General features: G+C 36.9%; 20 protein-coding genes across 20 annotated transcripts; 9 read left to right on the forward strand and 11 right to left on the reverse strand.

Moving 5' to 3' along the window:
* Positions 1–21,853: 21,853 nt before the first annotated feature.
* On the reverse strand, positions 21,854–23,230 carry J4E87_004593 (uncharacterized protein; the record flags this gene model as incomplete). Its single annotated transcript, XM_049376212.1, has 1 exon — positions 21,854–23,230. The coding sequence occupies one exon, from the start codon at positions 23,228–23,230 to the stop codon at positions 21,854–21,856; it is 1,377 nt and encodes a 458-aa protein (XP_049233723.1).
* A 1,581-nt stretch (positions 23,231–24,811) lies between these two features.
* J4E87_004594 (uncharacterized protein) lies at positions 24,812–29,602 on the forward strand (the record flags this gene model as incomplete). The annotated part of the gene is made up of 4 exons (XM_049376213.1): positions 24,812–25,153; positions 25,200–25,395; positions 25,441–27,665; positions 27,710–29,602. 4 exons carry the CDS (start codon positions 24,812–24,814, stop codon positions 29,600–29,602), a joined length of 4,656 nt encoding a protein of 1,551 aa, XP_049233724.1.
* Positions 29,603–48,928: 19,326 nt separating this feature from the next.
* On the reverse strand, positions 48,929–49,303 carry J4E87_004595 (uncharacterized protein; the record flags this gene model as incomplete). Its single annotated transcript, XM_049376214.1, has 2 exons — positions 48,929–49,200; positions 49,300–49,303. 2 exons carry the CDS (start codon positions 49,301–49,303, stop codon positions 48,929–48,931), a joined length of 276 nt encoding a protein of 91 aa, XP_049233725.1.
* Positions 49,304–50,426: 1,123 nt separating this feature from the next.
* Positions 50,427–50,979, reverse strand: J4E87_004596 (uncharacterized protein; the record flags this gene model as incomplete). The annotated part of the gene is made up of 3 exons (XM_049376215.1): positions 50,427–50,467; positions 50,523–50,597; positions 50,646–50,979. The coding sequence occupies 3 exons, from the start codon at positions 50,977–50,979 to the stop codon at positions 50,427–50,429; spliced, it is 450 nt and encodes a 149-aa protein (XP_049233726.1).
* A 772-nt stretch (positions 50,980–51,751) lies between these two features.
* J4E87_004597 (uncharacterized protein) lies at positions 51,752–53,433 on the reverse strand (the record flags this gene model as incomplete). The annotated part of the gene is made up of 2 exons (XM_049376216.1): positions 51,752–52,289; positions 52,340–53,433. 2 exons carry the CDS (start codon positions 53,431–53,433, stop codon positions 51,752–51,754), a joined length of 1,632 nt encoding a protein of 543 aa, XP_049233727.1.
* A 1,035-nt stretch (positions 53,434–54,468) lies between these two features.
* J4E87_004598 (uncharacterized protein) lies at positions 54,469–55,980 on the forward strand (the record flags this gene model as incomplete). Its single annotated transcript, XM_049376217.1, has 1 exon — positions 54,469–55,980. The coding sequence occupies one exon, from the start codon at positions 54,469–54,471 to the stop codon at positions 55,978–55,980; it is 1,512 nt and encodes a 503-aa protein (XP_049233728.1).
* Positions 55,981–56,166: 186 nt separating this feature from the next.
* Positions 56,167–56,806, reverse strand: J4E87_004599 (uncharacterized protein; the record flags this gene model as incomplete). The annotated part of the gene is made up of 3 exons (XM_049376218.1): positions 56,167–56,407; positions 56,463–56,627; positions 56,694–56,806. The coding sequence occupies 3 exons, from the start codon at positions 56,804–56,806 to the stop codon at positions 56,167–56,169; spliced, it is 519 nt and encodes a 172-aa protein (XP_049233729.1).
* Positions 56,807–58,397: 1,591 nt separating this feature from the next.
* On the forward strand, positions 58,398–58,973 carry J4E87_004600 (uncharacterized protein; the record flags this gene model as incomplete). Its single annotated transcript, XM_049376219.1, has 2 exons — positions 58,398–58,474; positions 58,538–58,973. 2 exons carry the CDS (start codon positions 58,398–58,400, stop codon positions 58,971–58,973), a joined length of 513 nt encoding a protein of 170 aa, XP_049233730.1.
* Positions 58,974–59,131: 158 nt separating this feature from the next.
* On the reverse strand, positions 59,132–60,076 carry J4E87_004601 (uncharacterized protein; the record flags this gene model as incomplete). The annotated part of the gene is made up of 1 exon (XM_049376220.1): positions 59,132–60,076. One exon carries the CDS (start codon positions 60,074–60,076, stop codon positions 59,132–59,134), a length of 945 nt encoding a protein of 314 aa, XP_049233731.1.
* Positions 60,077–61,053: 977 nt separating this feature from the next.
* On the forward strand, positions 61,054–62,702 carry J4E87_004602 (uncharacterized protein; the record flags this gene model as incomplete). The annotated part of the gene is made up of 2 exons (XM_049376221.1): positions 61,054–61,111; positions 61,171–62,702. The coding sequence occupies 2 exons, from the start codon at positions 61,054–61,056 to the stop codon at positions 62,700–62,702; spliced, it is 1,590 nt and encodes a 529-aa protein (XP_049233732.1).
* Positions 62,703–63,914: 1,212 nt separating this feature from the next.
* J4E87_004603 (uncharacterized protein) lies at positions 63,915–65,741 on the forward strand (the record flags this gene model as incomplete). Its single annotated transcript, XM_049376222.1, has 4 exons — positions 63,915–64,229; positions 64,281–64,414; positions 64,702–64,934; positions 64,987–65,741. The coding sequence occupies 4 exons, from the start codon at positions 63,915–63,917 to the stop codon at positions 65,739–65,741; spliced, it is 1,437 nt and encodes a 478-aa protein (XP_049233733.1).
* Positions 65,742–66,238: 497 nt separating this feature from the next.
* On the forward strand, positions 66,239–67,126 carry J4E87_004604 (uncharacterized protein; the record flags this gene model as incomplete). Its single annotated transcript, XM_049376223.1, has 3 exons — positions 66,239–66,467; positions 66,578–66,951; positions 67,040–67,126. 3 exons carry the CDS (start codon positions 66,239–66,241, stop codon positions 67,124–67,126), a joined length of 690 nt encoding a protein of 229 aa, XP_049233734.1.
* Positions 67,127–67,710: 584 nt separating this feature from the next.
* On the reverse strand, positions 67,711–69,581 carry J4E87_004605 (uncharacterized protein; the record flags this gene model as incomplete). Its single annotated transcript, XM_049376224.1, has 5 exons — positions 67,711–67,872; positions 67,969–68,650; positions 68,700–68,811; positions 68,864–69,171; positions 69,232–69,581. The coding sequence occupies 5 exons, from the start codon at positions 69,579–69,581 to the stop codon at positions 67,711–67,713; spliced, it is 1,614 nt and encodes a 537-aa protein (XP_049233735.1).
* An 812-nt stretch (positions 69,582–70,393) lies between these two features.
* J4E87_004606 (uncharacterized protein) lies at positions 70,394–72,323 on the reverse strand (the record flags this gene model as incomplete). Its single annotated transcript, XM_049376225.1, has 4 exons — positions 70,394–70,427; positions 70,485–71,150; positions 71,742–72,051; positions 72,251–72,323. The coding sequence occupies 4 exons, from the start codon at positions 72,321–72,323 to the stop codon at positions 70,394–70,396; spliced, it is 1,083 nt and encodes a 360-aa protein (XP_049233736.1).
* An 818-nt stretch (positions 72,324–73,141) lies between these two features.
* Positions 73,142–73,901, forward strand: J4E87_004607 (uncharacterized protein; the record flags this gene model as incomplete). Its single annotated transcript, XM_049376226.1, has 2 exons — positions 73,142–73,484; positions 73,543–73,901. The coding sequence occupies 2 exons, from the start codon at positions 73,142–73,144 to the stop codon at positions 73,899–73,901; spliced, it is 702 nt and encodes a 233-aa protein (XP_049233737.1).
* Positions 73,902–74,265: 364 nt separating this feature from the next.
* On the forward strand, positions 74,266–75,223 carry J4E87_004608 (uncharacterized protein; the record flags this gene model as incomplete). The annotated part of the gene is made up of 2 exons (XM_049376227.1): positions 74,266–74,554; positions 74,601–75,223. The coding sequence occupies 2 exons, from the start codon at positions 74,266–74,268 to the stop codon at positions 75,221–75,223; spliced, it is 912 nt and encodes a 303-aa protein (XP_049233738.1).
* Positions 75,224–75,707: 484 nt separating this feature from the next.
* Positions 75,708–77,099, forward strand: J4E87_004609 (uncharacterized protein; the record flags this gene model as incomplete). Its single annotated transcript, XM_049376228.1, has 3 exons — positions 75,708–76,032; positions 76,113–76,211; positions 76,267–77,099. 3 exons carry the CDS (start codon positions 75,708–75,710, stop codon positions 77,097–77,099), a joined length of 1,257 nt encoding a protein of 418 aa, XP_049233739.1.
* A 167-nt stretch (positions 77,100–77,266) lies between these two features.
* Positions 77,267–79,568, reverse strand: J4E87_004610 (uncharacterized protein; the record flags this gene model as incomplete). The annotated part of the gene is made up of 3 exons (XM_049376229.1): positions 77,267–78,785; positions 78,834–79,476; positions 79,532–79,568. The coding sequence occupies 3 exons, from the start codon at positions 79,566–79,568 to the stop codon at positions 77,267–77,269; spliced, it is 2,199 nt and encodes a 732-aa protein (XP_049233740.1).
* Positions 79,569–80,758: 1,190 nt separating this feature from the next.
* On the reverse strand, positions 80,759–82,260 carry J4E87_004611 (uncharacterized protein; the record flags this gene model as incomplete). Its single annotated transcript, XM_049376230.1, has 5 exons — positions 80,759–81,463; positions 81,509–81,617; positions 81,705–81,941; positions 81,992–82,074; positions 82,195–82,260. The coding sequence occupies 5 exons, from the start codon at positions 82,258–82,260 to the stop codon at positions 80,759–80,761; spliced, it is 1,200 nt and encodes a 399-aa protein (XP_049233741.1).
* Positions 82,261–82,632: 372 nt separating this feature from the next.
* J4E87_004612 (uncharacterized protein) lies at positions 82,633–84,425 on the reverse strand (the record flags this gene model as incomplete). Its single annotated transcript, XM_049376231.1, has 3 exons — positions 82,633–83,942; positions 83,989–84,290; positions 84,373–84,425. 3 exons carry the CDS (start codon positions 84,423–84,425, stop codon positions 82,633–82,635), a joined length of 1,665 nt encoding a protein of 554 aa, XP_049233742.1.
* Between the last annotated feature and the right edge of the window lie 23,249 nt (positions 84,426–107,674).

Raw genomic sequence — 107,674 nt, forward strand, 5'->3', positions numbered from 1 at the left:
AAGATAGTGTATAAGATAGTATATAAGATAGTTATGTTTATAGATTATATAAGGTTCTACTGTAGAATAAGGTTTCTAAATATATATAGGTTATAGTTTCTATAGGTTCTACGCATTCTATATACTCTATTAGTGTATTCTACTTATACCTACTAGTACTTAGGTAATTATAGGTATACCTAGAATTATATTTATTAATCTTTATTTATTATCTATTATTACCTAGTACTTTATATAATAGATATAGTTTACTTTATACTATAAGTAAAGAGTAATATACAAAATATTGTATAATTTTAAAATTATTAAAATTATATTAGAATATACTCTCTATATTATATAAATAGTATAGACTAGAGTTAGTTTATATACGTAACTACACTAGCTTAATATAGACTAGCGTACCTACTAGCTACTTATTCTTCTATTATAATATCTTTCTTTTTCTTCTCTTCTCTTTCTCTTTCTTTACTTCTCTATCTTTTTAGTAGAATATTACTTTTTTTTTCTACTTTTCTTAACTTTGTCTTTAATTTTCTTTAAACTACAAGAACTATATTAGCTATATATTCTAATAATATACATATTCTTTTCTTATATCTATTAGTTACTCTAAGTCTTTGTATATTACTTTAGTAATATTTAATTACTTATCTATATAAACTATACTATTAAGAATATATTAAATAAGACATTAAATATAAGACTATAGAAGAAAGTAGTTTCTTATATAATATAAAGTAATAATAACTTATATAGAAGTAAAACTACGCTATATTAGATAATAAGAAAGTTTAGTAACACTACTATAATAATACTACTTACAATAGAGAAAAGAATAGTAATTCTAAGATATTAATATATAGAGAGGTTAAGCGCACGTATTTATATATAGATAAAAGTAAGTTAATTATAGTAGACTAGTATAAAATACGTCTTAAATAGTAAGATATAGACTTATAAATAGCTAGAGAACTTAATATTTAAGATAATAATAAGCGCTAGCAACTTCTTAATTATAGTTATAGTAAATAAAAAGATTCTACACTATAAGATAATAACGCATAGTAATACTACTATAATTTAATCTATTAATTTCTAGTAGAATACTATTACCTAATAATAGTATCTATATATAATAATTAGAGGCACGTATTAGAGGTAGAAAAGTTAAAAGCGCTATATATATAGAGTATAAGTTCTAAAGAATAATATTAGAGAATAGAGAAAGTAAAGATATTATATAAGTAGAGTATAAGGTAATATAGCTATTAGGTTTCTAGAGAAATCTAACTATATACTAGCCTACGCGCTATTATACGCAAGTTCTAATTTACTATATAAGCTAATAGGTAAGTATAGATATACTCTAAGCTAGTATTAACTAAATTATTATATACTATTTAAGTAGAGAATAAAATTCTTACTTTTGTATAGTTAATAGACTATCTACTCTCTAATACTATGTTGTCTTTATTCTAGTGTAGACTAACTATTATAGAATCTTTTTTATCTAAGATATACGTAGTTAGAGTTAAAAGTCTTATCTCTTTTAATATACGCTATACTACTAGTTTTCTTATCTTTATTATCTTTCTTCTTTTTACTATACTCTTCTTTATTATTATTAGAACTTTCTTTAGTATTATTATTATTATCTCTATACTCTATATTCTTACGTAACTTATAGTAAATAGATAAGATAACTTAATCTTATAGATTTTCTCTAGAATACTTTCTATTTATAATAATAGTACTAGAGATAGCTCTACTACTCTATATCTTATTAAATAGTAACACCTCTATTAACTTTTTATTACTAGTTTCTAGAAGCTTCTCTATAAGAGTAGTAGCTTTATTAGACTTAGTATACTTTAACTAGTAACTTTATTCTATAACTATTTCTCTAACTATTATATATTAGTAGGTATTATAAGAGAGTAGAGTTTTAATATACTTACTTTCTAGCCTACAACGTTATTAAGTCTTACTCTACTACCTAGCGTCTTTACTCTATAGCTATTCTTACTACTAATAATTTTAGTTTTTATAATCTATCTAAGTTAGTATTTTAGTACTTTATATTAGTATATAGGCTACCTACCTAGTCTTCTATAAATTGCGCCTTTATACTTTAAAAAAAGTATTTTATACTCTTATACGTAGTGCCTTTATAGTTAAAAAAGACCTTATATATAGCTAATATCTACTTATTATCTAGGCTATTACTACTAGATTTAAAGAAAAAGTAGTTTTTACTTTAGACCTAGGCTACCTTCTATAGTGTTATAATAGTGCTTAATAGGTTTACTATAGTAGTTATAGAGATAAACGTAGTTAAGTTATTAGTAGATAGTATTATTAATACTAATAAAGCTTTATAATAGAAAGAGTAAAGAGAGAAAAGAAGAAAGAGTTCTATAAGAATAATATATATACACTAGCCTTAGCGTCTAGCTTATACACTAGCTACTTATTACGTAAATAGTAATATACGTAGATACGTTCTTAGTAAATAGTACTTCTACTACTTAACTTTATGTTACGTGTATAGGCTTTACTTTATAAGTGTAAATATAAATTATATTTAAGATAAAATTAAATCTAAGTCTTACTATCTTAAATAATCTTACTAGATACTATTTAACTAATTCTTCTTTTAAGCACTATCTATATAACTAGAGATAATTAATAAACCTCTCTTAGATAATCTATTTATTATTTTTTTTAGCTTTATTACTCTTTTTATAAATACTCTCTCTATTATTAAACTTAGTAACGCTATAGTTATCTTTAGCTTTAGTATCTTACTCTACTTCTTTCTATACCTAATTATCTTTAGCGTAGTCTATATTATCTATAATATCTATATTATCTTTAGAAAGTATAAACTTATTAGAGAAAGCCTTAGGCTTTATATAACCTTAGTGTAGAGAGTTATAAGGCTACTACTTATTAACCTTAGAGACGTTACTAGTATAACTATTAATATTATTTATAAGGTTTAAGAAAATAGTACTAGACTATTTACTACTATAGGTTATAGGCTTAATATTATTACTAGTGTTAGTCTTAGCGCGCTTAATCTAAGCACTTTAACTACTAGTCTTAGCACCTCTACTACGCTTCTTACTACTAGTACTAGATAGCTAAACTTTATTAGAGCTAGAAGAGACTAGTTTCTTAATAGAGGGGTAAGTAGAAACTAGATAGAAAGTCTTAATAGGTATCTATAGAGTAGTAGAGGTCTAGTTCTAGCTATTAGACTTCTTCTTAGTGTTAACCTTTAACTTTACTATTATCTAGTTATTTATACCTAAGCTAGGCGTAGTTTTAATAGTAGTAGATTTAGTAGAAGTAGCTTTAGAAGTAGAAGTCTTAGTAGAGGTAGTCTTACTAGTAGCAGCCTTAAGCTTATATAAGTTAAAAAGAAAAGAGTTAGTATCTCTAGTATCTAAGTTACCTAGTTAGCTTATTTTTCTATCTATATATAGTATTACACTTACTCTTATTATTAGCGTAGTTAGCGCTTACTATTAGAGCTTTTACTATAGTAATCTTAACTTCTAAAGAGTATATAGTAAGAATATAAACTATAGTCTTAAATATAGAATTATCTCTAGACGCGTTATAAGAGAATACTACTTTAACTAATATATATATTAGTTCTAATTATACTATACACTAAGTTAGATAAATATAAGTACTACGCGCCTAGTATATTACACTATAATATAAGACTAGAATTATCTAGTTTCTTATAACGTACTACGCGCCTAATATATAGCTACTTATATACTAGACTAGTATTATATAGTTTCTTATATAGGCTCTAAGTAACTTCTATTATATATATTTACTATCTAGGCGTATAATAAACTATATATAAGATAGCGCAGAATTCTAGTTTTAAGAAAAGTACTTATAGATTTAAAGTATTATAACTAGAAAGCTATTTAATAGCTAGTTTAGTGCACTAATAGTAAACTTACTTAATATAGCTATAGTTAGATCTATATTAGAGAGTAGTGCTAATAGTAGTTATAAAGTTTATAGAGTAGTTACTATTATAGTTAAATAATAATAGTAGTAGAGTAGAATTTAATAAGAGTATAGAGTAAAGAGAAAAAGAGAAAGAAAGAGAAGAATAATAAGAAGGCTATTAATATACTAAAACGCTAGTGCTTTTATACTTATATAACTATTTATTTACTATTATAAGAGTAATATATACGTAGTTTTACTTTACTAGTATATTTTAGAATATAAAAAGTAAGTACTAGCTAGACAACTATATATATAACGTACTACGTAACTATATAGAGAATATTTATACTTATATAAATTTACTTAGATAGACTATAAAGAGATAGTCTAGAATTTACTAACACTTTATAAGTAAATATATATAACTAGAAGTTTAACTTTAGATTTTACTATCTTATTATATAACTATAGAATTAACTATATAAACTATAATCTTATCTAAAATTTTACTACTATCTCTTTATTTCTTAAAATTTTACTACTATCTCTTAAAATTCCGCTACTATACTAATAGCTAAAGTTATAGTTATTAGCACTATCTAAAACTATATTAATATTATAACTCTTTTCTATCTCTATATCTCTATCTTCTATCTACTTATTCTTTTTTCTTAGCTTAATAACTCTTTATAAAAGCTTTATTTTAGCTTCTTTATATACCTAAAAGCTAAAGTTTATCTTTTTAGTAGCCTCTGCGTAGATATTCTTAATCTTCTTAGTCTTCTTCTTATTAGATCTAAACTCTACTACTTAGAAGTACTTATACTACGCCTTCTTACGTTAAAGCTACTTATTCTCTATAGCTTAGAGAAGTAGGTTAGCTTAGTAGTTAACTTCTACGTCTTAGACCTCTAACTTATTAAAGTATTAGTAGACTAGTAGGCCTAGTAGACTAATTTCTAGATTATTAAAATTAGTACCTATAAGAGCCTAATTACTCTTAATTTCTAGGTTTTTCTTTAGCGTATTACGCGCTAAAAGCTTTAACTCTACCTTCTAGTATAGATTCTTTCTAACTAATATACTACTATCTTCTTCTATAGTAGAGCTATAGAGAATAACTATAGTTACGTTATAGAGCGTAAGTAGAAAGTTAGTTAGAAATAGCTTCTTATACTAGTTAAGTATATAAGCGTAGTCTAGGTTTAACTTATATATAATCTCTCTACCTTTAGTTAAGTAGAAGCTCTTTAGCGCTTTTACTAATATTCTATTACTTTTATTATCTTTTTTATTATCTAATATTTTAAAAACTTAGATAAGCTTCTTTATATTAATATTTATAGTAACTACTAGAAGTTATTACTTAATTACCTTTATTAGAGTTATTGCGTTAAATAAGTATAGGTTAAATACCTTAGTAATAACGTAATAGTTCTCTTGCCTAATATAGATAATATAGCTATAGTATTAATAGTAGATAGTATCTAACGTAGCTAGTTCTAGAAAGATACACTTATTATACACTACCTAATAGTTTATTTCTATACTCTTGTTTTAAGATATATATAATACCTTAATCTTCTTATTATAGTTCTTTAGTAATAGTCTACTACTATAGTGCTTAGCTAGTAGCTTCTAAAATATCTTAATAATCTTACTCTAAGTAGATAAAAAGTAGCGTAATAATAAGGCCTATAATTAAATATCTATAAGGTTTAAGATTAAGTTTATAATCTCTTATTTAGTTAGATAACTATACTAGATAATAACTTTCTTACTATAATAGGTTACCTAGTCTATAAGCAATATAAGTATAATATAAATTCTCTCTAATTAGGCTATAAAGTAGTAGAGAATAATGCTAGTAGAATAATTAGGTATAGTGTAGACACTGCTTTTATACTCTATTAGAAATAGGCTCTAATAGCTATTACTATACACACTAGTAATATAGATATTTACTAGTAGCTTCTATAGATAGTTAAGATACTTATTATTATTATATAGAGTATAGTATTTTTTATTAATTTCTATATTATTCTTTATATTATAGATTATATCTATAAAGAATAGTAAATAGTAAAAAGATGCTAAGTTTAATATATATTAATACTTACTATTTATAAGTAGGTTATTATTATTAGGTAGCGTATTCTTATTCTAGTAATAGAGCTTCTTTATATAGGCTAGAGCCTTAGCGTTCTAAACCTCTTAGGTAATAGTTATATTAAGAATATTAATATAGATAGGTATACTAGGTAGTATAAGAGCCTATATAGAGTAAATATTACTACTAGAATAAGTCTTATAGAATAACTAGTAAGTACAGCAAATTAATAGGCTCTTTAGCGCTATTCTAATAATATAGTCTTACTAAATAGTATTTTTATAGTAATTAAAGTAGATACTATATATAGTAGTAGTACTTATAAAGAGCTTATTATAAGAGCTAGTGTTAATATAGTAAGAGTTATTAATTAATCTATCTAGTATACTCTATTAAGCCTTCTTATTTAGCTCTAGGTTCTATATAACTTTAAGTATAGGTAAGAGCTTCTTCTCTCTTTATAGTACTAGAGTTATAGTTAATAGAATATAGAAGTTAGCTACTAGCTAGTAGATAGCAACCTAGATATTAATATTTTACTTTCTAATATTATAAGCTTTATATATAATAATAATATCTACGTAACTCTTAAGTAAACGCTTCTAATTAGTAGATAGGTAAGATAATATACTTATAGTACTCTTAGTTATAACGTAGTTTAGACCTAGATAATTATAAGCGTAGTTAGTAGTAGCGCTAGGTTTATAGCGTATAGTAAGTATCTCTTTACTTATAATAATAATTATATTAGCTTTAATAATATTATTATTATTAAAGATTTTATAATAGAATGTAAGTAGACTTATAAGAACTTTAACACTACTAGATAGCACGCTATTCTTCTTGTAATTGCTATAGTATATATAGATTATAAAGTTTATAAAGAACTTTATAGCATTATTAGTAGCCTACTCTAGTAAATAAATATCTATAACCTAGAACTTAATCTTAGGTAGGCAAGTTATTATATAGAAGAATAAACTAGTCTAGTTCTTACGTTTATAGTAGTTATTTTAGTTAAACTAATATTTATTAATAAGCTATATTATTAGTTAGTAGAGTAACTTAATTATAATAGTTTAGATAATTATAGATAGAATAGAATAAGTAGAGTACTACGCGTATAACTATAATATATAGTCTAAAGCTATAACTAGAGAAAGAGAGAAAGAATATAAGTAGTTCTTAGGTTCTAATATATAAGTATCTAGCTTATTCTAGTTATTAAGCTAGATTTAGCTAGATACTTATAAAGAACACTAAGTAAATAGAATAAAGAATAATAAGAGAAAAGAAGAGAATTTACTTACTAATAAGATAGTACCTAATACACTAATAGTTTTTCTAATACTAGTTACGTCTACGTAGATTTTGCTAGTTTTACCTATACTAGTTATAATGTGTTTTTAAGTAGCTATAGTAGCCTTATAGATAAAGAGAACCTATAGCTATAATAATAATCTTTTACTCTAACTAGGTAGAGTAGAGTAGAACTAGTAGGTAATATATAGCTTACTAAGCGCGTTATAGAAAGTCTTTATTAGAATTATACTCTTTATAAACGTACTTAATAATATAGTCTACTACTTATACTACTTTTTATTATTTATATTAATTAGTACTAACGTCTTATTTACGTACGTAGTAAAACTATCTTCTACTTTATATATAATAGAGTTATAAATGTTTACTAAATTCTACTTCTTTAGTATATTACTCTATTATATTAGACTTTATAGATAAGTATAGTGTTATAAATATCTAGTTAGATAGTAGAGAAGTTTATAGTACTAAGCTGCAATATAGTTAGCTAGAAATATACTACTAATAATAGTGTTCTTATTATTTGCTAGGTTAATCTCTTTATTATTTATTATTACTAAATATTTCTTTAAAAAGATATTAGTCTTAGTAATAACCTTTAGGTGCTTATAGTAGGTTTCTATAGCTATTAGATTAGTAGTATATAGCTCTTAGAGATACTATATAACTAATTCTAACGTATTATTCTTTAGATTAATATAGCCTTAGTTATTCTAATTAACCTTTACTTTAATATCTACGTCTAAAAGATATTTACTTCTAATAATATATGCTATACTATTTACTTCTTAGATAAAGTGTTGCTAATAAGAGTTTAGTAGAGTATTATTACCTATACTTCTACGTAAGTTAGCTATACTAGTTCTTATTAAAGCTTTTATATTATTATTATTAGGCTCTTCTTTATTATTATTAGGCTCTTTTTTATTATTATTAGACTCTTCTTTAGTGTTATTATTAGACTTTTCTTTAGTATTAGTGTTTTATATCTTAATATTACTACTTCTATCTCTTACCTTATCTTTACTTTTAATATCTACCTTCTACTACTATACTACCTTCTTTAGTTTTTGTAAATTTACCTTTAATCTATTCTTAGTAGCTTACTATACTTCTATATAATACTTATTAAAGAAAAGATAAACTATATATACTTAGTTATTATATAGGTAATATAAAATAGCGCTAAAAGTAAATAATATAGAATCTCTATTATTAAAAAGAATTCTATATATAATATAAATAAAGTGCACTATCTATTATAAAAGGCTCTAGCTATTTATGTAGCTTATATTAGTATTAGTAATAGAGTTCTATAAGTAGCTATTCTTTAAAAGCGCGTCTTCTAGCACTATAACTACTAATAGAAACTAGAGAAATATAAACTTATTATCTTCTAGAAGTCTAGTCTTAATACACTACTATATACCTACTTAGATAGTAGTAAATATAGGCTTAGCTTTATTAATATAGACTTTAAAAGCCTTCTTATTAGTATAACTAAAAAAAGATATTAGACTCTAATAGAAATTATATAGGCGTCTTTCTTTAAACTTTTATAGTATAGTAATCTAAGTCTAGATAAACGTAAATAAGAGATACGTTAAACGCGTTACTAATAGGTTTAGTAGATCTACCTTATAGTTAAGAAACGTATTATTAATAAAGAGCTATATTAAGAAGTTTATAATTACTATCTACTTAGTTAAGATTATAGTTTAGAGTACTATATTAGTATACGTCTATAGAGAGGTAGGTATTAATAGACATATATATACTATATTAGATATATAGTAGAGGCTTATAGAAATATCTAGTATAACTTTATTATATAAAGTAGTTTCTAGTAGCTATATAATAAATTATAGTTAGCGTAGTATATTAGAGAGCTAGATAATTCTAGTTAATAACGTACTAGTGCTCTCTCTGCTATAAGAATAAAGCTTAGTAAGAGTTTTCTAGATAATTCTAGTGTAGAAACTAGACTTAACTAGGTTCTAGTATAGCTATATATTAAAGAAATTAGTTATAGGCTTAATAAATAACCTAGGTAATTAGCTCTAAACGCGTAGTAAATCTAAATTATAAAATCTATATTATAAACTCTACTAGCACTATCTCTAGCCTTCTTATAGTAGCCTATACTTAGTTTTAGTTCTTTTACTTATACTATAGTATAGTAGATATTTCTAGTTATAAGCTATTCTATAGTTAGATTTTAAGTATTAGTAGTTTTTTAGTCTAATTTAGTTATCTAGTGTTAGTTTAGATAGTTTCTATATTAATATTATTATATTATATAGAGTAAATAAGAGAGAGAAGGTATAAGAGAGTAGAATTACAAAAGACGTTACTCTTACTACCTCTAGGTCTTAGCGCGCTAGTACAGCGCTAGGCTTTAATCTTACCTAATTAGGCTAGAATAGATTATATAATTGCGCTTATTATTACGTATTTCTCTTTTTACTTAGTCTTAGCTTACTCTATTATATTTTTATAATACTAGATTTATCTACTCTTTTATAAGTATATATATAAACTAGATTATCTTATATTAGACTTTTAGTTTATATCTATTCTACTTATAGAGTTCTAGTAATTTATAGGTAGTAGACTTCTATAGTATTAGAGGTTGCGTAGATTACCTTAAGTAATATCTTAGAGATTATTATACTAGTAGTAAAGATTTTAAAGTATATATATAGAATTATCTAGTCTCTTATAGAGGCTCTATAAACACTTTATTTTATAAGTTCTTATTATCTATAGATAAGAGCGTGTTAGGCCTATAACTATAAAGAAAGAATATCTATATAATCTAGTTAACTTTAAGTACTAGTTAATTAGCTTTAAAGTTATCTTTATATAGCTTTATATATATAAAATAGTTATGTATATCTACGTCTTTATCTCTATTAAACGTTAGTTATATCTTTTTAATTCTTTCTTTCTATTATATATAGGTATTAGAATATTTTAACTATAGTATAATAAAGGTATCTAGAATTATATTCTTATTAATATATAGAATACTCTTATCTAGCATCTATAGTGTCTAACTAGTTCTATTAGAGCTCTATTAGAGGTAGTAGTTATATAGTATAAAGTAGAACTAATATATACCTTTACTAAACCTCTTTCTTATCTTTATTCTACGCTAGTTATTAATAAGCCTTCTAATAAATCTATAATTATATAAGATATAGTTATAATTAAAGAAATATCTTTCTATAAAGTATACTATATAATAATTTATCTAAAAATTTTATATAGTAGAAAGCTCTTTAAAGAAAAGTTTACTACGTTTAGTAATTTTATTACTATACGTGCTAGCGTAGAAGTTAAGTTACTAGTTCTATTTTACTAATATATAAAATATATTTAGCTTCTATCTAGTAGAAAAGAGAGATAGTATTAGTAGTAGTAGATAGTTAATATATCTTTTCTTATAAGGTATTTTAATAAAGCCTATAGAAGTAGTAAAAGATTCTATAAACTATAGATAGTAATAGAGAAAGGTATAGCTAAGTATAGAGCGTAATAATAGTATTCTATACGCTAGAGAAAAAGCTATATTAAATTAAAGAGTATATTACGCGTTAGATATAGAAAGAGACTATAGAGTTTAGTTTTATATAGAGGTATAAACTATAGTTCTATCTAGCGTAGTAGCGTTAAAGCTATCTTATAGTGTACGCTTACTATATTATATATATACGTTATAATACTCTTTTTTATTTCTATATATAAGGTAGATTTTATTACTATTAAAGTACTACGTAAGAACTTATTACTTATATATAGAATAAGCTATATTAAGCTATATAAACTAGTTAACTATAGTATAGTAGTATTATAAAGCTTTCTTATAATAAAAGTTAGATAACTATACTAAAATAAGTATCTATACAAAACAGCGCTGTCTATCTCTACCTCTACACTCTAGTTCTTATACTAGATTAATAAGATAGTTAGAAAAAGTTACTTATAGAACACTATTAATATTAGAAATATAAATACTAACTAAGAACGTAGTTATTATAATAAGTACGCCTATACTATAAGAAGAGAAGCTTATCTAGAAGACCTTATAGTCTTCTATATCTATTTACCTATAATATACTACGTAGTTTAACGCTATACCTAGATTATTTACTATTTTAATAAAAAGTACGTAGATAAAAAGCTTCTTAGCCTAAGTTACTTTAGTTTAAATATAGCTAGTAAGAAATTTAGTCTCTTTACCTTTTATTATTATAAGATAATACACTTACTAAGCTAGATTTATCTAATTAGTTAGTATATAGAAGAGAATAGTATTTATTAGTAGAGAAAGTAACTAGAAAAACTTAACTTCTTATTTAACTAGTATTATTACTAATAGAAGAGTAAGGTAAACACTAAATCTTACTACTCTTTATAATTTACCTAGGTAAAGTTAGTATATATAATTATTTAAGAGTATAAAATAAACCTTATCTAGTATAATACGCTCTAAGTTACTATAACTATTTAGGCGTTACACTATTTCTATAAAAAAGAGTTTAGTAAGTACCTCTAGTGTTACTAGAATAATAGACGTAGATTAGTTATAGTGTTTATCTTTCTAAATACTAGTATAAATATAGTAGGCCTTATAGTGTATAGTAATATCTTATTATAATATAGTAAGTAGAATAATAATAATACTCTACTAGTAGTTATAGTAATAGTAAGAAAAAAGAAATGCTAAGCTTTTACCTACCTCTATACTAGTAATATATATAATAATAGTATTACTACGTATAATAGCTTTAATAACGTTTTCTTATTTTAGGTAAAATATAGCCTTTTTACTAAAGTTTTTACGTAATAGACTTTTATAGTTATACTAAATACGCTATTATAGATTATTAGTTAGAGTAGAAAGTAGCTAAGTAGAGTAGCTATCTTTACTCTCTTACTTAAACTCTAAGATAAAGTACTATTTAATAGAAACCTTAAATTAAGATTTTATATATTTAAATTTCTTTTAAAATATAGTAATAATAGTCTAACTATAGATAGTAGTTTCTATCTTAGTAAAGTAGCTTACCTATATTTTATATTTCTCTATATCTATAGTACTTACTATTTTATTAATCTTTTCTAGCGTAAGCTTCTAGAGTATATACTTATCTACGTTAAACTTCTATCTAAATATAATAATAAGATACTATATTATATTAATACTAATATAGTACTTTATCTACTTCTTAGTAACCTTAATAATAACACTAGATAGACGCTAAAAGTTAGTTAGTTACTAACTATCTTTATTAGTCTAAAGAAGACTACTAGTAGCTTAGAAAAGATATAGTTCTTTAAAACTAGTTAGTGCTATATACTAGAGAAGAATATAAAAAAGTTAAATAAGCTAAAGATACTATACTAATAAGCTACTAATAGAGTAGAAAAGAAACTAATATATAATCTTAATAGTCTTATCTACATTATACTTTTTATAGTACTATAGTATAATAGTAATAAGTCTATTATATAAAAAGATATTATAAAGTTCTCTATTATCTAGATTTTTATAGTATATACTAAGTAGTTCTATACCTTACGCTAGCTAGCTACTAGTAGTATATATAAGAGTAAGAAGAAGGTCTAGAAACTTCTAAACACTATCTAAGTAAGCCTTAATCTAGATAGCGTTCTAAGAATTATTAAAAAGAATGTTCTTACGCTAAGTGTAAATAGAGTCTAATAGTTATTTATAGATAAAGGTAGATTATAATACTAAGATAGATAATTTAGAATTAAATAGTCTAAATTCTATATTATAGTTACTTAGGTTTTTAATAATATTATTCTATAGAATAGATAGTATAGACCTCTAGTCTAGTATAAGTGTAAGCTTATATATAAGAGTAGTAGCCTCTTTATATATATTATAAACTATAAACGTATACTTAGAGAGTATTATATAAATACTATAAAGAGTTATAGTATTACTATTCTAGTTTATAAAGGCGTTAAGGTTCTCTCTATATTAGAAGTAGCTTAGGTACTAAGTAGTGTTAATAAGCTAATATATAGAGGTTTAGTGCTTCTATATTAGATAGTTATAGATCTAGTTCTTAAAAAGATCTATAGCGTTCTAGTTACTATAATTATCTTTATAGCTTTAAGCTGTAATAGCCTTACTCTCTTAGGTTAATAGGTATATTTTACCTTTATTAATAGCACTATCTACGTTTACTTCTTTCTATACTAGATAAAGTATAGTAAATAATTCTCTAAACTTTTAAATACTAGCTAGATAAACTATCTTCTTTAGCGCGCTAATATCTATAGCAAAGTTATATACTTTACGTAGTCTCTAACACTTCTAGAAAATATATTAGAAGCTAGTAGTAATAATAAGTAGATACTTAAACTTATTCTAAAGAGATATATATTTAATAAGAGTTAGCTAGAATTTATAGTATTATTATTCTATAGCTTTTAGATTAGTATAGTTATATCTTACGTTAAGTAAGAGAAAGACTTTATAGTAGCTATCTAGTTACTTAACTACGCACTTCTACGCCTATTATTATATAGTAGATAGTATAAGCTAGCTAGAACTAGGCTTCTTAGACACTAGCACCTAGAATAAAAAGATAAAGATCTTTTATAGAGAAAGAGCGTATTAAAGTAACTTATTCTAGTACGCCTTAAGTAGGTGTATAGATATATATTACTTATTCTTTTATATTATATAGATATAAACGTAGCGTAACACTTTAGTTATTAAATTCTACTAAGTATATACTATACTCTTAACTATGTTATATAAATAGAAAAGAAATAGCTTAGTTACCTACGTTAGCGTATTAGTTAAAGTATACGCCTCTTTCTAAGTCTATAGTAGTATCTCTAGAAAGCGTATATAGAATAGCTATAGGCTAGTTTATATAGTTAGCGCTAAGAGTATAGCTATAAGCTAAGCTTAACGTTTTTTCTTTACCTATACCTCTACTTTCTATAGTTATTCTTCTATATTATAAAGTGCGCTATTATTATAACTTAGCAAAGCTATAAGTAGTAGCTTAATATACTATAGTTAGACGCCTAGAAAGGTATATTTATTATTATATTTATTTACGTTAGAGGTAGAGCTATACGCCTATATTAGTAGAGGCTTATCTCTAGTATAAGTAGAGTATATTACTTTAAAGAAGTGTTATATAGTAGTATTAGTATCTATAGATACGCCTCTAAAATAGTATTAAGTAAATATAGTTTACGTATACTCTTATAGTAGAGAAGTGCTCTAGGTTTTACTAGCTATATAAATACTATAAACCTTTTATAAGTACTCTTTTATATTCTTATTAGCACTCTTTTAGATAGTAATATACTTATATATACTATATATATAGCTTTTATATATAGAGAAATGCTTAATTTATAGAAGTAGCTATCTATTAGACTAGATAAAAAAGAACTTATTATAATTAGCTTTTAATAAGTATAATACTTTAAGAGTAAGAGCTTTTACTTATATACTAGCACGTTGCTTTACCTTAATATTATAACTATAATACTTATTAAGATAGGCCTTAACACTACGTAGTAGTATAACTTTTAGATAAAAAAAGTAGATAAAAATACTATAGTTAGTATTTAAGATAAATATATTAAGTAGAGTAGGTATAATATAATACTAGTGTAAATAGGTAGAGAGGTTAGATAATAATATTATAGTAAAACGTATTAGAGGCTATTATTAAAAAGAGAATAAAGTTTTTTAACTTATATAGAGAGAGAAACTAGCTATAAAGTAGTATAATAAAGCTATTCTATTATACTCTAAGAATACGTAGAGTAGGCGCCTCTTTATCTAAGTTATAGAAAATTATACTACTACTAGTAGCTCTATTACTTTAGTCTATATATAGTTAGAAACACTAGCTAAATTAATTTTGCATATTAAGTAGCGCTTAGGTTATTAGAGGCTAGATATTCTAAAATCTAAGCTTTAGCGTTCTTAGTATTCTTAGCGTTGCCTATACTATAGATACTAGGTAGTATCTTATACTTAATAGTATGCACTATCTCTATTATATATATATACGCTAACTAATATAGCTATATAGCTATAGAAGCTTAATCTTATTCTAGTTTCTATTAGTAAAGATAATAATATTAGTTTACTAGTTTAGAATACTTTTATATTATTAGAACCTTATATAGTAGTATTCTACGTTCTACTAGATATAGTAGAGCCTATCTAGGCCTTTCTTACACGCTCTCTAGATAATGCAATCTACTAGATCTATTAATAAGTTAGTAAGAAATAACTTTTAAAGTATATTTAGTAGGTTTATAATAATTCTTAAGTAGATATAGAATGCGCTTCTACTAATCTAACTAATAAGAACTATAAGCGTCTCTCTAAGCGCGTACGTAAGAAAATAACTATAAAATAAGTAAATAAGTATCTAAAGAATTAACTAGATTATACGTTAGTAGAAATAGTAGTAAATTTCTAGAATATAGTTACTATAAAAATAAATAAGATTGCGTATTCTAATTATAAGCTTAAGTACTAGAATATAGCTAAGATATTTAAGCGTATAGGTATTAGTAAGGTAGCTAAAATAATTAACTATGCAAAGATAGTTACTATAGTTAACTATTTATAAGAATAGAAAGTAGTTCTAGGTACGTAGAGGTAGTTATATTAAGAAGATTTCTATTTATTTATAACTATAGAATTAACTAGATATAATATTATAGAAGATATAACTACTAGAGTAGAAGACATAACTACTAGACTAAGTAATAACATAAATATAGTTTCTAATATATAAAATAACTAGCTAGTATTATTCTAGGCTAACGTAGGTAGAATATTAACTAATATACTAACTATAAGTAAAGTTAAAGAAATCTAGAGATTAGTTATAACTATACAAAAGAGAGAAACTATAGATATACTTAGTAATATATAGTATTACTAAGATATATTAATACTCTACGCTAAATATAAACGTCTAGAATATCTTTTACGTAGTAGAATTAATCTAAAAAGTATATAAGAGTAGAGTATAGTAATAGTAGCGCAAGAGTAGCTATTTACTAAGATTAGTAGTATTATACTTTGTATATAGAATAGATAGTTAGAATATAGAAAGTAATAGTTTATACTCTAAGAGAGATTTAGAGTAGAAATCTTTACTTTACTACTAAGAGGTAGAGTACTAAATTTATTTATTAAATAGAAACTAATTACGCGTCTATAGAACTAGATAAATATAGTTATAATTTATAATAGTAATACTATAGAGATAGTAAAGATTATAGAACTAATCTTTATAAGTTATATAAGAGTAGAGTCTCTACTAATATAACTTCTACTAGAGTCTATTAAGAAGTCTAATCTTATTAATTAGACCTTTATAGATCTACTTATCTCTAGTTAAGATATATAATAAAACTTTAAGGTAGTCTAGAACTTAATAGATAATATAAGTTAGTTTAATTTACTAGTGTAAATAGTAGTAATATAAGAGAATAGATAATTCTAGATATACTTTACTATTAAAATTCTATTAATTTATATATATAAATAGGTAGGTTCTTATAGACATAAAAGATTAGATTAACCTAGTAATATCTAGAGATTTGTATATACACAACGTTAGAACTTTATTTAGTAATACCTAGAAATTTATAGATATAGAATATTAAATTTTATTCTAGAAATATAGAAGTAATCTAATAGTATAGTTTCTATCTATAAGGTAGTAGAAAATAAGTCTAGAAGTTATAATGCTTATATTAATAAGCGCACTTCTAGAGTTAGCTTACGCTATTAATATACTTCTAGAGTTAGCTTATAGTGTTAAGCGTGCTTCTAGAGTTAGCTTATAGTATTAAGCGTACTTTTAGAGTTAGCTTACACTACTAGCGTAGTTCTATATATAGCTTATAGTGTTAAGTATTTTTCTAAAGTTAGCTTACGCTATTAAGTATTCTTCTAGAGTTAGCTTATGCTATAGAGCGCACTTTCTAGGTATAATTATAGTAGAGAACGTGCTTCTAGAGCTAGCTTATAGTATTAAATAAGCTTCTAAAGTTAGCTTATAGTATTAAATAAGCTTCTAGAGTTAGCTTATAGTATTAAATAAGCTTCTAGAGTTAGCTTATAGTATTAAATAAGCTTCTAGAGTTAGCTTAAGCTATAAGGCTAGTGCTAGAATATAAAGGTATATAAACTAAATTTTATAGAATTTAATAGTAAAAGTTATAAACCTAATAAAGTTAGGCTTAAAGAAATTATCTAGTCTTAGCTTCTTATAAGATTATAGAGGTAGTAGAAAGATAGATTAGAGTAGTAGTAGAGCTTGCGTCTATAGTAGAGACGCGTTAATTTTAAAGTAAGCGTATTTAGTTAATATAATTCTAGTAGAAGAGAGAGCGTAAGTAAGTAGATATAGAGGTAGTATACTATAGTAAGATAAAATAAGGTACCTAAGACGCAATTTAGTAAGAAGGTAGATAGAAAGGTAAAAATAATAAGTAGTAAGATATAATAAGAGAAGGTAGAGCTAGCGCGCTCTAGAGCTAGAGAAATAATATTCTAGGCTAGCTAGCTACTAACACTAAGTATAATAGAGTATATATAGCTATAGAGGCACTAAATTTAATACTAAAGGCGCCTATTTTAAGTACTTAATTTAGTAACTAATTCTAACTATAAGCGTCTAATTTTAGCTTTAATTTAAGCCTAAAATTTAGCTATAGGTATTAAAATTTAGCTATAGGCGTTAGATTTAGCTATAAAAGCGCTCTTTTTTAGCTATAGAGGCACTAATCTCTAGCTATAGAGGCGCCTATTTTAAGTGCTTAATTTAGTAACTAATTCTAACTATAGGCGCCTAATTTTAGCTTTAATTTAAGCCTAAAATTTAGCTATAGATATTAAAATTTAGCTATAGGCGTTAGATTTAGCTATAAAGGCGCTCTTTTTTAGCTATAGAGGTACTAATCTCTAGCTATAGAGGCGCCTATTTTAAGTACTTAATTTAGTAACTAATTCTAACTATAGACGTCTAATTTTAGCCTTAATTTAAGTCTAAAATTTAGCTATAGGCGTTAAAATTTAGCTATAAGTACTAAATTCTAGCTATACGTAGACTATACTAGCAGCAAGCGCAGCAATTACGTAAAGAACTTTAAAATTTAGCTCTAAACTTCTCTACTCTATAACTTTATAACGTAAGTAGCTATTAATAAGCTAAGTGCAGCGTTAAATTTGTGCAGTAATTCTGCACAAAATAGCCTACTTAGATTTTATCTAGGCTCTTAGGCGGTAAAGTTTAAAAGTCTTAGAGCTACTACTTTAGAGCTACTCTCTATTTCTTATTAGTACTTATTGCTCTTACTAAAAATTGCTTAGGTCTAGTAGCTCTAAGACGTTCTCTTAGATAGTACTCTAGTTTTTAGAAAAGCTAGTAGTTATTATACTACTACTAAGCTTAAAGAAATTACTTAGTTTTAGCTTTTTATAAAATTATAAAAGTAGTAGAAAAGTAAATTAAAGTAGTAGTAGAGCTTATATTTATAGTAGAGATATATTAATTTTAAAGTAAGTATATTTAGTTAATATAATTCTAGTAGAAAAAAAAGCGTAAGTAAGTAGATATAAAGATAGTATACTATAGTAAAATAAAATAAAATATCTAAGACGTAATTTAGTAAGAAGATAGATAGAAAGATAAAGATAATAAGTAGTAAGATATAATAAGAGAAGATAAGACTAGTATACTCTAGAGCTAAGAAAATAATATTCTAGGCTAGCTAGCTACTAATACTAAGTATAATAAAGTATATATAGCTATAAAGGTACTAAATTTAACTCTAGAAGCGCTTATTTTAAGTACTTAATTTAGTAACTAATTCTAACTATAAGTATCTAATTTTAGCTTTACTTTAAGTCTAAAATCTAGCTATAGATACTAAAATTTAGCTATAGATATTAAACTTTAGCTATAGATACTAAATTTAGATATAAGAATAAGCTATAGAAGTACTTATTTTAAATACTTAATTTAGTAACTAATTCTAACTATAGATATCTAATTTTAGCTTTACTTTAAGTCTAAAATATTAGCTATAAATATTAAAATTTAGCTATAAGTAATAAAATTAGCTATAAAAGTACTTTTTTTTAAATATAGAAGCGCTAAATTCTAGCTATAAAAGTGTCTATTTTAAGTACTTAATTTAGTAACTACTTCTAACTATAAGTACTTAATTTTAGCTTTACTTAAGTTTAAAATTTAGCTATAAGTATTAAAATCTATCTATAAGTACTAAATTCTAGCTATATATAAGCTATACTAGTAGTAAGTATAGTAATTATATAATAAACTTTAAAATTTAGCCTAAAACTTCTCTACTCTATAACTTTATAATATAAGTAGCTATAAATAAGCTAAGTAAAGTATTAAATTTATATAATTATTTTATATAAAATAGCTTACTTAGATTTTATTTAGACTTTTAGATAGTAAAGTTTAAAAGTCTTAGAGCTACTATCTTAAATTTATTTTTTTATCTCTTATTAGCTTTATTACTCTTACTAAAAATTACTTAGATCTAGTAGATCTAAGATATTTTCTAGAGTAGATAGTTATATAATCTATAAGAACTTTATATTTTCTATAGCTTAATATAATATATAATAGTAGATAATTATTAGTATTATTATCTAAAAAATATATTATAATAGAAAAAAGTTAATCTATAGTATAAAAATAATAAAATTTAAATAGTAATATCTATAAAAATACTAAATAAGAATAATTTTAGATTCTACTATTCTAGGTTAGTAAGCTCTAATACTTAGCTTAGTTTAGTGTAAGAATATATATTCTTATTACTTTATATTAGTTAGATTACTAATATTATACTTTAATATTACTATATATATACTAGAATTTATATAATAATAGTTTATTATTTTCTATTTTAATAAAGTTAGATTATCTTAGAATAATCTTTATAAGCTAGTAGCTCTAAGTATATTTTCTAAAGTAGTATTAAGTATACTTCTAGAGTTAGCTTAAGCTATAAAGCTAGTACTAGAATATTTAAGTATATAGACTAAATTTTATAAAATTTAATTATAAAAGTTCTAGATCTAATAAAGTTAGTAGATCTAAGATATTCTCTAGAGTAAGTAGTAAAGTTTATTATTAGACTTCTAGAGTACGCTATAGTACTACCTAGTGTAACTACACTACTAGCTATATAGTAGAACTAAATACTAAGATATTTCTTCTACTAAGCTCTAAATATAAGTACTTATACTAAGTCTATACTATAAGTATAAGTATAATACTACTCTAGATATTTCTATATTTTATAATATTATATATATATTCTTAATTATAAAACTATACTATAAGATATAAGTATAATACTTACTTTAGTCTAGTAAAGTTATAACTATATTCTTAATAGTACTACTTAAGAAATAAGATAGTATATAAGATAAGCTATTATACTTAAGCTAAGTGCTATATAAAGAGTAGGTAATAATATAATAAAGTAGCTTTACCTAATCTTACTTAGAATATATTATTCTATCTCTAGCTTAAAGTTATACTTAAAGTTAAGATATCTTTAAGTTTCTAAACTCTCTTACTTCTAATATAGTACTATTCTAGCTTAAGAAATTTATTATACGTAGTAACTTACCTCTAATACCTAACGTACGCTATAGAACTAATACTTCTATACTAAAGCTTAAGTACACAAGTCTTACAGAATACTATTATATCTTAACTATAGATAGTAAGAAAACACTCTTATATAAGATAAAACAGTAGTCTATTCTTAGGGTATAGAGAAGTAAAATATAAGTTACATTACTAATAAATTCTAACTAAGAAGTCGCGCTCATCAATTACCACATGTTCTTCTTAACTATTAACTTTCCTCTCCGCAAGAGGCATCGTATTAAGATTAGCACGTCGAAGCAGAAGGTTGCTGTAGGCGGTGGACTAGGTGAGCTGTATTGGAAAGGCACGGGTATGGAGGTTGGGGGCGCGGCGTCGTGGGAGTTGAGGGACGAGACGAGTCTTGTTATGGTTGCGCAGGTAGATCACGCACAGGCGAACGGATGGGTTATGCTTTGGAAAGAAGGATTGGATGCGCAGACGGTGGAGGAGCTTGTTGTTGTGGGCGTTGCGCAGATTGAGGGGTATAAGAGGATGATCAGGCAGAGCAAGACGTCGGCGGTTGGTGTTTTGGTGAACAAGTAGGCGGGTGGCTTGCCGTTGTTCGAGCGGAAGCATATGTCGTACTGTGTTGCTGCGTTGACGAGACGAAAGAGGGCGGCGACGGAGAAGCTGGACCTGAGGAAACGTGCGACTCTATTTACTATATACATGTGCATCATCTCCACTGTTACCGCAGCGGCAGGGACTTGTCCTCCGCGACCTCGCCTGCGTCCTTTACGGGCACCGCCTCCGGGCTCGCAGCGGGCGTCAACCACGCTGCAGGCGCATCACTTTGCGCTGCCTTCTTCGCGTCCTTCACCCTCTTGTTGACGAACCCCGGGTCAGGGCTCGCCCATTCGTAGCCAAAGCCATCACCAAGCACCTCCTGTACACCCTCGGCGAGGATCTGCACTGCCTTCCTGCGGTTCCTGCTCCACTCCCACGCGCGGTACCAGCGGCCAGCTTGAACCGCAGTCTCCTTGCCGCCCTCCAATCCATCGAGAATGGATCGCCAAACGAGCATTGTCTTCTCCAACTCGGGTGCACGCGAGACACCGATGACGCTAACACCCAGCTTGGAACCACCGACGTCGTCAATGGACTCGTGTGTCCAGGGCACGCCTGATGCGGGGTCTCCACGGGATCCACACAACGCGCCAGCAGATATCCATGTCTCGAGCGCGAAGCGGATGGCCATGACCTCAATGCGCTCGCCGTAGTCGTCGCAGAAGTGGCTCGCTTTGCGCACTGCCGCGCGAAGAGAGGATGGGGCGGGGTGCCAGTCACCGAGGCCACCAACGGGAATGCCGTCGTGTCGAAGGAGGCCCATACCAAGGATGGACGCGTTCGGGACGACGTCGACGCCTGCATTCTTCAGGCGCAAGATGCCACGCGGGCCGGCGAGCGCTTGGTTCTGGAGCGTGAAGTTGGCGTAGGACTGCACCGCATCGAGTGGCTCGCCGGTCTCGCGGAGGATGAGCTCAGCCATGTCGCCCAGCACATCCAGTGGGTATCCACAGATGCCAATATACCGAATTGTGCCCTCTTCGTCCCTAAGGCGGCGGAGTTCCCTGACTGCTTCCAAAACCTCCACCGGGCTCACGAATTCGACGTCGTGGCAGTATACCATGTCCAAGTATTCGCTGTGTAGTCTCTCCAGACTCCTGTTGACGCTTTGGCGCACCCACTCCTTACTGTAGTCGAACTCTTCGCTGCCTGTCCGCCCGACCTTGGTCAGGATCATGTATGAGTTGCGCGGGAATGTCTCCCGGACGAATGGTGTCGCGAGCGCATCGCCGAGCAGTTGTTCGGAGGGGCCGTAGTAGGGCGACGTGTCGAAGGCGCGAATACCGTGTGTGAGCGCCGAGGTCACGAGACCAGTTGTGTCGAGCGCGAAGGGATCGGTGTTGTATTGGGAGTTGAACGTGGCTGTACCGAAGACGAGGGGAGGGAGAATGGACGACAGCGGGGTGCGCCGACCATTGGCGAAAGAGTATGGAATAGGCTTCTGGCGCGTGGGCAGACTGCTGACGGTTGAGGGGTGTTCGATGGGCGTTGTCGCCATGGTCGCGACTGTGCGGGCTGCTGCGCAGGCTATTGGCGGGTCGAGTACCGTCGCGTCGCTGCTGCGATGTCTATAGCGGGGTGTGTGCTTCGCGGGAGGATGCAAGCGATGCGCGCAAAGCAGGATAAGGAGTCGCGGTAGGGCTCTCGTATGTAGTCTTTCGAGTCGTAAAGCTGAGTATGCAGAACGTGGGAGAAGAGAAACAGTCGGCAGCCCGCGGTTTAGGCTCGCGCATGCCACGCTCCGAAAGCGTGAAATCTATGCCTCACCATCCACCGTTTCGGTTGTGGTAAGGCGCCGCACCGCGATGGCAGGAACAGATGGACTAACGGTCGACCCGCATGACGCCATCTGCGTCTGGAACGCGTTTCCTGGCGCTGGGGCGACGGTAATTGGTTGAGATGGAAAAGTCGAAAGGATGATTCATGGATGTTGTGTGATCAAAGAAGGGTCCACCGCTCAAAAAAGACCCTGCCTCGGCCGCCAATCGTGATTAGTGCCGAAGTATCGGGCGCGCATCTCAACATGCGAACGCCAGCACACTACTCCCGCCGGGCTTGGAGAGCTGACATGTCCGCTAGGTGGCTGCCTGGGCCGTTGCAGCGCCGTCATAAGTTTTGATGCGTGCTGACTGCGATAATGATACGGAGACGCTAGCGCAAGACATTCCGCAGCTAATCGGGCCGCCATACCTCCACAGAATGGTGCAAGCATGCGGCAGGGATGAACATCGCGGACTTCCTTTCCTGTCTTCGTTGTCTGCTTCTTGAATTCGGCCTTGTTTCGCGATGATCGGGTCGCGATTACTTTGATTCGCGTTTGGGCTCGGTGTATGACGCCGTCGCTTTGCCGGTGGCTGCTCTGGCTGTCTGAGCTGCCAGGTCTCGAGTGTCGTCTACCGACACAACAGACTCGGCCTCATCGTGTGTCTGATCATGGTCTAGGTGTTGCGCATCTCTACACTGTCCCGACGCGCCTTTGCTGCAGTACGAGCAGAACGCTGCATACCTCCTCATGCACGAGCTGAACGTGTCCCGCTATCCCCTTCGAACCTGATTACGTAGGCAGGGCAGTGGCCGTCGCAAGGCAATGGCCATCCTCGCACCCTCATCATCCCCACCATCGCGTTCTCTCTTCAACCCAACAGCGCGACAATGCGACAGCGAATGGCCGCCCAGCGAGCGTCATCGTTGCCTGGAGAGGCGCGCAGATCCTCGACGTCGCTGAACGGTACGTGGACGAGGAGCTGAATGATTGAGTTGCACGCAGCTTCCCAATGTAGCCTGCTGCTGCTCCCAACAGTCACACTCCTCCTATGAGACACCGAGCTCGCGTCGGGAGTATATTACTCGGGCTTTCCGTCTCTCCATACATCATACCTCGTTTCGGCCCCCCGCCACCAGCGCATGCATCGTGAGGCTGAACCATGCTTACCCGAGGCCGCCTTGGTGCTGCCGGCTTTGAAGACGAGGATGCCTTTTACTATAACTCAGGTGCTTGCCTGCATCGACTCGCAGCATGCACACCCAGCTTCGTTCCTAGCCTCGTGGCGTTCACAATACCCATTCCCGTTGCCGCACCATGGCGACCAGAATTGTGCAACCAAGCACATCCACTGATCTCGGTCGACTATGGAGAGGCGCTATACGAGACTACAAAGAACGTACCGGTGAGGATCTTTCGACGATGGCAGTGGGAAACGTCACCGACGTGATGCGACAAACAACTGTGGTCATGAACGAGTTCAAAGGGTTTCGCGATGACGGAACCAAGAAGGCAAACTTTCGATCGGCGATGGGGGATCATCTTGGTAACCTCCAGACTTGCATTGACGGCTTTGCTACAGTCGGGGCCTGTGTCAGTGCTTTTCCTCCAGCGATGCCTGTGGGACTCGTGTTCACTGCCGCCAGCCGTATAATTTCCGTGAGTAGTCAGAATCGTTCTATGATACCGTATTGAAGTGAGATAGGCATTTGCAGGCGTCCGAGCAGACTACGATCGTGTCGAGGAGTTCTTCGCATACTCAGCCCGTTTCTTCCAACGACTGTCTATCCTCGAGGATAAAGCACAGTCCGGTCCGCTTGCTATTGCTGTTGAGAGGGTCTTCTCCATGCAGCTCTCGGTATGCGGCAGAGCACGACAGCTGATAAAGGAGAAACGATTCAGTAAGACAACGGCTTTGATGTTGAGGAGGTGCTAATATTTGGCAGAGCATTGGCTCAAAACCTTGTGGAACGAGGTAGATGAAGACCTGATAGCGGCATATGCTGGAATGCAGGCCTCGATACAGGAACTCAACGAAACGATTACTTACGAAACCTACGGCGCTCTCGTATCCGTTCAAACTGGAGTGGTTGCTAACAGTTCTAAATTGGACGAGCTTGATGAGAAGCTACAATCCTACCGTTCGAGCCTGGACAAAGGTATCCAGGAAGTCTACGCAAGCACGATCAGTCTACATCTTATCATCGTCGAGGGGATCGTTACTCTACGAAATGAGGGGTTAGCACAGCGTGCTCTGCTTCTGCAGATCATCAAAAACCAGGATAAGACGGCCAGAGCGCCGGAGATTGAGATTGAGGAAAAAAAGAAGCTTGCTCAAAAGCCGAAGGGTGACATCGGAGATCGGAAGTTCCAGGCATTACGAGAACTCAAGAAGTTCTTCGCCGACAATCACGATGTCTTCCCTTCGTGGCAGGATGCTCACCAAGGGAACTTGCTCCAAGACGAAGATTTGCGTGATTCCAAGGTGAGCAAAACGGCCGGATGGCTCCGTGAGCATGCGAGCTTCAAGAGTTGGTTACGTGGAGAAGTTCCTCTCCTTTGGCTACGAGGCGCTGAGGGGATTGGAAAGTCATTCCTAGCGTACTCGGCCGTCCAAGAGCTGCGTCTACATCAGAACGATCACGACTGCTTGGCCTACTTCTATTTCAAGGAGGAGCATCCATACCAACAGTCAATGCAAAACGCGTTCGCGTCGGCTGCCTTACAAATCGCCGGATCAAACAACAGATACGCCGGACAAGTAGCGGCCAAGATCAAGCTAGACTCCAGTGAGTCTGCAGCAATGTCCACGTGGGAACGCTTCTTCCTCTCGGTGTTTCCAAGTGACAACAAACCTGGAGGCCGCCTTTTCCTTGTTTTCGATGGCCTGGACGAGGCGCATGTACAAGAGGGCGGGACCTTTACACGGTTTCTGTCGGATCTCAAGCGCCTGAACGCCAGTGTGTCAGTCTTTGCGACGAGCAGACCAGAAGAGAAGCCCACACTCCAGCTGCTCCAGCCTTCCATCATTGAGATCACAAAGCATGATATCAAACATGACTTGAAGATGCTGGTTAAGGACCGTCTGCGCACACTCCCGCGCCTGCGCAAGTTCACGCAATCTACCAAAACAGCAATCCGTCGCGAAGTAGTCAAGCACGCAGACAGTATGCTCTATGTCGAGCATATGCTCAGAAGATTCTCTTACATAGGTCGAGAAAGAGCAGTCTTGCAAGCATTGGGGGGGATGCCGCCAAATCTGCATGGTCTTTACGAACTTCTCCTGGACGAATGCCGACAGAATCGTTCCGAAGCGCAGTACCAAGCGATGAAGAAATTGTTCGCGTGGCTGGCGTTCTCGAAACGATCGCTTAGCCTCGGTGAGGCATCGAGCTTGGTTCAACTCGCACTGTCCGACGACAGCTTCGACATTGAAGAGGAGATCATCGGACGTTCCTCTCGCATCCTCGAACTTACCCAATCACGGCAGCTTGAGGAAGACGCCAAAGATGAAGACAAAGACGATGACGAGAACGATGAAACAAAGGAGGAGGGCATCCCGGAGCTCGGATACGGAGACTCTCCTCTCTGCTTTCAGGATCGGTCACTACGGCAATACTTCAAGAGCGTAAGCGTCGAAGATGACGGCGTAACAGAGTTTCGGACACCTGCTACCGCTGCGCACCTAACAATCCTCCAGATGTGCGTGGATGTGATGATGAAAGCGGCTCAAGAACCTATCGAAGCGCAAAGCTCCGGGCTTACGGTATACGCAATCTGCTATTGGTACGAGCATCTCAAGGAGCTGGACGTGGAGAACGCGAGCCCCGAAGCTGTTCGCGATGTTGTGACACTCCTGCACTGCATCACGGTCAATTCATACAACATCGCCAGGTTGTTCGAAAAGCTCGCGCGACATACAGACCTATATCCCGAGCGCGCTGACGAAGTTCCTATCGCTTGGTTCGATACTCTTCTGAGTTGGACAGCCAGGGCATCAACACTACCGGAGCAATCTTTGGACGACAAAGTCAAGGAATGGACGACCCTAGTCGGTAAAGACAACGTTCTACTTCCGCTTGCTCGCGGTCATGTCCACAATTGGTTAGACGCCAGCGACGACTGGTGGATACCCGAGAGGTTTAGATTTGTCAAGGCATCGTTGTTTCTCGTAAGTCACCCTTCTTACTCAACGGCCTCTCTAATGGTCTGTAGTTGTCCCCTTCCGAAGTTGACGAATTCAATGATCTTGGGCCACTTGATTACATGAAGGCCATTATCAAGAGATATATGGTTCCACTTGAAGACTACAAGACACAACGAGCGATTGGATGCACTGTGGCTGACTACGCCAACGCAATGTGGTATGACGACGATGGCAGAGCAGCGTTGACTAAGGAAGCCAGCGTGTACCTGAAGAGAGCAGTGGACTGTATGCGGGGAGACGTTCTGGACAACGTCGCTACCGTCCGTCTACTTGCGTCGGTCTGTGATCGATGCGACCAGTCATCCGACGCGGTAAAGTACTACGAACAGGCCTATAACATGTTACCTGATCACGAGGCCGAGGGATCTTCCGAACGAGAGCTGGATGAAATCAAATCAATACGTGTAGAGATCCTAACCGACAAAGCTTCCGCCCTTTCCACGCTGGAGCAGACGGACGAAGCTTTGCAAGCATTCAACGAAGCAAGAAGATTGCAAGGCGAGCAAGCACTAGCCGGAACGGTTCTGGACGACATCACACTACTGTTCAAGAAGGAAGACGAGACTGATGGACGCAGGCTTATGGAAGTACTCAAAGGCTGGACCGAAAAAGAGCGCAACAATTGGTTCACCTACCTCTTCGTGGACTGGGTGCCTACCAATGGGGTAGCTCGATTGCAAAGAGCAGCAAAGTTGACTGGCGAGACCGATCTACTCATCGGCTGGCTAACAGCCTTGGCCGACACGCTTCCGGCGCAAAGCCTCCATTTGTTCAATATCCGGGGCGCAATCGCACACATCTATTATCCCATGCTGGGCGACATCGAGAAAGGCAAGACGCTACGTCAAGAGCTCTTGACCACGAAGACTAAGCCCGATCCTGCATACGAAGACACTATGAACGAGACCAGGACGCGTCATCGGATGCAGTTGGCAGACATTCTGTTTTATGAGTTCCAAACGACCGCAGACCCAGCGAAGAAGGAAGAGATCATGGAATCCCTGCGACTGTTGCCTAGCGCGCACGATGACGAAGGTGACGACAAGAACATTAAAGAATCCCATGTCGATATGCTTCGCGCAAACATGCTTCGCATCATGGGTCCTGCGAAGGAGTATCAGAGATACATGGACGAGTTGTTTAAGAAGTGCATTGCCGGTCTCGAAGATACTGTCTCTTGGAACGACTTGTCAAGCCTGCGACTGTTGTCGAAGGTGCTGGCGTCTCTAGATAGCCTAGAGCATGATGCACGAATCGCGATAAGTGCCCAGTTCTCAGTCCTGGACCGCGCAATACATGGGCAAGATACGGAGTCGGAGCATTCGGAGACTACTTCCGACAAAGACGTCGGCGAAACAGATGCGGGACCAGATGCGGAACCAGAACCAGTTGCAGAACCAGATGCCGGACAAGACACTGCAAGGGAGGATGACCCACTAGCTACAAGCGAAGTCGTTCGGAAAGATTCTCCGACAGATGAGATACATGACAACGAAGTCAAGGACGTAATGGAGGAGCCAATTGAGGGAGAGCGGAGTCATCCAGAGCCAGAGGGATCAGAGACGGGCGAATCGAACGCTGGCGAGCTGGACGAAGACCTTATCGGCGGCGGTATTTACTGCGACGGACAGTGTGGGGTGGACATCTATTCCTGGACCCGGTCGATCTACTACTGTCTGGTCTGCCCTAGCTGTGATCTGTGCGAAGATTGTCACGCCAAGCGTCTCAAGCAAACAAAAGGCGAGCTCGAAGAGCCGTGGCTCAACTTTTGCGGTGCGAACCACCGGTACATCAAAGGGGCGATGACAGGATGGAAGGGCGTCAAGAATGGCGTTATCCGCTATGCGGACACGGAGATCACCGTGACGGAATGGCTTCGGGGGCTCAAGGAAGAACGGTAGCCGAATGCTTGGAAGATCTTTTGGACGAGGCGGGGAGGTTTGAAGGATATCGGGGTTGAAGATTAAGGTAGATGTATGACCGAGATCGATGTCGCACTCTGTGATAGAATCGCACTTCTAACGTAGAAGGCATGTAATCTTTTTTTGTTACTAGCATACATATCTTATGCATTTAATACCTTTGTTTAATACTTAGTTTTACCTAATGCGGCCTCTTTGCATACGTCTTTCTAAAGTTTAGAGTGTCTATATTTATTCTATTCTAGCTACTAACGTACTTTATGTTCTCTAGGTTATAATAACTATCTAGCTACTTCGCACAACTAATATATAAGGCCTTAGTAAAGTAGTAATATTATCTATACTAGGTATACTATATACATTTGTTATACTTAGAATACCTAATTCTATAAGTATTAAGGCTTATATAGACTATAGAGTTATTTAAGAGCTAAAATTCTATGTTAAAGGCTATATTCTAATTCTTACACTATAGATAATTATCTTATAAGATAAAGAGTAGAGCGTAGTATAATAGGTTATAATAATATATAGAAAGGTTACTCTTTACTTTCTATTTATTCTTCTATAACTAGAGCTCTTTATAGAAAGCTAGGTCTATTTTATATAAGCTAATAATAGACTTACACTAGTAGTCTTTACTAAAGAGAATATTTTTAAGTCTATAGAGGCTAAATATAGGCTATAAACTACTAATATTAATTCTAGCTTTATTATATAGCGCCTACTCTAGTATACTATTACTATAATAATTAGCTCTAATATCTTCTTTATATTCTATAGTAAGATAAAAACTCTTAAGACTAAAAGCGTTATAATAGTAATTAATAAGTTAATACGTAGTAGCTTAGAAAAGTATAAAGCTAGCGCCTCTATACGTAAACTATACTTATTTCTTTATGTTAGGCTGTATATTAGAATAGTATATTTATTTAGGTAAAGGTAATCTAAAATAGTAAGATAGTAAGCTATTATAGTTCTCTAAAAGATAGAAGATATTATTCTAGAAGATGTACGTATTATTCTCTAGAAAGATGTACTACTTAGCTACCTTATTATAATTAATTACTTTTTACACTTCTAGTAGAAATTTATACTTATTAAGCCTCTACTCTTTATAATTCTACTATAGCTTTATACTCTATTAACTTATATTATTCTTTATCTTATAAATAATATAATTCTCTTTCTTTAGGTACGTATTTAGTAGTAAGTCTATAAGAATATTAATAGTTTAATAGTTATAACTATAGGTATAATTACTATCTAAGATAATTAAGATATTAGAGATATATTTTATTACTATTAAGAGCTAAGTATCTATTTATAATTTATTATCTACTAATCTAGTCTTTAGAATAACCTAAACCTTAGAGAGTAGATATACTAGAAAGAGAGCGTATTTATCTATAGAGCTATTCTACTATTTAGTATATCTTATCTATTTAAACTATATTATAGTATTCTAGGTCTAGAAGTTTAGCCTATTATTACTTTATAAGTTAGCTCTATATAGTAGTAGTGTAAATAGCTTAGAGTAGAAGGCTTATTTCTCTAGAATATTACTTAGTAGAGATTTAATATAAGCCTAGTTAAAGAGAATAAGAAAATTAACTCTAATAGCTATACTAATATATATAAATAGTAGCTAAAAAGTACGCCTAGTAGTAAAAGACCTAACACTAGGTAATAAGCAGCGTAAGTCTATAAGTATACTAGATATTATATATAGGCGTTGTATTATAACACTTTATATTATATTAAGTTTATTAAAAGTAAAGATACACTAGAAGTCTAGTACTAGATATATAAATATTAAAAGATTATACTACGTATAAGTATATATACTTATTATACTACTACTCTAGAAGATTTAATAGTAATACTATAATATCTTAGATACTCTTCTTAGAGTAGTTATCTTATCTAATACTTTTTCTAGTAGAATTGCGCTATAAGATAAAGTACTATAAGATAGAGTAGTATTAGTTAGTAAGGTTTACCTATTATAATAATAATAATACTTATTTTATAAATTAGACACTTTATAAAAAACCTTACTTATAAGTTCTTATAGCTTCTAAAAACTTTTTAGCTAATTATAGAGCTAGTATATAAACTAAACTTTTTAGCTAATAAGAGCTAATTATATAATACTTATAGTAAAGCTTTTATAAAGTGTCTAAGAAAAAATAGTAGAACTTTTAGTAAATAGGTATTTTAAATTATACCTTTAGTAAAGTTTACCTATTAGTACTATAATACTACTATCTTACTTTATTATAGTATTAGATATAATAGAAAGTATAAGTTCTTCTTAATACTATTATATTTATTAGGTCTAATTTACGCGTAGTATTAATAGAAAAGTATAGTATTATAAAAGATAATATTTTAGCTCTTTAGCGTAATTATATCTTACTAATCTATCTACTATATTTTACTTACTTTATATCTACACTAAAACTTCTATAAAGCTTTATAAAGTTCTATAAAGCTTTATAACTCTCTATAAACTTTTATACTAGTTATAGTTATATTTACTATATATATTATATTATAGTATTATAGTATTACGTATAGTAGTACTATAGTGCTCTAATAGAGACGTTATAGTATTATAGAACACTATAGACTTTTATAAACTACTAGACTAATAGCTAGCTACTAAGGCTTATAGTAGGTAGATTAGCTACTAGCTATATAGTAGTAACTTTCTTAAACTTCTATAAACTTCTATAAAGTTTTTTAAACTACTAGAAACTTCTATAAACTTCTATAAAGTTTTTTAAACTACTAGTAACTTTTTATAGCTAGTTATTTTTATAAAGTAGCTATAGTAAAGTATAAGATAAGGTAAAAAGTAGATAAATATAGTAGATAGCACTAGAGTTACGCTATTACTACGCCTAAGCGTATAGTAATTAGATAAGCTACGCTTCTAATTAATTAACGTATTACTATAATTTTAGATATAGAATTAGAGAAACTTTCTTTACTAGTAGAGAATATAAGATAGAAATAATATATAGTATTATAAGAGTAAGTTATTTAGTGTTATCTAAGACGTATACTATCTTATAGTTATAGTAGTAAAATACTTAAACTATATAATAAGTAGATATATATCTTTTAGCGTCTTATCTATATAAAAGATAATATATTATTAATTACTATAACTAGCTTTAGTAAGAGCCTTATCTTCTACGCATATTTAGTGTTAACTAGAAAGATTATACTATAGTTAATACTACTCTCTAAGCTAGAGAATAAGTAGCTTAGTAATATATATTATTTTAATAGCGTAAAACCTTACTTAGTTAATATAAGAACTTATACTTAGTTTTATAAGCTTATTAATAAGATTATTTATAGTAAGTATACTTATATATTAATAGAGTCTAAGTAGATATCTAGTTATATCTTCTAGACTACGTTAAGAGACATAACCTTCTAGTTATAGATTAGAATTATTATAATTAATAAGTACTATCTTATTATCTAGTAGAAAGTATTCTATTCTACTTTTATATAGCTAGGTAAACTCTATAGTATTCTTATATAGAATATTAATTAGTTTAGTTATTTAGCTATATTAGATCTTAACTCTACTAAGTAGGTATTAGACACTACTAGTTTCTACTATCTAGAGCGTAATACTTATAAGACTAAGTTAATTTAAATAACTATTAATAGGCCTAACGCGTCTATAACTATTATAGAGATACTACCTAGTAAGTCTATATTATAGAATTTTTTTTTTTTCTTACTACTACTATCTATAACTAGAAAAACTACTATACCTATAATATAGTCTAAGATAATTATCTTTATTAATAGAAAGATCTAACTCTAGAATACTATAGAATAAGCTATAATAATACTTATATATATAATAAAGAACTTTCTAGATAATTAATACTATAGTACTAATCTATTAGCTAGAGATTAGTGTATATTTAATATAGTTAAAACGTATACTATCTATATTATATACTATATCTATAGACTAGTAACTTTATATAGCACTAGAGGCCTACTATTCTAAGTATACTTAGTAACTAAAGTAGTAGATTAAAGAAGCTTCTAATATCTCTATTAGCTCTATAGAGCTTTATAGAGATATACTTACTAACCTAATATATACTTAGATTAGAGTATTTATAGTATAGTAGGTAATAGTACTTTTATATAGAGAGAATTAATAATTTTTTATACTACTAGGTATATATATAGACTAGGTTATATATATCTAGATTAGTAATATATTAATAGATATAAATACTAAAGCTAATAAAGACCTAGCTTTTCTAGATAGTATTAACTAGATACTATCTTTATATATATAGTAGTATTATAATATAAATAGTAAGATAGCACTATTACTATATTAACTATATAATATACTAAATACTTCTTAAGTAAAGTATAGTGCACTTCTAGATAATAGAAGATAGTTAAGAATAATAAGAACTTAGAGTATACTATTAGAATCTTAGTTATCTATATATCTACTTCTACTAAACTAGCGTATAGATAATAATATAGCTACTAGTATTATAAGAATAAATACGTAGGTCTAAGTTAAAGTATTTATTAATAGTCTAAATAGTAGTATTATAGCTCTAGTTCTATAAAACGCTAGTCTTTAGGTTATAGTAAACTATTTAGTACATATCTATTATAAATCTAATTTAATACTTTTACTAATAGTATCTTAAATTTATAAAGACGTAAGTTAGACTATGTCTACTACTAGTCTAGTATCTCTCTTATCTCTTACTAGTATAGCTAGTACTCTAAGTTCTTATATAGTAGTAAGATATTATATATCTAGATTAAGAGGTTAAGATAGCTATAATATAGTACGTACGCTATAACTAGTGTTATGTAAGAGATAGACTACTAGTCTAAATAGAGTAGTAGAGATAGTAATAGTAACTTCTAGTTACGCTATTAAGATATTAGTAATATTATAAAGTAAACGTAAGTAAAAACTAATAGATAAGAGTAAAAGCGTATAGAAGATATTAGAGTAGTAAAGTAAGCTAGTATTATAGTTAGATAGATAGACTCTATATATTAATTAGCTACTATTATTTTTATTTACTTAGAAGTTTCTAGAAGTTTATATAAGATTATAGAAGATCTAAATATATAGTTAGTTATTATTATTATATAATATGTACTTTCTCTTTTACTTTTCTATTATAGTGTAGATAGCTATATTATCTTATCTTTTAGTAGAAAGTCTAAAGTTTATTATTCTATTAGCTTATAAGTTCTTATAAGTTTATATAAGACTATAGAACTATTAAATATACTTTTACTTACTAATAGAATATCTATTACTCTTTTACTCTTACTTTACTAATATAGTCTAAATAGCTAGGTAATACGTTCTTTCTAGTTTAGAGTCTAGAGGCTACTATTCTATTAGCCTAGTAGTTTATAGTAGTTAGTAGAAGATAGTAGGTATTTATATATAGATAGTATCTAGTAATTTACTATAAAATTAGCTTTAGTAGTAAATAGACATAGGCGCTAGAATATAGTAAATCTTTTTAGCCTTTTTAAACTTTTAATAAATACTTATAATACTTATTATAATATAAGTATCTATACGCTTTATACGCTACTATATAGTAGTAACTAATAAAGCTTAATACTTTACTACTATAGCTAGTTTACTATAGAGTACTCTTTATAGATACTAGTAGGTTTTCTAATAGTATTAATATAATATCTATACTAACTAGTATATAGTATAGTACCTAACGTGTAAGGTTAGTTAGTGTAGGTTCTCTACTAACGTTATAACTACAACCTTTATTTATAGCTTTTCTAGTATTATTCTACTATTATATCTTTACTTCTACTTATAGTTATTACTTTTATAGTATTAGCTAAGAATAAAAATAAGAATACTAAGATAGATAATACTCTATCTATTATTAATAATAATAATAATAAGAGTAGTTTATCTATTCTTAGTAATAATAATAATAATAATAGTGTAGATAGAAAGAAAGAGAATAAAGTAGCGTAGAAGTCTATTAGTAAGAAAGATAAGAAGATTAAGTAAAAGAATAAGGTAGACTAGAAGTCTATAGTAGAGAAAGAGAAGAATATAGTAGTAGTAGAGGTAGAGAAGAAAAAGAAAAAAGAAAAGAAGTTAGTTAGCGCTCTTACGTTAAACACTAAGATACTACTCTTTAGTTTTTTTATCTAATCTTTTAGTAGTATATTAGTAATAATATATATATAGACTAAGCTAGCGTTAATAGAGAGTTAATATTATACTTACTTTTTTTCTTTTTATAAAAGAAAAGCTACTAGCTAGAAGCTTTAGCGCCTAGACTTATAGTATAAAGATAGTTATAATAGTTACGCGTTATAGATCTAGTCTAAGAAGATAATAATAAGCTATATTAGTACTATTATAGAGATAGATATAGAGAAGTAGCGCCTTAGTAAGAACTACTATAAGTAATACTATAGAAATAACTATAAGTGTTAGATCTACTCTAAGAGAGTAGAGATATATATTAAGTACGCTCTATCTATATATACTTATTACTAGTTTATACCTAGCCTAGGTAGCTACTTTCTTTCTTTCTAAAAGAAGAGTAGTAGTATATTATCTAAGAGAGGTAATCTACCTTATAGTTACTAGTCTAGATCTCTTCTACTAAAGAGTCTACTTAGATTTAGTTCTAGTAGAGCTAGTGCTAGTAGCTTTACTATCTAAGATACTATAAAGTAGTGCTTACTTTAGGTAGTTCTAATTAACTCTAGTTATTTATATATCTAGCTTAGATTAGTAGAGAAGCTTAGTGTAAGTATACGTAGTTATTAAGACTAGTAAAAAGAGCCTCTCTTTAGTTATAATAATAGTAGTAATAGCTTTAGTATTTAAAGTAGCCTAATAAGTTAGTTTTTAGGCCTTATATATATAGTTTACTATTAGCTCTAGCTAGTTTAATATACTTATATAGATAAAGAGAGCTAGTATTTAATAGAGGCTATTTATATAGATTACTTAGTATTAATAATAGTATAGTATGTAAGAGTTAGATAGTTTAATAGATCTAGTAATCTCTTACTTATCTATTTATATATTATTCTTATAGTATTATATTATATAACAAAATCTAAATATAACTAACTATTACCTTTACTATAAAGAGCTACGTTATAACACTATACTTAAGCGCCTTTTCTTAAATAGTAGTAATATATAATTAGTTAATAACCTAATATAAGTATATAAGAGTTTGTAGAAGTTTATATTACTATACTTAGTAGTATAGTTTATATATAGTAGAGAGAAAGAAGTAGTCTATATATTTCTAAGTATTTATAAAATATTACTAGTTAGTTTATAAGTTTCTAGAAGTTTATAGAATATTACTAGTTAGTTTATAAGTCTCTAGAAGTTTATAGAAAACTTATAAGCTAAAAAAAAACTAATAGTAATAGATATAATTTAAATCTAAAAGTAAAAAAAATAGTAACTTTATATATAAGAAATTACTTATCTAGTAGTTAAGCTAGATATCTTAGTTAAGAGCTAGAGGTTACTAGACTAGCAAAGAACTAATATACTAAATAGTAGTACTATATTAGGCTATTATTAATAGAGAATACCTAGATTTAAAGCTCTATATAGTACGTAAGTATAAGAAGCTAGTAGAAATATAAAGTTATAATAAGTAGAGATACTATATTAATAGCTATAACGCTAGCTTTACTAGTATAGTAATATAGTATATAGGTATAAGAGGTAGATAATTAATAAAGAGTAAGAAGTAAAGAGTAATAAGTAATAAGTAATAAATATACTATTTTTTAAAACTATAATCTTACTTATAGCTATTAAAACTTTAATCTATAGTAATTCTATACTATATAACACTCTCTATATTAATAATAATAGTAGTAACTACCTTAAAATATCTACTTCTAACTCTCTTCTATTTAGCCTTCTATTTAGCACTTTACGTACTATACTTTTAGTACTACTACTATAGTTTATTACGTAGTAGTAATAGTAGCACTAGTAGTAGAATAAGCTCTGCTAGAGTAAATTAAGGTTTAGTATAGTTAGAAAGCGTAGGTAAGTATAGTACTACTATAGAGCTAGTAACTATATACTAATAGTAATATAGTCTATCTTAAGACTATACTTAGTGTACTTAGCGTCTAGTAGCTATACTACTATTAATAATTATACTTACGCCTACGCCTACGCTTATTATTTCTACTTCTATCTTTTCTATACCTTTAGTGTATAATAATAATAATAATAATAATAAAAAAATAAATATTACGCTAAGCTAGATAAAGATCTTAGTTACTTTTATATATAACGTTACGTAGTAGTAGTAAGAGTATAGTAGATAGATAATAATAGATATAGAATAGCTTACTTTCTTTTCTTCTCTATAAAGTATAAGTAAGTAGTATCTTTATAGTACTACTACTATAATATATAGACGTTTACTAGCCTTAGAGCGTTAGCTTTTATATTCTATTCTAGCTATTTAGAGTACTACTAAGAGAAATAATCTAGGTATTAGATTAGAGTAGACATTATAGGTTAGAGTTTAAATACTAGCTATAGTAAGAGAGTAGAGTTTAGTTAGTTAGAATTAAAGTTATTACTATATACTTTTTTTTATATATATTACTATATACTTATATAGGTAGTAACACTAGTTCTAGTAGTTTATATCTTCTTACTAGTAGACTTATACTATAAGTAGTATATCTACACTAAAATCTATCTCTTATAGTATTAATACTTTATATAATATAGTTATATTACTTATAATATAAGTATAAGAAGTAGATTTATAAGTAGAGAAAGCTAGCGAGAGTATATTATAGGTAAAAGGTTATCTAGACTAGTTATAGCTTATTTAGATTATATAGAGAAAGAGTATATTAAGAGTTAAGATAAGGTATAGCTATAAGGTTATTTATATCTATATATAAAACTACTTTATAGAGTTTTAGTCTAGCTAATAGCTTACTAAGTTAAAGAGTAAAAGTAAAAAAGAAAAAAAAAAACTTATAGCTAGTTAAGAAAGAGTATAAGATAATTAACCTCTATAGTAATAATAAAGAAAAAGAGAAGCTTATAGCTAGCTAAGAAAGAGTATAAGATTATTAATCTAATTAGTAATAATAAAAAGTAGAAGCCTATTACTAATTACTAGCGTATAGTTAGAGATAAATAGATACTAGTAAAATTACCTAGAAAGTAGAAGCTATAAGTAGATTAGAGGCTAAATAAGAAAACTAATAGATACTAGTAAAATTACTTAGAAAGTAAAAGCTATAAGTAGATTAGAAGCTAAATAATATTTCTATAGCTAGAAAGTCTATATTAGTATTAAAGAAAGTATAGATAGAGTTAGGTTTATAAGTAGCACCTATATTATCTTAATAGACTCTAGAGTAGTAAGTAAAGTTAAGGCTAGAAGAGTCTTAATAGCCTTAGAAAGAGTAGAGAATACTAACTTAGTACTTTATAAATATCTAGCGTAACTTAGAAAGTTACTACTAAAAAGTCTAAATAATATATTACTAGTAAACTCTTTAGTGTTAAAGCTATAGTTAATATTAAGAGTAATATTATTAGTAATATCTCTAGTGTTAGAGCTATAGTTAAAGTTAAAAGTAATATTATTACTAGAGTTCTTAATAGATAGTAGAGAAAGATTATAGTTCTAGAGAAGAACTCTAGTAATAATAAGCTTTTTCTTTAGTGTTAAAGCTATAGTTAAAATTAAGAGTAACGTTATTACTTTAGAGAAGAATTCTAGTAATAATAAGCTTTTTCTCTAGTATTAAAGCTATAGTTAAAGTTAAAAGTAATATTATTACTCTAGAAAAGAACTCTAGTAATAATAAGCTTTTTCTCTAGCGTTAAAGCTATAGTTAAAGTTAAGAGTAATATTATTACTAGAGTTCTTAATAGATAGTAGAGAAAGGTTATAGCTTTAGAAAAGAACTCTAGTAATAATAAGTTTTTTCTCTAGAATATAGTTCTTAATAGATAGTAGAAGAAGGTTATATATATACTTAATAATAAGATATCTAATCTAGTAGATATTCTAGCGCTAAAGAGTTAGTTAGAGTTAGAGTATAGTTATTAAAAAGGTAGTTAGATATAAACTTAGAGCTAGAGCTACTCTCTACGCCTAAAACTACTACTACTCTCTACTTCTCTTACTATAAGTATTATAGCGTTTTATCTCTAACTAAATAGTTAGCTTATATAATCTAATTACTATACCTACTAGAAGTATCTTTTTAGATAGCTATAGGCTTAAAAAATGCCTAAAGACTTATAACTAGCGTACTTAATAATAGCCTTATATAGTCTATAGTTATTCTTAGAATACTACTTATAGTAGATATATATAGTAAGATTAATAATTATAAAAGAGTTAGTAATAAAGAGAAGATAGTTAATAATAGCTTTAGTAGCGTAGTATATAGGCTTAAGAGACCTAAAAGCTTATAGCTAGTATTATTAATAATAATAACTATAAAAGAGTTAGTAATAAAGAAAAGATAGTTAATAATAGCTTTAGTAGCGCTAGTGTTAAGAAGATAGTAAGAAGTATTATAACTAGTAACTTAATTATAGCTTATAAAGAGAGGCCTAAATATTAAAAAAAGTAAAGACTTTAATACTATTACTAGTATACTCTAGCTTATTAGGCTTATCTCTAACTATAATAGTTAGGTTACCTATAAAGGCGTGTTCTTACTATACTCTTCTAGAAGGCTAAAGTACTCTAGCTTATTAAGCTTATCTCTAACTATAGTAGTTAGATTATCTATAGAAGCGTATTTTTACTATACTTTTCTAGAGAGCTAGAGTACTCTAGCTTATTAGACTTATTTCTAACTATAGTAGTTAGATTATCTATAAAAAGCGCGTTCTTACTATACTCTCTTAGAGAACTAAAGTTAGAAATAATATTTATAGTAAAGAGCTAGATACTAGTATTATTACGCTAGCGCTGTAGGTTAGTAAAGTTATTAGATATTATAACTTACTTACGCTAGGTCTTATAATATAGATAAGCTTTTTTATATAACTTAAAAATATACTATATATATTATATAGCTACGCTATATCTATAAAGGTTATTTTTTTTCTTAAAGTTAATATACTCTTTAAGTATCTTTTTCTACTTAGCGTAAAAGAGTTAGTAAGAAGCTTAAACTAGCTAGAGATATACTAAGTAAACTTAGAATTAGCTTTAAAGTTATTATTATTAGTAGTAATAGGTACTATATAATTAGCTATATTTAGACCTAGTTAAAGATATTACTAGTACTACTATTATATCTTACGCTAAGTAACGTTATTAAGTAGACGTTTAGTAAATAGAGAAGTAACTAGTATAGCTATATAGTCTCTATTTATATATTAAGTTACGTAGCTATACCTTATTAAATATACTTAGAGTAAGTAGCTTAATAGTTAAAGCCTTTTATATAGAAGTATCTAGCTATAGTAGAGAAAAAACCTACTAGCTAGCTAGTGTAGCGCTTACTAAGCCTACTAGTAGAAAATAGAAAGTATTTCTATAGAGAGAGATCTAGGTTTAAGTTATAGTTTATCTATTTTTTTCTATTTTTTTTTATTCTATAGCTAGAATATAAAACTTCTTAAGACTTATAAGCTAACTAGTAATATTCTATAAACTTCTTAAAACTTATAAGCTAACTAGTAATATTCTATAAACTTTTTAAAACTTATAAACTAACTAGTAATATTTTATAAACTTCTTAAGACTTATAGACTAACTAGTAATATTCTATAAACTTCTTAAGACTTATAAGCTAACTAGTAATATTTTATAAACTTTTTAAAACTTATAGACTAATTATCTAGTAGTTTTTATAAAGGTTATAGATAAGAGATTTATACTTTTAGTAGTAACTACTATATTAATTTAGTAATTAGTATATTAGTAAAGCGTTTATAAAGCTAGAGCTAACTAGTAATATTTTATAAACTTCTTAAAACTTATAGACTAATTACCTAGTAGGTTCTTATAGAGGTTATAGATAAGAGATTTATACTTTTAGTAGTAACTACTATACTAATTTAGTAATTAGCGTGTTAGTAAGGCGCCTATAAAGCTAGAGCTAAAGAAGGTAGTACTATATATACTTAATAATAAAGTATCTAGTTAGTTAGATATAGCTTTATTTTAGTACTTTAGTTACTTAGATAGTTAGTTAGCTATAATAGCGTATTAGTAAGGCGTCTATAAAGCTAGAGCTAAAAAAGGTAGTACTATATATACTTAATAATAAAGTATTTAGTTAGTTAGATATAGCCTTATCTTAGTGCTTTAGTTACTTAGGTAGTTAGTTAGCTATAGCTTTATCTTAGTGCTCTAGTTACTTAGATAGTTAGTTAGCTATAATAGTAATATATAGTTCTTTAGCCTTTCTAGCTCTATAGATAATATTCTTACTCTAATAGCGTAAAGTAGAAGAAGATAGCGCACTAGCCTAAGATAGTAGACTACTAGAAGAAAGAGATAAAAAAGAAATAGTAGGTAATAGTAAGAATAGAGACGTATACACTATACCTCTAGTAATATTATCTACTCTTCTAGTAATATTATAGAATAGTTCTAGTTTAACTAGAAGAAAGGTATATTTAGTAGCTAATATAGTAAACTTCTACTTAATAGAGTTTCTTTAGTAGCTAATATAATAGGCTTCTACATAATAAAAGTTTCTTTAGTAGCTAATATAATAGGCTTCTACTAATAGATAGTTATTTAGTAGCTAATAACGTTTACGTAGGCTAAATAAGTTAAGATAAATTAAGTATAACTCTCTATTCTTTTACGTATCTAGAATAATTAGTAATACTAGTAATCTTATAGAAACTTCTAAGCTAATTCTTTCTAGTAAGTATAATACTAGTAATTTTATAGAAAGTTTTAAGCTAATTACGCTAGTAAGACCTATACGTAGCCTCTACTAGCCTTAATATTAATTCTACCTTAATATAGTCTTAACTACGTAGTAAGTAGATAGTAACTTTATTAATACTATAAACTTATATATACTACTATATACTTCTATAAACTTTTATAAACTTATAGAGTATATTATATATAGCTACACTAACTAGAAGCCTATATAAGATTAAGCTAATTAATACTAGTTAATAGATATTTATTAGTAGTAGTATCTACTTAGCTATTATAGCTACTATAAGTAAGGTTAGCGTACTTACTAATATTAATAAACCTATTATAACTATTACTAGGTGTTACTACTAACGTACTATAAGGTAGAGATATTAGAGTATAAATATACTAAGTGTTAAAGGTATTAATATTAGCTTTAAGACTATCTATACTATTCTATTAGATATTTATAGAATTATATATTCTACTACTAGTATTAATAGAAGTGTAATAGCTAGTATACCTATCTAAGAATAGGTTCTAACTAAGAAAGAATCTATTATAAATAGCTCTGTTACTTATATACTTATCTAATATAGATTCTCTATACTAATACTTAAGTTTAGTGTAGAGTTTATCTAGATACGCGTTATAAAAAGCTTACTACTAGAATATAATATTAAAGTTATATATAAAGTTCTTTTAGTTATAGAGATTAAGCTTATAACTATAGTTAAGGTACTTAAAGTATAGATTAATAGCCTTAAAGGTAGACTACTATTTATACTAGTTTATAAGATCTAATAATAATATTAACTACTAGAAGATAGGCGTATTTATAGAGAATAGACACTATTAATAATATAGTATCTTTCTACTATAGTTATACTACTTTATTTCTAAGAATATAATAATAAGAGAATCTACTAAGTACTATAGTATACTAATATTACTATACTTAACTATATAGTGTAGTATTAAGAATAGCTTAACCTTTTATAAAAGCTAATATATAGTATAGAAGTTAATATCTAGACTAGAAGACGTCTAAGCTAATAAGGTAAAAGTAGTAGATTAAATATCTTTAATAAGCTTTATAAATTATAGCGCTAATAGATAGAATATAGCATTTCTAACTACTTTACACTAGAGATTCTACTTAGTATTAACTAGTAGTAGTCTATAGTTTCTTATAGCTATATAAAAGAGTACTCTAACTTATAAAGTAAACTTCTAGATAATAACTAGCTCTATTAAGTAGTATTTTATATTATTTTTAGTATTATATAAATAGTTCTAACGCGTTATATTAGTAATAAGAGAGTATATAGTGTAAAAACTAGAATTAGCTACTTAATAGATATAGATAATAGTAGCTAATAAGTTTATCTAGATATAGAACTAAGTAGAAAGTAGTTAAATCTACTACTATCTATTATATAGTAGCTCTACGCAACGCTACTTCTATAAAGTAGACTATATATAGTTAGTAGTAAGCTAGTCTCTATAATATAATATAAAATAATAAGTAAAGTTATTAACTTTACTAGGCTTATTAGTAGCCTTTAAGTCTAACTAATATAAGAATATATCTTTATATATAGTATATATACTCTTAATAGTACTCTTATTCTATAGAATACTAGTAAATTACTAGTACTAAGTAATATAAGGTAGTAACTATTTAATAATAGAGAAAGCTAGATAGAAAGAGTTACTATTATAATTAAATACTACCTTTATACTCTCTAGATACAAGAGTTAGACTATATTAGTAATAAGTAAGCTAGATATATAACGCCTAATATTATTACCTCTAGTTAACACTAGACTAGTTATAATATTATAGAGAAAAAGAAGTATAAATAGATTATATATATCTTAGGTAAGTCTATTAGTAGGTAACTTATTATATATAATAAAGGCTATATTAGTAAAAGCTTAATAGCTTACTATATAACTAGTGTTCTTATATTATTTATAATTTATAAAGTTAATATTATTATATATAATAACTATATAAAGATTATATACCTACGCTTATAATTAACTCTACTACTAGAGTTAATAAATAATATATAAATAAAAAGTTCTAGAAGATTATAAAAGTTTTAATAATATTATAAAAGTTTATATACTAGAAGAAGTTATATAAAGAAAGTGCTTTACCTATATAAGTTAACTAATCTTATCTATTCTACTATTAATATAATAGTATATATAGTATATACTAAAGCTAGTAAGAACCTTAATAATATATTAGTGTACGCTAGATCTCTATAAATAGAGACTAATATAGATAGATAGTGTATTTAACCTCTTTTTTACGCGTAAGAAGTATACTATACTAGTAATAAAGTAAAGTTACTACTATAGCGCCTTATAGTTTTTTAAAGCTTTTTCTTACTTTTTATTTTCTAAATAGTAAAGAATAAACGTATACTAAGTAAATACGCGTTTCTTAATAGCTTATATAGTAGTATAGTAATTAACTACGTTAATACTTATACTAGCTTTAAATATACTAAACGCTTTCTTTTTTATAAGTTATAATAACTTATATCTATAAGCTAATAGTATATTCTTACTATAGATACTATAATCTAACTATAAAGTACGTACTACCTTAAGTAGCGTCTATTATTATCTTTTATAACTACTAGCTCTTACACTATTTATTATATACTACTCTATTACTTACACGTAGATAAAGTTCTAGAATAACTATTTATATTATTAAAAAACCTTAACTACTTAAGTTAACTTATACTACGTAGATACTTACTATATATATAAACACTAGGTATAATAAGTTTATTTACTAGTATTATCTTCTATTATAGTCTTTTTAGTAGTATCTATTAACTTATTATTACTATACTTATTATAAGCTTTATTCTATTTATACCTTAGATATAGTATAAGTGTATATATTTAACTAAGGTATTATAAGCTTAGAGACTAGAAAAAGAATAGTAGTAATAATATAAGTATTAATAAAAAAAGTAATACGTAAGTAGATAAACTAGGTATAGTAATAATAAATATTTTAAATATAGTTAAAAAAGCGTAATAAGCGCTATTAAATAGTGTATCTAATATAATAAAGTAATATTATAGCGTAAGTAAAGTATAGAGTTAAAGTAATAATAGTATATTATTATAATACTAAAATCTATATTACTAATATTAGTACTATTTTCTCTTAGACGCTTTATAAAGATTTATATTTAAGCCTACTTATTAGTTTAGAAGTTTTATAGTATTTAATACTTTTATTTTTTAGGCTATAATTAGCTTAGTAGCTTTAAGAAGTTTTTAGCGCTACGCTAGCGCGTTAGCGTAGCGCTAGCGCAAGAGTTAAACGCATAGAATCTTAGAGAAGCGTATAATTTATAAGATAAGATAATGCCGCTACCCGCGCCTAGCTTATTAGGCCTAGGCTAGCAGCCCTCTGTACCTCTGTCGCGGCTTACTAGCTTCTTACCTAGACACAAATGCGCTCGTACATCCGCACAATCGCTATTGTTATCAAACAGTCAATCTGGCATAATGCGCAACGGTACTTCTTATCGCGAGGCGCGTATCAAGATCATTGCGCAACCACTTCGGGCGCGGGGCGCAGGGCGCGAATGCAGACGCTTGGCGGCTGAGCAAGTACAGGACTCGCGAGAGTGATATTGGGGGCCATTGTGCGCTCTCGGGGCCATTTTTTTGATGCAGATCGCACGTGCAGCGTGCGTGGCATTCTTCATTTGTGAGGCTCAGCCCGTGCCGCACCAAGCCAAGGTCAGATGGACCGCGGGGCAATTGTCGCTTCGCTATGAGATCCAAGGACGACTCTCAACACACCACTCCTTAAGAAGCCTGCTAGAACAAAAAGCGCTCGGCCATCACAGCTTCGAATCTTCACAATCCGTGTTCAACTGGGCATGCAGTGGGGGACAGGTCCGAATGACTGACATTCGATTCGCCATGGAATTTCTGGAAGGAGAGAAGTGCGAACGCTGCTCCGCCATACCCTGGGTACGGTGGTATGTATCGCTTTGTGAGACTTTGCATTTCACAGAAACCCCAGAGCAACTTCAAAGCGCTTCTTGTCCAATCTGCCGGGTTATCGGACGCGGGATTGCGAAATACGATGAACCTGTAACGTGTCTGCAAAGGGACATCTTCACTCCGGAAAGGGATGAAGGCTTTCTTGTCTGGCTTCCGCGCGTGCATGTGCTCGCAGACTTCATGCTTTACGATAAAGACGACAAAGATTTCATCAAAGCCTGCAAAGTCCATCCAAAGCGGGTCGACTTTACGCACGCGAGGCAGTGGATACGCAACTGCATATCGTCACACGTCGAATGCAAGTCCCCGCCGGGCTCAACTCTCCAAGATCTGAAGGTGCTCGACTGTCACAATAGAATCGTCGTTTCGGCACCGGAACACTGCGAATACGTTGCGCTTTCATATGTCTGGGGAAAAGCAGGATTGGACAACGCTCCGGATCTTCCGCGAATACCGGACATACTTCCCCGCACCGTTGAGGATAGCATCATAGCTACTAGAATGCTTGGGTACCGTTACCTTTGGATCGACAGATATGTACGCCAGCCGATGAAGTCTTTTAAGGCGTTAACTAATGTCGCAGTGCATCGACCAAAACGATGATATAGCGCGACAGCATCAAATCAACCAAATGGGCACGATCTACTCCTCGTCACAGGTAACTATAATCGCAGCCGCGGGTTTAGAGAAACTGAATGCAGATGCTACATACGGGCTTCCGGGTATCACCAAAGACTTCGAAACGCCTAGTTGTTGCGCGGTTTCTGATCGACTACGCTTCGTACATACCAGGTGGACCATCTGGCGTTGTATACAGTTGTCTAACTGGTATAGTCGAGGATGGACATTCCAAGAGGGCTTTCTGTCGAGAAGACGGATGTACTTCACCGACGTTGGCGTGGAATACATCTGTGACAAAGACCGCGGGAGCGAAGCCGCTAAAAACCTCGCTGCAACGCTACGCGACCCAACTCTAGAGCCGGGACTAGCCTACATGGAGCGAATGATGCACGAATACACAGGGCGCCGCCTTACGTATGATCATGATGCACTCAACGCTATTGTTGGTGCGCTCGACACGCAAGCAGAAGACGACCACATATGGGGCGTTCATATTGTTAAAGATGACATAGCCACGTACGTATTTCTGAATTGGCGACACCGGTACCCTCTCCCTCGGCGTGAGCAATTTCCCAGCTGGTCTCCTGTCGGTTGGCGTGGTCGAGTCGATTACTATTCGGAGCATCCTTGCATCTCAGACGAATGTTCGCTCCAAGTCTGGTACGAGGACGATTACAAGCCATTAGGCCATGTTACTGGGAAGCTATCACAACAACATAATCTATCAGGAGCGGAGAGCTCGAGGTTCCTCAGAGTGACGACTAAAATAATACCCATCGAATTCGTACATGTGAAAGGCATAGTGTCGGACGACTCGGACTATCGATCGGGACTTCATGCTAAAATCCAATACAGTGAATCTCTGGATCTATTCGTCTACGCTTTCTGGGATGCCAAGGACAAACCTGTTCTTCGGCGGAAACAAGGAAGTATTAAACTACCTTGCGCCGTAATCATTCGAAGAGCGGAGAGGCATTATAGACTGCGACACCCTACTCCATTCGAAGAAGAGATTCAGATACTCATCCTGCGTCAGCACGATACACATTATGAACGCATCGGATACTTCGCCTGGGACAGTTTCCTGCTAGACACCTATTCGTCGGACGAGGAACCAGGGGATAGTGACCAGTCGAGTGACGGTTCGTCGTCTTTTGACCCATACTACGAGCCAGAGGAGACCACGTTTGCTCTGGATAAGCAAGGTAATCAAGTTGCTTTCCATCTTTCTGAGGAAAATCCCCGAAAATATGGAGACGGTAGATACTGGTTAAAGGACGGGATTGAGACCACCTTCCTTTTGGGCTAGTCGGGCAAAGCAGTCACGAAGGAACACGGATACATGCCGCACACATCGTGTCGAGAACGCTGTCGCTGATTATTCATGTGCTTTTCATTTAGCGGCTTTAGAGGTCGTCCTTCAATAACGCGACAATCGAACTGCGCAGCGAGTTCTACACACATTGTCACCGTCGCGCAAACTCTCCAAACACTGATCCACTTATCCTTTCTGCGAATTCATTTTCATCACCGCAACTATCCTGATTAGCCTTGAAACCGTCGCAATAAACGCCTCAATGCCGCTAACTTACGCACTGGAGCCTCTGGGAGCTGAACATGCATCCATTCAGGGTCACCCGCTGGCAACGCAACCACCATTTTATCTGTGACTCATCAGTTCAAGAGAAGGCATATTCGAGCGAAGCGAAGACTTACCGGGGCCGCATCGCAATACATCCTGGTTGTTCTCGCGAGCATACTCAAATTCTGGCATCGATCTAGAGTCGTCGACCCATGATAGAGGCGTGGGTGTGGTGTTTCCGGTGTCGCTCTCGATGACACCCATAGACCAATCTGTACCCCAATCTCTACTAATTAAGCGGCCACCCACTAGGTTGAAGACTGCGGCGTTCTTGAATTTACCGAGGCGTACTGGATACGCGTTCTCGGGGTTAGGGTCGTACCTGCTATAGGGCATGATGAAGCGACCGTTGACCTCAATGATGAATGCGTTAGGAAGGTCGCGATTACCCATGTTGATGATCCTCTGGAGATGTGGTCGTCGGGTAAGGATTGGAAGAATCCGATGTGGGTATGATGATGAGGATCGGAAGCTTGAGTGAGCAGTCTTTATGCACTTGATGTGCCTGCATCATGTCCGCCAGCGTCCCGGGAGGCAGCGAATCTCTCGTCATGCGTGTTGCGCACCGTTTTGCGTAGAGTCTGCTTGTCTCACAAGCCTCCGGCGTCTCTTCGCCATTCGGGGTGGCCGATACGTGGATATTTCTTGGTGCCGTCGCAGCGCAAGACAAAGAGAACCACTGTTTTTCACAAAGAACTGTCGATTAGGACCGTCGATTGTGGATATATCCACAGCGCGATGTGGTATCCTGAGCCGACTAGTGCGGGCGGCATGTAAGCACGATTGCACGTCGTGTATCGTCAACTCGGGCATATATAAGACGATTCGTCGACTAGCTCCGGATGAATAGAAGCTAAAGAAAGCACACCTGCGAATATGCTCGGGTTGGGCCGCAACGAACTGGTGGCTGGTATTGGTGATCATGAACGACGTGTCGTGTCAGAGGTGCCACCGGGGCATGGTCGAAGATCATGAACATGATAGGCGCGGGCACACAAGTCTTAAACCCGGTGACACAAGATCTTCGGGAGCAACACGATCGTGGGCAACCGAAACGATTTGGGCACGGTGAAGTTGAGAGCTGCAGACGCTACGGATGCAGGTGCGCTTTTGACGATGACGACCCCGCTCTCTCGCTTCGTGAACTGCAAGCCCATTCCTTTGTTCTTGCGCCCCTTCCTGGGTTACCATGCGTAACACAAAGATAGCATTTTCCCCATAACACAAGTCTCTACCAAAACACAGATTGATGTATTGCAAGCTGCACACCCAGACAACGTCGCTAGCTGTATACATCACGAAACAAAGGAGCGTCGCTCGATGGACGCGGTTCGGGAGAATAACGCTACACGGTGAGAATGCCGCCTGAGCTGCTGGAGCATGAAGTTGGTCTGAGCTCAGCACGTACACACCCGCCGATGAACGACAACCTAACCCCTTCCTACCTTACCAACAAGACTAGTAATGCCACGCACTTCTGACGAAAGATCCATGTGACAACAACCTCTCGCAACCGCTAAGCCTTTGTCTCCTGCCAGTGCAACTTTGTCCCAGGCCCTGATCAAATTAGTCAACAGCCATAAACCAACACTCCCCAGAATGCGCTGCTCACCAATATCCATACTCGGATGACGCGCATACAACCTTGTCTGCCCATCATCGTCGAGCAGTGCCCCAAGAGGAAAGTCTACACCACAGTCAGCCAAAAGTCGCGCAATCAGCGCCACCAACATACCAAAAGACTCGAGTTGAACATCGTCCCCCTCCCCCATATACTGAACCGACTTCACCTTATCAAATTGACTCGCCCAGTACATAGGCAGAGGCTCGAACGTGGTCGATGCCTCTTGCAACCACCGGCCCACAACAAGAACGCCGACTTCGTTGCGGCTGAGTAGGAGACCATTCTGCAGCGTGAATACCGCAGCTTGACCGCGGTCTCCCATGTTAACGGGGTACTTTTCCTCCCTATTGGCCGCTAGATTGGCAGTTTCGGTATCAGATAACGAACGGACGAATTGACCGTTGAGTTCGATGAGGAAGCGGCGGTTTAGGTTTGTTTTCGCCATCACTGCAGATGTGTTTTCGAAGGCAGAGATAGGTGATGATAGACGACAAGGTTCGGTGCATCTCCGTTGGTAGACAAGTCAGCTTTGTATGTATTTACCTTGGTAGTACGAGGCACGTAGCTCGAAGAACGTGGTGGATAGCTAACCCGTAGCAGTAAAGCACATGATACCTGAATAGATGCGAATAGCGAACGCAAGCCAAAAGCAAAGCGCCTTCCAGCGAAATGGGCTGTCACACTCACACACTTCATGCATGATGTGTCTTAGCTTTGGATGAACAAAGAGCGGCAAGCAGCGCCCGTCGCAGGTGGAGCTGGGTTCTACCATGTTTGCCGTGTAGTACACACTTGCAGGTCAAGCTGAGCGTGCATGAGCGCGCTACCCTATACTGATTACTACCGTCATTTCGACTGACTAGACCTTCTCGCGCCAACACATCAAGTTTAATCCGAGCTTCTCCACCTCCATTAACTTGTATTAAATTAGTCACCAGCATCAACGCAGATTCGCATGCAGCATGCAAGCATTGATTCGTTTCCATTGGTAAGATGGCTTCACGACGCGTTACACGACTACAAAAGCAAGCGCCACAGCAATACTCACTCGGTTCACTCAAAATGCCAAGAAGATAGTATTGTTGCAAAGGGTATTGTCGCATTGGGGTGACCGTTCAAAGTCGTCACTCATTATGTTATCAACTCACATCTATCTTACCATCTTACCAACACATGTCTATCCACCAAACACACTTCTCTTGAAATGCGATGCGCGTCTACAACCTCTCCTTCTGGAGACCCTTCCAGCCCCACTCTTGTGCAATTAACTCCGCGGCACGCTCACCGATACCCAGCACAGTCAACATGGGGTTGATGGTGGGCATCTCGGGGAAACATCCGGCATCCGCAATCCTGACGCCCTTGAGACCGCGAATCTTCAACTCAGGGTCCACGACAGCCATCTCGTCCTTTGTCACGTCACCCATCTTGGTTGTGCCAGCGGGATGGTATACAGTGTGTGCGACGCGGCGACCGTACTCGGAGAGCTCTTCGTCGGTGACGACCTTCGGGCCAGGCGCGACTTCGCGCTTGATCCAGTTGGAGAAAGGTGCTTGCTTGGCGATTTCGCGGGCGGCCTTGAGACCGGCGACAATGGTGGCTGCGTCGTAGCCCTCGGGGTCGGTGAAGTAGCGGAAGTCGAGCGCGGGCTTGACGGTGGGGTCGGCGGAGGTGAGGTAGATGCGGCCGCGGGAGCGGGGACGGGGGATGTTGGGCGTCATGCAGAATGCGTCGATGGGGGAGTCGTAACCCATGCTGGTGATCATGTTAGTTGCAGCGCGGAAATGTGGGGTTGTTGGGCTTACCGAGCAGTGTTCAGGCAGAACGGGATTTGGTAGCAATGGGCCATGATGTCGGCAATGTCGCCGTCACCGCCTGCCGCATTGGGGATCTCGCGGCGCAGGAAGATACCGGCGTCAGAGTCCATGGTGGTCTGGTTTGCGGGTACGGGCTTGTTAAGCTCCCAAAGGATGATGCTCTCGGGGTGGTCCAGCAGGTTCTCACCAACACCGGGAATGTCTTTTACGACAGGGATACCGAGGTCGGAGAGTTGCTGCTTGGGACCAAGACCGGAGAGGAGCATCAGTCGCGGGGTGTCGACGGCGCCTGCGCAAAGGATGGTTTCGCACTTGGGGTTGAGGGTGAACTTCTCGCCGCTTTGGAGAGCGAGGTCGATGCCAGTAACCTTGTCGCCCTTAACGTTGACCTTGCTGACCCAAGCGTTGGTGAGAACAGTCAGGTTGTCGCGCTTCTCCTCGCCGCGGAGGATGGGGTGGATGTAGGCGACACTAGCGCTGCTCCGGCGGCCATCGTCGGGGTTGTATGATACGGAGAAGAAACCGACGGAAGGCTTGAGGGCGCCCTTAGTCTTGATTTCGTGGTTGAAGTCGTGGATTACGGGAATGTCCATGGCGGTTGAGCACGAGTCGATCCAGTCGAGGCAGAGCTGGTTGCGGTGCTTCTCGTGGACAGGCTGGACGGTGTTGCGCAGGTTGTCAAGCACGCGCATGAAGGTCTTGAAGCTCCAGCCCTTGCAGCCTTGGGCTTCCCATCGCTTGCAGTCGTACTCAAACGGCCTGAAGGAGATGAGGGTGTTGTGTGATGAGCAGCCACCGAGGACCTTTGCACGTGAGTGTCGGATGTGGGAGTTGCCGTTGGGCTGTTCGGTGGTGCCGTAGTCGTAGTCGAGCTCTCCTCCGAGAAGGTTGAGCCAGTCCTTGAGCAGCAGCACGCGGTCGTCCATGAAGTCGCTTGGGCCGGCCTCAATCAAGAGGACCTTCTTGTTGGGGAGATATTCGGTGAGTCGCGAGGCGATGACACAGCCAGCTGTGCCTCCTCCGACAATGACGAAGTCATACTCAGCATCCTTGGGGATGGAGGTCACGGTCTCGAAAGCCATTGTTGCGTGTGGGTGGTGGGCTCGGGGTGATGGCGAGAATATACTTCTGCTAAAGAGAGCTTTTCACGTCAGGAGCAAGCTTATATATCCACGCGGACTATCGCTCGAAGGAGACGACGTTGTCTAGATGGGCCGGGCGTCGCGATCGGGCGGTCGGCAGAAGGTCGGAGCAGCAAAAGTGAGCTGAGCTGGCGATGAGGCTGGGGAATGGAGAGTCGTGCGCCGCTGCAAGATGTGTCGTTCGCCTTCCAGATAAGACTGTGCTAAATAGGGCCGTTTACGGTTGGACCGGACGCGTGCACGTGCGTACCAACGCCTCAGGATGAGCGATGTTGCGACGGGTGCGAGGAAGGACAGGCGATGGGCCGAAGGGGAAACTAATGAAACGCTGTGAGCAGGTGGTAAGTGTGATCGATCAATTGCGTCCAACAACGACTATAATGGTGTTGGTGACGACGTGGCTATGGCACCCGTGGTTGCCAGTGAAAGAAAAAAAGACGTCGTAAAAGCGTCCGATGATGTGATGGGCGCGTTGGGCCTAGCGCGACCCCGCTGGGCTGCAGCTTCCGAGCCGGCCATCCCTGTCGGTCGATGCCGCACCTTCCCCGATCTCTGGGCGGTGAGGGCGGCAGCCATCGGAGCGACGTTTTTGTGCCAGACAGCAGCTGCGACAGGAAACGACGCCATCCCGCTGAAAAGCGAGCGCTGCTGCTTTCTCTATCTTGCTCGCACCCCTTGCATATCCCTCAGCTGACGTACCCCTCGGCGACGTTCCGAAGGCGAAGGATTACTGATCGTGAAAGGAAGTAGAGGCGCAACAGCTGCATCCGCTATCGCCCATACAAATGTTCGTTCACGTTACATCACCGCGCCAATCTTGACCACTTGGCTGACACGCGCAGATCAAACTGTGCATAAAGATTCTCCCGGCACATTTCGCTCATCGTGACCATTGTGGCGACCAAACTCTTGCGACTCTGCGTTAACACCAGAAGCAACCTCAGGCTTATCCATTGCGCCAATAAGCCACTTACCATGTCTCTCCCATACGCGCCTAGATCCGCCTACTACGACGGCAAGCTTCAGTCAGGCGCTTCCACTTCCACCTTCCAGACGATTGACCCCGCGACCGCCCAACCCGTCGCAAACATCCACACAACCTCCAACGCTGGCATAGATGCTGCGATAGCCTCGGCGCAACGGGCGTTCCCCGCATGGTCCGCGACACCACCCATCGAGCGCGCGCGTATCCTCCAGCGAGCGGCTGCCCTGCTCCGCGCGCGCAATGACGAACTCGCCCGCATCGAGACCAGCGACACCGGCAAGCCCTTCTCCGAGACCTCGACCGTAGACGTAGTCACCGGCGCCGATGTCCTCGAATACTTTGCGAACCTCGTAGGCGGAGGTGGCATGAACGGCGAGACGGCACAACTACGACCAGGCGCGTGGGTGTACACGACTAAGAACTCGCTGGGCGTGTGTGCGGGCATTGGCGCATGGAACTACCCCATTCAGATCGCGCTGTGGAAGTCTGCGCCCTGTCTGGCAGCCGGCAACTGCATGGTATACAAACCTTCGGAGTTCACACCACTGCACTCCACCGTACTAGCGGACATCTACGCTGAAGCTGGTGTGCCGCCGGGTGTCTTCAACGTCGTCCAGGGCGGCGGTGAAGTCGGCGCATACCTCACCAAGCACTCCGGCATCGCCAAGGTCAGCTTCACCGGACAGGTCTCGACAGGCAAGAAGGTCGCAGGCAGCGCATCCGGCGAGATGAAGTACGTGACAATGGAGCTGGGCGGCAAGTCGGCATGCGTCATCCTCCCAGACGCGGACGTGGACCAGGCAGTCGACGGCGCAATGCTAGCCAACTTCTTCTCAACAGGACAGGTCTGCACCAACGGCACACGAGTTTTCATCCCCGAAGCAATGAAGTCGGAATTCGAGAAGCGATTGCTGGAGAAGATGCAATACATCCGCCCAGGCAACCTCCACGACATGGCCACCAACTTCGGCCCGCTGGTATCAAAGCCACACTACGAGAAGGTCATACAATACATCAAACACGGCCGCGACAACGATAAGGCAAAGATGCTATGCGGCGGCCCTGAAACTCCGTCATGGGTTGCGTCACACAGCGACAAATCGTACCAGAACGGCTACTGGGTCCAACCCACCGTCTTCACAAACTGCACCGACGACATGAAGATTGTGCGCGAAGAAATCTTCGGCCCCGTCATGTCCATCCTCACATACAAGACCATCGAAGAAGTCGTCCAACGCGCAAACAACACCGATGTCGGTCTCGCGGCGGGTGTCTTCACCAAGGATCTCAACCTCGCACACAAGGTTATTGCTCAGCTCGAGGCGGGTATCACATGGGTGAACACCTGGGGGGAGAGCCCGGCTGAGATGAGCGTCGGTGGCTGGAAGCAGAGCGGTGTTGGTGTGGAGAATGGGAAGAAGGGGCTTGAGGCTTGGGTCAGGAATAAGAGTACGCTTGTAGAGATGGGTGGCGCTGTGCCGACTGTGTTTGCGAAGTTGTAGAGATAGTTGTGGGAGAAGATGTTTGTATATAGGCAATACCATGGCAATGTATAATGAAGCCTGCTGACACTGCGTCATGCGCCTAGAACGAGCTGGCTCGGACCACAGCCCATGTCACCCGTCAGTTCACCACCAGTACTCCCACTTCCCCCCTATAGCGCTCCTCAACCCTAGCCATCCCCATCACTACACAGTAAGCGTATAAGTAACACTATCACACTTTCCATTAACAATCTGCCGATCCCCACTCGCCAACTGCAACAATCCCCTCCACGTCCCGCCATGCTGCATGTTGAAGCATGCCTGGTTGATGTTGTTGTTCGTCATGAATTCTAGGCCGCGCGTCACGGCGTCTTTCATGGTTTTGACTTCGGCGGTTGTGTCGCAGTTTTTTCCGGTTGTTGCCGCGTGGTATTGGTAGTTTACCCTGGGGTGATACGTTAGTCAATGAACATGGTTGAGCATGGTAAGGCAAGACGTACCCATCAACAGCACCGGAGATAACACCACAAGTATTGGCTTCACTCTGCGCCTTCATGAGATTGGATACGTAGGTCGCAATTGCATTCACGTTGAGTGCGACCATGCTACCTGCGCCCAGAATGGCGATTTGCTCCTCGATGGTGAGGCGTTTGGCGAGGTCGTCGCTGGAGTGGAGTGTTAGCAGGAGATTGGAGGAATGGTGTGGAAAGAGACTTTTGCGTCGTACGTACCTAGACTGTGTCTCCTCGCTCAATGATGGCAGAGCCTCTCGCTCGGGGAGGGAGATGGCCATGGCGTTGTAGCCGAGGCAGAGGGCGGTTGCGGCGATAGTTGAGAGGCGCATGATGGGCAGTGAAATGAGGATGTGTGGGATATGTTGTAAGGGTTGAGAGTAGAGTAGAGTAGTGATGGTTGAGTGATGAGGATGGTGCGGTAGAACTGGGTGTCTTGTGCGTTATATATAATCGCATATGGTGAGTCGTTCCGATGATTGAGATGGTGATAGTCGAGCACGGATTGACCTACTGCACGCCTTGAGCCATGATGATCAAGTGCTTGCACGCCTGATGACAGCGAGACAGGAGAGAAAAGCCTCACGATACGACCGAAATGTACTGGATAGAGGCAAGATGCTTGATTGGCAAGCAAGTAGACCGATGTTGTCTTCATCGCATCCCGTGGAAACCGCCCTACAACCCTGTATGTGTAAGGCGCCCTTCTTGGATCAGCGTCTATACAATATCAACCATGGTGTTGCACTTCGCCGTCTCTTAGGCGTTCCCTCATTAGCCTGTGCAGCGGTCCGATTAGAGACGTTGAACCCCATCTTTCTGCGGTGTTTTAGAAAGAATAGAGTGCGCCTTTGACTTAGACTGCGGTCTAGTCCTAGGTTAGGCTAGGTCTTTAAGATAGTACTTTAGTATACAGTATAATTACAATAGCTTTAATGTTGTTTGCTAGAGTGCTGTCTAGTGTGTTACTGCAGTACTGTAGTTGTTAGCAGAGCTAATAATTTAGAGAGATGCTGTTAGTCGCTAGTAACTTCTAAGAGAACGTTCCTTAGTTACGATAAGTTAAAGTTTTTAAGTGTAATAGTATATAAGACTATATACTGCTGCTATCCTCCTATTCTTCTGTACAACTCTAAAGCTTGCTAAAATAATTCTAACTATTACAATCTTCGCTAGTATTAACCTTGCTACATCTACACCTAAGCTAAAGCAGGGATTAAATGCTGCTAGAGCTAAGCAAAAGATCTACGAAGCGAAATTTCCGGAACTACAGTCACCTGGAGCGGTATTCTGCGGTGTTTCAGTAATCACAGCCCCCGCAAAGTTCCCGCGCTCAAAAATAGCTGCTTTGGGTAGACTATCTGCGTCAGCATCGCTCAGGCGTTCCATGTTTAGTCGTCGCGCATAGCCGCACGAAGGCTGTGTACCTAAGGCGTACCGGATCGGTCCGTAAAAGAACCCTACGTTTGCACCGACCGACCCTCCGGATCTTGAAACCAAGACAGATCAAGATCGGCATAAGCTTTCATGAGGCGGGCTTATTTCGACTGCAATACTCGATGGTGTACATGTACCGTACATCAGGCACCCCGCGATCATCTATGTCGGTCCTTTGGTACAGCGTTGCGGCATGGATTCACGTCGCCGTCTATCAAACTTGCTCTCTCATTTTGTGATCAAGGCGAGCAGTCTGTTTGGAGGCCTCATGGAGCTCAGGCCGACGAGGCAGAAACGGTTGTTGGGGGCTTGCATTTTGACACGGAGGGGAGGTAGAGCGCAGGTCTGATCTAGGTTGTGTTCATTTGAAGACGTATATAAGTAATCGATGCGTCGAGATAGAGGTCATCATCCCACCACAACGATTTCTCTCAAGTCACAATACACACCCAAAATACCCCTTTTGCTATACATCACTTATTCACGATGCGTTTCCAGCTCGCCCACATCTTCTGCCTCCTCGGCGCTGCAGAGTCTCTCGCCATCGGTGCCCCCGAGAAAGAGTACGTCCTCACTCACTCATTCACACATATCATCATTGCAAACCTCTAACACAAAAGCTCCAGCTACGCCCTTCTCGACACCAGGGACATCGCCTCCCCCCTCTCCCCCCGCACCGACATCGAAGTCGCCGCCGGCTTCGTCAGCCAAGGCGCAACCGCCACCCTCGCCATCGTCTCCATCGCCAACTACCTCGCCGTCTACATCAAAGGCCAATCCGACGTCAACAGCTGCTCCGTGATCTCCGGTAACGTCGACGGCGCTGTATGGCAATACTACGCTACTACCTCTGGTCCCAAGTGCGACACGACGTCTGAGTCGAAGACGATTAGGAACGCGGTGGAGAGGGAGTTGAAGTGGATGCAGGAGAATGGGTATGATGCTGCTTGCTTTAAGATGGACCATGGGGGTACTTGGGAGGGGCATCTCAAGATTGCGTTGAATGGGAAGCCGATTGCTAGTGACACGCAGTGCAACTCGGCGAAGTTTGTCAATTTGTAGATGTGTGGTATAGTGGGGATAGGGAACATGATGGGTGGCATGGGCTCTTATACAGGCCATCTCGTTCTAGGCGCATGAGGTAGTGTCAGCAGGCTTTATTATATGTTGTCATGGTTACATTTACATCGCATGCTTCTTCGTCTATCTATCCCCGTCTCTTACAAGTCTTCATCGTCGTCAAACTCAAACACTCGCGTGAGGCCATCGTCTTCCTGTTCGGCCTCCCGCTCCTCGACCTCTTCCGATCCCTCCGCCGCGAATTCCTGCTCTCCCTCCTCTTCACCGACTTCTTCCCGCATATCAACAGGCCCCCTACCCTCAAAGTTGAGCGTGCCATCCATCTCATGCGTCGCTAGCACATATCCCCCTTCCTCATCCACTCCTCCAGTGAACACCTGTCCGTCCCGTTCCCTTCTCCTCCTGTCCCTCCTTCTCTGCTCAGCCTGTCTCCTCCTTCTATCCCGCTCTTCCTTCCCTTGAATCCACCTTCTCATTGGTCTGGGAAGCTCATTCGGCATGACGCCTGTTTTCTCCATGCCCCAGGTGGTGAAAGAGAGGGCCGCGCGGTTGGTGGAGGAAAGAGTTGCTGCGCCGATACTCCACGATGCGCGACCGATGCCGGATGATGCGATGGCGCTGGCGAAAGAAAGGGTCGCAGTGGAGACTTCTGACAGCGCGGCGCTGGTGTCGTGGAGTGCGGCGGGCCAAGTGCCGGGGAAGGGTGTGGCGGTCGGAAGGGAAGTGGTTTGGGGCGATGGGAGGTCTTCCCAGCTTGATGAAGAAGACGAGGAAGCATATGCGGACTGAGAAGGGGTTTCGTCTTCGTCGGCATCGATTTGCGACTCAGCGGCGGTGCTGGTGCGGATATCAGCCGAGCGAGATCGTAGTTCCGGCTCCGCTTGCGCTTCCTCGAAGTCGCGTATTTGTGCAGCGCTTAGTGCTGATAGCATGGGCGCATCTTCAAACCCGTCGTGAGCGCTGTAGTATTGTGATGTGTGTGAGGAGGCCTCGCGTTGTTGGCGGCCTCTTGGAGCGCTATCGCCCTTTCCAGAAGGGTCGTTGCTGCCTACAGCCTTGCGTGGGCGCCCGATCTTGTCTACCATCTTAGATGTTGAGGTACACAATGAGTCCTGTGACTGCTCCAAGTGGTTTAATATTATTATAAGGTTGCTGACTACAGTTGCGCGATAATGTATCAGCGGAACGCGAAGATGGTGCGTGGAGTGTACAGAGGAGGAGGGTGACAGCACTTCGTATCGTGGTGGACGAGGTGGTGGTTGCCGTATGTGGTGAATGCGAGAACTTCAACGCGCGATTCAATCGGAATAGGGAAGTGCGAACGCCTGCGCCAACGTCACTGCCTTACGACAACGGGGAATCCGCGAGAAGATCAAGGAGGAGAGCTGGCGACCGAACGGGCAGAATGCGCATCGCCAAAACATCTTCACATTATTTGTCGTTTCGATCGCAGAACCATGGATACGTGACCAAAAAGCTGGTACAGGCTTTGAATATACGAGGCTGTGGTAGGTCAGTATATTAAAACTGTGCGCGTAGCACGAAGTTCTGCGCTAAGCGATCCATAGGTGGTGCGCCTATTAAATACGAAGATAGCGGGGCACGTTTGCTACGTCGGTTGCAAGTTCAAGCACCGAACGCGGTGTCATCGAAGTGAATGTGACAGCACGTGACTGCGCATCTACTCACCTCGTCGACCTACCCAGTGCTACAAAGAGGGGTACTTTCGCAATGAAGTGCTTGAATGCGCGATTTAGAGAAAAGTCGCGACACATTCATTGCTCCCGGCGTCGCTTGCGCCGACCTCGCGCTTTACATTGTGCATGCGGCCCATTACCACATAGTGAATACCTGCGTCTAGGCAATCACAACACGACCTCGATAAAAGACCGCAATACCCCGCTCTTGACAGATTAACGCGACAGCTCAGACCATCAGCCTTTATATACCACCCGCTATCTGCATTCTGCGCATTATCACAGCCGCTCGTATTCCAAAGCACACTTTTACTACTCGTCGTCAACACCGGTCTACTTCACACTCTTTCAAATCCACTCCAACGATGTCTTCCAGTCCTTCCAACAACCAGCAGGCTGCGCTCAAGATGCGCCCCGTCACCGGTAAGCACCTCCGCGCGCGTGTCTCTGTAAATCTTTCCATATACTGACATGTCGCACAGGAGCTTTCTTGCTCAAGCAGAGTCCTCATCATCTCTCGCATGACATCAAGGACATCCTCGAGAAGCATGGCGTCCAGCTCTCCCCGGGATGTTCTCAAGAGCTCACCCGATACCTCAACGACAAGCTCGAGGCGTACCCCATCCCTTTCGACCCCAAGCGCCCCAACATGCAAGCGGACCTCGACAACAGTGCTCGCCTTCGCGACAGGAAGGCTCAGCTCAAGGACCAGGGCGCAACTTCGAACTCACCCGCGAAGACACTTCATCGATCCAATCCGGACACCTTCTCGCGTTTCGGCAAGCCTCGCAACATCAACGAGTCTTTCATGGATATTCCGTGGAACGAACCAGCCTCGCGATCCATGTTGCAACCGCCGATGCCCGTCAGCGTGAACTCGCTGCTTCAGGGCTGGCCTCTGAAAGGGAAGTCAGTCGTAGCTGCGAAGACGCCGGTCAAGGTCGAGAAAGAACACTCTGTACAGGCAGAGATCCAGAACTCCGTCAAGTTCGCGAAAGAGCCTGCCGTCAAGGTCGAGATCGATCGACCCATTGAGACTAAGATCGGATCGGCCAACACCATGAGGTCGACCTCATTGAATCAAGGGCGCGCCGACGACTATCTCGATGTCGGTAAAGAAGATACCATCGAGCGCGCACCCCTCGCTATCACAAAGGACAACCTCGTCAAGGTAGAAGAAGGCTTTGGCAGCGACGTCCAGCGCCATGATCAGGTTCATCGCACGGTCGACTCCAAGTCTCCAACTGCACCCGCCATAAAGTCCGAAAAGGCCACGACCACGAGCGTCAAGCGCACCCTCAACAACACTTCCGAAGAGACGGACCACGACGCCGTCTCCTTCACTTCTGACAACCTCGGCGCTGTCAAGAAGACCCGCCCCGCTGTCAAGCAGACACCGTCCTCCGCACCCGCCATCAAAGTCGAGGACGCCACCTCCGGCTTCCAGAGCTCCGTCGGCTCCTCCAACTCTTCGGGCTTCCAGTCCTCGGTATCAGATGTCAAGCAGGAGTTCCAGGAAACGCCTGACACCACATACTTTGGTGAGTCGCAGCAGACTCTGGGCCGGTCACAGGGCCCTTTCAGCCAGACACAAGGGTTCTCGAACTCCTTTCCTCGCAGCCGCTTCGACAGTCAATCTTTCCTGAGCTCTCCCGGTTCAGTGATCTCACAGACTTCCGGACGTGTCGAGATCAATCCGCGTCGCTCTGCTCGACTATCCCAGGCTAAGACAACCGCCGCCGGCTCGTCAGCCCCGTCAGCTTCCGCCTCCTCAGCTCCTCCAGCTCCGTCGCCTACGCCATCTTCCGCCTCCTCTGTTGGTGTCAAGCGCCGTCGCTCCGCCAGCTTTACAGACGAAGTAGAGCAAGTAGAGCGCCAGGGTCGCAACAAGAAGTTCGTGACCAAGGAAGTCGTCGCGAAACAGCGCGAAGCTCGCCACAATGAAGATGCAAAGGACAACAAGCGCAATAGCGCCCAACGTCGTGCCTCGGTGCTTCGTCGTCGCCCAATCTAGAGAGCGTAATTGTGCAGGATATCTTACCAGTCGCTGGGCGGATCTCCCGCCAAAAACACCAGACCAGCGGTGGCCAACATACCTACAGCGCCAGTTCGTCAACCAACATCTTGCATGCATTGAAGTCCAGAAGGCCTTCATCGCTCGCCACATCTTCGCCGTGCTAGGACGACCTCCCTTCCGAACGAAAGCCAAAAGAGCTTTCCTCACCGACCTCCGCGCCCAGAGCGCGCGTCCGTCCGAGCTATCTCGACACCCATTCCGGCCGATCATGTCAAGAGAACATTGAAGGCCGCCGGTCGAGCTGGTGCAAAGTCCAGAGAGACATCACCGCCCAATCGGCCAGATGCAAGCTCAAAGAGCTCACCTCTACTACCCCCTTCGCCGCGCCCAGAAAGGCGCGCCCATCGGGGTCATACCTACTGCATTGGCTCAGCTGAATCCGTCCAGAGAGACTTGACAGCTGATGACCGAGATGAGTGACAGGCCCAAAGAGGCTTGAACCGCCGGTCGGGATGAGCGCAAGGCCAAAGGTTTTGACGATTTATCGGCCATCCAGCACCAAGATACTTGGTAGATACTAGCTGGAGATAGTTGGAACACAAAAGTGCTTCCATCACCCAGCTGCGATGAGATCAAGTTCACAGAAATGGCTTGGCTCATGCGCTACCCTCTCATCGACCTTTATCGTCGAGCGATGTTGAGTCGACTGGAGGTTCACAGGGCTCTCGACCATCGCTGTCGCACTGAGCGCAAGTCAAGAAGGCTTGCTCTACAGTTCTTTCATCTCTTTTCTGTATCTGGTTTCACGTTTGGTTGTTCTGCTGTTCTCGACTGCTGGCCAGCTGTCTACCCTTGTCTCTTCCTTTTCTTTCTTATTCCCTGCGTTACTGCGTTTGTCACAAGGACGTCCTGTCAGCATTTTTACATGTAATCAAGAAGTAAGAGTATAATAAAAGTTCAACGTTCATAAAGACAGTCAACGTGCGTCGATGCAAATGTGATATGGTGACTTCGGCTCTCCGCCCGCATATCCCCACCTCCGCATGCAGGTCAGATTAAAGTTTAGCGCACCAATGCGCCGTAAGCATCGCGACCGACTGCATGCACAACGGCTTTCCTCATTTACGGTGTTACGCCCTGGTTGAAGTCGCACAGCATTGGCCCGTCTTACACTTAAAGCGCATACCCCGCCGCTTTTACCTCAGCACAATGCAACTCCACTTCCGCTTCCTCACGGCCTTCGTCGCCCTCTTCGGTCTTGCTTCTTCCTTCACAATGTCCACTTCAACGCCCAACTCCACCGACTCAGCTCCGGTGACGCGCATAGCGACATTCCGCTTCCTTCCCAACGTCACCGCGGAGCAAAAAGGCGACCGCGCATCTGCTTTTCTCGCACTTTACGCTGAGCACCCGGAACTACTAATCGAAGGGCCGAAGGGAGGACGGCCGCTGAATACGCCCTTGAACTTGACGAATGTTAAGAGGGAGAGTGTCTGGGATTTGGGTTTCGTTGTAGTCTTCAAGGTATGTGGTGATAGGCGACGCAAGCGAGACGCAAGTGCTGACAATGAGTAGGATGAAGCCTCGAGACAGGTGTTCGATAAAGATCCCACGCACGATAGATTGAAGGTATTTGAACTCTCTGTCGTTGTAGTAAGAGTGAAGCTGACGTCGCGCAAGAATGAGACGGACCCGTTGCTCGAGCAGGTGTTTGTGTATGACTTTGTCGCGCAGCCGAATTTGGGGTGGTGACGGCGGCGGGGATGTCAGAATTAGTCTCGCATGGCCAGATGTCGTGTCGAAGTTTGCAGCACAGGAATAATCGTATCTTAACACCTAGACAATCTGTAAAGCCTTGTATGCACCTGGCGGTGCTGCCGTTTGCTCTGACGTATCTCCGTTCTCGGCGCTAGCGTATCGGATCTGCCTAGATGTTAAAAGGTCGACAGCTTCCTCACTTTCTCACTTACCCTTACCACTCTGCAATTGAATTCAGGATGGCGGAATCTTACCTCGAGCCAATGCGCCACCTCACTAAGAATGGCTTCGACGATGCGCGCTTGCTACTTCTTCAAGGCCTCAGTCGCGAGCAGCGCAGTGCCTTGATTCGGGAAGGTATGGAGCACTTCACTACTGACGAAGCATCCGTGCAGTTGTGTCTCTCCATGCTCGATTCGCTTCAACAACCACAAGAGCGGGCGACGTCTGAGCTAATTGTCGAAAGCAACGGTAAGAGATAAAGCATTGAGTGAGAAGTAGACACTGAATTGCTGTGTCACAGACTCCCGGCAGCCTAGCAACATGCAAGTCGCGCCCACACCCACAGTCGCCGCGCATATTCCCCCAACCTTCGGCATAGCACTACCGAGGCGCCAAACCAAACGGAAAGCCACGGAAAACGCAGACCCCTCCAACGACCGTGTTCATAAAGCGCCCGCGCTCAACGCGACAGGTAATGGTGTCAGCAGCCTCTCCAATGGAGACAAAGACGACGATGAAGACTGGGAGGGTACGACTGCAAGACTTAATAACGCTCTACGGGATGACGCTCCCGCGGTCGCCAACGCCGACATTAATGTCATCGACATACGCTCCACAACCCTGGATATACCCGTCCTGAGGATAGGCGCAATGGTCCCGAGCCTCAACGGTCGTGAGCGTTGGCAGCCTCTCAGTTATCTTGATGGCAACCGCGGCACCGATATCCATGCAAAATTCTTTGCCCACTTTGCTAACACAGAGGCGACGCGAGCCGCATACTCGGCAGTGGCGACGGGTCTCGCCGAAGGGTACAATATCAGAGGTGGTTGCATCAACGTAGCCGTGTGGCAGAAGGAAGGCGATCTATTCAATTACCAGAGGCCTGATAGGAACGGTGGAAGGGCTTGCGATACTTGCGTCCGTACAAAGCGACTCTGCGTGCGCGCTCGGTGGGAATGCCCAGTAGGCCTAAAGCTTTGCGTAATGCCTCTGCCCGACACTTATCGTCAAGGCAAGGCGTTGGGTTCCATTGATGCATGGGTCAACGAAGGATAATGGGCAACGGAACAAGTGCGCTGGAGTCTACACTAGTCTCAAATCGAAGATGGTGAAGATTGTAACGCGATGGAAACTTCTAAACCCCCTCCTTCCATTGTCTGCTGAAGCCTGGTGTCCAATGACGAGAATGTGATAGGTGTGGAAGCAGACGGAGGAGAGCTGGGACGCAAAACATGTAGCTAATGATGATCGGCTGCCTTTTGCGGCGAATGGTCGCAGTCATGGCGTTACAAGAGATAATCCAGTCTCTATGGTGATGCGCAAGCTTACCCTTGAGGTTGTCGTAAAGAGACAGGAGAATACAAAAGTGTGTGTGAAGGATGCTGGGCATGTGGATGCGGAGTCGCAAACCTTTGGTGTTCGTCGGTCCGAGCTTCAGACGATGCGCTAGTCGCTAGCTCGGCCGGGGATTGCCGCCGGTCTCCATCAACAAACTTCCGGTGCCGGCTATCCACCTCGCACCACAGCAACCCTCACGTGTGCGCGTCTACACGATGACGAGCTCGTATCTGGAGGCGCTGCTCATGCTGACCGGTAATGAAGCGCTCGCCGATGCGCGCATGAGGCTCATTGATGGCCTGAACTGGGAAGAGCTGGAAATCGTTGCCGTCGAAGGGATAACCGGATGTACCAACCGAAAGGTACGAGAGCGATTGGTCTGCGCAATGCTCAACATTCTCAAAGAGAATCCGAACGTCGAGCCGTTGACAGTTCCAAAGACTGGTAAATATAAGATCCTCGGCATATGAGACAAGAGCTCATGTACATTCACGCAGAATACCTGGGTTCCGCACCTGTCGCACATCCAGGCGCACTCCAGAAACACAATACAGAAACCATGACGGCAACAACCACGTCGGTGGCCAAGCGAAAGCGCACCGTCTCCGATTCGGATAGCGAGCCGCAGCAAGCTGCTTGGAAGGCAATCAAGAATGAGCCGATTCGTAAATCATCATGCAACACCATTGATCTACGTGAAGACGAGGACAAGGCCGAGGACACGAGTGACACGGATAGGATGCAGATGATTTTACGACAAAACGGCGATCATCCACCAATACTACCGAGGATTATCGACCTAGAAGAGCCTGTTAAAGATGAGGATGAAAGAAGTTCAGCAGCGCCACCAGTGATGCTGTTCTCGAACCAAAATTCTACGACGGATTTGAACTTCATCGAATTTCCTATCACATTTCCCGCAGGCTCCGTAAGCGACCCAAATCCCAGACTGAGAATAGGTATATGGGCTCCGGATCCCCATGGAGGTGGCGCCTGGCTACCTCTCCATAACCTAGCAGGTGGAGACGGTCGAGCGATCCACGCAAAGTTCATTGAAGACTACATTCCGCATTCGAAAACAGGTCAAATGTATCGGACAATAGTGGGATATACAGAGCGATTCATGCAGAGGGGAATGTGTGTCAACCACTATTTGTACCGCAGTACAGGCGCATCAAAGTACACTTCAGCCGAAGGAGACAAGGACAGGGCTTGTGACCATTGCAATGGCCGGATGCGTCTATGTGTCAGAGTCATCCTGGACGCCGTGGGCCCCAAGCTGTGCATATTTCCCTTGCACGATAAGTTTCGCGCAGGCCAGACCTCGGTGTCGCTCGGCGCGTATGTCAGAACTAACGGAGTCCCTTTCAAATTTGGGGAGGGGAATGCACGTAGACCATTAGGTATCCCGAGCTTCTCTATCTCCTAATGAGCAGTCACATGCGGCACATCAAGCGTCTCACAATGCGTATTGAGGAGCGAGAGAGAAGAGCAGCGCGATTGACATGAGCCACATCGGGAAGATCTACAGGCACTTACGAAATGTACATCCAGCGTTCATGCCGAAGCAACCACCCACCATGAGCTTCCGAACACACCATCCAATTTTCATCGACGAATCAACCTTCACCTCCTCTATTGTCTCGACAATGCCCCCGCGAAGTCCCACGATCCAAGCTGTGGAAGACTAAGGCTCGCCAATAAGATTGAGAGTATCGTTCAGACTTTTGCCAGAGAAGATACCAAAGTCTTGCTCGCACACCGTTCCTTCTTCCGGCATAGTCCCATTCACGAAATACGCAGCCGTTGCGGTAATGGCACAGGTCCCGGGGCTGTACATAACCGTGTGCTACCAATGTCGTTAGCGATGTTCTCTCCCGAATACATCACACCCGTCCATGAAGCCAAGCCCGTCCATGAAGCCAAGAAACGCTCTTCAACTTACCCCGAGACCATCGTGTCGAAGCACAACACTTCCTTCAAGTATCTTGTTCGCCGCATAAGCCCCAGAGATCGGAGTGCGGACGTCATATGGCGAACCGATGAGCAACACGGGGTTCTTCGTTTTCGCCTTGAAGTCGCCTTCGTACCGTTTTTTCGCCTGAATCTTCCACAGCGAGCACATAATGTACGAGCCGATAATGTAATCGCTGTTCCAATCACCCAACTCCGTTATATGCTGGACGCGTTCCTCGATATTGGTGAGCTCGTCGGCACGAAACATGGCGTCGGAGCAACGGATGAGCTGCGTGTTGTCTGCATTGATCGCTGCATCTTGCACAATGAAGGAGCGGTTGAGCAGATACTGAGTGTGGTTGTACTCCGGGGTCTCGCGGATCATGATGCTGTTGAGATAGCCTGCCAAGTAAGACCCAGATGCCAGGCCCATGCGCAGAGCTGTGTCACTAGCATCGGCGATCTTCTCGTATGTGACGATATCGGTTGTGACATTCGGGCCCATGACGATTGGCTCTCGCTTGGCTCTTTCGGTGAGGCTTTGGATTTGTTCGTACAGTGCGGAGGACGAGACGTTTGGGCGAAAGAGAGCGCAAGAAGCTCCAGCATCAATGCACTGTTTGGTAAACTGTCCCAAGGTAACTGGCGCGGTTTCAGCTGGACCGGTCTCCCTGATGCTCGGTTAGCCCGTTTCGCAGTCATCTGGAGGGGACTACGTACCATCCTTGCTGATATTCAAGTGGATTGAGTACACCATCAAGCATCATTCGGTCGACCTTGTCAGGAAACATGGCAGCCAGGACCTGGCCAAGATACGTGCCGTAGGATATGCCTGAGGTCGATTAGTTAATAACTATATCTACTGAGACTCCTCTTCAACTCACCCCAGTACCGGAGAAGACCATCCTCGCCTTCCACAGTCAGAGCATCAACAATCTTCATGAAGTCTCTGGCAACGAACGCTGTGCTCATCAATGATCCATTCACTGCCTCGTTCTGGAAACAGCGTGCGGCGTATTGCTTGGTGTAAGACCAAACAGCACCCAACGCTACATCGGATGAGTTGGTCCTCGTTGGTGTTCGCAAAGTCGCGACCATCCGTTCCATTTCGTCGTTGTAGCAATCTACGGGCATTGTCGTACCAGTCCCTCTGGGGTCGGGACCGATGATATCGTATTGGCCGCCTGTCATGCTGCGCAAGAAGAGTCATTAGCATGTCGCCACAGGGTGTAATCAGCGAGAGGCTACTTACGCAAGAACATAACGAGCTTGTTGCAGAAGCCAATCTGTTGCCGGCAAACCTGGACCTCCCCAGTTCGTCAACACACTCCCTAGCTTAGGCTCTTTGGTCGCTTTGACTTTCAGGATATTGAGGGTGAGTGTGTTGTTCTTCGACGGGGGCAGCGTGTAGTCAAGGGGTACAGCTAGCTTTCCGAGATAAGTGTCGGGTCTGCCCAGAACAGTGGATGCATCAGTCCAGTTGATAGCGACTTTTCCGCCATTCTCAGAGTATTTGGTGTTTCCAGAAGATGCTTGTGACGCCGTCGCAGCGAGGTTCAGGCATGCGTGCAACGCTAGGTAGAAGGTCGTCTTGGAAAGCATCTCGGTACGGTGGTTTCGACGGTTGGCGATGGTGTCTAGTAAGACATTGGGAGTTCATCGCAATATAAATACTTTTCTTAAAGTTTAAATTCTTACACGGTCAGCCTTGCAGATGCAACAGCAGAAGATGAGGCGTCTTTCGCGCAGTGCTAGTCGTGGGGGCCGCATCGGACCGGAGTCCTCGTCATGTTTAGACGTGATTCACGTAGCCATAATCTCATCGAATTTGTGAGTACTGCTGTTAGTGCGAAGTGTTAGGCGGCAATAGCCAGCAAGAATGAAGGCACAGCGCAGACGTAGCTGGTGTGATTGACGTGTACGAGATAGGGTTTATGATGCGCAACTATACTGAAACGGACTGCAAGATGGCCAAGCTTTCTTCGTGGTCGATGCTCGATTTTGAACTTCTCGCCATTTCGGTATAGCCTCAGGAATGCACAGAGGTCGCCTGTGGTCAGCGCTAACCCTTTTGGGAAGTCAGAAAAGCCAAGACGAACATCCACGAATGAGAAGAAGCAGTGGCGCCGAAAGCATCCTGGAATTGGCATTGGCCAGCACTTGATGGCGCTTCAGTTTCTTGCGTGCAGTCAGCTCAGCTCGCAACTTTACTGCCGAAATAAGACAAGTGCACATGCACTTCGGCATCTCGATGATCCATCGATGGTAGATATCCCGGTGATGGGAAGCGCTGAAGTATGCAATGATCGATGATTCATTCAAACTAGATCCAAAGCTTGCCTAAGCAGTCAACGGAATCATCCTTCTGTCGACCGATGCATGAACGTCGGGACCGCATCGGTTCGTCAAGAGAATCAGCAGACGCCCGCTGGCACAAGAGTTGTGAGCCTGCACATTAGTCTCATTAGTGTATTGCTCTAGAAAGGTTACTAGTGAAGCACTTACGGCTCATCAAAGCACTTATTCCAACCAGGTTTCTTCCGCCTCCAGTATCGTCGGAGCACTTCCCGCGCCTTCAAAGGACTGTTGCTACCAAGAAGGCGGGCATGTTCTTCCAAGTGCCTTTCAATCCAGATCCGAGTGCTTTGCTGGACGTGATAGCCTGCTTCCACGCCAAGCACACACAGTGGAAATGTCGATATCTTCTTGAGCTGCTTCAAGGGCGTGGCAGCCTTCAGATCTTTGAACAGACGATCGCGATGTCGCATTCGCATGCGATCCATCTCTGTATTGCGGGGAATAATGTCAACAGCTTGCAAGGACATTATGCAGTAGAGTGCGATTGCAGACTGCCAGATCGATGCGATTAGCTGCCAGTCATCTTTCTGATCCCAAGACTGCGCCCATTTTCTTGGTACGAACAATTCGATGCGGGAAAGAATGCTTTGTGCATCTTTAGCATACTGATGCGTATCCACGATGGAAGTGAGGCTGAGTTCTTGACGGAGGCGGTTGATGCGGATGATCTCGATGAAGAGACTTGACGGACACAGTGTGTAAGGGAGGATAAGGCTATAGACCTTCTCCACTTCCTCGATATGCTGTTCGAGTGGCTCAGTGATACTGATCTGATGTGCTGCTGGACCAAGACTGTTCGAAAAGGTTACGATGCTGCATGGTGTCAGCCAGATTCGTCGCAATCGTCGTGTTATACCAACAGTACGAATATCACTAGCGCTGATGTCATGTGAGGTACTGTGCGTCGTAGTGATCCAAAGCCACCGCGCATATCTATCAATCGCTTCATACCATCTGCATGCGACCTCCAGTCGACATCTGTGGAGCTATGTACCTAAGAGAACCATCAGCCTTTTGGACCCGCACGTGTCAGATATGTCAGAGTGTACCTCCATTGCCATGAACATGAGAATGCTGGCAATTGTCTGATCACTACTGCGGGTTTCTTTCCTCGCGACATTCTCGTTGAGAGCGCGTATAGCAAGGCCTCGATAATGGCATATCTTTACGCGATTATCTGCAACGATCGTACGGTCTTTGCCAAGAGGCAACGAGGTCAAGTGATAGTTGAGACTCAGGCAGATAGTAGTGTAGTGCATTGGTGGAGCAAGTATATGCAAAGCCCATACTGGGAAGTGCACCACTGCTGGATTGGGTGCTAGGCAGTCCGTCTCTTGGATATCCGGGTAAATCCTAGTGTTAACTATCGGACTTAGCACATGCATTCAGTTCGGCGTTGCGCACATACAGTAATTGACGGCCTGTACCACATCGTGTGTCTCATCCGACAAGAAATCGTACGATGGGAGTCTGTTCATCTCCATGATCTGCAGCAGTCTCTGTATCTTCGCGAGAGGCCTCTGGTTCGACTGGAGAAGTAGTGCGGCTTCCCAGTGCTGGCCCCTTTCCACTACTTCCTTGATCTGGTCTTTGTTGCCGATGCACATGATGCGTTCGCCTACCCCACAGCCCACTCCGGCCTTTGCAGTTGTTAGCTCAGTGGGGTCTACCTGCTCCTCGATATCAAGGTCGTGCCACCATGCTGGCTTGTCTTCTTTCACCAATAAGTTGGCAAGTTGGCTCTTCGACAATTCGATCGCCTCTGGGGTAAGCTGAAGCTCTTCGGAGACCAGCCACGAGCACCCTCCTTGTCTGAGGAGATCTGGTAGACTTGCGTCTCTGGATTCCCCGGGATCAGCAACTGGTCCATTTGGTATAGCGGGTGCGAGTCTCGCGGAGTTTGCCGTTCTGACGGCGGATGTTGGTGGCCGGCATTCCTTCTTCTTCTTCTTTGGACGGATCGTCACGTGTCCCGGTTCCACCCATTGCAACGGCTTCTGGTCGTTATATCCTGGGCATCCCTTACCCGTCTTGGTACATTTTCTGCATAGCGGCAAAGTGCGATCGCACACCAGGCGGCGTTTGAAGCACTCCCAACATTGACGGGCCGCTAAGCTGTCGCCGGGTTTAGCGTCCGACATGACGTCATCGATGTCCAGCGGCTTGAGATATCGCACAAAGTGATCTCGAATTGACTCGATTTTGACTTAGTAGGAGTCTAAACGGTCGATGCAAACTCTTCAACATCTTTTCAGTCGTATGTAAGCGCTCGATGCGGGCGGGGCATGGGCAATGTCAGCAGCCAGATGCTTGGCCATGTTCCTGCCCGAAAGCGGACAAAGTAAGAACAACAGCCACCACAGCCCACTGTACCACAGTATACCGTTCGGGTTGCGCTCGCGACAGCTGTCGCTTTGCCTTCGAGACCGAATTCCGAAGCTCTCACCTCGGCAGTTGGACACCACCTTCAAACTAGCACGTAATAGGATGCCGCTGGTGGTGTGTCACGTGCTCACGTGTCCGCTTAGTCCCGCCCGGGCGGTGCCGTTGCATGGCGGTCACACAACAGCATGGAGACAAACATTGCGTGTAACGAAGATATACAACAACAAGTTCTCCTTTACACAATAGTCTCAGCGTGGGTGGTTTCAAAAGCTGGTGACACCGACTCTATCCCACTGACGCCTTCGCTGGGCCATCACTTGTTTCTTGTCTACCCACGAGTCATCGCAGGAAACACGTTTGCGTCGCGCCGCGTAGCAACCAACAACACAACAGGGCTCTGTCTTCCATCACCACCAAGCATGTCATACTACGATAGCGATCTCAAAGCCGTACTCGCGCAGTTTCACAGCCAATCAGACACCGACACGCGCAAGGACATACTCAAGAAACTCAGCAATAACCAGCTGTCGCGTGTAGTCATCCAAGGCGTGAAATGCGAGTTCGAAAGAGAAGGATTAGAGGAAATTGCGCTAGCCATGCTCGATGTCATCTCCAGGGATCCGCACTCGAACCTTGCGCATAATGTACATGAAGAGAATGGAGTCGCGGTGAAGCATGAAGAAGCCGATGGGGAGTGTGAGGTCGTGATCAAGATGGAAGAGCTAGAGGACGACGACGGGGTCACCATGATTAAATCCGAGTGTAAGACTGTATAGTTATCCCGAGACTACCGTAACATATGCTAACGACGACCTTCCAGCACATGACAACGAGCTTGCCCCAGACCCGGGCCCGTCAACGATAGCATCAGTGTCCATCAATCCGAACCCCAAACGAGGCCGAGGAGCGCAAGATCACCCCGGTACTTTCAAGGAGCGGCCAACGCATGCAGAGGGAACTGAATCAGCGTCCAGAGGTTCTATGCCCAAGTTTTACCCTCGTGGTTACGGTCAGATCGGCTACTTGGAGAGGACGCGCAATCGAGGTGCTGCACGAGGTCCAATGCACGAATTTTACCCTCGTGGTCATGGTCAAGCTGCCTACTTGGAGAGGTTTAGCAATAGAGATGCTGCTCAGGCCCGCTATCCCTTCTTAAACAGGCCTCGCTGGCGTGTATGAAGCTGCTATCCGCCGTTGACATGGAATTCTGGCAAACAGACCGCAAGATAGATTTCAAATACGAGAGACCCTACTCCAAGGGGCGTGATCCCTAGTCTGCGATAGCTAGTAGAGGAAGGAAGGATACGGCGCTTATGATGAGTTCGTTGATGAATATTGGTCTTACACCGTGTTTGATTCTTTCTGCCTGATTTGATAATCTTCATCTTCTGCCAATGCGTGCGCGTCACCTCGTCCGTTTGCACTTTCCCAACCCGCGCGTCACCACCGCTAGCTCCGTTGCGCCGCGCCGCGCAGTCAACCGCAACACCGCCTTATCCTTCACCTTTCATTCTACATCGCCTTCCCATCAGCATTACCCACCATGTCGACAATCGATTCTTACCTCAAGGCCTTGCTGGCGCTTTCCGGCAACGAGCAGCTTGCCACACCCCGCCAACATCTACTCCAAGGCATCAATGACGACGACCTTTCGGAACTCCTGAAGAAGGTCGTGGGAAGAGAGTTCGCCCGCGGCGGCTTGGAGGACATCGTTTCAGTCATCTTGGACGTCATCGCTAGGGACCCGGCTTCAGTCAACGGTGACGGTGGCTGTGTCGCGACGGCTAGCGTCAAGAGTGAGCAACCGCACGGAGATGACATCCAGCAGCCATGTGAGTAGACTGAGCCCAGTTTTGAGAAAATTCACTGAGTATACAGCAGCAGAGGATGAGATCATCACGATCAACAATGATCCTGGAACAGGCCAACCAGCAGTAGAGAAGCGACCGACTACGTCGTCTTCCGGCACCCAGATTCGCAAGCGATCCAGGCCCAATAAGACTCCTGTAGCCGCCACACAAGCACCATCCGCCAGAAAGGTGACGCTTCGGTGCTCGACGGAGCAGGTGATAGACGACAAGACCGTTCCACCTATCGAGATTGTCTACTACAAGGGATGGGATTACGATGATATGAAAAAGAGGATCTACCTTCCATTCGTCCCTGAAAGCAACTTGGGTGCTCTGATCATTCAAAAGTTCGACAAGGACTTTCTCTCCACTGATCGCCACGTGTCAGAATGGGGCAAGCTATTGAGACTGCGAGACAGGAGAATCGATAAGCGTTGTTGCGTCAACTTTCAGGTCGCTCAGAGGAGTGATATGGCAATTGGGGCAACCCGTGAAACAGAGCAAGCGTGTAGACGCTGCGTCGATTTGAAGCGTTTGTGCGCTCGGCTGCTCATGATCGATGGAGTTATCAAGCTCGTCTTCCTGCCCTTGCCTTACGACGCGCTACATGATGTAGATGCAGACGACATGGAGTATTGGGTTAGTTCATAGGCATCTTAAATGTATGGTGTTAACACCACAATCCATGTATAAAGATCTTCGCCATTTTTATGTATACTATGATGAAGATATTAACAACAAGACCTATCCTAGACGTATACATGGACACCCAAGTTTACAATCGAAGACGGAAAAGAGATTGTGGCTTTCTGGGGTACACTTCAATCAATGGCTGTGTAGATACAGCTCATGGCCAATACACTCCTCCTTGCATTAATCACCGAAAGATATTGAGTAAAAAGCTCAGCAACAACTTTTACCTTCTAGTAACCGTGCAAAACGTTAATATATGGACATCAAGATGTGAGAATCGATGCGCAAGTAAAGGTGCGCTCGTCGCCGTGTCACTCACCGACTAGACTAGCGCCTATCAGACACCCGTTCACCTCGTATTCTCTCGCCAGCCTCTTCCCCATCTTCCACACTCTTTACCTCCACAAACTCTCGGCAACCCCATTCAATCCACAAAATCGCCATGTCAACAGTCCAAAACTACCACGACGCGCTCTTGGCCCTATCCGGCAACCCTGCCCTCGCAGCTGCAAGAAGTGGTCTTCTTGTAGGCATGAGCGGCGAAGAACTCATCGACGTCATCACCTGTGGACTCAAGACTGGCATTTCTAGAGATGGCCTCAATATCATCGCGGCACAGTTGTTTGACGAAATTGCAGCGGCTCAAGCAGGCGGCGTGGTAGCGCCTGTGGAAGACAATAATAGCGGCGACGTCGCTGATGACAGCGACGATGTTGTTCGCAACAAAGGCCGGAATCTTCGCAGGCGTGCAAAACGCGGAGGCAAAGGTAAGTGCAAATCAATCAGTCGCGATATAACGGCTAACAGTTGGACAGAGTCGCGACCCGCACAACTTCCACAGTCACAGCCAGCCCAGACCCCAAGACCAAGAGCAACCCGATCATCAACTACGAGCGCGAAGAGAAGAGGAAGCAATCTTGCGCAAGCAGGAAAGAGGACAAGAACCGTAAGCCTAGAGTCAGAGGCGGAGGAAGAAGACCAGGTCCGGACACAGATTTCAGATGAGGAGGCGGAGGCGGATATCGTTGTCGGTGATGAACCAGAAGGAGATGCCAATGCCGCCGCCGACACCAACGCCGACACCGATGCAACCACCGATGAAGCTGTACCCATACCCTGGAAAGAAATCCAAGAGTATTCAGTCATGTTCGATCTGAGCCGCATCGACAGCGAAGATGGGTGCAGCAGTGACGAAGACTATACCGAAGAGTTCGCTGATACAGAGCTATGGAGCGGAGGTAGGTTCAGAACTACAACCGAAAGTTCACTCATGCGCAACATCGATGTGGTTTTCCGGGTACCTATCGGGGAAGGCTTCGAGTTCAAAGAGCTGGACGAGTTCCCCATCACATTTGTCAAAGAGATGACACGCAAGTTCAACAAAGACTACCTCAGAAAGCCGAAGCACAGGACGCAGTATCGGAAGATGATGAATGAAGTGGACGATGCGGACACATGTGTATATCGTCTACTCAACGCACCCTACCCACCAAAACCAAAGGTAGATACTCCTGTTCAACCGGAACCGAAACCGAAACCATTGTGGGAGCTGGATGGACACGAGTTATTGGAGAGGATGTACAATGAAGAGAGAGAGCTGTCTGAAGAAGAAAAGCAACGGATACAACAAGAACAGAAGCAAAGCCAGAAGGAATCAAAGGAGAGGGCTTGCTCTGCTTGTTATCACCACAGGAAGCTGTGCGCTAGGTTCATGAAATCGGATGAGGGTGAGCCCAGGTTGGTGATTTACCCGTTTGGGCCTGCAGAGATAAATGGTGGAGACTGGCGGGGTATGCGGTTCTGGGTACGCCAACCTGAACGGGAGCGTTGTTAAAGCGATATGGTTCTTGGCATCAGGATTAACGGAGCTTGAGCAACCTCGTGGATTGCTTCGATACATACCGTTGCATGCGATAGGAACTCCAGGATTTCAGAAACACATTGCTTCGATATCCATGAAAGTCATTCTCTTCCACCTAGTCTTCCCTCTCAGCTCCAAACCTAAACCTTCCGCCTAACCAACCCCCTAAAAAAATCAAAGCTATTCCCATCACTCTGCACCTGCACCACCCTCCCCGTCCCGCGTCCATCCACCTCCCTAACCTCCTCCGCAAGCAACAACCCCCAATCCCTTGTAATCCCCTTGATCCTCGCCTTCACCGCACCCCCACCACTGTACCCACCCACCCCACCACCACCACCACCCTCCACACTCTCCAAGGTCACCAACTGATCCGTGTGAAGCCAGTTGGCGTAGTAGAATTCCTCCATCTCCCTCGTAAAACCACTCTGCGTAAACGTGCTGTAAAGAGTTTCAAAATGCGCAAGTATACTCGCCAGCAACTTCTCCGGGGTGAAGTCCTTCAACGGCGGCGTACACCCCTTGGCCAATTGATTTAAACTCGTAGTCGGTAACGCGTTACTAAGGTTGAGACCAATCCCCGTAACAACATCATAAGTAGAACCCGAGTAACTGCTATTAACCAGTATCCCGCCGATCTTCACAACGGGGTTGTTGGCCGAGCCGGGGAGTTGCGCGTAGATATCATTCGGCCATTTTAGTTTTACGGGGATTTTTTCGTAGCCGGGTGCGTAGTTCTGAATCCCCTGTACAATAGCCAGCGCAGCAAGATACTGTATAAACACCACGGGCGCGGATTGGCTGAGTGTGAAGGAATGGTGCAGCACAGTACTAAACATGAGTGCTCCCGGCGGCGCGATCCAAACGTTGTTTCCGCGGCCGCGCCCCGCGATTTGCGTGGTCGCTGTTATGGTGAAGCCGTTGGGGAGGCTGCGTAACAAGGACGGGTTCTTCTCGAGGAGCGTGTTGGTGGATGTTACGACGTCGGCGTAGATGAGGTGTTTGCCGAAGGAGGCGTTTGGGTTGCGGAGCTTGGTGTGGTAGTGGTGGAGGTTTAGGTAGAAGGATTCGTGGTGGAAGGGGGTTTCTTCGGGTGAGGGGAGGGCTTTCGAGTGGGGGACTATGGATTTGATGATCTTTTCGTAGGAGACGATTTGGTCGGGGAGCGTGGTGGATGTGTATTCGATACACTCTTGGATCTCTTCTTCTGGGGTCTTGGGGGGCTTCTTCTTTGGATCTTCCTCTTTAGACTGTTCTTCAACACCTTCTTTAGTACTGTTCGTAACGGAAGCAAGGGTAGGCAGCTTCTCAGACACAGCGCTAACGGCCCTTTTCAACTCCTTGACACTCCACGCGCTGCCCTCTTTCTCAATGCGAAACACATCGTTCTCGCCCTTGATGTACTCATCCCCATCAACTATAGTGATGATTTCACCCCACGTAGCGACGAGATCAGCGACGTCTGATAGGTTATGAGCGGTGAGATGCAGACGGGAAAGGGACGGTACCGCTTGTTCCTGCTCGTTGACCTGCAGCCCAAGTTTGCGGAGGATCAAGCGCATAAAGTCAAGTCGAGTAGCGTCTGTGGCTGCGATGTCGCTGATGACGGTGGCATATGAAGGTAAGCTGGGGATCTTGCTTAGGTTCTGGGGCGCGAATCTACGGTATATTAGTCAAAACGTGTGACACAGATCGAAGCAGACTTACTCAGGATGCGGCCCAGTAACAACAGCATGTCCCTCACCCACCTTCCGATACACAACGGCCGCCTTCCCCTCCCCACTCTCCACATGCAAATCCTCCGTATAACCCGCCAATATCTGCACCCCCCTACCCTCCATCTTCCCCGCATCAACAAAAACACCCCCACCATTATAATAGCTCTTAAACACATCCCCCACTCCTTCATCAACCCCCTCAAATGCACCCTTCTCAATCTTAATTTCCGCCGCCCTCGCCCCAGCTTCACTCGCATACTTGAACCCCTCAAACGCCAGTCCCCTACACGTCCCAGGAAAGAAACCTAATTCCCTCTCTCCTTCTACAGCCATCTTAGGGTCGTGGACTTCGAATTCACATCTACTGCTACCGTAGTATCCTCCGGCGCAGAAGCCAAGGTAGGAACCACCGGCGTTTACATACCGACTGATCCGGCGGTTCCCTTCGCCGTTGAGCGTGCGGCAGTAGCCTAGATCTGCGCCGCCGGGGAAGACGAGTAGGGCGCATGTGCTGAACCAGGGTTCTTTGATAAGGGTGTCACCTGTTACGGGGATGACGGCGTAAGATGGGGATAGGAGGCGCCGCAGTGTGTAGAGACAGTGGCGGACGGACTCTGTGGTGCTGCCGTTGCCTGGGTGGGTTTAGTAATTTTTGTGGGGGTGTAAGGAAGCGTGAAAAAGGCCTACCGGAGTATACCAGCACATTCATCTTTTTGCTCGCCATGATGTTGGCGATATTGATATGTGATGTGCGATTGGGATGCTGACTGACTGACGGTGACGTTGGGGATACTGTAGTGCGGACCGAAATTGGCCGTGCTCACAGAACCAAGGTTAATTCTCTCAGCGACTGCGCAAGTTTCCGCAACTTGATAACCTCACACTTTGCAACACAATTCGTCTTTCCTGGCTCTTTCGAATATGTCAAACGAAGATAAATCCCGCGCAGCAGCAGCACAATTGCTGATTGACGATGAGCCTGATGACTGGTGCGTAGTCTTTCCTTGTTGCGGTGTATGCCGATGAGATATCATTGGGTGCTGGCAGTGGACTGCATCCGAAACCGTCAACCACACCAAGCTATCCTAGATATACATCGCTTTTTCTCTATGCAGACATATAATCGAGCTAGCACTGTTTCTATGATACAGCCTCCACCGCCTCCCCTCCTCCGCCCCTCCGCCTCCCCGCCGCCTCCCCCACCCACCCAAAAACGTAGAGGAGGAACTCTGGACGTTAGAAGCGAAACAAGCTAACCAAGGTTTCGCAGGGACAAGCGCATCTACAGCACCGGCTGCGCAGACGAAAACGCAAAATTGACAGATTGTTATTACGAGAAGAAGGATTGGCGGGCGTGTAAGCAAGAGGTAAGTTGTTTGGTGACGAGCATTGCTTCTGGCCTCTGGACCTTGGATGAGCCGAGGATTCGCCGAAAAAAGCAAGGCAATTTCCTGACACTCAAACTGACTGGATGTTCAGATGGAAATCTTCCGACAATGCTGGCAGCGACATGGGAATGATAAGAGAACGGATTCAAAAGATGTTTCAAAGTAGCGGATTCGACAGCCAGCTTCGCGAGCGCATGTGTAAAAGTAACTGTATCATCAACCAAAGCAGTGGGATGTGTAAATTAGTATTCAAACTCTAGCCATGTGGAAAATAATGTTTTTCGTCCTTCAGTATACTGAGACTACAAGTACCAATGAAAGAGATGCCCGTCAAGCCATTATACTGCAGCTGTCATTGCTTGACCGGCATGATTCCACATGAGGCTGTGTTGCCTCTGCACCGCAACTTCGTCTCAACCTAGACCGGCTTCCGTAGAACTTCAATGTCCGGCATAGCATCATCGCACCTATTCTCGGTGCATAAATGAGCCCCATGTATGCGATACACAAACTCAGTCGCATCCGCTCACTTCCTCTCATAAATCGGCGGCACAACATCCGGGTGAAACGGGCTCTTCGCCGCATCCGCCTTCTGCTTATCAAAGTTCCACACACCATTCGTCTGCCCATCATTGATGCCCTCGCCAATCTTCTTGGCCAGCTGCTCGAACAACGGGTACTTTGGTGCTTTTGAGAAGAACTTGCGCTCCCACTCCTTGCCAGCCTCCTTCTCTTGTTGTCGCATCTCGCGCTGGCGGGTCTCGATGATAGTCTTCTCCGCACTCGTCAGGTCCATGTTGCCACTGTTAATCGCATCCGACACCTTCTTCCACGCGCGCCGTGTCTCGAAGTCGTCTTGTTGCTCGATGGCGGCGACGGTGAGGGGCGTTGTTTTTGTGGACTTGTGGTCGAATGTGTCCACGACGGCCTTGGTCTTGGCATCCTTGATCTGGAACGAGTCGGTCCACTGGCCGTCGGCCTTGTAGATGGCTTCCTTCTCCTTGCCCTCAGGGTATAGCACGGCGGTGAACGAGTTCTTCTTTCCAGAGACCCAGCCCTTGCCGCTGTAGTCAATGCGCGCGGTGTAGCCGGTGGAGGATTGGATGTAGGTGCTGCTGTTGAGCTCGACGTAGGGGGAGCCTGTGATGAGGCCTTCGATGTGGAGGGCGGGGAGGGTGATGAGGTAGCTTTCGTTGTAGTTGTCGAGGTGGAGCATGGCATGTCCGATTTGCTGTGAATGTTAGCGGTGTACATGGAAGATACTGAGTGTAATTACCTTGACATTGATGGTGGTCTTGAAGGACGCCTTCTGCGCGTTGTAACCCTCTAGCCGGACGCCGTGTTGGTCGTTCCAGATGGAGTAAGCCGTGACGGGTGGATGATGACTGCGCGCATTGCATTAGCTCTCCCGTCCTATACGCGTGGCATGCTTACGACAGGCTGAGCCATCGCAAACGCGTGTGTGCGCGTACCTGACTTGCTCGCTGACGAGCTGTGTTGTGCCTGCCTGGTCCTCCCACTTGCCCAGGAACAGCTCGCCCAGGAAGGGGTTCAGAGGCTTCTTCTCGCTACCCAGCTTTTCCGACCGACTGGCGTACTGCTGCTTCAGTGTGCTCAGGAACCACTTCAGCACCAGCATGGCCCGCTTGGCAGGGTCCTTCTCGGCGGCCGGTGCGACGAAGACGGAGGGGTGTTCGGTCCAGTATGAGCTATTGGGGGTTAGTGTGTTTCCCTGGTCGGTCAATATGGTGGGACATACGAGAACTCGGTGAGCGACTTTGTGGAGAGAATAAAGGCAGGCGCCGTCATCGTGGACAGGTCGCCATTGAAGGACGCGATGGACTATGATGCGTTAGTCAAATGCCATGTTCGAGTCGAATTACCATAGTTCCTGGAGGTACGAGCCTATGCACTATGCGCGAATATCTCTAGACACGTGAGGATGCTGGGATATTTCCATACCTTGAGGAAGCTCGTCCATGAGCCTCTGGCCTGGGGTGGCACCGCCGATCCTTCTTTCTCAGCCATGATTGCGATGCACGTGTGCTGGAGATGATTTGAGGAGGAGAGAGAAGTAAGGAGAAAGCGTCGACAGGTGTAGACGCGCGTGTAGGGATGTGTGAAAGGCGGGGGTTGTCGAGGACTAGGGACCTTCGCAGTGGGGACGGAGGGCTGTTATGGAGACGCTGCGGACGGAGCATGTTTAGATTGGGCAATGACGTCGGAGCTAAGCCACACACCCGCCCAAACACAACGAGGTCATGACGAACAACACTCTCGCCACGGGGCAGTCAGCCATGCTATTCCATTTATTGGTGCTATGTTACTATTGTGATATCTCGTGTACATTCGTCTAATCATGCTTATTACATTTACGCGTTCCCTGCTCCAACTACGCGCTTAGGTCTTGACATCGGGCTCGGTGCGGCCAACGTACTCCTGGAGCTTGAGGAGGTCCGTCGCGAGCTTGACGTTGTCCTTGAGGTAGTCCTGCGCGTCCATGTCGTATGTCGACTCGTCGCTGGTGTGCTTCTCGATGTAGAGACGGATCGTGGCGCCGCTGCTGCCTGTGCCGGACAGACGAACAACGATGCGGCTACCGTCGTCGAACTTGACAAAGATACCCTGGTTCTTGCTGACGCTGCCGTCGAGGTCGGTGTAGGAGAAGTCGTCGGCCTCGAGAACCTTGCGACCAGCGACGGTGGAGCCGATGAACTCGTCCTTCTTGGTGGTAATGAGCTCCTTCATGTGGGCGGTGACCTTGTTGGCGCCCTCGGTCTCGCAGCCCTCGTAGTCGTAGCGGGTGAAGAATGTGCGGCCGTAGGTCGTCCAGAAGTCCTTTTGGATCGACGCAATGCTGGGTGTGGTTCCAGTCTGCTGTCCGACACCGGCCAAGATGTTCAACCACGCGACCACAGCCCATAGACCGTCCTTCTCACGGATGTGGTTGCTGCCCGTTCCGAAACTCTCCTCACCGCAGATGTTCATCTTGTCAGAGTCGAAGAGACCGCAAAAGAACTTCCAGCCAGTGGGCACCTCGTAGCACTCGACACCCTTCTTCTTGGCGACAAGGTCAATGGCGCCAGAAGTAGGCATACTACGGGCAAGACCATAGATGCCCTGCTTCTTGAAATATGGGATGAGCTCGGCGTGGTGTGCGATGATGGCTAAGCTGTCACCGGGCGAGACGAAGGAGTTTGCGCCGTAGATCATGTTGCGGTCACCGTCGCCGTCACTGGCAGCACCGAATTGGATTCCGTTCTTGTCAACGGCGTCGACCAGCGACTTGGCGTAGACAAGGTTGGGGTCGGGGTGGTGGCCGCCAAAGTCGGGCTTGGGGACACAGTTTTGTGTGCTGTTGGGGATGCCGAGCTCCTTCTCGAAGATGTCGACACCGTATGAGCCAGTGACACCGCTCAGGCCATCGAAGAGGACCTTGAAGTCAGAGTGCTCCTTGAGGAACGACTTGATGAGGTCAAAGTCGAAGATGTCCTTGAGCATCTTGAGGTAGTCCTCGGTGGAGTGGACAATCTCAACCTCGAGGCTTCCATACTTTTGTGTACCGATGGTGCTGAGGTCGATGTCGGGGATGTCGGCGATCTTGTACGAGCTGAGGGTCTTGGAGGTTTCGTAGATCTTGTTGGTGACGCTCTCGGGAGCCGGGGCACCGTTGGCCAGGTTGTACTTCATACCAAAGTCCTCATCGGGGCCTGGTTGTGTTAGATGGGAGGAGTGTATGCGTAGCGGAGGACTTACCACCGGGGTTGTGGCTGGCAGTCAGGAGGATACCACCCGTCGCCTTGCGTATCCGGATGATGTGACTGGCGGCGGGTGTGCTCATGATGCCATTCTGGCCGATGAGGAGCTTCTTGACGCCGTAGGCAGCGCTCATCTTGGCAATGGTCTGAGTGACCTCGGGGTTCCAGTAACGGCCATCACCACCAACGACGAGGAATGCGCCCTTGACACCTTCGGGGATGGACTGGAGGATGCTGGCAACGAAGGACTCTGAGTAGTGCTCCTGTTGGAAGACCTTGACCTTCTTGCGGAGACCAGAACTGTAGCAATGTATGTCAGCTATCATCCCTCAACGCCATAGCTCCTGAGATATCTCAGCTGTTGCAGGGTTGTTGGACTTACGTTCCGGGCTTCTGGTCCTGGAAAGGCTTCAATTCAACGGTTCGGACGCTCATATTGACTGTGTATGTTCTTCGAGCTTTGTGAGAGAAAGATGAAGCAATTGGGGGGTCGGGCGATGTGGCAGCTGGCAACTTTTGAGCTGGTGAGGGGCCCAGCTTCCCCCACCACGCGGGATGACGCCGGCGCTAGCTCGTCAGCAGAAAGACGAATTTATGCGGACAAAAAATTATTAGCCCCGCAGAGGGTAATAATTTTTTGTCTAATTAGAAATAACAGCCTTAGCAACACAACTAGCTAGCAGCAACACAACTACCTAGTAGCAACACTGCAACACATTAACACCGCAACACATTAACACCGTAACTACTACTATATTATTCTATACTCTATAATAACAACTAACTTCTACAATATATACAATAATAGTAAAATACTTCTTTTCTCTCTATCTCGCGCAAGAGATCTACTTTAGCTTCTTCTTAACGCTACTGCTACGCTTATTACTACTATTAATAGTAGCTAAGATTAATTAATTAACATCTACAACTAGAAAAACAAATATTATATCTATCTACAAATTTCTTGTAAAGCAACTATTAAAGCAATTTAGATACCTAATACATCTTACGCTAGGTATATACATAAGGTAGGCTAATACTATAACTAAGTAAACTTTGCTGCTACTACTACTACTACTACCTCTCTTATACTCTAATGTTGTATATTACTCTTCTTTAAGTCTCTTGTTAATAACTATTAGCTAGTAATACTATAGTCTTATTCTTTTATTCTCTAACTACGCGCTTCTACTATACCTATTATATTATATCTATTTTACACTTTACTAAGACTAATAAACCTATATATATCTAGGCTTAGAGTGCATAAGAGATAATAAGAGAGAAGATAGTAAGAAGCTATTAAATAAGTAGTGTTAAAGCAGAATTATTACTTAGGCTATAGCTATAATAGTATATATACAGGCCTTTATAGATAAGAATAGTAACTAGAGATATATAAATAGAAATAACTATATAAGCTACTATAGCCTTAGAATTACTAACTACCTAGAGAGTAATTATCTTAACTACAACTTAGCGTGTTAGCCTATAGTTATAATTACTTTTTAGCTAGATATAGAAAGAAGCTACACTATCTTACTATACTCTAAGAGAAAACAATATAAACGCCTATTTAGCTTATTTTTAGAATTACTTATACTTACTACCTCTTAGTAATAAAAGTAGTCTCTTCTTAGTTATTAGTGCTAGACTTGCTAGCGCTAAGAGTCTTGTAGATAGTATCTTATATATAGGTAGTCTAGATTTAGATAAAGAAAGAGTGTAGTACTTAACTAGCGTGTATAACTATAACTTATTAGTTTTAGAAATTAATATAATATTAATAATAACATCTTTATAGTAAACTTAGAACTAGTATATTATAAATAGTATATATATATAGTGTACTTAAAGTCTCTTATTTAATAAAGTTATTCTTACTATATATCTAATAGAGTACTAGTACAACTACTTATAAAAGAACCTAGATAATACTAAAGTGTATATCTTTGCAGACTAGTGTATTATACTACTACTACTATAGTAGATAATGCTATGCAAGAGAAGGTAAAGGTGTACCTAGTAGTATTAGTTTTACGCCTACTAGTTATTATTTATTAAGAGTAGTGTTTCTAGAAGTAATATTAGTGTTACTATTCTTAATAGCTTTAGTCTTACACTTATATAGTGTTATAATCTTTCTAGGTGCCTAGATATAACCTTAGCGCCTATTACTTTTCTTATTCTTAGCCTTACGCTTATGTAGTATTATATTATAGAGGTAAAAAGATAGCTAGAGCTATATAGTGCGTATATAGAAGATAGAATAGAAGAGAGTTAAACTTATTATATATATAATAATAATAGTAAAAAAAAAATAGATACGCGTATAGAGCCTTAGAATTAAACCTTATTATTAGAAAGTAATATAGTTACTATTAGTAACGTAAGCTAGAAACTTAATAATTCTTTACAGACTTATAAAGATTATATATTATTATCTCTAGCTATTACACTATAAGTCTAGATAATAGAAATTAGCGTAGTTGTATAGATTATATAGCTAAGGTATTTTTTATCTCTTTTCTTATAGTAGTAGGTAATTATAGATAAGATTTAGAGCTACTAGAAAGAGAAGACGTAAAGATCTAGAAATTCTATAGTAAGTTTAAAGCTACTAGAGAGAGAAGGTACTAGAATTAGTATAGTAAGTTTGTATAAGCTAGATTTATATAAGAGTAGACTTATATAGTAAACTTAAAGCTCTTAAATAGTAAACTAGAGAGTATAAGCTAGAAATTATAATTAAATATAGCTAAAAACTTAATAATTTTATATACTATAAGAAGTAAAAGAGCTATATTATTAGATAAGTAAGGTATATAGAGTAGAGAAAGAAGTTATATAGGCTTATTTATATATATATTTATAAGTATATAGAAATGTATATATATATTAGAGTAAAGCGTTAAGTAAATAGAAAGAAATATATAGCTACTAAAGGTAGATAGATTAAGAAAAAAGATTTTAATAGAGATTTAAAGTTAAGCTACTAAGACATATTACGTATACCTATAGACTAGCTATCTTCTAATAAAAGATTTTATATACTATACTACTTTATGTCTTAAACTCTACTATATATATAAATTACAAATATACCTCTAAAGAGGCCTTCTAAGAATAGTAATAGTAGTAAATATTCTATAAAGCGTGTAAGAAACTATATCTTCTATACTAATTCTATAAGTTAGTCTACTATAGTAGCTACTATAGAAGCTAACTTATATACTAATTAGTTTTAAGGTCTATAATATAACAAGCGCTAAGTTTATATCTTAATAACTAATATACGTAGAATATAACACGCTACTCTTATGTTAAGTCTCTACTTCTCTACGTCTAAACCTATTAACTCTAACTCTATATATACCTACTTTATACTAGCTACTACGTAAGTATATAGTAAGTTTAGACTAAAACGTCTTACTAACACCTACGCTTACGCTTATACGCTTCTTTTATACTTCTATGTATAGATAAATAGTGTAAGTAGTAGATATACTATAAATAGCTACTATCTATACTATGTATACTTATTAGTCTATATATAGCTAACTTATTACTTCTACGCCTACTAGTCTATAGTAGTTAAGGCCTATATCTCTTTAGGTACTAGCCTTAAACTAGAGACACTTAAACGCCTATATAGAAAGGCGTAGTACTTACCTAGCCTTATATACTACTTAGTGTACTATTTATAGAACTAGAAGCGTTAAAGCTAAGTTTTATCTAGACCTAAAAGATGCTACGTATATTACTAACTAATCTATAATAATAATAGAAGATAAGTAGAAGAAAGAAGATAAGTAAAAGAAAGAAGATAAGTAGAAGAAGAAAGACGTAGAAGATAATAAACTAGAGACTAAAAATATATAGTCTATAGTAGATAGTAAATTATTAAACTAAATACTAGGTATATAGCTAGAGGCTTATAATAACGCTATTAACCTTAAAGCTAATAGTAACTCTACTTTATTATTATCTATAGAGTTTATAAGTGCGTATTATATACTTTAGCTACTACTATAGTTAATATAGACGTCTATGTTTTAATTTATATAGCTACTAGGTAATATAGACTCTAGATTAGATATAGACCTAGATAGTGCGTAATAGTAGTATACGTAGCCTAAGTACTCTATAATCTATATACTCTAAATATAAGCTAGAAGTAATAAAATTTATTATATTACTACTATATCTAAGCATTCTAGGTATCTTATCTATTAGTTCTAGCTATTAGCTCTAGCTATTAGCTCTAGTAGTTAGCTCTAGTAGTTAGCTCTAGTACTAGGCTAACTAGTTAGCTCTCTAAAGAGTCTCTATTCTATCTTCTAAAGAGATAAAAGATAGCTAACACTTATAAATAGCCTACGCTCTAGAAATAATAATAGTACTAAAGATAATATAATTTAGTAATAATATAAAATTCTATAAGACTTGTATAGAAAAGAACTAAAGCTACTCTCTACTTCTATATCTCTGCTATATTAAAGGCTTACTAATAGAAAGTCTATCTCTAGTAATTAGATACTTTATATACCTACCTATTATATATCTCTCTAATATGCCTATAACTCTCTTAGCCTTATTAGCTAGCTCTTAGCTTATTTTAGTATTACTATTACTTAATAAGTAGCTAAATAGACTAACTATATTATAGTCTTACTTATTATCTTCTTCTAGTACTTAGTATATAACCTAGATATATTAGCTATAGTTTCTATATATATCTTAACGTGTATAGTAATACAGCGCTTACGCTTACTCTTATCTTAAATAATATTACCTTTTTATTCTTTATATTATAAAGAGTAATCTAGAACTTTATATTACTATTAACTATAACTCTCTTATAGCTATAATATAATCTTTATAGACTATATTTTACTTTTCTAGTCTAACTTAATAACTTAGAGTAATAGGTAAGTCTCTACTATACTTCTATATCTTTCTTAGTGTAAGTATCTATAAAGTTGTCTTTCTCTTCTTATTTAGTGTATTACTACTCTAGCTATTAAGTAAAGCTAAGAGCATTTTTAACCTATTAGTAAAGAATTTATTATAGATATAAATATATATAGTTTCTTTTAGAAATGCGTAGAGATTATATCTCTACTTACTCTAGGTATTTATTGTAATAATAGCTAATTAGAATATTTTGTTATTATAGATAATATTAAGTCTATTCTTATTTTTAATTTTATAGTAGATTTCTAATTTATTAATATATACTAATATATCTTAGCCTTTATTATAGATAGCTTTAAACTTACTAAGTTTTAGCTTTAGTAACTAGAAAGATATATCTTCTAGATTTATATCTATTAGTATAGGCTTAGTGTCTATGTTGTATCTATTTATTAAGGTTTAGAGACTAAAATCTCTAAGTTAAGTACTAGTAGTAGAATTAGTGTTATTATTTTAGTACTATAGAGTTATAGCCTAGTGTTAGAACTAGTAATATCTATTAAATTTAGAATATAAATAGTCTTTCTTAAGTATAAGTTAAACGTTAGTATAAGCGTTTATAAGAGAGTTATAGTCTAATCTAATAGCTATATTAGATTACTTTAGAAGACTATTAGTCTACTACTTTTACGCATATCTAAACAAACTAAAAAGTATTTATCTACTCTAAGTAATAGGTATATATATCTTAGATGCGAGCATATTATATATTATTATATCTTTTATAGTCTAATCTAGATTAAAAGCTTCTCTATATCTAGTTAGATTAGTGTAGAGTAGATTATATTTATAGAGAAGTCTAATTACGTAGTTATAGAGTTTATAAAACTCTTCTTATACTATATTAAATCTATATAGAAAGGTTACAACTATAAAAGTTAGAGTAGATAGAATGCTTTTCTTTATTACGTTTTAGTAAAAGCTATTATCTAGCAGAGCAGCGCTAAAGTAAAGAATCTAGTAGCTAGAGTTACGCTAGTTATATAGAGATAGACTTAGTATAGACTTTACTAGAAGGCTTTACCTAGAACGCTATTAGTAGAATATTTAAAATATTAGTTTATGCACTTATAGATTCTTAAAGTTAGATATTCTAATACTAAAAGGTTAATAGAATGTAGCACTATAGCGTTATATCTACCTATAAATATTATTACTAGTAAAGTTATAGAGATACGTTTAAGCTCTAGATAGTACTAGAATTAGTTTAGTTACTAGTATATTAGAAAAGTGTTTTTTTATACTAGTAGCACTTAGTCTATAAAGTAATAGTATTAGAATCTATTTAGTAGTTAAGATATTGCGTTTAAAAAAAGGTAATATAAAGAGTTAAAGAGTAGTTTAGAAAAGATATAGAAAGTAGTATAGGTTATATACGTTATTAACTTCTAAGTTAGATTTAACTATTATAAGATATTATAGTAAGTAGAAGTAAAGAATAGTTTAAGAAATTATACAGCGCGTTATATAAATTAGATAAGAGAAGAAATATAAGTTAGAGGTAAAGAGAATAGAATAGAAAGTAGCTAAAGTTAGTGTCTACTTAGAATTTATTAATTACTTTAGTAATTAGTTTAAAGTTAACGCGCTTAGATAAAATTATATTAATACTAAGTAGCTAAGTGCTTCTTTAGTAACATTACCTAAGTATAATAATACTTATAAGCATAACTATTAATATTATTATTAGTAGTAATATAAGCTAGGTAGAATAATATAGATACTAGCAAGGCAGAGAATATAGTAGAAGACTAAAGTAAGATAAAGCTAATAGAAAAGTAGTTCTACTTATAAGCTAATTAAATTAGTAAATAATAGATAGTATAGACTAGTTAGAGATAGCGCTATCTAGCAGCTACAGCTATTTATAGTAACTATTCTATTAGTATTTTATAATTCTATAATTAAGTAACACTAGATCTTTATAGAGCTAGTAGAGTATACGTCTATATCTTTATCTAATAGCCTAAGCCTTATAGATCTACTCTACTATAAGAATAATTAATTCTAGCTTTCTTATAATAAAGTATATCTTATTACTATTCTTAATTACGCAGCTATTATAGAAGAAGATAAAGCTAATTATAAAAATAAAAAGTCTTATAAGACTTATAAAGAAAGTATATAAGATAGAACTAATCTTCTCTAAGACTACTATTAGCTAAGAACTCTAGAGCAGCCTTATAGTCTATCTAGATATACTAACTACGTTCTTAAAGAGCGTCTATATAGTCTTATACACTATAAGTATCTATTATCTATAAGTTTTTTTATTACTAACTTACTAGAATAGAAGCTACTATTTATAGCGTGCTTTCTAACCTAGATAGTAGCTATATAGAAAATCTTAGAGAAAGATAAATAAGTCTTAAAAACCTAGTAAAGTGCGCGTTAGAGTACGTATAGTAAAGTGTAAGATTATAGTCTTTAGAATATAGAGCTAAGTAAGCCTTATTACTATATATATAAAGTATTAAGTTAACTACTCTATACTAACTATCTTAAAGTAACTACTTTGCCTACCTACTATTTATTTTATAGTCTACTCTAGGTATTCTCTAATAACACTATAATATACTAGACTTCTACTTCTTAACTAGATATCTTCTGTAATTCTATTCTATATATAAATTCTAGGTCTCTCTAATAAGAAAGTAAAGTAACTCTAGTAGATAAGTAGTATATAGAAGAGAGAAAAGTAGAGATAGTAAATAGTGTTAGTAGTGCTAGCCTATAGAAATATAGTAGTAGCCTTTAAAACTCTACTCTTTATATAAAAATAACTACTACTTTTTTTCTAGTTATAATTATAGATAGAGAAGGTAAATTAAGCTTTCTTACTACTATAGTATCTCTAGCTACAGATATAAGAATAGAAATACTAAAGATAGAAAGTTCTAATAGTGCAACATCTACGCTAGGCTCTAGAAGCTAGCTAAGTATTAGATCTAAGAATAGTAATAGGTATATAATAGAAGAGCTTAGCAAATACATACTAGAGAAGATAGTAGTAGTAAGTAGTAATAATAAAGTAGCTTATAGTAAGCACTTTCTATAGCTAAGTAGTAATAAAGTAATAAGCACTAGTGCTAGCTTATTATATTCTAAGCCTCTAGTATTACCTAAGGCTTCTACTATATATTAGGTTCTATAACTAGCTACGCTGCTAGGTTCTAGTAGCTCTTAGATTAAATAGATTATAGAAAGCTATAGGCCTATACTAAAGATACTAATAGTAAATAAGAAAATACGCTAGTAGAGGTATATAAAGCTATAGGTAAAAGAGATAGAGTAGAAGGCTAGTAGGTAAGAGACAACGTTAGAATACTACGTATCTTACTACTATAGGCATGCTTAGATAATATAGAAATATAAGCCTTTCTATCTATTACCTCTCTTCTACCTTATTTACTACTATATTATTTAGCTTTATTATTACTTAGTGTCTACTACTATTATATTAAATAGATTAAGTATATAAGAATTAAATAATAAGATATATACATTTTTACTAATAAGAATAGAGTAGGTATTAACTACTTAGAATAAATAAAGTATAAATAATATAGTAAGTATCTAGAGTAATAAGAATATACCTATTTATTATCTTCTACTAAAGATTACCTTTATAGCCTTTAGGTACCTTAAATTCTCTAATATATATAGCGTAAGATTAGTATTACAATAGATATAAGATAGCGTAAGCTCTTATTTTAGTACTCTCTTCTACTACCTATATATCTTATTTACTTATAGTAGACTTAAGAGACTAGAAGCTATTTACGTAGATAAAGATATATAAAAAAGTATCTTACTTATCTAATTTACGCTACTAACGCCTATACTTACCTATAAGTTTAAAGCTATAGTTTCTAGTTATAGTTAGAGTACTACTATATAATATACGCTAGAAAATATTAAAGTAGTAGAAAAGATAGCTATAGCAGGTACTAGGCCTATAGAGAGCCTTATCTCTAAGCTATATATATTAATATCTATCTACGCTATAATATAGAATAGTAAAGTAGTTCTTATATTAGTCTTATACTTTTAGTAAACTCTTTAGCTAAAGAAGCTATAGTTATATAAAAGAGGCACACTTACTAACTATATCTATATAGTAAGTACAGCCTATAGTATTAGCCTACTCTTATCTCTAGCTACTACTATCTTTATAGCTTTAGTATATATAAAAATCTAACTAAAGATATTCTATATAATCTATAATAGCTACTACGCCTATTTTTATAGTATCTCTCTTTTTAATCTACATCTTTATATATCTAAGATAGAAAAGTATCTTTACTTACTAGATATTTCTATTATAGCGCCTGTCTCTAGTACGTACACTAGAAGAGTATTATATTACTTATAGTCTAACTTAGTAGTAGATAGTGTTATAAGCTTAGTATACTCTATAGTAAAGATTACTATATATCTTATAAATATTAGCTATCTTACTCTTTACTTTACTTAGCTATAGCTTAGCTCTCTTCTTTTTAATTTTATATTATAGATATCTATTAGCTATCTTTAATCTCTATATCTATATAATACTTAGATAGAGCTACGCTATATTCTAGACTTTCTATATACTAATATAGACCTGCATAAGCTTAACTTTATTAATATTAAAGTATATATCTAGAGAGAACTACGTAATCTCTACTCTTATATTATAATATCTAGCTAGATAGTAGAGTTTAGGCTATAGAATATATAAGTTAAAGGTCTAAGTAGTATATATAGGCTACTAGTCTAGCATATTTTACGCCTACTTATTTAGTAATCTAAGACACTTATATTAAACTATATAGTAGGCTAGTGTAGAGAAGATCTAGTAGTAGTAGAGATAGATATAGAGCTAGCATAAAAACTTATAGTATTACTCTAAGTATAGAAAAGAATAGCTATATAGTAGATAGTTTATAGAAAGATAGAGAAAAATATATTATTAAGTAATCTAGTAGATCTATAATACTATATAGCTAGTATATATATATATATATTAATATTAAGACTTAAGAATACGTAGAAAGAAGACATTACTAGAAAGATCTAAACTAAGATATTTAGCTAAGCTAGTAACTACTAGCTCTATATACTTAAACTATAAAAATCTTCTATAAGAGTATATTAAATATAACCTAAAGACTTAGGTATATAGTAGTAATAGTAAACACTATATAGACTTATTCTTTAAGTCTAATCTTACGTATTATAAAGCTTAGCCTCTAGAGATTAGAGAAAGACTATAAGATTTTAAACGTATCTATAGTCTATTCTTAAAAATATCTACTAAACTAGTATATAAGATTAATATACTATACCTAGCTAACATCTTTATTCTACTTCTATAAGTAAACTTAATTATTTATAGACTTAACTTCTATAAACTCTACTTAGTAGTTAACTCTAAATTACTTCTACTCTTCTACTATATATTTAGATTACATACTTTATAAGATATAAAGTAGTAGACGTAGTCTACGTAGGCTATATTCTACTTATAGTAATATAATAGTAAAGTAGTCTTACTTAAATTACGCTACTTCTTTATAGAGGTAATCTACGTACTTAATAAAGATATACTATTACTTCTACCTATAGCTAAGAATATATCTTTAGTACTTTTTACTAAAGCTATAAACCTAGCTATAGATATAAGTTCTAATCTTAGCTAGTAAGCTATATAATAATCTAAAGCTACTAATAATATTAACTAGATTGCTGTTTAACCTCCTGCTAGTAAGGTAGCTAGTAGCTTTACTTCTATTATCTAGAATAAGTAGCTTAGGTAGTAGAATAGAATCTAGTATAGTTAACTACTATTCTATAGTTAAGCCTATCTTAGGTAGCCTACTATTATAGACTTAAGCTATACTATCTTATTCTATACTTACTTATTCTCTAGGCGTAGAAGATAAAGAAGGCAAAGAAGGTATTATATATTAATTAGCTTTCTTCTTTTTCTAATAGTAAGCGTATTATTACTTTATAGATTTATAAGCTATAATACGCTAGCGCAGAGATAGATAATATTAGAGTTAAGAGCTAAATATAATAATATTAGCAGCGTAGAATAGTATTAGATAGAGTTTACTATAATAATAGGTACTATTACTAACTATATAGCTATATAGAAACTTAGTTATTAAGTTAATAGATATTCTAGAGAGTTGTTATTATTATTGTTAAACATAGCTCTATACCTAGGTAACGTTAATAGGTTATATGCGCTCTACTATTTAACGTACTATCTAGATAGAGTAACTTTAAGATTAATCTTACTATAACCTTATTATTCTTTTTATCTTAATCTCTACTTATACTATATCTTTTTAATATATAAGTTAAGAATATTATAAAGAGTGCGTTATAGTAGACGTATAGTTATTTCTAAGTTTTATAACCTACTTAGTAGCCTAAACACTACTATAGTAGCTCTAGTAGCACTATAATATACGCGTATCTAATAGCTATAGTATTAGTAGGTATAACTCTCTACGCTATTCTATCTTACTACCTATAGTTATGTTACTACTCTTACCTAATAGATCTTTAGGCGTAACTTCTATAACTAGTAACTAGGTAGAGCTCTATAGCTATAATAGTAATACTCTAAATTCTTAAATATACTCTACTAAATAAGTTCTTAACGTCTTTACTTTAGTAATTATTCTTAAGATATACTAATATAATATAGTAGATATTAACTTAGATAATTAAGACTTTAGATAAGCACCTACTTTATAATTTAAATATACTAGTAAGTAAAGCCTATAATTAATACTTAAAACTACTACTAATAATTAGATATTCTTAAAGAAGATAGTAAAGCGCCTCTAACTTATATATAGAAGTGTAGTAATAAAGTATAGTATATAGATATAGTATAATTAACTACTAGCGTTTTAGAAGAATAGTTTAGAAGTAACTAAGTGCGTTATTTACGCTTTTAGAAAAGCGCTATAGTTTACTAATATTATTATTTAGTGCTAATAAGAAGCTACCTATACTAGAAGATATAGAAAGATTTATTATAGCTATTATTAGCTATGTAAAGCTACGTAGAGAAAAGGCTATTAGTACGTAAACTATTACGTATATAGTTAGCTATATTATTAACGCGTTAATATTTTATTATTAAAACTTTAGAACTACTGCTTATAATAGAAAGAGACTTAATTCTCTAATCTAAACTATAGTGTTAGATAGAAAGTTAACAAATAATCTAAAGTAAGAGTAGTATTAGGTAGAGATATAAATAGTTATAAGAATAGTACAGGCTTTCTACTAAGATACCTTATTTAATAGAACTAGAAGCTAGAATATTACTCTTATCTATATGTAATCTCTACTACTATATATAGCTCTAGCCTATTATATTAGTAATATCTTATCTAGCTCTCTAGACTACTACGCTCTTCTATTTCTTATTTATAGTAATATTATAATAAAGCTAAGTAGTAGACGTAAGGTAGACTATTTAATAATATCTATTTAAATCTGTAACGTAAAAGGCTATAAGTAAGTACCTACTAAGACTAAAACTACTTAGTTTAGGCTCTCTAATTACTAACTTTACTATTATTTAGAGACTAACTATTAAAGAATATAACTAAAGTCTTAAATACTATTAATAAGAGTAAGCTCTAACTACTATACTCTATAAAGATTATGCTAGCTATAGTACTTTGTCTAGAATTTATTAAAAGTGCACGTATATTAGAAGAGGTAATAAAACTTATAGTAGATTATAGAGATAAGATAATTAAGTAAATAAACTCTATTTAGCTAGTGCTTTCTATATTACGTAAAGATAGTAGTAGCCTAGACTTATTAAATAGTGTAAGTACTAGCTAGATTTAAAACTTTCTATAAAAGTTATACTACCTAGCTAAATTTAAATTTATAGTAGTAGCTTTAGATATCTACTATAGTACTATGTAAGACTTTATAAGGTTAGAATATTAAAGCTTTAATAAAACTAATAGAGCTATAAAAAAGCTACTAGAGTATTTATACTACACTATATATATAGAAGTTACGTAGAGATATATAGGTAAGTAGTAGAATAATCTCTTTTACATCTAACTATATCTTAAGTACACTATTAATAGTGTAAAAGCCTCTTTTCTAGATCTAAACATACCTATTCTAGTTAAGATAAAATAAGGTATAAAAGACAAGAACCTTAAGTTACTAGTTAACCTTAACTATAAGTCTACCTTTAGACTTAGCTCTAAAAAGTAGAGAGTAATAAAGATAGTAAGGCTAGAGAGTGTAGGTATAGTAAGATAAGTAGAAGGTATTACGCTAATAGGTGCGCATAATAGACTACTAATTACTAAGGTTAATAAGAAAATAGTATACGCTAAATATAGTAAGAGCTAGTAGACTCTAGTTATTAATAAGAAGAAAAGTAATAGAGATAACCTAATAGTAGGCCTCTAAGTAGAGTTAATATTAGTTATATTTAGCTTTCTAGCTAATAATAGTAATAATAATAGTAATAAAGACGTTAATAAGAAAGAGTATAATAATACTATATTAGAATTATTATTTAAAGATTTTGCACTGCTAAGTATAACGCCTAATAAGACACTAACAGCGCTCTTATAACCTAGCTAGCTAACTATAATATAACTTACTAAGATAACTTCTGCGTTCTTTCTCTATAAGCTTATATTAATAAATATTATTAGTAACTAAACTATAGCCTAAAAGAATAAAATAGAGTAGGTAGTATAATTAGAGACTCTTAATAGTAATAGTAAAAATTTAGTAACTATATTTTAGTATTACTATCTACGTTATAATAAATACTCTTATATTTACTCTATACTAAATTAAAAGAATCTAGATATCTATTAATATAGCTGTATAGCACTAGTAGCTACGCTAGTAGATACTCTTAAGACTACTATAATAAAGTAGAACTTCTTATATCTAAAATATAAAAAAGTTTACACTACTTAGAGTAACCTTATAAGACATCTATAAGTATATAAGTAGAAGAACTAAACGTGTCTATATAGATATAAAGTAAATAAGAAATATTATAATTAGAATAAATATAAGTAATATATAAAGGCTATACACGCTAACGCCTTTTAACTAATAACCTATTCTATTAGCTTCTATAAATCTACGCGCACTTTTAAAAGTATATTAGTTCTTAATAAATATCTTAAGAAGAATTATATAGATATTTAATATAATAATCTATTTAGAGAAGCGTAGTTACTATAAATAATATAATACTACTATACTTAGTCTACGTAGTAGCTATAAGCTGTTAGTAAGAAATATTTCTATAGTACTATTAAATAACTACTTTAATATTACTATAAAATAGAGTCTTTAATATACTATTTTATACTAGAGATTTTAGAATTCTAGAATCTTTTCTATTACTAAAGCTATATTAGACATTTCTAGTTAAGTAGATCTACTTAAACTATATCTTTAAGAAGAGGTAGTAAGCGTAATTATAGTAGCTATAAATAGAATAGAAAGCGTAAGATTAGTAATTATAAGTTAGGTAGCTAGAACGTAGTAGAGATTTAGATTAATTTAAGTTATATATTAAACTATAGTAGCTAGAGAGCTAAGAAAAAGCTAATTAAGAGTATAGTTATAAAAGTACTAAACTATATCTACTTTACTCTTTAAGTAGAGTATATTTATATTTATATTTATTTATTATAGTTATTATACTACTTTAAGTTCTAGAAGCTTTAAGTATTTATATATAATAGTACTAGAGATCTAAGCTTTATAAATTTAATACTTTAGCTATAGAATTAGATATTTATATAAGAACTAGTTTACTTCTTTAAGTTTAAAGAGAAAAGATTTAAAGCTAAGAAAATATATAGTTTATTAACAATATTTACTTATAATTTAAAGAAATTATTATTTTAGAAAAAAAGCTATTATATTAAAGTTAAGAAAGAAAGTATATAAACTAAATAATAAAATAATAAAGTTAAGAATATAGAACTAAATCTAAGTAATCTAGAAATAGATATTATTTAGATAGTATTAGAACTTATAAATAAAAATATAGTATATTTATATTTTAATCTAGTTATATACTAAAAACTAGAAATACTAAGAATATTAATATAACTAAGGTATATAGAGTCTAAAATTATATAAAAGTATAGAGTAAGTAGTACTATAGCTAGTATTAAACTAAAAGAATTCTAGATAGATATAGAAATAATATAATTAGTACAGAATATAGTAAAGCTAAATATAGTTTCTTACTAGATTATATCTTCTATATAGATATAGTAAGAATATAAAAATAGTTTAGCTAGACTAAATTTAGAATATAGTTAAAACTAAAGAAATAGTAAAAGTATTTATATAGTCTAGCTAAATTATATATATAGTTTAGTGTAAAGTTCTAAAATAATAAGAATTAAAATATATACTAGCTAGAATCTTTCTAAAGCCTTATATAGAGTATATAGATAGTAAGAATATAGATTTAGTCTAACTATATACTTTATAGAGTTTAACTTTAAATATAAGAATAGTATTAATTTAAATATAGTTAGGCTATATATCTTCTAAAGTCTAAGCTAGAATATTAGTATAATATAATATAGAATATAGTTAAACTATATTATTAGTAGAGTTAAGTCTAATATATTTAAGTAAAATAATATAAGAGATAGTTAAGCTATATTATGTTTAGACTCTAATCTAGACTATAAGAATAGATAATTATAAAATATAGTTAAGCTATATTACCTTTAGACTCTAATCTAGAATATAAGAATAGTAGATTATAAAATATAGTTAAGCTATATTTTGTCTAGAGTCTAATCTAATATTCTAGAATAGTAATATATAAAGTATAGCTAGACTATACTCTCTTTAGAGTCTAATCTAAAATACTAGAATAGTAATATATAATATATAGCTAGAGTATACTCTCTGTAGAGTCTAATCTAAAATACTAGAATAGTAATATATAAAAGATAGCTAGACTATACTCTTCTTAGAGTCTAATCTAAAATACTAGAATAGTAAAAGATAGAATCTAGGTAGACTATATTATATCTAGAGTCTAATCTAAAATCTTAGAATAGTAAAATCTAAAGTATAGTCTAGCTATATTATACCTAAAGTCTAATCTAAGGTACTAGAATATTAAATACAAAGATAGAATATATTCTAATTTATTCTATATATAATTTAAAGTCTTATAATAGATACTATTAAAGTTATACTTAGCTAAAATTTATCTAAAGTTTAATTTAAGTTAAAAGAATAATAAATATAAATAATCTATTTAGCTATATATATACTAGACTATAAATAGTAAATATAAATAAAACTATTATAAATCTAACTTAGTTATATAATATACATAGTCTAAAGTAAGATATTAAAATATAAATACTTAATATATACTTTAGTTCTAAAGTATTCTAACTTTAGTATAAACTTTATAAGAATAATAAGTAGAATTATTATCTAACTTTTAATTTTATAGTAAATATTTATATATAGAGAATTCTTTTAAGTTAAATTATATCTTAACTATATATACTCTAAATACTATTTACTTATTAAGTATATATTTTACTAGTACTTTCTTTAGATTAAGATACTTTTAAATCTATATTATAAGTAGATATCTTAGTTTATAGAAATAAATTACACTATAATTATAACCTAATATATATTTATCTTCTTTTTTAATTTCTAGAAAAGTTTAAACTTTATTAAACTTTTTTTAAACTTAGTTTTTATATTTTTAACTATTAATTTAAAAAAAGAATTTAGAAAAGAACTTACTCTAGGTACTTAGATATAGAAGGTTTTAGAGTATAGTATATAATTAACTAATATTCTTTTAGCTAGCTTAAATTTAGTCTACTATAATTATTAATAAAAGTTTTTATATCTAAATACTTTCTTATCTAAAGCTAAGTTAGAAAGGTTTTTTTACTAGTAAGGTAATATCTTAAACTTCTACTAACCTTAGACTAATTCTAGCTTTAAAGTAGAGTTTATAAATTAAAAATCTTAAATCTAAATAGTTTTAAATCTAAAGCTAGTATATATTTTAATCTAAGTTAAACTAATATACACTAGTATAATACTAAAGTAAACTATATAGTAAGTAAAACTTAAATATATATTCTTTAACTTAAAGATAAATCTTTTTATACTAAACTATCTATTAGTTAGAATAATTATTTTATATAGCTATAATAAAAGATCTTATCTTATAGTAAAGTATCTTTTCTATAGTTTATAATTTAAAATCTATTATAATAAAATATAGATCTAGCTTTAGTAAAAACTTCTAAAAATAGTTATTAAGAAAGATAAACTAGAAATAATTAAATTTAGTAATAAGAACTATAGTTACTACTTAGATTATCTAGGTTAAAGTTCTAAAATATATATTTTACTTAGTATATTATACTAGTATAAGAGAGAAGAGTATATAATAAATTTTAAAATACTTAAACTCTAGATTACTTATTATTAAAATTTAAAATACTTAAACTCTATATTACTTATTATAATAAGAGTAATAGTATTAAATATTATAAATAATATATAAAGAACTTAATCTTCTATACTAAGTCTATAAGTTAGTTTATAATAGTTACTAGTTAAAAAGCTAAAATATAATATAATAAGCGTATAGCTTAGGTCTTAATAACTACTATATATAGAATATAATATACTACTTTTAAATTAAGCTTCTATATAATATTTCTCTAAAGAGGTCTTATAAGAATAGTAATAGTAGAAACTATTCTATAAAACGTATAAGAGACTATACTTTCTATACTAATTCTATAAGTTAGTCTACTATAATAGCTACTATAGAAGCTTATCTATATACTAATTAGTCTTAAGGTCTATAATATAATAAGCGTAAAGTTTACGTCTTAATAACTAATATATATAAAATATAATACGCTACTCTTATATTAAGCCTCTATATTCTTACGCCTAAACCTATTAACTCTAACTCTATATATATCTACTTTATACTAGCTACTACGTAAGTATATAGTAAGTTTAGATAAGAGCGCTTTACTAACACCTACGCCTATGTCTATACGCTTCTCTTATACTTCTACGCAGAGATAGCTAGCGTAAGTAGTAAATATAGTATAAATAGCTACTACTTATACTGTGTATACTTATTAGTCTATATATAGCTAACTTATTACTTCTACGCCTACTAATCTATAGTAGTTAAGGCCTATATTACTTTAGGTACTAGCTTTAGGCTAGAGACACTTAAACGCCTATACATAATAGCGTAGTACTTACCTAGCCTTTTATACTACTTAGCTTACTATTTATAGAACTAGAGGCGTTAAGGCTAAGTTTTACCTAGATCTAAATAATACTACGTATATTACTAATTAATCTATAATAATAATAGAAGATAAGTAGAAAGAAAAAGATAAGTAGAAGAAAGAAGATAAGTAGAAGAAAAAAGATAAGTAGAAGAAAGAAAATAAGTAGAAGAAAGAAGACGCAGAATATAATAAACTAGATACTAAAGATATATAGCTTATAGTAGATAGTAAATTCTTAAACTAGATATTAGGCATATAGCTAGAGGCTTATAATAACTAGCGTACTATTAATCTTAAAGCTAATAGTAACTCTACTTTATTATTATCTATAGAGTTTATAAGTATATATTATATACTTTAGCTACTACTATAGTTAATGTAGACGTCTATGTTTTAATTTATATAGCTACTAGGTAATATAGACTTTAGATCTAATACAGACCTAGATAGTGCGTAATAGTAGTATATATAATATAGGTATCTTATAGTTTATATATATAGAATATAGGCTAGAAGAAATAAAACTTATTATATTAATACTACATCTAAGCATTCTAGGCCTATTATCTATTAGTTCTAGTAGTTAGCTCTAGTAGTTAGCTCTAGTAGTTAGCTCTAGTAGTTAGCTCTAGTAGTTAGCTCTAGTAGTTAGCTCTAGTACTAGGCTAACTAGTTAGCTCTCTAAAGAGTCTCTATTCTATCTTCTAAAGAGATAAAAGATAGCTAATACTTATAAATAGCCTACGCTCTAGAAATAATAATAGTACTAAAGATAATATAATTTAGTAATAATATAAAATTCTATAAAACTTATATAGAAAAGAACTAGAGCTACTCTCTACTTCTATATCTCTACTACATTAAAAGCTTACTAATAGAAAGTCTATCTCTAGTAATTAGATACTTTATATACCTACTTATTATACATCTCTCTAATATACCTATAACTCTCTTAGCCTTGTTAGCTAGCTCTTAGCTTATTTTAGTGTTACTATTACTTAATAAGTAGCTAAATAGACTAACTATATTATAGTCTTACTTATTATCTTCTTCTAGTACTTAGTATATAACCTAGATATATTAGCTATAGTTTCTATATATGTCTTAACGTGTACAGAAGTATAGTGCTTATACTTACTCTTATTTTAAATAACTTTACCTCTTTATTCTTTATATTATAAAGAGTAACCTAGAGCTCTATATTATTATAGACTATAACCCTCTTATTACTCTATTATAGATTTAAGTATACTAAATTCTACGTCTATTTCTTATCTAGTTTGTTCTTAAACCTCTAATAAATAACTTTCTCTAACCTCTTAAACTTATAGTTTAAGTAAGGCTATAGTACTTTATTTACTACTAGTTATATTACTAGCGTAGGTCTTTAAAGACGCTGTAGTAGTACTCTTATAGTTAATAATATCTAAATATTATCTAGGCTATAGAGATAAATATCTAAATTTATCTTCTTAAGACTTAGAGTTCTAGTTTTAAGCTTTACTAAAGGTTTCTATAATATAGCTTTTCTACATAATACTTTAGAAGAGAATAGCTTTTAGCTAATTATAAACGCGTTTCTATCTTTAATAAAGATACTATATATTTATAGAGCTAAGCTAGTTATAAAGTCTATTAATATTTATAATAACTACCTAGAATAAACGTAGATAGAATATTACTTAAAGAGTGCGTAGTAATAGATAGCGTTAATAATCTTAGTAGTAAGAAACTATGCCTTCTATTTATTTATCTTCTTATTCTAGAGGTTAATAGATAGAATTATAAGAATAGCAACTTAGTAGATAATAGTAAACCTAACTTTTGTAAGATAGAAGCTATAGTAGAAGTTAATCTCTAAAAACTCTATAGTCTTTATAACTTATTTATTTAAATAGAACTCTTTATCTAGAAATAAGTACTCTAGATAGAGTTTAAGCTATTAAGAGTCTAACACTATATCTAATCTTACGTTAAGTAATAGAATTAGATCTCTCTTATTATTATCTTACCTAAACTAGTTATATTAGTAAGTCTTAGCAAGGCTAGTAGTAACTATACCTAAGTAGAGAGTATTAGTAGCTTAATATCTATTAGATATAGAAATAAGTTTTAATCTTTGCAATCTAAGTCTATAGTATCTAATATAGTAATAGCGTAGAATAGGTATTATTATAGAAATCTAGTAACTTAGGCCTTCTAGTTAGAGTAGATAGAATTTGCAGTAGAACTTAGTTTTTATTAGAGTTAGATATACTAGAGCTGCGTACTTGTAAATACTATAGTAATATCTACTATTAAGAAGAGTAGCTCTAGTATAGTAGGTTTAATATTATAATAGATTAGTATTATTATATAAGTAATGTTGTATAGACTCTTAAGTTAGATATTTACTAGGTTACTTTAGCTAAAACTTAAGAGATGCTATCTAGTACAAATAGAGGCGTATATATAGAAGAGCTTTTTTACTATTCTAAATTATAAGATATAGTTATTAAGTAAGAGATTTAAGATTAGATACTATACTTATACTCTAGGTAAGAGACTATTTATAATATTACTATATTTTAGTACTTCTAAGATTTGTAAGTCTATTTAATAGTAGCGTAATACGTATTCTAACTACTAGCTCTTAGCGTCTATAGATAGTATAGTATAGCTCTTAGTAGTTAAATATAACTAGTAATTTAAAAGGTTCTAGAGCTATTATTAGGTATAGTAGATTAGTAAAAGTAGGTAAGATGTTATAGTGTTTTTAAAGTAAGATAGTTTCTAAGACATAATAGTAATAAGACGTAGTTACCTAGAAGTGTCTCTTAGAAAAGTAGAATAGTAGTTTCTAAGTTATAAGCAGAAGTTATACTTCTATAATAGAGTAAGAAAAGAGAATAATTTATAAAGAGAATAGTAGTAAAAAGAAGCTAAGATATAAGTAGGTCTAGCTTCTTATTATTAAGAAATTATAATATATTAGTATAAGAGATTATTACGTATACATTAATTAGAGTTTATAAATCTTTATTACTTAGTTAATAATATTATCTAAGTATAATACTACTCGCAAGTATAGCTATTAATATTACTATTAGTAGTAATATAATCTAAGCAAAATAATACTAATACAGGCAAGGTAAAAGATATAAAGAATATAGTAGATAACTAGAGTAAAGCAAAGCTAATAAAAAGGTACTTATACTTATAAGCTAATTAGATTAGTAAATAATAAAAGATATAGACTAGTTAAAGACAGCGCTGTCTAGCAGCTATAGCTATTTATAGTAAGTTTTCTATTAGTGTTTTGTAATTCTACACTTAAGTAACACTAGATCTTTTTAGAGTCTAGAGAGCCTATAGCGTATATATCTCTATCTTTATCTAATAGCCTAAGCCTTATAGATCTACTCTACCTAGAGAATAATTAGTTCTAGCTTTTTTATAATAAAGTATATCTTATTACTATTCTTAATTACGCAGCTACTATAGAAGAAGAGAAAGCTAATTATAAGAAGAGTAGAAAGTCTTATAGAGCTTATAAAGAAGGTATATAAGATAGAACTAATTCTCTCTAAGACTACTATTAGCTAAGAACTCTAAAGCAGACCTAGTATTTATCTAGATATACTAACTATATTCTTAAAGAGCGCTTATATAGTCTTATACGCTATAAGTACTTATTATCTATAAGTTTCTTTATTACTAACTTACTAGAATAGAAGCTACTATTTATAGCGCGCTTTCTAACCTAGATAGTAGCTATATAGAAGATCTTAGAGAAAGATAGATAGGTCTTAAAAGTCTAGCAAAGTATGCGTTAGAGTACGTATAGTAAAGTATAAAATTATAGTCTCTAGGCTATAGAGCTAAGTAAGCTTTATTAATATATATATAAAGTATTAAGTTAACTACTTTATACTAACTATTTTAAAGCAACTACTCTGCCTACTTACTATCTATTCTATAGTCTACTTTAGGTATTCTCTAATAATACTATAATACGCTAGACTTTTACCTCTTAACTAGATATCTTCTATAATTCTATTCTATATATAAATCTTAGATCTCTCTAATAAGAAAGTAAAGTAACTATAGTAGATAAGTATTATATAGAAGAGAGAGAAGTAGAAATAGTAAATAGTATTAGTAGTGCTAGTTTATAGAAATATAGTAGTAGCCTTTAAGACTCTACTCTTTATATAGAGATAACTACTACTCTCTTTCTAGTTATAATAAAAGATAGAAAAGGTAAATTAGGCTTTCTTACTATAGTAGTATATCTAGCTACAAATATAATAACTAGAGTACTAGAAATAGAAAGTTCTAATAAAGTAATAACTACGCTAGGCTCTAAGAGCTAGCTAGATATTAGATTTAAAGATAGTAATAGGTGTATAATAGAAGAGCTTAGTAGATACATGCTAGAGAAGATAGTAGTAGTAAGTAGTAATAATAAAGTAGCTTATAGTAAGTACTCTCTATAGCTAGATAGTAATAAAGTAATAAGCACTAGTGCTAGCTTATTATATTCTAAGCCTCTAGTATTACCTAAGGCTTTTACTAAGTATTAGATTCTATAACTAGTTACGCTACTAGGTTCTAGTAGCTCTTAGATTATATAGATTATAAAGGCCTATAGACCTATACTAATAATACTAATAGTAAATAAGTAAATACGTAGATAGAGATATATAAATCTATAGGTAAAAGAGATAGGTTAGAAGACTAGTAGGTAAGAGACAACGTTAGAATACTACGCATCTTACTACTATAGACATGCTTAGACAACGTAGAAATATAAGCCTTTTTATCTATTACTTCTCTTCTACCTTATCTACTACTATATTATCTAGCTCTATTATTACTTAGCGTCTACTACTATTTTATTAAATAGATTAAGTATATAAGAATTAAATAATAAGATATATATATTTTTGCTAATAAAAATAAAGTAGGTATTAACTACTTAGAATAAATAAAGTATAAATAATATAGTAAGTATTTAGAGTAATAAGAATATACCTATCTATTATCTTCTACTAGAGATTACTCTTATAGCCTTTAGGTACCTTAAATTCTCTAATATATATAGCGTAAGATTAGTAATATAATAGATATAAAATAGCGTAAGCCTTTATTTTAGCGCTCTCTTCTACTACTTATATATCTTATTTACCTATAGTAGGCTTAAGAGGCTAGAGGCTATTTGCGTAGATAAAGATATATAAAAAAGTATTTTACTTATCTAATTTATACTACTAACGTCTATACTTACCTATAAGTTTAAAGCTATAGTTTCTAGTTATAGTTAGAGTACTACTATACAACATGCGCTAGAAAATATTAAAGTAGTAG

This window comes from Alternaria ethzedia, assembly GCF_023757985.1.
Source record: "Alternaria ethzedia strain BMP 0044 chromosome Unknown scaffold_9, whole genome shotgun sequence".
Taxonomy (NCBI): domain Eukaryota; kingdom Fungi; phylum Ascomycota; class Dothideomycetes; order Pleosporales; family Pleosporaceae; genus Alternaria; species Alternaria ethzedia.